General features: G+C 42.1%; 1 protein-coding gene and 1 long non-coding RNA gene across 2 annotated transcripts; one reads left to right on the top strand and one right to left on the bottom strand.

Moving 5' to 3' along the window:
• Positions 1-9,452: 9,452 nt before the first annotated feature.
• wtip (WT1 interacting protein) lies at positions 9,453-89,251 on the top strand. Its single transcript, XM_034185957.1, has 8 exons — positions 9,453-11,463; positions 39,570-39,671; positions 58,578-58,645; positions 61,156-61,218; positions 61,462-61,592; positions 61,915-61,966; positions 71,775-71,843; positions 88,460-89,251. Exons 1-8 carry the CDS (start codon positions 10,020-10,022, stop codon positions 88,610-88,612), a joined length of 2,082 nt encoding a protein of 693 aa, XP_034041848.1. The 5' UTR covers positions 9,453-10,019; the 3' UTR covers positions 88,613-89,251.
• Positions 89,252-93,056: 3,805 nt separating this feature from the next.
• LOC117524197 lies at positions 93,057-96,174 on the bottom strand. The gene is made up of 2 exons (XR_004564735.1): positions 94,775-96,174; positions 93,057-93,618 (listed from the first exon to the last, which is right to left on the bottom strand). It is a non-coding gene; the product is annotated as an uncharacterized LOC117524197 (long non-coding RNA).
• Between the last annotated feature and the right edge of the window lie 34,425 nt (positions 96,175-130,599).

The raw sequence follows: 130,599 nt of genomic DNA, 5'->3' as shown, positions 1-130,599 counted from the left end.
GTAGAAAAAAAGCAGATCACAGACATGACACAAAACTAAAGTCATTTCAAATGGCAACTTTCTGGCTTTAAGAAACACTATAAGAAATCAAGAAAAAAAGATTGTGGCAGTCAGTAATGGTTACTTTTTTTAGACCAAGCAGAGGAAAAAATTATGGAATCACTCAATTCTGAGGAAAAAATTATGGAATCACCCTGTAAATTTTCATCCCCCAAACTAACACCTGCATCATATCAGATCTGCTCGTTAGTCTGCATCTAAAAAGGAGTGATCACACCTTGCACCAAGTGGACTGACATGAATCATGGCTCCAACACGAGAGATGTCAATTGAAACAAAGGAGAGGATTATCAAACTCTTAAAAGAGGGTAAATCATCACGCAATGTTACAAAAGATGTTGGTTGTTCACAGTCAGCTGTGTCTAAACTCTGGACTAAATACAAACAACATGGGAAGGTTGTTAAAGGCAAACATACTGGTAGACCAAAGAAGACATCAAAGCGTCAAGACAGAAAACTTAAAGCAATATGTCTCAAAAATCGAAAAATGCACAACAAAACAAATGAGGAACGAATGGGAGGAAACTGGAGTCAACGTCTGTGACCGAACTGTAAGAAACCGCCTAAAGGAAATGGGATTTACATACAGAAAAGCTAAACAAAAGCCATTATTAACACCTAAACAGAAAGGGAAGAAACTGTTCTTATGGCGGGAGGTTCTGGTCCGGATGGACCGTAGCCTCCTGCCCGAGGGGAGTGGTTTGAATAGACCGTGAGCAGGGTGAGAAGGGTCAGCTGTGATCCGACCTGCTCGGCCCAGAGTCCTGGAGACGTGCAGGTCGTGGAGAGATGGAAGGCTACAGCCGATCACCTTCTCAGCAGAGGCCACAATGCTCTGCAGTCTGTGTCTGTCCCTGGCTGTGGCCCCGGCGTACCACACCGTGATGGAGGAGCAGAGGATGGACTCGATGATGGCCGTGTAGAACTGCACCATCAGCTGGACAGGCAGCTTGGCCTTCTTCAGCTGCCGCAGGAAGTACATCCTCTGCTGGGCCTTCTTGATGAGGGAGCTGATGGTTGACTCCCACTTGAGGTCCTGGGTGATGGTGGTGCCAAGGAAGCGGTGACAGTCCACAGTGGTGATGGGGCTGTTGGTGAGGGCGGGGGGGCTGTGGCTTTCCTGAAGTCCACGATCATCTCCACTGTTTTCTGGCCGTTGAGCTCCAAGTTGTTGCTGCTGCACTAGGTCACCAGCCGGTCCACCTCCCTTCTGTAGGCAGACTCATCCCCATCCGAAATTAGTCCGATGAGGGTGGTGTCGTCCGCAAACTTGATGAGCTTTACAGAGTCGTGGCTGGAGGTGCAGCAGTTAGTGTAGAGGGAGAAGAGCAGAGGGGAAAGGACACAGCCCTGTGGAGATGCTGTGCTGAGAGCCCGAGTGTTCGAGACATTTTTTCCCAGCCTCACACGCTGACTCCGGTCCGTCAGGAAGTCTGTGATCCACCTGCAGGTGGAGTTGGGCACGTGGAGCAGAGAAAGCTTGTCCTGGAGCAAAGCTGGAAGGATGGTGTTGAATGCAGAGCTGAAGTCCACAAACAGGATCCTAGCGTAGGTTCCTGGGGAGTCCAGGTGCTGCAGGATGGAGTGCAGGGCCAGGTTTATGGCGTCATCTACAGACCTGTTGGCTCTGTAGGCAAACTGCAGGGGGTCCAGGAGGGGGTCGGTGATGGACTTCAGGTGGGATAAAACCAGGCGTTCGAAGGTCTTCATGACTACAGACGTGAGAGCCACAGGATGGTAGTCATTAAGTCAAGTGACGCGTGGTTTCTTGGGGACTGGAACTATGATTGAGGAATTGAAACAGACTGGAACATGGCATGACTCCAGGGAGGTGTTGAAGATCCCCGTGAAGACTGGGGCCAGCTTCAGGGTGGCAGGAGAGACACAGTGTGGGCCCGGGGCCTTACGTGGATTCAGCCTTTTGAAATGTCTCCTCACATCCTCCTCTTGGACCGAGAGGGCAACAGGGGGAGTGGGGAGGGCAGCAGTGAGAGGGGGGAGGTCCAGAGTGTTTGAGTATCCAGTTGTGTGGGGGGTGGGGAGGTGTGAGTCCTTGTCTTCAAAGCGTGAATAGAAGACGTCCAGGTCGTTGGCCAGCTTCAGGTCGTCAACAGAATGAGGTGCTTTGGGCTTGTAGTTGGTGATCTCTTTCAACCCCCTCCACACAGAGGCCGAGTCGTTGGCAGAGAACCTTTGCTGCAGACGTGAGCTGTACATGGATTTAGCCTTTGCCACCTCCTTGCTAAATCTGTACTTTGCACCTCTATAGCTGTCTCTGTCTCCTTCTCTGAAAGCCACCTCTTTCTGCTGACGGAGCTGCTGGAGTTTAGGTGTGAACCAGGGCTTGTCATTGTTATATCTCACCCTGGTATGCTGTGGGATGATGCTGTCTTCACAGAAATGAATATATGACGCCAAGTGTCCGTGTAGTCATCTAGACTGTCTGTTGAAGCCTCAAACATATCCCAATCCGTGGTGGCCAAGCACGCGCGTAGCTCCTCTACAGCTTCATTGCTCCACACTTTAGACGTCCTCACAACAGGTTTAGAGAGTTTAAGTCTCTGTCTGTACGTGGGGATCAAGTGGACCATCACGTGATCTGAGAGTCCCAAAGCTGCACGGGCCACCGCGCGGTAGGCGCCGCTCACTGTCGTGTAACAATGATCTAACGTGCTCCCTTCTCTGGTCGGGCATTTAACAAACTGTTTGCATTTTGGTAATTCCTGACTGAGATCCCCTTTGTTAAAATCACAGAGAATTATAACAAGAGAGTCCAGAAAGTTTCTCTCCACGCTCATAATCTGATCCGCGAGCGCGCACTCGGCCTCGTGCACGTCCGCGCTCGGTGGAATATACGAGGTCTGTCAATAAAGTAAGGGTCCTTTTTATTTTTTTCAAAAACTATATGGATTTCATTCATATGTTTTTACGTCAGACATGCTTGAACCCTCGTGCGCATGCGTGAGTTTTTCCACGCCTGTCGGTGACGTCATTCGCCTGTGAGCACTCCTTGTTGGAGGAGTCGTCCAGCCCCTCGTCGGAATTCCTTTGTCTGAGAAGTTGCTGAGAGACTGGCGCGTTGTTTGATCAAAAATTTTTTCTAAACCTGTGAGACACATCGAAGTGGACACGGTTCGAAAAATTAAGCTGGTTTTCAGTGAAAATTTTAACGGCTGATGAGAGATTTTGAGGTGATTCTGTCGCTTTAAGGACTTCCCACGGTGCGAGACGTCGCTCAGCGCTCTCAGCCGCCGTCATCAGCCTGTTCAAGCTGAAAACCTCCACATTTCAGGCTGTATTGATCCAGGACGTCGTGAGAGAACAGAGCAGTTTCAGAAGAAGTCGGTTTCAGCATTTTATCCGGATATTCCACTGTTAAAGATTTTTTTAATGAAAGACGTGCGGACGGATCCGTGCGTCGGGACGCAGCCGACGCGGTGCGGCGGCACAGGAAAAACACCTCCATGTTGATAACCATTTGTAAAATCCAGGCGGCTTTTGATGGCTTTCAGTGGAGTGAGTATATGAGAAATTGTTTAACAGGCAGGACATGTTCCAACTTGTCCTTAAGGCTTTCAACAGAGGTGTTTTTCCTGTGGCAGAGCGTCGCGGCGGCTGCGTCCCGACGCGCGGACCCGTCCGCACGTCTTTCATTAAAAAAAATCTCCTTTAACAGTGGAATATCCGGATAAAATGCTGAAACCGACTTCTTCTGAAACTTCTCTGTTCTCTCACGACGTCCTGGATCAATAGAGCCTGAAATGTGGAGGTTTTCAGCTTGAACAGGCTGACGATGGCGGCTGAGAGCGCTGAGTGACGTCTCGCACCGTGGGAAGTCCTTAAAGTGACAGAATCACCTCAAAATCTCTCATCAGCCGTTAAAATTTTCACTGAAAACCAGCTTAATTTTTCGAACTGTGTCCACTTCGATGTGTCTCACAGGTTTAGAAAAAATTTTGATCAAACAACGCGCCAGTCTCTCAGCAGCTTCTCAGACAAAGGAATTCCAACGAGGGGCTGGACGACTCCTCCCACAAGGAGTGCTCACAGGCGAATGACGTCACCGACAGGCGTGGAAAAACTCACGCATGCGCACGAGGGTTCACGCATGTCTGACGTAAAAACATATGAATGAAATCCATATAGTTTTTGAAAAAAATAAAAAGGACCGTTACTTTATTGACAGCCCTCGTACACAGAGCAAAGTATGAAAGAGTTAAACTCACGTGGAGAGTAGAACAATCTGCAGTTTATGAGGAAATATTCCAGAGAGGGACAGCAGTGTTGGGAGATCACAGTTACATCGGAGCACCAGGCGTTGTTGATATAGAAGCAGAGTCCTCCACCTCTTGTTTTTCCACCAGAGAGTGCTCGGTCTCTGTCTGCGCGGAGGAGTCGGAATCCCTCTAGTTGGAGCGCGCAGTCCGGTGTCTTTGCATTTAACCACGTCTTCGTGAAGCACAGTATGTTATGCGTCGACGCGGGTTGAGGAGCGGACCTGCGTCTGACAGAACCCAGCGGTAAAAATAACCAGAAGGCGGTTCCCAACAGAAACAATTTATTTTTCACCTGTGCTTACAAATGTAAAACATAAAAGCGTCCCTCTGGTGGAGTGATAAGTGGCACGTTCACCAGCGCCCGCAAAGATTAAAGCCCGGCGCTCCTGGACTCACTACCACCGCCAAACACCCCCCAGGTGGACACGACGAACCAATTCTCTGTGGAGCAAAGAGAAGGTGAGGTGAGTCAGCAGATACAACTCTATCTTTCGCATAACACACGCTATCAGCAACACACTCAGGTCAATGTTTCTTTTTAACTTTATGCAAATGAGCAGCCTCTCACAACAAGTGGAGGATCACTTATCCTGCACGCCACCGCAGTGAGAAGCAAGCTGCACAATTCTCTTCACAATCTCAGTTTACTGTGTAACAAAACACCAAGATACTATCAACACTTACTTAATCACTTAATTACCTTTAGCGTGTGCTGACAGCATGTGTCCTCACCCTTCCCTGCTTCACGGGCTCGATATGTCAAACCCACGCGCGGTCCTCAGCGTCTCACAAACGAACATCACAAGGTCGAGTTCCCGGCAGTTCTGCTCAAATCACACATGACTTATATGCAGAACGCCATCCAATTATCTGCTTCAGCTGCAAGTCTTCAAGGCCGCACGTGAGCCCCTGCCACAGGTGTTCCACATGACGCTAATAAGGGTGAGGACTCTTCAGCCAGCACTTTCTCCACAGACAAATCAGCCCTCATGCCACCTGGAGAGCAAAGAAAAGAAAAGAACACCAACACAGCCAGCCACGCCCCCCCAACACACAACACAGTACATAAGATGAGGAGAAATCTCTATTCTTCTTCATCAGCAGTGCCAGCTCATCCATCTTGTTGTGGAGTGAGCGGACGTTGGAGAGAAATATCCCAGGTAGGGGCGTGCGCGTGCCCCTTCGTCTGAGGCGCACGAGAGCTCCAGCTCGTTTTCCTCTCCGCCGTCGTCTCACTTTTTTGGCCAAAAAGTGAACCAGTTCAGCTGCAGGCACTAAAAAAACTGGCGTAATGTCCGTGGGTGTTGATGATTTGATGTTTAGAAGCTCCTCGCGGGTGTAGGTAACTAGTAATCTAACTTAGTTACTTTAAAACTGAGTAATCAGTAAAGTAACTAAGTTAATTTTTCAAGGAGTAATCAGTAATTGTACTTTTTCAAAGTAACTGGCAACACTGGTGCTCACAGACATAAGTAAAGTTATTGATGGACAATTTCAGTTCAGTTATTGGTGTATATTTTGTAGTGCTGAAGTCCGCAGGTTACATTTCAGTGAGATTAGTCTGGCAGTGTCATATTTGTTAAGAAACACACGGTTAATGTTAAAGCACAATTTGTTGTAGTCAAAAAGTGAAGTTACCTGATTTAAGTGAAATGTTTGTAAATAAAAACAAAGCTAATGATATTGGTAGCAGTTACAGTCAAAACGTAAGGAACAACTGATGAATAAAACATTTTCAAAGTCATCATAAAACTGTAATGGTATCATTAAGTATTCGTATCGGTACTCTGTATCGACGAGTACCCAAATGTAAGTACTCGTACTTGTACTCAGTCTGGGAAAAAGTGGTACTGTTGCATCCCTAGAAATAACACTACTTCCTGTTTTGACATTGAAGCAGCCAGACATTCCTCTAATGCTGCGTTTACACATAACGACAACAAGTCATGAATGCCACGAAGTATATATTCTTGGCCGCTGATCACAAATATGATGATTTGAGGCAGAGGTGTCCTCAGGAACTTCTGCAACCTGTTACCACACATTACGACTAATGACGTGTTGCTAGCGAATTATCAGGAACCATTATGCATGGTCAAGAATAATGTTCCGCACTATTGCGCGGAACAGCGCATCATTGTCACGTTGTAAATGAGGTGAATTGTCTCCACACACACACACACACACACACAACCATATTCATCCATCAGCTGCTGAACAGTTCAGATCATTCGAGTTTGCTCCTCAAAATCCACAGCAGAACTTGGTGACTGCATGCTTAGTTAGACTCTGTGCCATGGAGTGTGCCAGATGTGTGGCTCCATGTGGCTCTCATCTCACGCGTTTTCCCAAACATCAGGCACAGCAGCAGCAGGTGGAACACCTGCAGGACCGCGCTGATGAGCATTGGAATGAAACTTTTAGGTGACTTGGCATCACTGTCCTTCTTCAGCATACTACAGCAATGAAACTGAATGTGGTGCAGCAGGGTTTAATTGTGCGCACGTCAGAGAAGAACACTGTCACGCTCTATTAAGGATCACCAGTAGTCAAGATGGATTAACACGCTCAGTTGCGACCTCCATGACAAGAGGCGAAATGAGGGTGGTGCGTGACATTCGTGGAAGATTTTTTTGACAGCTAAAAACATGCTCCACGAAAATCGCGAATATCACCCACTATTAAGAAACCTATTCAGATGCGTTAAGTCACATTAAGAATGCCAGGAATGTGCCAAGAATGACGCAAATATGACATTTGTAACGCATCCTGCCTGTGTGTAAACGCAACATAAGATCATTATTTGAGATCTATTACTTGCATTAATGGGCATGTAAAGATAAATGTGATCACTGTAACAGTGAAAAGTAATTCCATAGGTTGGTAAATATCTGTCCAAGAAGTGCTGTGTAAAGTATGAATAACAAAGGACCGAAAACAAAACTCTGTAGTATCTCATTATTTACTGAAGAGTGGTTGAAAGTAATGTTATTGTACAAGACACATTATGATTGGTTGAATAAATGTCAGGCATGATTGATCCTGGACAGAAATGTCAAAATATTTTTCAAGTCTATTGAACAATTTGCAATGATTAATCATCTCAAAAGCTGCAGTAAGATTCAGTAATGGCAGCACTGCAGTGGTATGTGAATTTTAATTTAACCTTGATTTTAACCAGGTTCGTCCCACTGAGATCAAGATCTCTTTTGCAAGGGAGACTTGGGCAATTACAAAGTTTCCAATTCACCTAACCTGCATGTCTCTAAATGTGGGAGGAAACTGGAGCACACCCACGCAAATACAGGGAGAACATGCAAACTCCACACATAAAGGCCACAGGTGGTTATTGATCCCATGACCTTCTTGCTGTGAGGCAACAGTGCTAACCACTAAGCCATATAGTGAAGCAGATAAGTATGATTTCTGGCCAGAATTGTTCACTTGGTGATGCAAGCATCAAATTTGGCATGAATGTTCTTCATAAATCAGTGTTTGAGAAAAAAGTGCTGGCCACTTGAAAATCCAATATGGCGGCCAGGTAGGGGTCAATGAAGAATTACACAGGGATCAAAATCTAAAAACGCTCCAATCATATTGAAAAGTATAACACATTATTTGTCTGATCATAAATATTCCAAAAAGGTATAGTTTGGACTATCTATGTCTGACTGTTATGGGGTAAAAACAGCAAGAATGGTGACAAAGGTCAGTTTCAGTTTGTATAGGGGTCAAAAGATAAAGTTGCATCAATTTTTGTAAAATGTGATGCAAATTATTGGTTGAGTTAATAGGGTTTTAAAAAGGAATAGTTTGCACCATGTGTCATGCTCAGTTGTCACGTTACAGGGTAACGTCTGTCATATGCCATAGAATCCAGTGGACGTTGACATTGTTTGACATTTACTTTGCATACCAAGCATTCAACACAGTCAAAACTATTCCATTTATTAATCCTATTAGTTCAACCAATAATTTGCACCACGTTTTACCAAAATTGGGGCAACTTTAACTTTTGACTCCTGTACAAAACTGAAATTGACCTTTGTCACCATTCTTGCTGTTTTTATCCCATAACTCCAGAACATTCAGTCATAGATAGTCCAAACTATACCTTTTTTGCAATCTTTGTGACCAGACACATAATGTGGTATAGCTTTCAATATGATTGGAGCATTTTTAGATTTTGACCCCTGTGCAATTCTTCATTGACTCCTACCTGGCCGCCAAATTGGATTTTCAAGTGGCCAGCACTTTTTCCTCAAACACTGATTTATGAAGAACATTCATGTCAAATCTGATGCTTGCATCACCAAGTGAAGGACTGTTTCAGTTATCTGCTGCACTAATAGTGCTGCCATCCTTAGTGAGCAGATCATTCATTAATTATGTGGAATTTAATGGTTTGAAGAGATTATTATCTATAACTAGTCAATGATAATTGACTTTTCCTGATTTATTCTCATCTTGTGTAACTTTCTCCCTTATGTTTAACCTGCTTTGTGTGTAAAAGTGTCACATTTAGATAAACTGTAATCATGTTGATTAGAAGAAAAGCAGGAAGAAATACAGTTATCCAATACTGATTAATAACTTTGAATGAAAAAGATGCTTCTGGCCATACTCCTTCCCTCTGTCCGTGTGTGTGTGTGTGTGGGGGGGTGCTCTGTGTTTCTTATGGAAAATGTGGATCTGCCACTGTGCACTGGCTGAATGGGCCTGTCTGATAGCAATATGAGCATGTGTGACATATGTTACAGAAGTCTAAAATGAGTTGTTTCAGACATCAATTTTGCTTATACTTTAATAGTTTCTACATGCACAGAAGTAGAACCTAGAGACTGAAAATGTTTAACTTGAAACCCCTGGAAAAGACAGATTAAATATAGGGCTTGCATAGTTTGAGCCCTTTAAATGTGAACAAACTTGAGTTTTGCAGCGCTGTGTCCTCCATACCACCTGTTCGCTAAAACGTGTTTCTGCTCCAAAAGGAGTCGGGCCAGGTGAAATGGGACTCTTGATATTTCAGCCTGTCTGGGATGAATGCGCACGTCCTCCTCTCTGTAAACTGCTCTCTTTTCAGAGCCTGCAGCCCCTTGCTGAGTTGGTCGCAATCATTGTTTCTCTGCAGCATTAACCACATTCCACAGAGGCGCAGCGCAACCCGTCTCCCTCCCCGCATTCCTCTTTGCGCAAACGAGTCCCCCGCGCAAAGCACATTTAACTCGATTTTTTTGCACACCTGCTGCCCTCGGATTTATATCACAAGCCATTCTGAGCCGGTATGCGTTTGTCCATCTTAATTTGATCTATCGTCGTGGGTCGGTGAGGGAAATTCAGAAGCAAAAAAAAAAAAAAAAAACAAACAAGGAGAAATTCCTCCGCGCAGCGCGCCATTGACTGTAAAGACCTTTCAACTTAACAAAAACTGAAGTTGACAAACGTATCCCTGTCGGCTGAAACTGTGAGAAAGAGTTTTTCCTCGGAGAAGAGCTTGAAGCAGGAGAAGACGATGCGGCGCACAGTGGAGAGTTCCGTTGGAGGTTTTTATTAAAAAAGAGAGAGAAAAGACGCGAAGGCTGCGAGCGGCGTTTTTTATTTTGATTTCCATGTGAAGCAAAGTCGCCGCTCCGCGCTGCTCGCTAGTTCGGAGCGCTTCTCCCCCCACAACTTGTCCGCGACATGGAGCACTACCAGGAGGATCTGGGACTCCGCGCCACCAAACTGATGGAGGATCTCTCTTTATACGACGCGTATCAAGACGGGATGTTCAGCGCGAGGAGAGACCTGGTGATTAACCCCGATTTGGAGCCCAAAAGTAAGCCGATGAACGGCACCTCCGTGCTCCAGCAGCAGCATCACACCGTGGAGAATTTCACGTCTGGGAATAAAGTGTACACGGCGGCTCCGGTGCGCCCGGTGAGCTGCACCCGGACGGTTCCCGTGGATTTCTGCGCCCCTCAGAGAGACGGCGAGGACGGCGGCTGCTGCACCAAATCCGAAGTGGCCCTGCCGTGCTACACGGGCGCTTCCGATAGGCACAGGAGGTACTCTCTGGAGGTGCAGGGCCACAGGTACAGCACCGGCTCCGCCTTCGACGGCGTGCCTCTCAACAAGCCGGTGCCGGCGCCCGGCAACAGGTGCAACAGCCTGTGCATAACCACGAGCCATGACGGGAGATACACCGCCACCAGCCCGCGGTCCAGCCTGGCGTCTTCACAGGAGCAGAGCAAGCACGCCAGCCCGAGATCGAGCATCAGCAGCCCGCGATCGAGCCTGGTGGTGCCGGGTCAGGACAGGTATACGAGCCCCAGGTCTAGTTTGGTCCACTGTGAGGGCAGCAGCGCGCCCAGTCCCAGATCCAGCTATGCAAGCACGGCGAGTGACACCAGCAAGCACTCCAGTCCGCGGGCCAGTCTCAACAGCTGCGACTGCTGCAGCAAACCCAGCAGCAACCGCACCAGCGGCATCAGCATGGGGTACGACCAGAGGCATGCCAGCCCGAGGTCGAGCACCGCCAGTCAGTACTCCTTCACTACTAGCCCCAGATCCAGCTACTCGGACTCGCGATACGGGCCCGTGGTCAACCACGACCTGGAAGGGGCGATTCTCCACGCGGCGCCGCTGGCCAGCCCACGATCGAGCATTTGCAGCCAGGACGGGAGCGCACGGCCCGGCACGACGGCTAACTGCGTGGCGAGTCCGCGCTCCAGCATCTCCAGCCACAGTTCCAGAAGCTCTCGCAGCTCCAGGGGGTCTATGAGCACCTACCCGGATCTGCAGCTGCCCTCGCCCAGGTCGTCTATGCTGGGGAGCAGCTTGCACGAGGACGCGCTGCTGCAGGAGTTTGGAGACTCCAACGGCGTCCAAAGTCGGATCCAACTCCAAGGGCCGTCGGCGGCGGCGGATCCACAGCAGCAGCAGTCATCCCAGACTGGAGGGTCTGCGGGTTCGCCGTCGTCATTTAATTACGGAGTGACATCCAAAACCGGTCAGAGGTTTAAACTGCCTTATCAGGTGACCCCGAGCCGGGAGAGCGGCCAGAGCCAGGCGGAGAGACGGCTGGAGGCACTGACGCTGGAGCTGGAAAAGGAGTTAGAGATGCACATGAAAAAAGAATACTTTGGTAGGTAATCCTGAAGCATGTTTGGAGTCTGTTTAAAGTTGTCCTAACAGCCTTTACGCGTGCGGTTTATGCCACGTGGGTTTGTGCTGTTGCAGAGTTTAAACAGTCAACATATCACAGACCTCACCTGATTTTTTTTATACTATTTTTTCCTTATGAAATGTTTGGTTAATTGGTGTGAAATAACTGCTTTGGGCCAGCATGCCCGCTCAGGTTCACTCTGAAGTGGCATGTCGATGCTGTTGCTGTGTGGGTGCATGGGTTAGAGCTCAGCCAACACCTGCCCCCTTCTAGAATGCCCCCAAAAAATAGTTGCATTCCAGAAACTAGAAGGGCACCCTGAGACCTCAGCCGATAGTCCAGGTGGTTCTGTGTCCACTTTTTATTGTTTTAAGGAAAACGTACTTGAAATTTTGGCCAGTCAGATGTCTAGTATACAGAAAGTTGAGCCATTTAATACATGGGATGTTATTATTTTTTATTATTTTAATCTTCATTCTGAAGACAATGTTATACAGTGTGTTAAAGAGTTTTATGTCCTCTCTGTACCCTTATTACATTTTCACCCCTCTTCATTTGTTTGTGAACAGCCTGTAACCCGCAATTTTGTCTGAGCACCCAAACACGGGAGAACATGTTAACTCCACACAGAAAAGAGCAGGTGGGAAGCAAACACAGGACTTTCTCACTTTGAGGCAACAGTGGCAACCACTAAGCCATTATACTATCCTGAGTTTCTTTTTGGTTGAGTTGGATCCCAGGGTCAAGAGGTTAGAGAGGTGGGCTTGTGACCAAAGGATGCTTGGGTTGAATCCCCATTAGGTTTCTTAGGCAAGGTTTTTAATCCCTACATTACTCCTGGTAAATGGACTGTGTTTATATAGCACTTTTCCATCTGCATCAGAAGCTCAAAGCACTTTACAATTATCCCTCACATTCACACAGACAGAGAGAATGGGTGAATGTGGAGCATCATAATAATAAATTTATTTATAAAGCACTTTAAATGAAGAAAAATCAACAAAGTGCTGAATGTAACTCCAGAACATTAAACAAAGGTCTCTATACCACCCACTAAAATCAAAGTTAAAACCACAGAACAAAGGTCCAACAAGCAAAAATAATTACGTTAAGGTGAAAACCATAAAACTGATGATGGGCAATAGAAAATAAACAAGTTTTAAGATTTGTCTTAAAATAATCAATGGAAGTTGTCTTTCTAATCCCAACAGGCTGGATATTCTGTTATAAACTGCTTTGAATACATGCATCAGATGGAAAAGCGTTATAAAAATGCAGTCCTTGGTGGAGGTAAAGAAGGCACAATGAATTTGTTTAGCCCCAAAGTCTTTCAACCCCCCCTTCTCCCACAGTAGGTTTGTCTTTTTTGATTGTGTAAAAGATATGTCAACATATAAGAAACACGTATGGATGAAACTTTCTGCAGAGTAGGTTGTAGAGTCAGGGAATAATTGATTCAACTTGGGTAGTGATCTTATCTGCGCTCAATATTTTTTTTACATTCATATTGTGCAAATTGTTTTTTACCTAATTCTTACTGTTAAAGCTACAGTATGTAGGATCTTGGGTGTTAATTAGCTTTACTTGAATGTAGCATTCATTGCCACCTGTTCATTCACCTGTTGCAACTACCTGCAACAACAAATTGTGTTTTATAATTTTTTAAATAAGTTTTTTCATGTATTTTCATATCTAGGGTTGGGTATCGAGAACCGGTTCTTTTCGGGTATTGTTAAGAAATGATTCGATCCACCGACATCAATAGCCTTTTTTCTTAACAACTGCCTTATCTGTCCTTCAGAGCGGGCCGTTGTTTTTGGAGGTGTTTGTCTGGAAAATGATCATGTCTCTACATTGATTACAGAACCCCTGCAGGGTCTGTAATCAACCGTTTCTGCAGCACGGCTCTTCTTTGAAGCTTGAAGCAATGAAGCATTGATCCGACTCGCTGCTTCATTGGTTCTTTGTTTTATTTTGCTTGATCTTAATTGTTCTCTGCTAAAACCCCAAAGAGCATGTGTCTGTGAGTAATATCAGGGGTCGAATTAGTACGTGCATGTGCTAGTTTGTGCACATATTATTCGAGTGGTACACGTAATTTTATACTGCACTAGCACTGGTGCAAGTAACTTTATCCAAGTTTTATCAACTACAACCCCTGGCAAAAATTATGGAATCACCGGCCTCGGAGGATGTTCATTCAGTTGTTTAATTTTGTAGAAAAGAAGCAGATCACAGACATGCCACAAAACTAAAGTCATTTCAAATGGCAACTTTCTGGCTTTAAGAAACACTATAAGAAATTAAGAAAAAAAATTGTGGCAGTCAGTAACGGTTACTTTTTAGACCAAGCAGAGGGAAAAAAATATGGACTCACTCAATTCTGAGGAATAAATTATGGAATCACCCTGTAAATTTTCATCCCCAAAACTAACACCTGCATCAAATCAGATCTGCTCGTTAGTCTGCATCTAAAAAGGAGTGATCACACTTTGGAGAGCTGTTGCACCAAGTGGACTGACATGAATCATGGCTCCAACACGAGAGATGTCAATTGAAACGAAGGAGAGGATTATCAAACTCTCAAAAGAGGGTAAATCATCATGCAATGTTGCAAAAGATGTTGGTTGTTCACAGTCAGCTGTGTCTAAACTCTGGACCAAATACAAACAACATGGGAAGGTTGTTAAAGGCAAACATACTGGTAGACCAAGGAAGACATCAAAGCGTCAAGACAGAAAACTTAAAGCAATATGTCTCAAAAATCGAAAATGCACAACAAAACAAATGAGGAACGAATGGGAGGAAACTGGAGTCAACGTCTGTGACCGAACTGTAAGAAACCGCCTAAAGGAAATGGGATTTACATACAGAAAAGCTAAACGAAAGCCATCATTAACTCCTAAACAGAAAAAAAATAAGGTTACAATGGGCTAAGGAAAAGCAATCGTGGACTGTGGATGACTGTAGAGCAAAAACTGTGAAAACATTCCTTGCAAAAAGACACATAGGGTCAATGTCATGGCCTGCAAATAGTCCGGATCTTAATCCAACTGAAAATCTTTGGTGGAAGTTGAAGAAAATGGTCCATGACAAGGCTCCAACCTGCAAAGCTGATCTGGCAACAGCAATCAGAGAAAGTTGGAGCCAGATTGATGAAGAGTACTGTTTGTCACTCATTAAGTCCATGCCTCAGAGACTGCAAGCTGTTATAAAAGCCAGAGGTGGTGCAACAAAATACTAGTGATGTGTTGGAGCGTTCTTTTGTTTTTCATGATTCCATAATTTTTTCCTCAGAATTGAGTGAGTCCATATTTTTTTTCCCTCTGCTTGGTCTAAAAAAGTAACCGTTACTGACTGCCACAATTTTTTTTCCTGATTTCATATAGAGTTTCTTAAAGCCAGAATGTTGCCATTTGAAATGACTTTAGTTTTGTGTCATGTCTGTGATCTGCTTTTTTTTACAAAATTAAACAACTGAATGAACATCCTCCGAGGACGGTGATTCCATAATTTTTGCCAGGGGTTGTATAAGCACCAGTAGAATGAACCAATAAAGGAATTAATAAAGAAAAAAACTATTTCCAGTGTGTTGTCTTCGTCTTGCCTGCGTTTTATGACTCTCACACACGGAGTGAGTTGCTGTGTTCTATTTGTGGTGGAAAGCTGACAAACATCGCCAGCAGCGCCGTCCCTGGATTCACAACATCCTCATGAGACGTTTCCAATTTGGAGAGGTTCATTATTTGCTGCAGGAGCTGCAGCAAATAACTGGAGCTGCAGGAGCTCCAGTTTGAGGAACTCCTGTCCCGTTCGCGTGCGCACATGTAAACAAAAAAAAGAAAAAAAATGGCTGCCGCTGCGGTTCCTCGCTCTCTCTCCCCTCAAACTCTGTCATCATTGTGTTATAAACCAGTCACCATTTGTTTTATTATACATCTGTGTAGTTAATAAATACAGAGAAAAGGGGAGAGGAAGAGTCTGACACATCAGAGGAGGAGTTTTAAGGTTGATATAAGATTGACTTTTGGTTGTGCAAGTAACTTTTTTTGGTGCAAGTAATTTTTTTGTTACTAGCACGAGTGCAAGTAGGTTAAAAAATGTATTTTGACCTCTCAGTATTTACCTTTTTATGTTAAACCGACCTGGTCTTCTGAAACAGTTGTAGATGTATTTTATAACTTAAAAACGGGACCGATGCTTACGCGTTAGCATGTCTATGGTGTTTTCAATGTTAAAGTTAGCATTAAACTGTTTGCATCTCAGCACGTTTGTGTACATTTGTTTTCTGTATAATAATTAATGGCTCAGTGTTTGTTGTAAGAGTCAAATGTATGACAAATTGTAAAATTTTTAAAATTTATTTTTGTTTATATATTAATAATAATAATAGCAACAACAACAATAATAGTAATAATAATAACTAATAATGCTACAATACAATTTTAGAGAAAGAGACAAAAAGAACCTGATTAAAAACACAACAGAAAATATAAAACCAGCTAACAATGAAACCCACGCAGTCACGGGGAGAACATGTAAACTCCACACAGAAAGTGTGAGAAGCGATCCCACAACTTTTTTGCTGTGAGGTGCTAGTGCTAACCACTAAGCCACTGTGCCACCAAAAACCTTGAAGGTTCCACAATTCTTTTTGTATGTGTAGACTCCCCTCTGCTTTAACCACCATTTTTTTGCTGAAACGTTTTATGTTTTAGACTGCTGTGACGTATGTCACTGAAGTCCATATTTGGACTCTTGCTTGCAGTGTTAGACACGCCCACTGAGCCGGTCTGTGAGAATGTAACACTTTGTTGGTGTTGTTGCATTTTGTAGCCACAAAATATATCTGTTGCTCAGTCACCTTGTGGTTGAAACGGTGAGTTCTTTGAGGAGTTGGTGGCCATAATAATGTTATTACTCCTTTAGCAGATGCATAAATTGTTTGAATGCACTTCGAGTTTTCCTCCTGATTGACATGAGTACATTTGATAACTGCAGTAATTGAAGTTGCATGAAGCACAAAGTGTGGTGGAAGGAAATGCTAAAATTATGTGTGTGTTTGTGTGTAATGACTTCACTTTTGAATCTTTCAGTGACTATTTCCAATTTTCCGGAGGGACGTTGCCAGTTGCGTTGCAGATGTGAGTGATGTTGCTGGTCGGTTTGTGCATGGGCAGAGCAATCATTTGCACAGTGCTCCATCGTGCGGCCTTGAGCCCTGTGTTGAGTCTTTGGGTGCAGCGTGGTTTTTGATTTGTGAAACATGTGCTCTGGGCGACAGTAGACTGTGGTTAGAGTTACAGTGAGGTTGTGTCTCTCATCAGGGCCACCCAGCTGAAAATGTGCACCTTCAGGGCATTTTAAAGGCAATTTGGAATGAAAGCACTTCCTCTTTGTTGCCTGACCTCCTCTTGGGTGGAAAAAAGCTCCACGTGGATCTGTACCTGATGTTTCAGAGTTGAACCCTGCAATATGGTTCTGCAGTTGGACTTTGAGACCAACTGTGTTTGTTTCAGCAAGCGTGGTGGTGACAGGAAGCCCGCTGAGGAAGCGGCTGCCTGTTTTTGAATTAGCAGCTTAACAAATGGCTGCATTTGGATGCCAGTGGTGTGTTTTATAGTTTCTGCACTTGCTCGGATAGACGCAAGGACAGTGGCTGAATTGTTCAGGGGAGGCAGGTGACAGAAGGATGGTCGATGACAAGAAGGAGACGCTGAAGGGAAGAGATATAGATGGAGGCAGGAAAGGGAGGGAGATCTTTCTCTCACCGAGCCCAATAGAGACAGCTCAGTTTCCGTAGTGACGGTGATGAAATTGATCACCGGGTCTTTTTTGGGGCCCCAGTGCTGCCTGCCCTGCCTGGCCCTTGTGTGGCCTCTGTTTGTTGTGGTGGCGATGGAGCTGTGAATTAACAGCTGGCCTGATACAGGCCTGCGATTCAAGCTGCAGAGTGAGGCCCACCCCGCCCACTCCACCCAGCCCCGACTCCCCCAAAAAGCCCTTCATTAACCAGCCAGTGGGGAGTCGGGCAGCACCAGACACTTGGCACACGATCTTGGCTGGCGGGCCAGACATAGTTGGTGGGGGTCAAGTCTGATCACCTGCCCAGAATTATAATGGCGGTAGTCATGCACGTCTGACACGCACAAATGCTGATTTTGTGCGCAGCAGCACACAGGCCTGCCCTGTCCTGCATTACAGCCTTCCCTCAAAGTAGGACGGCTAAGAAAAATTGCAGTTGACGTGTGCTGCAGTTTTTGTGTGGCACTTGTTTTCATTTAACTTAAATAAAATGCAGTCCGTAGAGTGAAGTGGGATTTTTAAGGTCCGTTTCTGTACTACCTCTGGATGTGTGAAATGTAGATGAGTGGTTTTATTCCATCCCAGCCAGCTTGTTCAGACGATAAATCAAAAACAATAAATGCTGCCATCTTATAATTCTCCATATTAAACAGAGTGCATAATGAGAATGGACCGATTAGTTCTTGTTGAACTTTGAGGCACCAGATCAGTTGAAAAAGCAACTTTTGTTTTTCCTATGTAATATCCCTTCGACATGTCTGCCACCTATTGGATAGTTTGTGAATGCTGAATGGATTATGGAAAATTATGAACATTTGCGATTCAACCATAGACTGTGTGTGTGTGTGTGTGTGTGTGTGTGTATACGAGGTCTGTGATGAAAAAAGCGGTCCTTTTTATTTTTTCCAAAAAATAAATGGATTTGATTCATATGTTTTTACGTCAGACATGCTTGAACCCTCATGCACATGCGTGAGTTTTATCACGCGTGTCGGTGACGTCATTCGCCTGTGGGCAGGCCTTGAGTGAGGAGTGCTCCACCCTGCCCGTCAGAATCTCTTTGTCTGAATAACCGCTGCGGACGGCGCGCGTTGCTTTATCAACATTTTTTCTGGACGTGTGAGGGATATCCGAGTGGACACTATTCGAGAAATTAAGCTGGTTTTCGGTGAAAAGTTTAATGGCTGATGAGAGATTATGGGGTGTTTCTGTCGCTGTAAGGACTTCCCACGGAGCGGGACGTCGCGCAGCACTTCCAGGCGCCGTCGTCGGCCTGTTTCGACCTGAAAACATTCTAATTTAAGGCTTAATTCACCCAGGACGTCGTGAGAGAACAGAGAAGATTCAGAAGAGGCCAGCATGAGGACTTTATGCGGACATTCCACTGTTTAAGGACATTTTGTAATGAAAGACGTGCGTGGAAACGACTCGGCGAATCTGTGTGCGCCGCGACAGGAAAAACACCTCCGTGTTGAAAACCATTTGTAAAATTCAGGTGGCTTTTGATGGCTTTCAACAAGTGAGTAACTGAGAAATTGTTTAACAGCTTGGGCATGTTCCAACTTGCCCGTTAAGGTTTTCAACACAGAGGTGTTTTTCCTGTCGCGACCCCCGTGGTCGGGTCCGGCCCGACATGCGACTCTGCCTGCACGTTCTTTCATTACAAAATGTCCATTAACAATGGAATGTCTGAATAAACTCCTCATGCCGACTTCTTCTGAAAGTTCTCTGTTCTCTGACGACTTACTGGGTCAACAGAGCCTGAAATGTGGAAGTTTTCAACTTGAAATGGCGAGACGCTGCCGCCTCGAAGCGCAGATCGCCGTCAGGCACCGTGGGCCGTCCTTAAAGCGACACTGCAGACCAAAATCTCTCATCAGCCGTTAAAATTTTTACCGAAAACCAGCTGAATTTATCGAATGGTGTCCACTCAGTTGTGCCTTACAGTTTTGAAAAAATTTTTATCAAACAAAGCAGCAGTCTCTGAGCCATTCCTAAACAATGAAAAAACGATGAGAGGGTGGGCCACTCCTCACTCAAAGACTGCCCACAGGCGAATGACGTAACCGACAGGCGTGAAAAACTCTCTCTCTCTCTCTCTCTCTCTATATATATATATATATATATATATATATATATATATATAGATATACACACACACACACACAACACCAATTCCAATGAAGTTGGGACGTTGTATAAAGTGTAAATAAAAACATAATACAGTGATTTGCAAATCCTCTTCAACCTATATTCAATTGAATACACCACAAAGACAAGATATTTAATGTTCAGACTGATAAACTTTATTGTTTTGTGCAAATATTTGCTTTGAAATGGATGCCTGCAACATGTTTCAAAACAGCTGGGACAGTGGTATATTTACCACTGTGTTACATCACCTTTCCTTCTAACGACACTCAATAAGCATTTCGGAATTGAGAACACTCATGATTGGGTATAAAAGGAGCATCTCCAAAACTCTCAGCCTTTCACAAGCAAAGATGGGATGAGGATCACCACTTTGTGAACAACTGCATGAAAAATAGTCCAACAGTTTAAGAACAATGTTTCTCAACATTCAGTTGCAAGGAATTTAGGGATTCCATCATCTACAGTCCATAATATAATCAGAAAATTCAGAGAATCTGGAGAACTTTCTACACGTAAGCGACAAGGCCGAACACCAACATTGAATGCCCGTGGCCTTCGATCCCTCAGGTGGCACTGCATTAAAAACCAAGATCATTGTATAAAGGATCTTATCGCGTGGGCTCAGGAACACTTCAGAACACCATTGTCAACACAGTTTGACGCTACATCTACAAGTGCAAGTTAAAACTCTACCATGCAAAGCAAAAGCCATACATCAACAACATCCAGAAATGCCACTGCCTTCTCTGGGCTCGAGCTCATTTGAAATGGACAAACACAAAATGGAAAAGTGTGCTGTGGTCTGATGAGTCCACATTTTAGATTGTTTTTGGAAATCATGGACGTCATGTCCTCCGTAAAAAAGAGGAAAAAGACCATCCAGATTGTTACCAGCGCAAAGTTCAAAAGCCCGCATCTGTGATGGTATGGGGGTGTGTTATAGTGCCCACGATATGGGCAACTTACACATCTGTGATGGCACCATTAATGCTAAAAGGTACATCCAGGTTTTGGAGCAACACATGCTGCCATCCAAGCAACATCTTTTTCAGGGACGTCCCTGCTTCGTAGTAAAAGAGTGCAGGTACTAGACTGGCCTGCCTGCAGTCCAGACCTGTCGCCCATTGAAAATGTGTGGCACATTATGAAAATACGACAACAGAGACCCCGGATTGTTGAACAACTGAAGTCATACATCGAGCAAGAATGGGAAAGAATTCCACCTACAAAGCTTCAGCAGTTAGTGTCCTCAGTTCCCAAACACTTATTGAGTGTTATTAGAAGGAAAAGTTATGTAACACAGTGTTAAACATACCACTGTCCCAGCTTTTTTGAAACATGTTGCAGGCATCCATTTCAAAATGAGCAAATATTTGCACAAAAGCAATAAAGTTTATCAGTTTGAACATTAAATATACGAGTATTGTCTTTGTGGTGTATTCAGTTGAATATAGGTTGAAGAGGATTTGCAAATCATTGTATTCTGTTTTTATTTACATTTTACGCAATGTCCCAACTTCATTGGAATTGGGGTTGTACACACACACACCACACACCTGATAATACACACAGACCTGATCATCCGCTAATCACGTCATCACAGACCTGAATAATGAAATGCTGGGATGATTTAAACTTTTAAAGCGCCAGTCGACCATGATCAGGTGAGATCTGAATGAAGTGCTATGTGATCTGTTGGCGTGGTGATCACCGTCAGGCAGGGCACTTTAAATGTTTGTCATCTGATGATCACACCACAGCGATGGTGCTTAAAAAGTTTAAATCATCACAGCCCTTATGTCCAGCATGTGTGGGACGTGTGAGTCACACGCTGATACTCGTTGAAAATTTTCAGCATGCCCAAAATGTTTTGAGGTGCTCAGCTTATCAGGACGTATTTCAGCGTGTTTCACCGAGCTTCAACGTGCTTGAACCTGCTCTTAACTTATAAAAAACACCCTTAACTTATTGGACTTATGCCAGCGTTTTTAAATACGGTTGGTATACGCTGGCTAAATCGTCAAGGTGTGACAGGGCCTTAAAATAATAAAATAACCTTGGTTTGGGTGTTTTATTAAATTATATTTTTGGGGGAATAGGTGATGAGTAGGATGGGTATGGGTATTAAAAATTACGAAATCGTTGATTAACTGGACCTAACATTATCACAATACCGATATCTGCTAAAGTGTTAACAGCACGAACATACAGATTTAATTAACACAAAAATTTCATTTGATGGAAATATTGGAGCACAGACTTCTTTGATGATCCAGTAGGACAATTAGCTGCACATCAAGCATATATAATTACAGGTATTTGTAAAATAAATACTCAGAAAGGACAGACACGGTCCTCCACAACAACTAGTAACCACAGCTAGCGGCCTATGACTGGAACTCTGCACACACTAGCTGTTACTCAAAGAAGGAACCACACTCCTAGTAATTGTGCATAATTTTATGGCTTAAAATATCTTACACTAATGAGTTATCCAGTGGCTTCACATATCAAAATATAATGAACTCTCCACAGGCACAATTTCATCTGAGATTCACGAGGGACAATTTCTAGTTTGCTGGAAGAATTGTTGTAACAATTGTAGTCATTTGTGTGGGAATCTGTGGTACGATATCTTGTTACCAAGCACCTTATCCTTCCCAGATGAGTTGTTGCAAAATGGAACATCACAAAAACTACCTGTATGTACCACTTATTTCTATTTCAGACCAGTTAATGTGGGTCAAGCGCGAGTGCGCAAAAAAAGGGTACCTTCTGTGCCTGCCATCACTGCCGGTTCCACACTGATTTAAGACCCCCTCCGAGCCCCCCCCCCCCCCCCCACACACACAAAGCCCACAAAATTTTACACAAACCGACATTTTTTAAAATTATTTTATTATTAATATTTTAGAAGTGCCCCTGAAATTGCAATTGAAATTGGCATCAAAAGATGGCAGGCTACAATATTAGTCTAAAACAAAACATCCTTGAATTGCAAATTTGATTAACATACCCTACATGCTAAATGTCTGTCATTAAATGCTTTATTAATCTGTCTTTCAGGGAGGAACAATTAGCTTTTTTATTAAGGTGCATATTTGTCTCAACATTGAGCTAAATATTTAGCTTGGTGTTTGTGCATACGAGGTCTGTTAGAAAAGTATCCAACCTTTTTATTTTTTTCAAAAACCTGATGGATTTGAATCACGTGTGCTTGCATTAGCCAACCTTGAACCTTCGTGCGCATGCGTGAATTTTTTCACGCCTGTCGATTGCATAATTTGCTTGTAAGCAGTCTTTGTGTGAGGATGGGTGTAGTCTCTCATCGGATTTTCTTTGCAAGGAAAATGGCGGAACAACTGGAGCAGTGTGACTGCATCAAATTTTGCCAGGAACTGGGCGACAGCCCGGTGGAAACCATTCGGATTATTCAGACGGCTTTTGGTGACGATCCTCTGGGCATCACACAGATTAAGGAGCAGTACAACCAGTTTAAAGACAGCCGCACAACGGTGGAGAGCGTGCCGCGCTCAGTCGGCCATCAACATGCTGAAATGACCAGATCATTTCCAAAGTGAATGCTGTGGTGATGCGGGACCATCGTGTGACTATCCGAGAAATTGCGGAAGAGGTGGACATCAGCACTTTTTCGGCACTTTCCACTGTGACAGAAGATTTGGCCATGAAAAGAGTTGCAGCGAAATTTATGCCGATGGCTTCGGCACAAAGCTGCTGACGGAGCAAAAGCGCCTCTATGTTGAAGTCTCACAGGACATGCTGTGACATGCCCACCTCTTCCACAATTTCTCGGATAGTCACACAACTGAAAAGCCACCGAAAGCCGTCTGAATTTTCCGAATGGTGGAAGAGGTGGGCATCATTTTTTGGAGTCCAGCATGTCCTGTGAGAATTCAACACTGTGCCGCTTTTGCTCCGTCAGTAGCTTCGTGCCGAAGCCATCGGCATGAATTTTGCTGCAACTCTTTTCATGGCCAAATCTTCTGTCACAGTGGAATGTGCCGAAAAAGTGCTGATGTCCACCTCTTGATCATAGTCACACAATGGTGTGACTATGATCAACTTCATTGTTTTTGTGCAAATATTTGCTCATTTTGAAATGGATGCCTGCAGCACGTTCCAGAAATGCTGGGAAAGTGGTATCTTTACCACTGTGTTACATCACCTTTCCTTCTAACAACACTCAATAAGCATTTGGGAACTGAGGACACTAATTGTGAGTGTCATGATTGGGTATAAAAGGAGCATCCCCAAAAGGCTCAGCCATTCACAAGCAAAGATGGGGTGAGGATCACCACTTTGTGAACAGTGGTATGAAAAAAATCATCCAATAGTTTAAGAACAATGTTTCTCAACATTCATTTGCAAGGAATTTAGGGATTCCATCATCTACAGTCCATAATATAATCAGATGATTCAGAGAATCTGGAGAACTTTCAATACATGTAAGCAGCAAGGCCAAAAACCAACATTGAATGCCCGTGAGCTTCGATCCCTCAGGCACTGCATTAAAAACTGACATCATTGTGTAAAGGATCTTACCATGTGGGCTCAGGAACACGTCAGAAAACCATTGTCAGTTAACACAGTTCATCGCTACATCTACAAGTGCAAGTTAAAACTCTACCATGCAAAGCGAAAGCCATACATCAACAACATCCAGAAACGCCACTGCCTTCTCTGGGCCTGAGCTCATATTGAAATGGACAGATGCAAAGTGAAAAAGTGTGCTGTGGTCTGATGAGTCCACATTTGAAACTATTTTTTTGGAAATCATGGATGTCGTGTCCTCCGGACAAAAGAGGAAAAAGACTATCCAGATTGTTACCAGCGCAAAGTTCAAAAGCCAGCATCTGTGATGGTATGGGGGTGTGTTAGTGCCCATGGCATGGGCAACTTACACATCAGTGATGACACCATCAATGCTGAAAGGTGCATCCAGGTTTTGGAGCAACACATGCTGCCATCCAAGCAACGCTTTTTTCAGGGACGTCCCTGCTTATTTCAGCAAGACAATGCAGACATTCTGCACATGTTACAACAGTGTGACACTCTATGGTAAATCTGTATGGAGTAAACAGTTCTCAAAAACTGAGTCACTGTGCAAGTAGGAGAAGAGTGAGAAAAGCCACTAAGACACCCAGGCAACCAAGAAGAAGCACCTCAGACGACGATGCATTGGTGTTGTGTGGGCCGCTGAAGAGGAGGTACTGCTGGCCCACCACCTCCAGATGGCGCCCTGCTTGAAATGCGGGCTTCAAGCACGAGAGGGCGTCATAGCAACCGGGAGTGACAGCTGTCACTCGTCATCAGCACCAGCTGTCACTCATCCACATCACCACCACCTTAAAGGCTGGACTGCAACTCCACCTCCCCGCCGAGAAATCAGCTACCTTGGAGGTAATTTCTCTGCTACACTTAACTCTGACTTAGAGTCTGAACTTCTTTGCAGCCGTTTTCCTGTGGTGTGCCTTATCTGAGGGATTGGCGTTTGGTGTGATCAGCGATGGCTTCGCTTCACACCCCAACCAGATAAGTGGTTAGACAGGAGCTGCACGAGTGTGTGACTGGAGGTGGAGGTGCTCCCTCCCAAAAGAACACAGACTGTGGGATTACTGAGTGTGCGTACTCACACTCACCTGTGCTGTTTCTGTTCTCTGCCAGCAGTGCCAGGTCTGACAGCTGGAGACGGTGACCACCTGGGGACTCAGGACTTGGCGGCTCCTGTGTTCTTCAGATCCGTTGGCGGTGAGGGCCGTGTGGGATCCGGCTCGGTTCTGGACGGGCATCTCCTATCCTCAAGCCTGCCCACATGTCACCCAACGTGTAATTGACTGTAGTTCCAAACTTGTTGTTGTCTGTATTCCGTTGTGCACAATTTACAACATTAAATTGTTACTGTTTGGCTTATCCATTGCCCATTCTTTTACGCCCCCTGTTGTGGGTCCGTGTTCCTACACTTTCACAACAGGATTTCTCGGCCAGCATCATGGATCCTGAGGGGCGTCAACCATCGCTTGAACAGCCAATGGAAGAGCGAGGTGTACAGGCTCCAGCAGGAGGCGTGTTAGGTGAGCTGCAGCACATCTTAACCGCTTTTACTGCTCGGTTGGACTTGGTTACCGAGCAGAGCATTGTTCTCAATCGAAGGATGGAGGCTCTCACCGCCCAGGTGGAAGCGCATGCTCAGGGCGCTACTGCAGCACCTCCTCCTGCTGACCGAATGCCAGAGACAGACATTCCACTGATCGTTCAACGAACCCCCCCACCTTCCCCTGAAGCATACATAAGCCCTCCGGAGCCGTACGGAGGCTCTGTGGAGACGTGCGCGGACTTCTTGATGCAGTGCTCGCTCGTCTTTTCACAGCGTCCCGTCATGTACGCGTCAGACGCTAGCTGGGTGGCTTACGTTATAAATTTGCTTCGAGGAGAGGCATGCGCCTGGGCTACGGCGCTCTGGGAGCAGAATTCACGGCTCCTAACGACATATACTGGGTTTGTGAGGGAGTTCCGACAGGTGTTCAACCACCCTCATAGAGGCGAGACCGCTTCAAGCGTGCTGCTGTCGATAAGACAGGGGTGTCGGAGCTCAGCGAAGTATGCAGTCGACTTCCGCAGCGCGGGCCGGCTGGAATGCTGTTGTGCTCCGTGCCGCCTTTGTAAACGGACTGTCCCTGGTCCTTAAGGAGCACCTGGTGGCGAAGGACGAGCCGCGGGATTTAGACGGGCTTATCGACCTGGTTATATGGTTAGACAACCGATTAACAGAACACCAACGGGAGCGAGACGAAGGGCGTGGTCAGGCACAAGCCGTCCCTCTTCCTCCCGGGTCCGAAAGGGAGCCGACTTCCCCACGCTCCACAGCCAGGGCACTCCACGTGACGACAGCTCCCCCTGCTGACGTTGCTATGGAAATGAGCAGGGCCAAAAGGCGATCAGATCAGAGACAAAGGAGGCTGATCCGTGGGGAGTGTTTTCTCTGCAGCTCAACCGAGCACACACAGAAAGAATGCCCCAAATGGTCAAAACAGCAGCACTCGTCTTTAGAGACTGGGCTAAGGGTGGGTCACAAGACCCACGCGGGAAGACCCCGAAAATCTGCACGTATCCCAGTCACGATCCTGAGTAGGGATCTAACCCTTCACGCTCCAGCACTGGTGGACACGGGGTCGGAGGGGAATCTGCTGGATAGCAGATGGGCAAAGGAGGTTGGGCTCCCTCTAGTGGCCTTACCGTCACCATTGTTGGTGCGGGCACTAGATGGCACCCTTCTTCCACTAATCACACACCAGACACAGCCAGTGACATTGGTTGCGTCTGGAAATCACAGGGAGGAGATTGTGTTTTATGTAACACCTTCTACCTCCCGAGTGATTTTGGGTTTTCCATGGGTGTTAAAACACAATCCCCAGATTGATTGGCCGTCTGGGGTTGTGGTTCAGTGGAGCGAAACCTGCCACCGGGAGTGTTTAGGATCCTCGGTTCCACCCGGTGTGACAGCTAAGGAGGAGGTTTTAGTTCCCCCCAATCTGGCGGCGGTGCCAGCCGAGTACCATGACCTTGCTGACGTCTTCAGCAAGGATCTGGCACTCACGCTGCCCCCGCACCGTCCGTACGATTGTGCCATTGATTTGATACCGGGCACTGAGTACCCGTCCAGCAGGTTGTACAACCTCTCACGTCCGGAACGCGAATCAATGGAGACCTACATCTGGGACTCGTTAGCTGCCGGGTTGATCCAGAACTCCACCTCCCCGGTGGGTGCTGGTTTCTTTTTTGTGGGCAAGAAGGACGGCGGACTCCGTCCATGCATTGATTACAGAGGGCTGAACGAGATCACGGTTCGTAACCGATACCCGTTACCTCTGTTGGATTCAGTGTTCACGCCCTTGCATGGAGCACAAATTTTCACAAAATTGGATCTTAGGAATGCTTATCACCTGGTTCGGATCCGGGAGGGAGACGAGTGGAAGACGGCATTTAACACCCTGTTAGGTCACTTTGAGTACCTGGTCATGCCGTTCGGCCTCACCAATGCGCCCGCGACGTTCCAAGCGTTGGTTAATGACGTCTTGCGGGACTTCCTGCATCGGTTTGTCTTCGTATATCTAGACGATATACTCATCTTTTCTCCGGATCCTGAAACCCATGTCAAGCATGTACGTCAGGTCCTACAGCGGTTGTTGGAGAACCGGCTGTTTGTGAAGGGCGAGAAGTGCGAGTTCTACCGCACTTCTTTGTCCTTCCTGGGGTTCATAATCTCCTCCAACTCCGTCTTGCGGCGGTGAGAGATTGGCCCCAACCAACAAACCGTAGGAAACTGCAACAGTTCCTCGGTTTTGCAAATTTCTGCCAGAGGTTCATCAAGGGCTACAGTCAGGTAGTTAGCCCCCTGACAGCCCTGACCTCCACAAAAGTCCCCTTCACCTGGTCGGATCGGTGCGAAGCCGCGTTTAGGGAGTTGAAACGCCGGTTCTCGACTGCACCAGTTCTGGTGCAGCCCGATCCCAATCGCCAGTTTATAGTTGAAGTGGACGCCTCTGACTCAGGGATAGGAGCCCTGCTATCCCAGAGCGGGGAGTCCGACAAGGTTCTCCATCCATGTGCCTACTTTTCCCGCAGGTTGACCCCGGCTGAAAGGAACTATGACGTCGGCAATCGGGAACTTCTTGCGGTGAAGGAGGCTCTTGAGGAGTGGAGACACCTGTTGGAGGGAGCATCGGTACCATTTACGGTTTTCATGGACCATCGGAACCTGGAGTACATTCGGACCACCAGGCGTCTGAACCCCCAGGCAAGCCCGCTGGTCACTGTTCTTCGGGCGTTTTGACTTTCGGATCACCTACCGCCCCGGGACGAAGAACCAACGATCTGACGCCCTGTCCCTGGTGCACGAAGAGGAGGTCAAGACCGAGCTGTCAGACCCGACGGAAACCATCATCCCTGAGTCCACTGTCGTGGCCACCCTCACCTGGGACGTGGAGAAGACCGTCCGGGAGGCCCTGACACGGAGCCTGGACCCGTGGACTGGTCCGAAGGACAAATTGTACGTCCCACCAGAGGCCAGGGCTGCTGTCCTAGACTTCTGTCACGGTGGAGGAGTTTCTGCAGGGAACTGGGGGCCACCGTGAGTCTCTCATCCGGGTACCATGCTCAGACGAATGGACAGGCAGAGCGGGCGAACCAGGAATTGGAGCAGGCCCTCCGCTGCGTGACCTCCGCGCACCCGACGGCCTGGAGTAATCATCTGGCCTGGATAGCGTACGCTCATAATAGCCAAGTATCGTCTGCTACCGGCCTCTCCCCGTTTGAGGTTTGTTTGGGGTACCAGCCCCCATTGTTCCCGCTAGTGGAGGGAGAGGTCGGGGTGCCCTCGGTCCAGGCCCATCTGAGAAGGTGCCGTCGGGTGTGGCGTACCGCCCGCTCTGCCCTGCTCAATGCCCGGACGAGGGCCAAGAACCATGCAGACCGCCGGCGTGCCCCGGCCCCTATGTATCAGCCTGGGCAGGAGGTTTGGCTTTCCTCAAAAGACATTCCCCTGCAAGTGGAATCCCAGAAATTAAAGGACAGATACATTGGACCTTTCACCATACTCAAGATCCTCAGTCCAGCCGCAGTGAAGCTGAAGCTGCCAGCTTCGCTGCGCATCCACCCGGTTTTCCATGTGTCACGCATCAAACCTCACCATGTTTTACCCCTCTGTACCCCCTGACCGGCGCCGCCTCCTGCCCGGATCATCGACGGGGAGCTGGCTTGGACCGTGCGCCGGCTCCTGGACGTCTGTCGGAAGGGCTGGGGGTTCCAGTATTTGGTGGACTGGGAGGGGTATGGACCCGAAGAACGCTCCTTTGTGAAGAGGAGCTTCATCCTGGACCCGGCCCTCCTGGCCGACTTCTACCGGCGGCACCCGGACAAGCCTGGTCGGGCGCCAGGAGGCGCCCGTTGAAGGGGGGGTCCTGTTGTGTGGGCCGCTGAAGAGGAGGTACTGCTGGCCCACCACCTCCAGATGGCGCCCTGCTTGAAGTGCGGGCTTCAAGCATGAGAGGGCGTCATAGCAACCGGGAGTGACAGCTGTCACTCGTCATCAGCACCAGCTGTCACTCATCCACATCACCACCACCTTAAAGGCCGGACTGCAACTCCACCTCCCCGCCGAGAAATCAGCTACCTTGGAGGTAATTTCTCTGCTACACTTAACTCTGATTTAGAGTCTGAACTTCTTTGCAGCCATTTTCCTGTGGTGTGCCTTATCTGAGGGATTGGCGTTTGGTGTGATCAGCGACGGCTTCGCTTCACACCCCAACCACATAAGTGGTTAGACAGGAGCTGCACGAGTGTGTGACTGGAGGTGGAGGTGCTCCCTCCCAAAAGAACACAGACTGTGGAATTACTGAGTGTGCGTACTCACACTCACCTGTGCTGTTTCTGTTCTCTGCTAGCAGTGCCAGGTCTGACAGCTGGAGACGGTGACCACCTGGGGACTCAGGACTTGGCGGCTCCTGTGTTCTTCAGATCCGTTGGCGTTGAGGGCTGTGTGGGATCCGGCTCGGTTCTGGACGGGCGTCTCCTATCCTCAAGCCTGCCCACACATCACCCAACGTGTAATTGACTGTAGTTCCAAACTTGTTGTTGTCTGTATTCCGTTGTGCACAATTTACAACATTAAATTGTTACTGTTTGGCTTATCCATTGCCCGTTCTTTTTACGCCCCCTGTTGTGGGTCCGTGTTCCTACACTTTCACAACACATTGGTTCCAGACCGATAAAAATCTGTTTCTTTGACCAAGATTGTGAAGCTTTCTTATGTTGTTGTTTGGTTTGAATGTTGTGCTTTGGGAGCCACAAAAAAACAAAAAGTTTGCATTTGCTTGAACCTCCTCATATTTTAAATATGAATATTTTACAGTGTGCAGATTCTTTTTCAAAACTTGCATAAACGAGTTCTATTTTCTTTTTATGCTGTCTTGGACTTTGCCATGAATATTCCCATCTCATCATTCCATTTATTAGCACTGATACAATTCTTTTAAATTCAATGCTTTAAAGCTTTCCAGCAAGCATAAAAACAAGCCTATTTTAAACTATGCTTAGAAAAAAGATTGCATACAGCCTGTGATTAAAACAACATATTGCATTACCTTTACATCAGGCTTTAAAAAACACAGGAGTGTATATGCATAAAATTATGCGTTTTTATTTCTGTCCCTGCTGGACAGTATCGACACACAGGGCATCCATTTCAAAATGAGCAAATATTTGCACAAAAACAATAAAGTTTATCAGTTTGAACATTAAATATCTTGTCTTCGTGGTGTATTCAATTGAATATAGGTTGAAGAGGATTTGCAAATCATTGTATTCTGTTTTTATTTACATTTTACACAATGTTCCAACTTCATTGGAATTGAGATTGTAATTATCAACATCCATTGTTCGATGTTGTTATACATGTGCACAGAGGCTACTTGGCTATTACAATATAAATGTTTTTTCCATCTACATAATATCTCAAAGATCTGACCTATTCTATCAATGCCTTTATTTCATCTAGTATCCAAATAATGAATATTTATGAGTTCAGTGGTACAAATATTTCATGAGGTCAAAGCTGGAACATGCCATTCGATGAGGTGAAATGTATGGAACAAAATTGTGTGCCAAATGGAACCAAATTGCACGCTAACTGCAACGCAACACAAATGGGAGGAGTAATCCATGTCACGTGACATACAAAGCCCCAATCAAATGAGAAGGATCCACTCAGCCATTTATACAGTATAAAATTGACTATTTTATTATTTTATTTTCTGGCTTGCCATGTAGAAGCATTAGGGGTCCTCCAACGGTTCAGAATTATGCAGCTGGAGTCCTAACTACAACAAGAAAGTTTGATTACTCCGGTTTGGTATCCCTTCACTGGATTCCTGATTACATGAGGTCTGATTTTACAGTATTGCTGTTAAAATCCAAATATTTACATGGTTTAGCGCCCTCATACTTGGCTGATCTACTTGGACCTTATGTACCGCCCTGTTCTCTCTGTTCTCAGTATAGTGGAATGCTGTGTGTTCTGAAAGCAAAGAATAATTCAGCTAGTCACAGAACCTTTTCTTATCATGCACCTTTTTGTGGCACAGTTTACCCATTGAGAAAAGTCTGATTATGTGGGCTTGTTTAATTCCATGTTACAGATTCATGTTTTCATTATCATACAGTTGATGTGGACCTGTCTTAGTATTTTGTTTGTTAGTTCCCTGTTGTTTTGTGTTTGTTGTTCCCCGCCATGAAATAAGGGGGACCATTGGAATGGACTCCGTCCATCTGTGTGTCCGTCTGTCACATTTTGAGGGCTCTGGATTTCCCTCTTACCCTTGCATACATAGTACACTCCCATATTATATTGTACACAGACATAAATGTCACTTCCAGGCATACGTATGATCTTGGCCCAGATTTTCAAAGTCATTGAAGATAATGGTAGACAAAGACACCCACCGCCTGACCCCAGATTGTCATTTTATCTCTCCAAATATCACTTCTACAGCTTATACTTGTATTGAACATATCATTCTATAGAAACTCATGTTTTCAAATGCCCACAATTATCTGTTAACACCTGCATGTACACATCACATGTACATATCAGCATAATAGGCAGGGGACCTCAGCTGAGTATTGGCTTATTTTAACATGTTATGTTTTTTTATTTTAATTTTGTTGTTGCTGGAGTGGTCTGCTTGATGTTCACCTCATTGTGCCTGATCTGCTGATGTGGGCATTTCATGGTGTTGTTTTGCGTGTTTCATGTTGTTGTCGGCATTTCATGTTGTGTTTTGGCGATAATCATAAATTGCATATTTGCAATTGTTTTCGAGTTTGTTTTTTCAAGGCACAGAATGTGAGAGGGATGCAGTGTTCAAATGTTCAAATTCACCAGCCAGCTGTGGCCTTTTTGTTTGTGTTCCTCCACTTATTGACTTAATGTGTGCAGTAATTGTCAGAACATGGTCCACAGCAGATTGTTAGAGACCTTTCAGTGCTTAAATTATGGACAGTGGTGATCTAAGGGTTAGAGATTTTAATTACACATCCATATATAAATTTGACTCATTGCTGAAGGAACAAAAAAGCCAAAACTACAGTTTTGTCAAAATTCTAGTGCGTCAACCATGTGTGCACAGAACTGTATTTTGAGCACATGCCTGCACACCACTTGTATGTTCAGTTGTATAGGCAGGGCTTTTTTGGAGCTCATGATTCAGTTGATTCAGTTGATTGGGCTGCTCTCTCAGACATCCTGAGAATTTGTGGAATCCCCAAGAAGTTACAGGACATCATAGCCAGCACAGAAACACAGAAACTGTGTGCGCTACACCGATCAGCGGCAGAATCTCTGAATTTTCACAGTGAATACTGGCATTCCTCAGGGATGTTTTCTGGCTCTTGCACTTTTCAGTACTTGCATGGAATGGGTGCTTTGTAGGGATGTGGAAAGCACAGGTGCCTTTGTTGGTGAGAAAACGTTCACTGACCTTCACTTCACAGATGATGTCATGTTTGCTGAATCAATGAATACCCTTATTGCAACACTTGAGAAGCTGAGTGAGGAATTTGTGTTTGTCATTGATTAAGACAGATCCATGCTTTCAGTGACTGCCAAAAATTTATCTATGTGGGGAAATTGTTTATAAGTTTCCCAGTTTCACTTATTTTGACAGTGGCCTTCATGTATCTGGGTCCTCAGTCTTTCAGATTAAGAGACTTAGTTCAGTATTTACGGTCATCAGCCCCATGTCCGCCAGGTTGTCCGGGTTGGTGCTGCATACTATTTTGTGCGTTTCCACATCCAGATTTAGGAATGGGTACCAAAATAACCATCCTGTACCATACCACTTTGTTCAGCACCCTTGGGCTGGGTAGGGCTGGGTGATATGACTTAAAATTCATATCACAATATAAATTAAATCCCTTTACCTTAACGGTATATATCACGATATAAATGTAAGTGTAAAAGTTATAATGGAAGTGTTTGTGAATGGGTCATATAGTCCCTTTGCAAAGCTAAATTAATTAAAATAAACAAATAAAAACCAACAACAAAAAACATAAACCGATATAATTTATTTTGAGCACCTGATTCTCTGACTTGTTAGACATGTATTTTTGTGCATTGGAATAATCTCATTTCGCCATTCTCGCTTCTGTCCAGCAGGAGGCAGTGTTAGTTTGTTTGCTTTTGGTGGTGTTTTGTCCAGAAAGACCTCAGAGATGCCACCACGTGGGTTGATGATCGTGATTGGCTTATGTTGTGTGGTTCCACCAATGAAAAAGTGGAAGGCGTTTTTTTTTTTTTTCTCCGTTCCCCTGCCCTGAGACGGAGCTCTCAGCTCAGTTGAATGAGGAAACGTGAGACTACTGCAGCTTTCTGCAAATACGCGCACCAAATATGACCATAAAATTCACAAAAAAAACATTGCAGAAATTATTAATCATAATTCAGGTTATAGTAGGCCTATTAACATAATTTAAAAACTCGTATAAAGCTTGAAGTGTGCACTTTTAAAATGCATTGAAATAGACCGAGTCTGGTGAATTTGATGGGACAATTGCTTAATTCAGTCATGTGACTTTTACTTGACCAAATTCACTCAGGCATCTTCAGAGGGTTAAAATAACTTTTAATTTTACACTCTTACAAGAAGAAGTTTTAGTCTACCGAGGTGGAGATGGAGCCTGTGACTGAAGCACTGACTGCAGCCTTTTTGTTATGTGTCGGACGCGGGCGGAGAACCGACCAGCGTTTGAAGGACCAAGCATGAAATAAGCAGAGCACGGTTCGAAAGGATAACAGAATTTAATAACATAACAGTGAGTGCTAAATAATAACAAATGAGTGCGCGGTCTGGCGAGGTGGAATAACGGTGCGCTCCCAGCAGCACAAACGGTTCGGAGCCAGAACAGTTCGGACCCAAGGACCCCGCCGACACCCCCCAGGTGGCCGCGACCAACCGAGTCTGTGAAAGAAGAAACCATCATGTGAGTCCACCACTCCACACACAGAGAGACCACTTAAAGGTGTACATAAACAGCAAACACTTCCTGGCTTAATCACCAATCAGCTTCCCACCCTGCAGGCATGGAACACCCAGTTCAATTCTCCACTGCAGTGGAAGCTGATTAAACGACTAACATAACAGCTCAATATAATAAGGTGTGAGGGACACCACATCTACTGACTGTACTCATGTTAGTCACAAAACCTAAAGTACCTCAGGAAGTGTGCTGACGAGCGTGAGACCTCACCCCCTCCTCTTTCACAGACCATGGCATCAAACCTGGTACGGTCTCTGCATCCATGATGATGAGATGGCTCTCTAGACGACGATCTCACCCGTCTGGTCACAAGGTCGAGTCTCTGACAAATACACACTGTGTACTCCAGACTTAAATGCAACCATGCCCCAATCCATAAAGATGCACCACAGCTGTGAGTCCTGACGAGCTGCACATGACAAGCTTCAGGTGATCAGGGTGAGGTCCTGATAACTCAGCCACACAGCCACTCAGTCCTGAACGCATGCCACCTGGAAGGAAAAACAAAAGACAGAAAACAGAAGACAAACAAAAGCCAGCCAGGCACGCCAGGCACCCCAGCCACAACACTTTTCCAGTCATTCAGAGTCACTGAGGAAGATACAATGACGTCATCAAGAAGCTTAACCGCGATTGATCGGTGGAGTCTGTTGGCCAAATTTATACTGTGAACCGAATATATCTTTTATACCGCCCACCCCTAGGACTGGGGTCCCAAAATTATTGACCATTTTCAAAAGAGAGGCACTAACCCGCTGCTGTCCATTGATTGGCTCAACAGTTAAAGCGAAAACCACGGCCTTGCAAACAGTTCAGGCTGTTTCAAATATCAAAATCATTCTCACACTGAGTAAATATAAAGTCTTAAACTTACCCGTTACGTTGTTTCTGTCGTATCTCCATAAAATGTCCTTATTTTGGAAAATGACGTCTGAAAATACTTTAGATCCTTTTTGTGGCTGTAGAAACGGAGTGTTTTTAAAGTTGTCAGTCTGTGTTTGTCTGCTCCGAGTATTTCTCAGGCTGAGCCAAAGGATGGTGATGCTTTGTTCCACAAAAAGGAATTTAACTTAAAGTATTTTAAAAGCTGAAAGAGTCTTATAGTGCCTCATTCATCCACACCAGTGTTTATCACAGCCTTGCGTCAACTCTTCAGCATTCTGCACATGATGAAAAAAAAATCCCATGATCCACCAAGACAAAATTGAATTAAATAAAAAAATGAAATTACTCTGTTTAGCCTCCGTGGGACAGGGCGAGTCTGCACGACAGTGTTTGCCATGCATATCGACATCTGCATGTTCCGCCTACCAAACAAAAGGGTCGTGCTGGTAGCGGAATCACAAGCCAAGCCAGACTTAACCGTTGTGACCCCTAAAATACCATGCCTTACCGACCTGGACTGTTTGGTGGAAACAAGGTTTTAGTTCTGATTTGAATGGTAGCTATTGACATAAGGTAACAATGTGATGTTTTTGGTTGTAGGTCCCTTTGAAGGATCTTTGGGTACTGTTGGAATGACTCTGTGCAAAATGCATGGTTAATTAGAGACACCCAAATGAGTTGTATCACTCGCATTGTGAGGGATGTCAGCAACGACATTTTGGCCATGTGGTACATTTCTCTGTGCTATGTTGAGGACTCAAGCGGCTGGAGAAGGCCAAGGAGATGCCCATGTTTCAACTGACCACCACAGATTACTTATGATCCATGAGGGGTATTGAGCAATAATATGTTCAAAGATGATGACAGTAAAAATTATTTACCCACAAAAAATGGCTGCAGCACCCATGACTAGTATTAATAGAGTCTTTTTCAAAACAGTTCATTCTCTGACTAATATGTGGTCACTGCAATTATGTATTTATTTCATCTTTTGCATCTGGCATTCTAACCAACAGGTATTTCTGCTTTTAAATAAATAAAATTACGTGTTTTGAGTTTGGCTAAAATGGTTGACTGGCTTGTTGCACATTGATGTTGGTATATGCTCCACTTTAATGATATAGGACTTGTGTTTCACTTTAGCAGTGCTTACATGAATAATATAATGCATTTGCTATTTTCTTGACAGTAATGTATGTACTTGCCATAACAAATTGAACATTTATTGCAGATTGTATTTTTTTAGGGAAGAAAATGAATGCTATCACAATGGGCTGATTTTATCCCAGGTGTTCATAGGAAGCTGAAATTTTTATATCTTTTGTTGAACTGGGATGATATTGCTGTTGTCAGTAACTGATACGCCTGTTTGAGGGACAACCCATACACAGCTCATTATATTTAATCACCACTGAGTCTGAGTTACTGCCGGCTTTTTGGGTCTTTACGTCTACTTTTCTCTGCTGGGTTGCACGAATGATTATCGCAGTCTTCAGTTAGAAATCACAGTGTAAAGCTGCAGTCATCATTTCTTTGCTTCCACTTCTACGAGATTTCACGTTTTCTATTTGTGGACAATGAACAGGAATACAATTGCAAGTTCAGCTTGTGCACTGAAAATGTCAGTGTTTGACTTTGATCCTGATGAATAATAGACATCAGAAGCACAGCAGAGCTTTGCAGCACTATTTACTTGTCTGTCATCTGTTTCTACTACAATGTCACATCAGTCAATGTGAAGTTGAATTTTTGCCATGTGATACTTAAAATTTACAAAGCAAGAGATTGTATGTCTTGGGAAATAAGCAAGATTATATTTTTACAACTGCCATGTTTACTAATAACAAACCAACTCTTTTATACTACAATTAAAATGTACCCAAAGGGATGACCAAAATAACATTCAAGGTCAGTTTAGGGTGGTTCAGCATACCAGTGACTTTGGATTATCAGTCAGCCACTGTAATGAGGAAAAGTCCAAGACCTTTGCTATTTTCCAAGTAGTGGTCTATGGAATGTATTTTATTCTATATTATAATAGCCAGGTGACCTCTGTGTGCATGTATGGATGCGTGGTTATGACTTTGATCACAGAGAATATTAGCTAACAACACTGAACAATGACCGTTGTGCTGCAGTGCACCATGGGATTTTGGGGTTTTGCCCTTTTAAATGTTGTTGTTGTGGTTCATGTTAGTTTAACAGTGTTGTTAGTATTATTGATTTATTGTGTTTTTGTAGTTCAGTTGGTTTAATCAGTTTAGTTGCATCATGTTGCTGCTACCATGAGTGGGAAGTGTAGTGCGTCTGATGTCTTCCGTCACTGTCTCTGTATGTGGGTGTGTAAAAATAAACACTTGCTTGGGGCAGGATGCAGAAAAGACAAAAAACTCTGGTTTGGTTTTCATTCTTCCACACTGCTTGCCATAATATATTAAAAGTGAAGTGGTATCTGTATGTGTGCATGTGTGCGTGTTGTATAACTTTGATCACTGACAAAGTGGGGAGACCTGACATTTGCCATTTGGTATGTTTATGTATTTTGGCTCAAGGATGAATGCCGCCAAAACAATGTGGATAGAACTAATGTTTTTAGAGAAATTATGGATATTAGTTAACAACACTGAACAGTGGACGTTAATAATTACATTTTGGACTCACATGCCGTTCCAGCAGGGGGCAGTAAATAATTTATATATTAAAAGTAAAGTGGAGTCTGTTACGTGTATGCGTGCTTGTGTGATTTTATTTAGTAAGTTCAATGTAAGTACATAATATAATTTTAAAATTACATGGATGACACAAGATTGTGAAAACACATGTCCATTGTGGTCCATTTAAAAATCAAATTATAAAATAGAAGTTATAATCAAATAAAATAATAATAATAGTGTGTATATGATAACAAGAACCTAAACAATTTATAAATACATTAAGACAGTAAATTAACAGTAAAAAATTATGCAATTAACAGAAAAAAAGGGTTGTGGTCTGACATTCTCAAAACATTCTGTACTCACATGCCATTCCAACTCATTATATAAACTTAATTTATTACCGCCCATGAAAAATGTCAGCTACCTATGTTATAAACACTACCCAATCAAGAGCCCGCGAATCCCCACAGGCAATGTTTTAGTGTATAAATAAGTGTCTAAATATAAATGCAAGTGCAAATGTCATTGCACTTGCATTGGTGAGACTTGGGATTAGATGATCTGTTTCAGTTCTTTCAAGAATTATTATTTGAGTTTCCATGCTTACCATTTCTTTTCTAAGGCAGTGTTGGGCAGTATTGTGCCATGCACTGTCTTGGCCCTTTATACCCATCTCCGCTCTAAGGTGTATGCTTGCCCTTGCCTTTTCATTTTAAGGGGCATTTTCACCCTCTTTATTGCAGCACAGTGGAGTGGTTAATACTCTTGCTTGCCTCCCAGCAATAAGGTCCAGGGTTCAGTTCTGCAGTGCCAATTCTCGTTGTACAATTGGAGTTGCATCAAGAAAGGCATCTAGCATAATCCAAAGTGCATTTGGTGTTTGACAGCTTGGTTTCACATGTGACAGAGTGACAATTAATTTGAACAAGTTTTATCCCCCGATATGAAATACGGAGGATACAGAGATCATGTATTTATATTTGCAAACTGTTTTTCTTTTTTACATTCTGTTTTGATACTCTGTGTGCTTCCTACCCTGTGTGCTGCTATACAACGCTGCTGGAACCTCCATTTCCCTGAGGGAGTTTTCCCAAGGGATCAGTAAAGTTCTGTTTAATCTAATGTAATCAGCATGTCTGTCTGTCCATTCGTCTGTCTTCGCTTGTTAGCGCAATATTTCAAAAACCAGTTAGCCAATTTCATTCATATTTAGCATAAGGGTGTACTTGGGTGATCCACCAACACTATGTCTTAGTGATTTGTGGGGACCGGGGATATGTCATCTCCTGATAATTCTTGTTAGATGTTGTGAAGAAGACAGCATCTTAAATGACTAATAGGAGCCCCTATATGATGTAAAATGCTGTTATTCTACTGATGTATGCATTGTAGTTTACTCATCGTCATAGTGAAGCATCAGCTTCATGAGAGGATGTGACTGTACTAACCTTAACCGTGTGTCTCTAACAGGTATCTGTGTCAAATGTGGGAAGGGTGTGTATGGAGCGAGTCAAGCTTGCCAGGCCATGGGGAACCTGTACCACACAAATTGCTTCACTTGTTGCTCCTGCGGTAAGTAAAATTACTCATTCACCATCTAGTCTGCAGGCCAACTGTGTACCGTAGTCTCGTTTGAGGGTGAGCAGTAAAAGGGGTTAAATGAAAGAGCATAATTCTACTTCCAGGGACAGCCCTCATCTGTCTCCATCAGCAACATGGCACTTTCTTTGAGTTTTTGAGCAAATTACACAGCAAACAAAGTGAAAATGCAAAGAAAAGGTGAAGATGCGGCGGAAAGCGGACGTGTGTTGCAGTTTGTTTATTTCCTGGAGCTCAAACATGTCAAGGCGGTTGTGCAGGCGAGAGACCGCAGCTACTCTGGCTAGGTGTGTAGGCTAAAACTTACCGACATGACCTCTCCCATTTGCCTCATCTTCCCTTCTCCACTGGCAACTGAAAAAACCTGCAATTTTTGCAACTGCTTCAGTGATTGCAGCTGAAAACAAAACACTACACCATTTTTCCGTTAGAAAAAAAACGGTCAAATCTCGTGATATCACGCAGGAGTACAAACAAGACTGCGGTTCCCTATGGCATACTCTCACCCACTTAGAGTCTAGCTGTTACCATAGTGATGGGTGCAGAGGTGAATCTGTGTTTTAATGTGTTTTTAAACAGCAAAGAAGTCATTTGAATGAGTGGCAAAACAACAAGAAGAAGTCTGTTTGCAGCAAGCTTCTGGATATCTCGGAGCCGTAACCACTCCAAACCGTGTGTTATTTAAAATCTAAGGACTCCATCAAGCAATTTGTAAAATGTTCCAGATAAGAATTGATCAAACTTTGGTGCTAGACAAGGCAGTGTGTGGCACTAAAGTTTGATAAATTCTTTTCTGGAGTCTTGGTGTTCTTCCATACATTACCTTTTGTAACTCCTCAGGAATGTTGGCTTACTACTTTTCCTTTTTTAGCAGAAGTCCCACACATGCCCTGAGATCCATTGTTGCTGGTTCTTATTCCCAGATATATAGTGTAAAGTGGAAGAGAGTGTATGACTCCCCCTGGATGGGACGAAAACCCATCACAGGCTGCTTACCCAAACAAGGCTGATCTACTTGCTTTTTTCCAGCATTTCGAATAAATTCCAAAGAATTAATAAAAAGGGATTTCTAGAGGGCAGAGCAGGCCGTTTGACCACCAATATGAAGACCTGTATTCAGTTCCCAGTCATGCTACCTGTCTGTGTCCTTGGACAAGACACTTCACCTGCAGTGTCTCTGTCCACCCAGCAGCTGTTGGGTACCAGTGTAGGCTGGTAAAGTAACGTGCAGTTAACTGGTCTCCTGTTCAGGTGGAATCAGACTGTCACACGATTCAAGGATAAGTACTGATCTGATGGGCCTCAGAGCCTGCATGCTTACTTTTTGCTTCTTCTTCTTCTTCTACTTCTAGATGATCACTGAATAGTACTCTACCTCTCTGTCATTGTTTATTGTCTTCTTCTGGGAGTACATCCCGCTGTATGCTGTATTGTTACTGTTGTTTCTCTTCACCTTTTATGACTTCATCGCACTTTGCTCCTCAGTTAGGTTCTGCTGTTTTTTGGATCCTGAAGAGAAGGATCTTCTTTGGTTCTTTTTGCTTTCATCAAAATGCTTTGTAGGATCCACGTTAAAGTCTGGTGGTTCTTGGTCATAAGATTGGTCCTGTGGTTTGTTTGACTATTTCTCAGCAATACATCTGCAGAATGATGTCTGTGGCATTTTGTGGAGAGGAAGAGTTGATGAGGGGGCCAAGGAAGAGTTGATTAGAGTTTGAGGTACATCCTTTTGTTGATTTTAACCAGACTTGTATGTCAGTGAAGGTTGCCTCCAAAATTACCCTTAAAGAATTCATTTTAAAGGTCACGTTCAAGGAATTTGACCAAATGTGGCACACAGTTAGGTGAGGTTCCAGAATAGCTCTGGCCACGTTGAGTAATTTGTGAAAAGGTCAAGGTCATTGGGGATAAATGTCAGATTACCGTTGCCCTTACTGTCCTCATAGCCATTGATTCTAGTACTTAGCTGCTAAAATTTGAATTAACTGCCAGCTAAATTATCATGCTAGTCTTGCTAAATGTTACATCATAATCGTGTAGCAGTGAATTTCTGTAGAAAGATGTAATGCATGTTTTCCCAACATGGCGACACTGAAGATGCTGGATTGTGTTGTCACAGAGTATGACGTGAAATGTGTTGAAAATTGATTTAATTTAAATGCGACTCACCTTTCAGACTGTAGCAGGCAGCCAGTAAGGATTCAAAAGTGAGATGTGACAGCTTTCTCCTTTCTTTGTGATGCTTAAAATGCATAACATGTGTGTCTCAGTGTGTCTCTGCCTTAAAACCATCTCAGGTTTTACTTTGGTGATGCACATAAAGCTTATGAAGAACTGCAGGGAAGCTAAGGCTGTTGCTTCAGTTTGCATGCCGAATTCTGAATGTATTCGTATTTTTGTGCGTTATTTTAAAACATTCAACATGTTTTTTTAAGCATCAGCCGCGGCAGTCTCTGCAGAATGAGATTTGTATCATTAGCATGCTGTCAGAGGTGATGCTGGATCAAAACATCTGGTGCTGAAGACATTCTTCAGGCTGAAACGTTCAGGAGAATAAATGGGCATTTCAGCAGGAGCAGATGCATAAAGACAAAAAAAAAAAAAGGCTAAAAATATGGTGATTATTTGTTGTTTAAGGCCATAATTAAATCTGTTCTTAAGCTTACTGTGTACATTGTATTGTGTACATCTGTGTGTGCGTGGTGCGTTTTGGACTGCACTGACACCCGATTCTGACTCTCCTCTCCAGTTTCCAGGGGAAACAAGAGGAAGATGTGAGGAAAGAGCTTTTTAGGCAGACTGCTTCCATTCTTACGTGCACTATGCATGGATACTGATCTTCCATCGCTCCCCCTCTGGCTCTGGAAGAGCCGCCTATAATTTACATGTAACCGTATCCGCATACTTTTGGATTTATTGTGCGTGTGAAGAATGAGGGGCCAGACGCTGAGTGTCTAGTTGCTGTAGTTGGTTACTGTGAAAAATAACCTCTGACCTGTTTGAGGTGTAGGTGCTGCTTTAATATTCCTGGTAACATTTTGGGGTTTATTCACGAGCTGTCAGGAAGCTTCACTCAGCACTGAAACAAAGCAAAGCCACTGGTTGGTCAGGTAATCAGATAGCATCACTCTGTGCTTTGATGTCTTTCATACAGAACAATCTATAAGATTGAGAATATTCCTAGGCTTTTGCAAAGCCTAGGCATGTACCTGTTAAATGCTCGGAGTGAATATATAAATTAATGAATAGACAAGTCAATCCTCTGCCAGTTTAACATAACAACTCATAAACAAAAAAAATGTTGCTGTCTTCTACAACCCCTGGCAAAAATTATGGAATCACCGGCCTCAGAGGATGTTCATTCAGTTGCTTAATTTTGTAGAAAAAAAGCAGATCACAGACATGACACAAAACTAAAGTCATTTCAAATGGCAACTTTCTGGCTTTAAGAAACACTGTAAGAAATCAAGAAAAAAAGATTGTGGCAGTCAGTAACGGTTACTTTTTTAGACCAAGCAAAGGAAAAAAATATGGAATCACTCAATTCTGAGGAAAAAATTATGGAATCACCCTGTAAATTTTCATCCCCCAAATTAACACCTGCATCAAATCAGATCTGCTCATTGACATTGACCCTATGCCATGACATTGACCCTATGTGTCTTTTTGCAAGGAATGTTTTTGCAGTTTTTGCTCTATGGCAAGATGCATTATCATCTTGAAAAATGATTTCATCATCCCCAAACATCCTTTCAATTGTCCAAAATATCAACATAAACTTGTGCATTTATTGATGATGTAATGACAGCCATCTCCTCAGTGCCTTTACCTGACATGCAGCCCCATATCATCAATGACTGTGGAAATTTACATGTTCTCTTCAGGCAGTCATCTTTATAAATCTCATTGGAAAGGTACCAAACAAAAGTTCCAGCATCATCACCTTGCCCAATGCAGATTCGAGATTCATCACTGAATATGACTTTCATCCAGTCATCCACAGTCCACAATTGCTTTTCCTTAGCCCATTGTAACATTGTTTTTTTCTGTTTAGGTGTTAATGATGCCTTTCGTTTAGCTTTTCTGTATGTAAATCCCATTTCCTTTAGGCGGTTTCTTACAGTTCGGTCACAGACGTTGACTCCAGTTTCCTCCCATTCGTTCCTTATTTGTTTTGTTGTACATTTTTCGATTTTTGAGACATATTGCTTTAAGCTTTCTGTCTTGACGCTTTGTCTTCCTTGGTCTACCAGTATGTTTGCCTTTAACAACCTTCCCATGTTGTTTGTATTTGGTCCAGAGTTTAGACACAGCTGACTGTGAACAACCAACATCTTTTGCAACATTGCGTGATGATTTACTGTCTTTTAAGAGTTTGATAATCCTCTCCTTTGTTTCAATTGACATCTCTCGTGTTGGAGCCATGATTCATGTCAGTCCACTTGGTGCAACAGCTCTCCAAGATGTGTTCACTCCTTTTTAGATGCAGACTAACGAGCAGATCTGATATGATGCAGGTGTTAGTTTTGGGGATGAAAATTTATAGGGTGATTCCATAATTTTTTCCTCAGAATTGAGTGATTCCATATTTTTTTCCTCTGCTTGGTCTAAAAAAGTAACCGGTACTGACTGCCACAATCTTTTTTTCTTGATTTCTTATAGTGTTTCTTAAAGCCAGAAAGTTGCCATTTGAAATGACTTTAGTTTTGTGTCATTCAAAGATTCAAAGAAATTTTATTGTCATATGCACAGTACAGAAGAACATCCTCCTTGCACAATGAAATGTGGCTACTGCATTTAACCCATCCTATTTGCCAGTAGGAGCAGAAGTCGCCATTAGGCGCCCGGGGACCAGCTCCAGATGTACATCCCTGCCTTGGTCAACAGCAGGGCTGAGCAAACCAACACCGGCCCATAACAAACAACACACACACAACACACAACACATAGGCCGGCCCGGTACATAAAACATATATATGAAAGCAAAACACGAGGGAAAAGGAGAAGAAAAAAAACCCTCATAGCCGCTGCATTACACAGCGGCAATGAGGAAAAAAAATCCCCATCAGCATAGAAAAACAATAATCACAGAGACAAAACAAGGACACAGGACGACAACTGAGATTTGAAAGGACCAGTTTATCAGAACACTCCGGAGGCAGCCTGTTCGGCGCCGTCAACGGCCTTGTCCGACAGTCCTGGAGGGGGGAGGGAACAGCCCTGCGCAGTCTGAGAAGTCCTGGACAGTTCTAACACAGTTCACGTCAGAGCTGGAGAAGCTGAGGGGAGGGGGGAAGACCAGGGAGCGAGGCTTAAGTGTTGATCTTCTGAGGAGGTTTTTATCACAGCGACCTTGAAGTGCAGCTGTATTTGGGGAAGCCAAATGAATAGCCAGATTAACAGACGCCTGAAAGATTCCACAGTTCTGAGAACAGAGTGGCTCTCAATGCATCTGAATGTAGAATGTGGTCTTCACAGACGGTCATAGCGGGTTTCCAGGGCTGCGATCTTGCTCGAGATGTCTTCCAACGCGCGGTTAACCCCCGCCGACTGCGCAGCCACTGCCTTCCCAATCGAATCAATCATATAGGGCAGCCTGGAAGGACCAGTCAAAGCTGCCTCCACTTTCTTGATTTTCCGGTAAACCAGCAGAGTGCCCACACCACACATCAGAAAGCCGGTCACCACCAAGCCGAATATGTACACATCTTCGACGTCCTCCACAGAAAGCATGTAAAGGCACATGACCTGCCATCTCCTCCACGAGTCCATCACGTAACCCATCACATGCGTCCCAGCAGGACAGGTCGGGTCCTCCGCTCCCGAATGTCTTGTAGAAAAAATAGTGTCAGTTGCGTTCAGAGACCACTTTAACAGATCCATTTTTGTCGTTGCCAGAAGAGCAAAGCTGCAGCCTCACAGACAACACGCCACAGAAGCAGGAAAGATCAGGAGGGAGGGAGAGGAGAAAAGTGCGTCCGTCTCGGTCGAGTGCAAGCTGGCAAAAAAAAAAAAAAAATGTCTGTGATCTGCTTTTTTTCTACAAAATTAAACAACTGAATGAACATCCTCCGAGGCCGGTGATTCCATAATTTTTGCCAGGGGTTGTACATCTGCAAATTAAGCACATCTGGTGAATGTTGATGCAAAAGAGCAACTGAAAAAGCAACATTGTGTTGCCATTGTAAATGTACCATAGAGACATTTCTGCCACCTGCTGGATGGGTAGGGGATGCTGGATGGATTAGCTGTGTGTATCAGACAGTTTCTGCTCAAAAATGTACTAAGACAGAGAAGTAAACCATTATTTTGTGATTGTTTCACTGTGAACACAAATCTGCACAACCCCACAGGAAGGATTTTGCTGCTGAATCAAACGTGTTCCTTCTCTCTGTGTCTCTCAATAAGGACTGCCCAGGGAGGGGGGGGATGTGGTCCATGGTTGGTCCCCATTCCCTTTGTTTAGACCTACCACGGCAATTGACAGATTATCTGCAAATGATTAAATTAATATTAAGAGCTATGGAGCTTATAGAGTCATGAAGTCACTGGACAGAGGTGTCTGGCAATGCTGATTTCTTTGTAGGAGAACCAAGGTCCAAATCTTTAGGGTCCTAGTGCTTCCTGTCTTACTGTATGGTTGTGAGTCTTGGACAGTCACCAGGGACCTGTGGTGTCAACAAAATGTCTGTTACTTGGTCTCTTGTGCAGATCCTTGGGTAGCTGGAATGGCTGTGTTCAAAGAACTGGTTTCTTAGGGAGACTCAGATGAGGAGTAACAGTTGCACTGAGGAAGGTTCAGAAATGACATTTTGGATATATGGCACATTTCCCCAGGAATGATGCAGGTCATCAGTGAAAGACGAGGGGACAGCCACATTTCAACTGACTGCAGCAGATAGATGGTTATTTTCAAGAGGTGAAGTTGGACCAGGTGTCTCCATAGGGGCATGCCATCCAGGTCCCAGGGTGGTTCCATGGTGTTGGTGGATGGGGCTACTAGCAACACCAGTGCATGCTCCCAGACTCGAGACTTGAAATGATTAAGATTAAACAATTGTGCGTTTCTTATTTAGAAATTTTATTTCAGCATTAGAATTTTAATTTTCTATAAAACATAAATGGGACTGTATTGTGTGTAATTCACACGACATCAACATTAGGGCTGAAACTAATGTTTATGTTTATTCTGTTGCTTATTTTCTTGATTCATCGATTAGTTCTTTGACCCAGAAAATGGTCAGAAATGTCAATCATTGTTTCTCAAAGCTCAAGATGACATTCAGAAATCCACAAATATCTAGTCTTCTACACAACACAAAGATATTCAGTTTACTGTCAGTAAGTAAGTCAGAAAGTAGTAATGAAACCAGAAGATAAAAACTCAAAACAATTAACTGACTGTGAAAATAGTTGTGGATTAATTTAGTTCTCAATCAGTAAGCTCTTTCAGCTCCTCCATTTTTCTCTAATTTGTCACCACAGCAGATCTGATATGGATCTGAATGTTGATGTGTCACACGTTTTACACCGGATGCCCTCCCTGACGCTTCAGCCACATTACTCCATTAATCAGTTAATCATTGCACTTCTAATCAACATTTGCTATTTCTCCTGTGGCCTTCCAGCTATTACTTAATGACCCTTCAAATGAAAGAATTTGGGTGCATCTACCCTTGATATACAGTATGTGTGGTTTTGAAGTTACTTGTATGTAAGTGAACTTGTTTGTCAGTTTCTTTCATTTGCAAACCCTCGGTCTGTTGGTCACCAGTGCCACTGATGACTGTATTTACTCGGAGGTGTAAAAAATACTGAATCATGATGATGATACTTGTGGATATGGCGGTTGCTGAGAGAGCAGTTGTTGGTTTCATTGGAGGAATCATGTCTACAATAAAGGAACATGTCAATATCTGCTCTCAGCCTCAGCTGACGGCTTCATCTCTCCTCTCGAGGTGGTTTATTGGCAGCGTAAACTCTGTCATGTATCGTTTGACCTCGTGAATGTTTTCTTTCTAGTTTGTTTTGAAGGCCTCTGAGAAGTTTAGTTTGAAAGTGCCTGTGCTTGTCACAACACAGTCCAGTGATTTATCACAAGCTATGTTGTTGTGCCTCTTTTATTCTTTTATCCTTCCCTCCACTTTTTGGCTAAATTCTACCCTTTAGTAGGTGCAACTCTGGACACCACAGCTCCAGATTAAGTTTAGTTTTTCTGAGACATTGCTTGCTGGTAGCCTTTGGCTTTGTTTAACCATGCATAATTGAACCCTCCGCTTGGCTTACTGCCAGGGTTGTGCCCTCCCTTTTTTTTTTTTCCTCATGAAATGGCCAAGAATGCAAACAACCCCCTCTACATCAGTTGGCCTTCTGTGCAGGACCTCAGTGAGGCAGTCAAAAAGTATTCCAGAACCACTTAGTGGAGGAGGCAGATGTGGCATCTGCTCACATTAAACAGTACACAGAATAGTAATATTGGACTGCACCAATAAAGAGCATGCATTTATCCAAAGATTTACATTGATTCTGTTTTGTACAGAATTGCTGTAATATGATGATTTTCTTGAAGAGCTGTGAAATTTCAGCTCCATTTGCCAGAAGGCACATGGGAAACTCTGGCCTTATTTGGTCTGATTTCTTGTATTAAAATCCTTCTCTGCTCCAACATGAAACTGATACAGTGGTGGTTCATGTGTACTCACCACTCTGCTGCTTAGTCTACTGTTTAAGTAGCAGAGCGCCAGGTGACAGCACACTGACAGATGACAATCTGAGTGATTTATTTCATGCTATGCCACCATGTATAAATACAGTCTCTTACTTTATGACCGTAATCTCTTACTTTATGCTCAGATTACATGCCTTGTAAATTACATAGTGGTGGTAGACACACCCCAAACGCACTTACACTATGACCTTTACATCATGCACTGTAGACCATAAAGTCTTTCTTTCAGCTTCTCTGGCTTTTAGTCGGGGTCGTCACACGAGATTAATGTTCCATGCTCTCTGACTAAAAACCAGCAGCCCCTTAAGGTGCCGCTTAACAGTGGTGAACACAGCTAACTGAAAAGATATCTTTGATAACTGGTAATATACCAACAGAAAAGTTAACTGTGATAACGCTAAAACATTAAAACATTTAGCTGAAGCTACCATTCAGCATTATAACATGAATTTAGCCTTTACTTTTATATTTATTTATTTTTTCCCCTTCGACACACTGGCGTCCTGTCCAGGGTTTACCCCGCCTCATGCCCTGTGAGTACTGGGAAAGGTTGTGCAGCATAATTGTAAAGCGCTTTGAGATTCAGATGGAAAAGCGCTATATAAATGCAGTCCATTTAATCACTGCATTATTTATTTATAATGCAAAAACAGCATTAGTGAGCAGAAGCTAACAGGCTTATTAATGTTATTGTACAAGGTGCAACAAACTCAAGAATAATCAGCTTCTTGTCGCCACTGATCAGATGAAAATGCCAAAAAGAAGCTCAACCTGTGCACATTTACCTTACTAAATGTAAATAAGGTTTTATTTGCTTATACATTTTGAAAAGACTATAGCTAACCTTACCTTAGCCTGGCCATCCTCCTCATTGTACCCCGGCTGTCCCAGAAAGTGCAAAAAAGTGAATTATTTAGTAGTATGAAGGTTACTTTCTCCTTTTAAAAACATTTATTTTAGATATTTAAGAAAGAAAGAACAACAAACACTGAACAATATAAAACAACACAAGGCACATGCAATAAAAAGGTTATTTCCTCTTTATTTAGTGTGTGGTCTTTCAGTTTGAGACCATGATTTATTAATTTCAGTCATTGTCTAAATTCCAGCATGTCGTTCTCATTCCGATTTTTTTTTTTTTTTCGGCTTCTTCCTGCTTTACAGTGGTTGGCATCCACCTCATTGGTGCATTACAGCCACTTTTGTCTCTGGATTGTGGATCACAGTGTCTCATTCAGATCTGTATACAGGAGCAGCTTAGATGAACTTGTGCAGTATTTTTTGATACGTTAATCAACTCAAAATATACATTTCAGGGCCAGCCAAACAGCTAAATAAGGTCTGGAAAATACAGTAGCCATTGGCTGATTAGCTGAACTATGCTGACCACTGCTGCTTAATGTGTGAGACACATAAGTTAACTGTAGTGTGTATTTTTGTGTTGTTGAAAGGCACAGTGTTGTGGAAAATATACAACTTCACTGGCTAAAACTATAAATAAATAAGTACTCAGGGTGGATGAGCAGATTCTCAGCCTCAAGGCTGACGACACATTTTGGTGTAATCTGAAAGATGAGAAATGGTATCTGCTCAGTGTTTTATTTTTCTAGACTCACATGTTTACATGCTCACGAGCTGTAGCATTCATTACGTTTGGCAAGGACGTCATGTTTCTGCTGGGTCTGTTGGTTGGTTAGTGTAATTATTCAGAATGAATGAACATGAATGATTTTCACAAAGCTTGAACCTATCCTTGAAAATACAAGCCATAATATTTTGGGCCTGATTCACAAAAAAAGGATGGAGCTATGTTGGTTTAAATATTTTAAAATGGTAAGCCAGAACATGTTACTAAAACGGACCTTCACAAAACCTTTTGCAAATGTAAATCTTTTGCTGAATAATGCCTCGACCACGCTGATTATGAATCCGTATCACTCTGGCTCGTCAACCTGAATGCATAGTCAGAGATGCATGTTAGTTTCCATCTTCACCCATGAGCTACTGCAAGATACACCTCAATATTTCAGGTGTGCTATTACAGGATATACAGAATTGGGCCAAGCTTACTGCTCCATTTTTATGTGGGACAACAAAGCACAGGTTCACCGAGCCAGTTTTCTAAGTGTTTGATTGCGAGGCTGTACTTCAAGCACACTGTGTGTGTGTGTGTGTGTGTGTGTGTGTGTGTGTGTGTGTGTGTGTGTGTGTGTGTGTGTGTGTGTGTGTGTGTGTGTCCTTGGAGAAGACACTTCAGCTGCATTGTCCTAGTCCACTCAGCTGTAAATGGGTACCGGCCTTGGCTGGAGATGTAGCCTGCGATGGATTAGTGTCTCATCCAAGAGTCCTAGATCCTCTGTCACTTAATGCTGCAGTATCTGTGGATAAGCACTGGCCTGATGAGCCTCACAGCCTGTGTCAGACCGACTTCTTAGTCAAACAAATGTTGTTATTATTAGTAGTATTTGTGTTACTAATTAAATTATCTGAACGAGCCACTGTGTTTTAAATGCTCTGGAGCTTCATTTGCCTCAGTTGTCTTTGCTTACATTAAAATATTTGAGCTGTAATTGTATGTGACCTCAACCTTTGGGGAGGTGATGGTCTAGTGGTTAAAGCATTGGGCTTGAGACCAGAGGATCCTTGGTTCAAATCCCAGCAAGTTCCTTAATCCCCTAGTTGCTCCCAGTGTGCAGCGAGTACCTTGTATGACAGCAACCTCACATCAGAGTGAATGTGAGGAATTATTTGTAAAGTGCTTTGAGCGTCTGGTGCAGATGGAAAAGCGTTATATACAACCCCAATTCCAATGGAGGTGGGGCGTTGTGTGAAATGTAAATAAAAACAGAATACAATGATTTGCAAATCCTCTTCAACCTATATTCAATTGAACACACCACAAAGACAAGATATTTAATGTTCAAATTGATAGACTTTTTTGTTTTTGTGCAAATATTTGCTCATTTTGAAATGGATGCCTGCAACATGTTTCAAAAAAGTTGGGACAGTGGCAACAAAAGACTGGGAAAGTTGAGGAATGCTCAAAGAACACCTGTTTGGAACATTCCACAGGTGAACAGGTTAATTGGAAACAGGTTTTGGTCTGTTGTAGTTTGCTGTCTGTATTACAACGTTTGGAAAGAGGTGTCATTTGATTTAAAACGGCAGCGCTGCTTCAAGCAACCTGCAGATCTGCTGCAGAACCAGCGGGTCCACAATCCATGTAGAGAAATGATCATTTTCCCAATACACACACTCAAAAACAATGGCCGCTCCAGCGTACTGTGAACTGTAGAACCGATAAGGGAATTGTTAAGCAAAAAGGCTATGGATGTCGGTGGATCAAATCATTTCTTATTGACTCTTAGGGCCCTTTCACACATAGCACAAATAAGTAGGAATCATGACGAATCACGTCGAAACAGTCTGCACGAAAAAACTGAGCAGATGTTGGGAGGGACACATGGTCGGCCTGGCATGAACGATCCCGCTGGGATCCCACGGGAACACAGTGTGAGCAAATGGATTATGTGGGACACATGTGCAAGACATATGCACCACATGGACTGCCAACACTACAGTAACAAAGACTGGGGGTTGGGGGCATGATCAAGACCTAGAAAATGATACACAACATATGTGATGACAAAGTGATAACAAACCTCTTTTACATGAAGGACCAGCCAAAACGTCATGACATCAAGGCCACCTTCTCAAAAGCAGTCCTCAGTTCTGTTGATTAGGAAGTTGCCCACCTCTGGAATGAACGTCCTGAAGACTTGATCATTGCTCCGTGTGTAAAACTCTTTGCATGATGACAAGATAAAGCATGAGAATGGGAAAATGGTCAGATTTAAATTTGATGCAGATATAAATGAAGTAACCAGTTTTACTATGAACCGCTGGTACTGGATGGCTAAAAGCCTTCTGCCAGAAGAGATTACCTGTAAGCACATCTGATGTTGATGACAGTGAGACCAGCAAGCAAAGAAAGGAAGAAATTGGCAGACATAATTGGTATAATAATTGATAGGTTATTTCATATGTGGGGCTTGACACTATGACAACTGATGTGTCTATTTTTCTGTCTATAGGCTAATTCTGGTTATTCATGCTCCCCCACCCCAAAATGAAAAATGAGCAGTTTGATTGTTTGTAGACCAATAATACTTTAAAATGGACAAACATCACAGTTTTCAGCAAATAGTTTACAGAAGCAAACATTGTAGGTGGGATTTAACCATTTTGTAGGGGACCTAAAACATGTTTTTACATTTACATTTGGGTCACTGGTTCTATTCCAGGAATTTTTAATGTGAAGGACGTCGTAAATGTTTCCACTTTGTTACCAAAACATGTCGGTTAGGGTCAAGTCTGGAAGCATGTGCTAGTGCCATGTGGTGCAGCATCCACCACACCACAGAACTGTTTTGGGTCATGGATGGCAATCACAGCTAGGTGAAATCCCTGGTCTTCTCCAGCCACTGGTGTCATCAACACTGAGGCACCTGCATGCTGGATGATGTATCATGCCCCAAGAAACGCACCACATGTCCAAAATGTCATCGTTGATGCTTCCTCACCATGCAAGTGACACTCCTTATCTGAGTCTCCCAAAGTAACCGTTTGTTTCATACAGAATCATTCCAGCGGTACCCAAGGATCCTCCACAACATGTAGATGAATTGAAAATAAGTGTGTTGGTTCTGAGACTCGGTGGTATGAGTTTTGGGTTTTCTCTGGTGCTGTCTGGTGACAAAACCTCAGAGGAGAAAGGGAGATATGGAGCCCTCCCCCTCTTTTCTGGGTGAGGGACGTAGGCAGAGCAGGGGTGATGGAGAGGTGCAGGAGGTGGGGGGTTGAATGGGACCAGCAAGTGACCTCAGGCCAAAAGAATGTCCCCGTTTGCTTAGTCGGCCCCTTCCCCTAACAGTGCACCACATAGTCATCAGTGCAGAGCCCTTTGTGTTCACCTTCCAGACGCCAAACTCCAGAGCAAAGGCCAAAGACAAGCACACAACACTGTTCACCATCATCTCATGGGTTCCTGCAACTTTACTCTTTTTTAAGTGTCATTTTCTAAACCGCAGTGCACACAACTCTTCTTCAATCTGTTCTCAGTCTTGCTTTTCTTTGCATTACCAAAAATGCTAATTGGTCTTCAGTCTTAAAGTCTTAAAAAGTCTCACCTATTGTGTTGACAGCATTCCTCGGTTGCGCCAGCCTTTTACGCGGGTGTTAATGTATTGCCATGCCTCAGCATTGTGGCACTGTGTGCATGTGAAATACAGCTATTGCATAAATTTTAGTGTGGAAAAAAAAGGGAGGGGCTTGTCTTTCCCATACTGGGTCCCCCGTAAAGTCAGCGGTAGCTCAGGATGACAATTACACTGAAGTAATCCACCAGATTTATGAGATCTTTGTGTTTCGTCTGCCAGGTTTGGGTGAAGTCATCATCCTGCCATGAAGACATGACTGCTGTTACATAGAACATACTCAAGGGACTGCAAAAGCCATCTTACGACACAGTTTAATTTTAAATTGGATGAAGAGTCTCCCTCAGGAATTCAGCTGTCACACTTAAATTCAGACAGTCTACTGCTGTGTGGGTGTGTGTCTAGTTTATTGATAAATGGATGACCACACCAGTTAAATTCTGCTCCATGTTCACTCATGAATCGTTATAGTACAAGCGTTCATGCAAGTCTAAGATGAGGGAACATCATTCCTTCATTCCCATTGTTGACCGGTGGGGAGTTGAGGCGCAGCCATGAGGCCATGTCACACCTTGACGATTTAGCCAGCGTATGTCGACCGTATTTACAAAATGCCCCCCTGTCTTGGGGGGGACCGATCAGATCGCGACAGCCATCTGATTAGTCAGATGGTGGAACTGAGCAGATCACAACAGCCGCTTTGATCGGTACCCCCATCTAATCAGGCAGATGGTGGAACCAATCAGCTCACGACCGGTGCTTTAAAAGTTTAAAGAGTCAAAGTGCTTCATTCATTCACAGCAATGTTTACCACAACCACCAGGTGACTCTTCAGCATTCTGGTTGCGATGAAAATGATCCACCAAAACAACAATAAAATAATGTTAAATTACTCTGTTTTTGACCCGCACCATACTGTGCAGTACCGACTCGAACCACTCAGTGGAAACTGGGCTGTTGGCATACGCTGGCTAATTGTCAAGGTGTGACAGCTGCATTAATTTATTAGACGTACGCCAGCATTATTAATGAGGTCAGTATACGCAGGCTAAATCGCTAAGGTGTGAAAGGGACTTTATGTACTGGTGCTGGATTGGTAGTGAGTTGAATCCTGTTTAATCAGTGGTGGAAGTAAAACCTCCGTCAGTGTTGCAATGTAGACCATGATGGTTGGGGATGCGAGCCAAATTTACAGTACTATCTAGTCACTCTCACACCTAGCCAGGTTTGGTGCTGTTTTATGCTGTAGCTTGCAACTCATCATACCTCAGCTTATTTCCTCAAGCACCTCTCACCAGGAAGACTAAAGTCAGGAAAAGCCTTGGTTTTTTTAGAGCTCTGATCAAACTTCTAACCACCTCGGCCCAACCCACACTAAGCTCGGCATAACTCCATGCAAACGCTGAGGATCAAGCTGTACTCAAAAAAGGTTAACACTTTCCATGCTTGAGTTGCAGGAGTCTACACTAATCCACCCGAGCCATACACGAGTTAAGTTGAGTCAACCAGAAGTCTGACCTGATGAAAATTTTTAACATAAAATGGATGTGTAACCTGATCTATCCTGACAATGCTGCCCAAACATTACAAATAATTACCTTTTAGATCGTTCCAAATGCGTTCTCCACCTCATGAAGCACAGGAAAGAGAGAGAAAAAAGCTCCAGCTGAAACGGTCTTCTTCTGGAAGTGATTACAGGTGTTTTCAACAGACACACTGAGAGAAAATGATTAATCCGCTACAAAGTAATTATTTTATATACGCAGCATCCAGCATATAAAGCACGGCATCCAGCCACGAACACAGTGGATGGGATTGTCACAGTGAAGTGCGTGAGAGTGCAGAGCCAAAATGCGTGCAAGTGTCAAGGCACCTTTACTCTCAGATGTCATGGCATTACACAACTCCTGACCACAATGTGACAATTCTGCCACTTTGACATTGTGACGGGCTTGTTGTTGGTCTTACCTATGCTTGGCTTAGGGCACGTTTTCACCGACATTCATACGAATTATTGCAAACCAGTCACTGCAGAAGCTTGTTTCTTTGTTACAAATGCAGCATACACCTCCCATGAACCACATTAATGAAACAAGCCACATTCACAGACTCATTAAGACCGCTTGTGTTCCCTGTGTTAAGGCCCCCTGACACTTGCACGACTTTGATGCACGCACTTGCATGTACTGTGTCGTGCAGGAGAGTAAACTTGTCATTAACAGGTGTAGACTGAACGTGAGAGGGGCATCGGCACGTGCAGTTGTTCATAGAGAATTTTGAAATGTTCAAAAAATCTTTCACGCATAAATGTCATGCAACAAACATGAAGTGGTAGCGCAGTTTACTCGCCAACACTACATGCAGCTCGTCAAGTTGAGTAAAGAAGTGAACAGTGTGAGTCATTGCATCAGTGCACCGCATCAGAGCGCAGCTCATCTGAACGATTATAATGAGATGTTAAATCTATCAAAAGCATACTTTTACAGCTGCACACAAGAAGGAAAGAACAAGCATACTTTTACACCTGCACACAAGAAGGAAAGAACATACAACTGTTTTACCAAGCCATTACAAAATAAACATGACAAAGAATTACCTTTTTAGATGGCTCCAAATGCTTCTCCACTTCATGCTGCACTCACACGCGAGCAAGAAAAGCAGCAGCTGCAGCACTCCTCTGTGATTCCAAAAGCGATTAGAGGTGTTTTCAGCAGCTAACGCGGACGCAGTGTCCAGCGGACAATGCATGGCAGCCAGTTGAACAATGTGCAGCGTCCAGCTGGGAATAGCATGTGGGATTGTCACAACGATGTGCGTGCAATTGCACGGATTAAAGTCGTGCAGGTGTCAGGGGGCCTTTACTTTTCACTTCTTTTCTTAAGCCTGGGTCCCACCGAATAATGAAGGATGAGTAATGAGCCACGCATTGGTGTGTCAGCGATTATTCGAAGAATGACCCACGTTTTCATCTATCACGTATCCACTATGAAGGTGCCTCTATGTGCCTCTCTGTACCCCACATGTGCCACGTAGCAGCCTCTAGTGAGCCACGACCGACCTGTCATTAGAGCCTCGAATGGCTCGCATCAGCCACACTAAAGATGTCACATTTTTTAAATGCAGTCCAAAAATAGACGCTCCAGTTCAGTCCCGCGGTTGTGCGCCATGCGCCAGGCTGTTGTCCACCTGGAATGCACCAGACCAGCTAGAACCAAACCAAGGGTTCCTGGAGAGCCGCCTCTGTACTCCTCGCTGGCTCCACAGTTCGCTGGCTTTATTTCTTCTGCGGCTTTAAACACACACACCATAATCCCACTATAAACTTTATGTTCTTCCATTTATTTCTGCAAAATTGCTCTTTTGCGCGCACCGCTGTTGTCCATTCCTGGACAGCTGCCTCTGTGCTCCATCTCACTGGCTTCCTTTCCATCCGTGGCTTGCTGGCTTTATTTTTTCCTTGGCTTTAAACACAGCCATTTTACACTGTGATCACTTTTAACTTTGTGTTCTTCCGTTTATTTCTGCAAAATCGTTCTTTTGCGCGTGGTGCTGTTCTGCATACAGAATGAGGTGGTCGCTTTAATTATATACACCTGTGGATCACTTAAATATATATATATATATATATATATATATATATATATATATATATATATATATATATATATCTTTATTTCTTCCACAGCTTACAAGTCACCATAATACAACTTTTAACTTTGTGTTATGTCTTCAAAATTGGTCTTTTGCACGCTTCTCTTTCTGTGTTGCCACACAACTCGGCGCTGCTTTTAGTGGCTTCACTGGAGTTATTTCTTCCGTGGCTTTACACACACACCCACTTCACGCAGTCATCCAAATTTTAATTGTGTGTTCGTCCAATATTGACTGAAAAATCACTCTTTTGTGAGCTGGCGTTCTGCCTAAATGCTCGTTTGGATCAGTGCACACAAACAGCGGCGCTCATGTGATCCATTAACAAGATATTAAATGAACTATAGATATACTTCTACAGCTAGGAACTGTTTATCAAGCTTTAAAAAAACAAAAATAGTTACCTTAAGCTGTTCAAAATACATTCCACATGGAGCAGGAAAGAGAGGAAAAAAAAGCGTCCAGATGAAACAGTCCTCTGTGATTCCAGAAGAGATTAGAGGTGTTTTCAGCATCCAAGGTTTGGCAGAAAATGATTAATCCGCTACAAAATAATGATTTTATATACAGCGTCCAGTGCACAGAGCAGGTGGAATTGTGTGCACAAGAGGGCAGCAGCTCCAAAATAGCCTCTCAGGTCCTGCATAGCTGCCAGACACATGGATAATGGGCTTTTAGCAGACTCGTAAGCACCACGCACATGCCTCTAAGTCGTCGCAAACACAAACTGCGCCACGCTGTTGTTGCTAAATTTTGAACTTCTTGACATTAGCGCCACGCTCAGAGAGGAGCCTCGTTAACTGAAGATAATGCCTCTAAGAGCCACTCAGAGACACGAAACTCCCACAATAATTTAAGAAACCCTCTCATAGCAAAGAAAACATGCTGCGTGGCTCATTATTCATCCTTCATTATTCGGTGGGACCCAGGTTTTAATGATTTTGCAGAACAGTTAGAAGTGCTACATAATAGGCATAAGTCACTGACCGGATAAACTAATGAAAAAGATAATTGTTGTTTTTCTTTGAAAGAACCAAAGAGAAAAGAAAAGAAAACCTGTAATTAAAGTAAAATATCTGTTATGCTTTGCCAAAAACACACACACAAACAAAAATTGTCTCCCCACCTATCAATAACGACTTGGGGATGACTTAACTTGTCACATGTTGATGGAAAGGGGCATTGACCAAGCTTTTAAAATGTGATTAGTTGGGAGTGAGAATGTGTTGTGTCATTTTCTATTTTTCACTTATCTCTGTTGTTGGTTTTATTTTTCTCTTTCAGGGAGGAGGCTGAGGGGCAAAGCCTTTTATAACGTCAATGGCAAAGTCTACTGCGAGGAGGATTTCCTGGTAAGTGTGTGTTCCATCCTTCACCTCGCACTGTGGAGACAGGGAAGTGTGTGATTTGGATCTGAAACTGCATTCTGCAACTCCCCAGAGGAAACACACTTCACAACTGCAGTTAGAGCTTCACGCCACCCTGTCAGGACACACAAATTTCCCCTTGGAGCACGTGGTAACCGTGCACCGCTTCCCAGCAAGAGTGGGAGGTGGAGAACAGCTGTAGATTTTAGGCTCATGGACCATCTGCTACAGGTTAACAGGGCAGAAACTCCACCAGAACTATGCCACTTAAGTTTGACATAACCTGAAAATGTACTCATTGCTCAGATGAAAGCCCGAGGTTCATTGTGTGCCATTGATACTTTACAGCGTTGTTATTAACTGATGCGGTTATTAAAGAACACAGTGTGACAGTACGTTGAGTTTCAAACTGACACTCGTAAACCTCTGCTGCCAGTTTCTGCTCACAGTTTAACCAATTGACATCCCAGTAAACCCTTATATGCATTATTGTTATTATAGTATTTAAGCCTAATTGCAAACTAATGCTGGAGTTTTAAGACAGTCACGCCTCCATCATCCGGCTAAAACAGAACAAATCAGGCCTGTCATTGTGGGGGGTGGCAGATGGTAGATCTGGAGAGGGGAGGGTGTGGTAGACTCAGCCCCTCACCGCCCACCTCCACCTGGCAGCAACGTCTCATCTGTCAGCCCCCCTCAAGTCATCAGGTCATGACCCTGATGCTGTTGTGCGCTGCAGATGGTCATCTTAATTACAGGGCTCTGGCTTGAAAGGAAAGCAGTTATTGACGTGATGTTTGGCGTGTTTTGTTTCCTCTCAGAAGGGACTGTACAGATCTCGCTCCCCTGGGTGTAACTGCATTAACATGCATGAAAGCACACTAAATAAATTGCTTAAAAAAACTGTGGTGCGAAATATTTTAGGTGTCACTGGTTGATGATGCTGTCACCTCATAGACAATAGACCGAAATAAACCGTTTCATGCCAATGTAAGGAGCGCAGCAGCATCCTCTACAGCTCAACTGAAGCACCTACATGTGAACACGGCGATTAATTCCGTAGCTTCAGATAACAGTTTTCTCACAAGCCAGTGTTGGCAGTTCATCAGTTGACCACAGGATTAACAAAAACAGACAGAAAACCTCTCACTCTCACATCTGAAGTCAGGTTACAGTCAGTAGTGGGACAGGAGCTGAATAGTCAAAGAAAACCCAGACAGACATGCAGACTCCACATAGAAAGGCCCCACTTTGGTTTTGAACCCAAAACCTTTTAGGGTGACAGTGCTAACTACTTGAAAAAGAAGAAGAGTCCTACAAAAACCTTGCTTGTTGCCCGTGTTTATCCTTGGATACTGTAGGATGAAGTGGATGAGTATCTATGACTCCCCCTGGACGGCAGTCCATCACAGGTTACTTCCCCAGCCAATGCCAGTACCCATTTATACCTTGCTTGACTGGGGTAATACAGATGAAGTGACACAAACAGGTAGCATAACTGGGAAAAGAACCAGGTCTATATACTGAGCCCCCCCCCCAAAAAAAAAATACAGTGCCCACTTCACTGCAGACCACAAAATAACACTGGTGCACGATGATTTGTGGTAAGGTATATCATTTGTTTTGCAGCTGGAGCTACTTGTGTTGTTGTAGTCTTGCTTCAACCTTTCTCTCTGGACTGTTTCGCAGTGTGTACTTATGACCCCATAATCTCCTATGTACTAGTATTGGTAATCCCAGGCTCTGTAGCCCAGTTTTCATAGGGCGAGTTCACAATGTTGGAAACCATTTTCCCATAGCTGTCTTTTCTCTATTTCCTCAGTTGATTTCCACACACTCACAGAAATATTTAACCCTAACTTTAAGATTTATGTAATTTTATTACATGACAAATTCCCATTCATATACAAGATATACAAGATAAATGGCATAGGTAACATAATTATTATGCAATTCAAACAATATACTTTATGTATTTTAAATAAATACTGTCATTATTATTGATTTAGAGTAATTATATGTTATTATGACTAAATACATAAAGCTGAGGATTCAAATGGAGTAGGATTTATTACAGTAATGAATATGCATCATGTAAGGTTTATTTGGTAGGTTTGTATTAAAATGATCTAAAAAGTAAATGGGAATTTGTTATGTAATAAAATTACATAAATCTTAAAAGTTAGGGTTAAATATTTCTGTGAGTGGATAGAGGCTGCATATTCAAGATGGGACCTAATTATTGACTTGTATAGACTGAGGAACATACTGTATCTGTGTCTTTAAACTTAAATGTATGCCATAATAGCCCCACCATCCCACTGACTTTCTTGGTTATGAACTGTGTGATGGTGAAACTGGAATTCTTTGTCTTTCTTCTGAAGTTACATTGGTGTCACTATTCTTCATGATAATTAATTTGAAAAAACAGATGCAGGTTAAAAAAGGCATAATTAAATGAGGAAAATTAATCCTGTGTCTTGTCACATCTGCAGTACTCTGGCTTTCAGCAGACAGCAGAGAAGTGCTTTGTGTGTGGTCACCTCATCATGGAGATGGTAAGAGTCTGTGCTCTACAACATGAAATGATTATTTGTAATGTGACACTGTCTCCATGGCCGTATTAGGTCTGCGTAGCTTCACCACAATTTCAAATCCTCAGTTTCTCATTCATTGCAATAACCTGCTTTATAACAACATTCTAGGAAGTTTTCTTACAGCACATCACCTCACCACTATCACTGAATTTATTATTTTGAGTAACCACCTTGATGGTGATGATTGTAATAATGTGTGTTTAGATCCTACAGGCACTGGGCAAGTCCTACCATCCCGGCTGTTTCCGCTGTGTGGTTTGTAAAGAGGGTTTAGATGGCGTGCCTTTCACTGTGGACGTTGATAACAATATCTACTGTGTCAAAGACTATCACACGTAAGGACAAACCACCTGTACAGGGAGAAAATGTTAAACACTGTAGTAAACATAGTCTTCTGACCATTCTCCACAAGCCTCATAACTTATTCAGATATTGCATTATATTGCTAGATGATTTCAGATAATATTATTTAATCAGTATTACTCAAATGTATTCTTATACATGCACATGTATTAATGTATAAAAGAGATCTAATTCTCATATTGAAGCCATTGTTGATGGTGTAAACCTTGGAATTACTGAGTCATGGTAAAACTTTCTGCACTGACTTGTCTGAATATTCCATCTGTTAAATTTTTGTTGTTTTCACCATAACAGGGTTTTTGCCCCCAAGTGTGCCTCATGCAACCAGCCCATCCTCCCAGCTCAGGTAAGAATTTTACTTTACACTGTTTTTCAAACTTTTTTCCTCCATGACTTCTTTAGCAGTTCATAAACATGAGTCATGAGTAACATGACTTGCATGAGTCATGAATCCCTTTTCTATCTATCATTGTCATTTATTTATGTATTTTGTCAAATGTTAGTACTATTAAGGAAAATTGTAACAAAAAGAGTGTATTTTAATTCATATTTTTTGAAACCAGCAGAAATCACTTTTGGTTAGAGTGCATAATGCAAAAGTTACAATAAATAAATAAATACAGTATCCGTATTATATTAGCCAGAGAATGAGCTGTATGCATGTATAAATATGTATACATTTCTTATTTTTATTTTATAAGAGGTGGGTATTTATAATTAGCTTTTTAGATGGCTCCAAATGCAGAATTTACAGAGGAGCTTATGGGGGTACACGTGAGATCAAAGCCAGTTCACTATGCATCAAAGCCCACTTATCTTAACACGTTTGGGGCGTGGGTACTTTCAGTGACAACTCGTGTTGTTGCTGCAGCCAGTCAGCAACAACAACATAAAAGAAAAACTTGATAAAATTTAAAAAGTCAAGACAGCTGATTGCACAGAGAGATGTTGGTGTTTGCACAACTTTAAAAAAATGACTTTTCATGAATGTGTTTATGTCACAAATTATGCATATTGTTTTTAAGTTTAGTAAACTCAAAAAGCATGTGCAGCCAATTATTTTTGGTTTTAATTTTCAAAACTTCAAAGACAAAACCAAAACAAACAAACAAAAAGATCACATCCCTCAGCAGCAGGGCAAAACAGTGTCTTAAAACATGTACGTATAGAAAATATACATTAAAATGAGTATTTTTGTCACTATATATTAATTTTTTAATGTACAAATTTCCTTTGCTTAAATTTTACTTTCATCATGTCAAAACTAACTAGTTGTCATCTGAAATTATTATATTTAATAAAATAAGTATATTTTGAGGAAGAAAATAACAATAAACCATTGTAACAGCGATAAAATATGAATAAAACCTAATAAAATACAATATATTTTGATAGAATGATAATAATACAATTTTTCTTATACAGTGCATCCAGAAAGTATGCACAGCTCTGTACTTTTTGCACATTTTGTTATGTTACAACCTTTTTCCAAAATAGAGTAAATCCATTTTTCCCCTCAAAATTCTGCTCACAACATTTTTTTTTTTTTTCAAATTTATTAACACTGAAAACTAAGAAAACACATGTACATAAGTATTCACATCCTTTGCTCAATACTTTTTTGATGCACCTTTGGCAGCAGTTACAGCCTCAAGTCTTCTTGAATATGATGTCACAAGCTTGGCACCTATCTTGGGCAGTTTTGCCCATTCCTCTTCGCAGCACCTCTCAAGCACCATCAGGTTGGATGGGGAGCATCGGTGCACAGCCATTTTCAGGTCTCTCTAGAGATGTTCAATCAGATTCAGGTCTGGGCTCTGGCTGGGCCACTCAAGGACATTCGCGGAGCTGTCCTGAAGCCACTCCTTTGATATCTTGGCTGGGTGCTGAGGGTCATTGTGCTACTGAAAGATGAATTGTCGCCCCAGTCTGAGGTCAAGAGCGCTCTGGAGCAGGTTGTTATCCAGGATGTCTCTACATTGCTGCATTCGTATTTCCCTCCATCCTGACTAGTCTCCCAGTTTCTGCCACAAAGCATGATGCTGCCACCACCATGCTTCACTGTAGGGATGGTGCCTGGTTTCCTCCAAACATGATGCCTGGTATTCACGCCGAAGAGTTCAATCTTTGTCTCATCAGACCACAGAATTTTGTTTCTCATGGTCTGAGAGTTTTTCAGGTGCCTTTTGTCAAACTCCAGGCAGGCTGCCATGTGCCTTTTACTAAGGAGTGGCTTCCGTCTGGCCACTCTACCATACAGGCCTTCTGGAAGGTTCTCCTTTCTCCACCAAGGAATGCGGGAGCTCTGACCGAGTGACTATCAAGTTCTTGGTCACCTCCCTGAGTAAGGTCCTTCTCCCTGGATTGCTCAGTTTAGACGGACAGCCAGCTCTAGGATTAGTTGTGGTGGATCTGAGCGTCTTCCATTTAAGGATGATGGAGGCCACTAGGCTACTTTCAAAGTAGCAGAAATGTGTCTGTACCCTTCTCCAGATTTGTGCTTGGAGACCATCCTGTCTTGGACATCTGCAAACAGTTCTTTTGACTTCATGCTTGATTTGTGATTTGACATGTTCTGTCAACTGTGGGACGTTATACGTAGACAGGTGTGTGTCTTTCCAAATCATGTCTAATCAATTGAATATACCCCAGGTGGATTCCAATTAAGCTGTAGCAACATGTCAAGCATGATCAGTGGAAACAAGATGCACCTGAGCTCAGTTTTGAGCTTCATGGAAAAGGCTGTGAATACTTAAGGCCCGGTCACACAGCACTTAATGAAGGGCAATGAAGCCCTAACGAAACAAGAAATCTGGACTTTCGTTGACTTTCATAGGCATTGTTTAACCTTTGCTCAGCTTTGTTCTTGCAGCGGTCACTTCATCAGGATTTTTAAACTGTCGAAAAATTTGAACGAAGGGCAACGAAAACCTCAATTCGTCCTTTTTTCGTTTTGCTGTCTTTCTTGTTGGTTTCTTATGATTTGCATATTTTTTTAGAACATTAGCCTTTTGTTTGACTTCGTTCAACCAGCTGAATGTTTTCTCACAGTGCACATGTGGTTTTTGAGTGCTTTTGTGGCAGCTCCTCTGTGGTGGTGCTGTCTGTGTGTGGTGTGGGGCTTCTGCCGCTGCGTGTGATGTGGTAAGAGCTGCCAGTCATGCCATGGTGCTGGGCTGGCAGGAAGAATTTGTCGGCCTCTCCGCCAGCACACGGCAGCCCGTGATTGTGGTGTTGGCCAGTGCCGCGCACATGAGGAGAGAGTTGCTGCGCAAAAAGTCTGGCCGTAGCTGCAACACTCTGTCCATGAGCTCCGAAGGGCTTGCTGTCCTCCAGCCACACCAGAGAGAAGAGCTTGCTGTCCCTTTCAGCGTCTGACAGTTCAAAGGTTTTGAGGAAGTGATCCTTGATCACTCTGTATTGCACGACTTTGATCTGCACACTTGCACGCATGTCGTCATGACGATCCCACCCGCTGTGTCCCCAGCTGGACGCTGTGCTTTGTTCCACCTGCAGCCATGCGCTCTGCGCTGGACACTGCATATATAAAATAATTATTTCCTGGCGGATTAATCATTTTCTCTGCAAGTTGTTTGCCGAAAACAGCTCTAATCTTCCTGAATCACAGAGGAGTGCAGGAGCTGGAGAAAGCATTTGGAGCCATCTAAAAAGCTAATTATTTGTCATGTTTACATTGTCATGGCTTGGTAAAACAGTTGCATGTTCTTTCCTTCTTGTGTACAGTTGTAAAAGTATGTTTATGAGAGATTTAACATCTTATTATAAGTAGTCTAGAGAAGCGTGACTTTGAGCCATCAAAGAGAGAGAGACAGCGTCTGTCTCTCTCTCTCCCTCTCTCTCGTACGCCCGCATTTCGGGTGTACAGACAACAATTAGAATTTTGGTATTTGAGAGATTTGAGAAATATTTTACATGTTTGCAGTGTGTAGAATTTTGGTGGCGTATTTGCAGCCCAGTCTCCGTATTTGGCGCGTGTGGTGGTGGGGTGTGCAGCCAGTACATTCTGAGTGCCGGTCCCAAGCCCGGATAAATGAGGAGGGTTGCGTCAGGAAGGGCATCCGGCGTAAAACAAGCCAACCCAACTATGCAGACTCAGAATCGAATTCCCATACCGGATCGGTCGCGGCCCGGGTTAACCACGCCCGCCACCGGTGCTATTGCCCAACAGGGTGCCGGTGGAAATTGGGCTACTGCTGGGCGAAGACGATGAAGAAGAGGAGGAAAACGTTGCCATGAACAGCGGGAGAAGAAGAAAACTAGAAGGGTGGAAATGAGAGTGGGGACTTTGAATGTTGGTAGTATGACTGGTAAAGGGAGAGAGCTGGCTGATATGATGGAGAGGAGAAAGGTAGACATATTGTGTGTGCAAGAGACCAAGTGGAAGGGAAGTAAGAACAGGAGCATCGGCGGTGGGTACAAGTTGTTGTACCATGGTGAGGACAGGAAGAGAAATGGTGTTGGGGTCATTTTAAAGGAAGAGTATGTTAAAAGTGTGTTGGAGGTTAAGCGAGTGTCTGACAGGGTGATGAGTGTGAAGTTGGAAATTGAAGGGGTGATGATGAATATCATCAGTGCATATGCCCCACAGGTAGGTTGTGAGATGAAGGAGAAAGAAGATTTCTGGAGTGTGTTAGATGAGGTGGTGGAGAGTGTGCCCAAGCATGAAAGAGTGGTGATAGGGGCAGACTTCAATGGGCATGTTGGTGAAGGGAACAGAGGTGATGAGGAAGTAATGGGTAGATATGGTATCAAGGATAGGAATGGGGAAGGACAGATGGTAGTTGATTTTGCAAAAAGGATGGAAATGGCTGTGCTGAATATCTACTTTAAGAAAAGGGAGGAGCACAGGGTAACATATAAGAGTGGAGGAAGGTGCACACAGGTGGACTACATTCTTTATAGGAGATGCAAGCTAAAAGAAATCACAGACTGTAAGGTGGTAGCAGGTGAGAGTGTCACTAGACAGCATAGGATGGTTGTTTGTAGGATGACTTTAGAGGTAAAGAAGAAGAAGAGAGTGAGAGCTCAACAAAGGATCAGATGGTGGAAGCTGAAGGAGGAAGACTGTTGTGTGAAATTTAGCGAGCAGGTGAGAGAAGCACTAGTTGGAGGGGAAGCAATTTTGGACAACTGGAAAAGTACTGCAGATGTGGTGAGAGAGACAGCTAGGGCAGTACTGGGTATGACATCTGGACAGTGGAAGGAAGACAAGGAGACTTGGTGGTGGAATGAAGAGGTCCAGGAAAGCATAAGGAGAAAGAGGTTGGCGAAAAAGTTTTGGGATAGTCGCAGAGATGAAGAAAGTAGACAGGAGTACAAGGAGATGCGGCGTAAGGCGAGAAGAGAAGTGGCAAAAGCAAAGGAAAAGGCATATTGCGAGCTGTACAAGAAGTTGAATAGTAAGGAAGGAGAAAAGGACTTGTACCGATTGGCCAGACAAAGGGACAGAGCTGGAAAGGATGTGCAGCAGGTTAGGGTGGTAAAAGATGCACATGGTAATGTGCTGACAAGTGAGGAGTGTGTGCTGAGAAGGTGGAGGGAATATTTTGAAGAGTTGATGAATAAAGAAAATGAGCGAGAGAAAAGGCTGGATTATGTGGTGAGAGTAAATCAGGAAGTACAAGAGATTAGCAAGGACGAAGTGAGGGCTGCTATGAAGAGGATGAAGAGTGGAAAGGCAGTTGGTCCAGATGACATTCCAATGGAGGCATGGAAATGTCTAGGAGAGATGGCAGTAGAGTTTCTAACCAGATTGTTTAATAAAATCTTGGAAAGTGAGAGGATGCCTGAGGAGTGGAGACGAAGTGTGCTGGTTCCTATTTTCAAGAACAAGGGTGATGTGCAGAGCTGCAGTAACTACAGAGGCATTAAGCTGATCAGCCACAGCATGAAGTTATGGGAAAGAGTAGTAGAAGCTAGGCTTAGAAAACAGGTGAAGATCTGTGAGCAGCAATATGGTTTCATGCTGAGAAAGAGCACTACAGATGCAATGTTTGCTCTGAGAATACTGTTGGAAAAGTACAGAGAAGGACAGAAAGAGTTACATTGTGTGTTTGTGGACTTAGAAAAAGCTTATGACAGGGTGCCAAGAGAAGAGTTGTGGCATTGTATGAGGAAGTCTGGAGTGGCAGAGAAGTACGTTAGGGTAGTGCAGGACATGTACAAGAATAGTGTGACAGCGGTGAGATGCGCAGTCGGAATGACAGACTCATTCAAGGTGGAGGTGGGATTACACCAAGGATCAGCTCTGAGTCCTTTCTTGTTTGCAGTGGTGATGGACAGTTGACAGATGAGATCAGACAGGAGTCCCCATGGACTATGATGTTTGCAAATGACATTGTGATCTGTAGTGAGAGTAGAGAGCAAGTTTAGTCTAGTCTGGAGAAGTGGAGATATGCTTTGGAGAGAAGGGGAATGAAAGTCAGTAGAAGCAAGACTGAGTACATGTGTGTGAATGGGAGGGAGCCCAGTGGAATAGTGCAGTTACAAGGAGTAGAAGTGGTGAAAGTAGATGAGTTTAAATATTTGGGGTCAACTGTTCAAAGTAATGGAGAGTGTGGTAGAGAGGTGAAGAAGAGAGTGCAGGCAGGGTGGAGTGGGTGGAGAAAGGTGGCAGGAGTGATTTGTGACCGAAGAATATCAGTAAGAGTGAAGGGGAAAGTTTACAAAACAGTAGTGAGACCAGCTATGTTGTATGGTTTAGAGACAGTGGCACTAAGAAAAAGACAGGAGGCAGAGCTGGAGGTGGCAGAGCTGAAGATGTTGAGATTCTCTTTGGGAGTGACAAGAATGGACAAGATTAGGAATGAACATATCAGAGGGACAGCTCAGGTGGGACGGTTTGGAGACAAAGTCAGAGAGGCGAGATTCAGATGGTTTGGACATGTGCAGAGGAGGGACCCAGGGTATATAGGGAGAAGGATGCTGAGGATGGAGCCACCAGGCAGGAGGAGAAGAGGGAGACCAAAGAGGAGGTTCATGGATGTGCTGAGAGAGGACATGCAGGTGGTTGGTGTGACAGAGGAAGATACAGAGGACAGGGTGAGATGGAAACGATTGATCTGCTGTAGCGACCCCTAACGGGAACAGCCGAAAGACAAAGAAGAGGTGGTGTGTGGGTTTTTTGTTGTTGTTGTTGTTGTTTTTTTGTAAAAATGAGGCGTCTTATGAATGTTGAACAAGCGCTTCAGTTTTTTGTTGTTGTTGTTATTTTTTTAATTGGAGCAAGATGGAGCGCACAGTGTGTCGTCAGAGTCTCAACCAGACAGTGAGGATTCTGGTGATGAAGGACATGATCCCTCTTTTGTTCTGGACAAGGAACCAGAGCAGGTGGTGGATCCACTGACGTGTGCACAGATCTCCCCAGTGGGTCGGATCACGCGCTTCAGTTTGCAGCTGAGCTCCATCCCAGCCGAGTCCTGGAACGCACAGATACAGGCACACACTGCTCCAGCAGTGGCTCCAGGCGCGTTTTGTTTAAAGCGTCGAGATCAATGTTGGCTTCGGTTTTCTTGTAGTTCCTGTTGGGAAAGTGTAGGTACACGGACCCACAACAGGGGGCGCAAATGAACGGACAATGGAGGAAGTCAAATACAACACTTTACTGTTGTGAAAGGGCACAACAAACCCAACAGATTACAATAATAGACAAAACTCGCACTTCTCGCACTTCTGAACACATCCACAACGTCATGGTACTCCACCGGCATTGTCCCCAGATTGGGCGGGACTCTGACCTCCTCCTTAGCCTGGGAACCGGGAGGAACCGAGGAACCTAAACATACCCGATGGCAGGTCTCGCTCCACTGAACCACTACCCCGGACGGCCAGTCGATCCGGGGATTGTGTTTTAACATGCAGGGGAACCCTAAAATCACACGGGAGGTAGTAGGAGTCACAAAAAACTCGATCTCCTCCCGGTGATTTCCTGACACCACCAGAGTTACTGGTGGTGTCTTATGTGTGATTGGTGGGAGTAGGGAGCCATCTAGTGCCCGCACCGTGGAGCATGGGGAGGGCGGAACTCGGTCGGAACCGGAAGGGAGAGGGACGGCGCGTGCCCGGCCACGCCCTTCGTCTCGTTCCCGACGGCGTTCTTCTAACCGATTGTCTAATCGTATAACGAGATCAATAAGCCTGTCTAAATCCCGCGGTTCATCCTTGGCCACCAGGAGCTCCTTCAGGACCAACGACAGTCCGTTTACGAAGGCGGCGCGGAGGGCAGTGTTATTCCAGCCGGACCTCGCAGCCGCGATGCGGAAGTCGACTGCATAAGCAGCTGCGCTCCGGCGCCCCTGTCTCATTGACAGCAGCACGGCTGAAGCGGTCTCTCCTCTATTTGGGTGATCGAACACTGTTCTGAACTCCCTCACAAACCCATTATATGTCAGAAGGAGCCGTGAATTTTGCTCCCAGAGCGCTGTAGCCCAAGCGCGTGCCTTGCCGCGAAGCAGATTAATTACATAAGCTATCTTACTAGCATCAGTCACGTACATGACGGGACGTTGTGCGAAGACGAGCGAACACTGCATAAGAAAGTCCGTGCATGTCTCCACACAACCCCCGTACGGCTCTGGAGGGCTTATGTATGCTTCAGGGGAAGGTGGGAGGGGTCGTTGAACGACCTGTGGAACGTCACTGTTGCGCACAGGATCGACAGGAGGGGGAGCCGCAGCAGCGCCCTGAGGGCGCACCTCCACCTGCGCGGCGAGAGCCTCCACCCTGCGGTTAAGGAGGACGTTCTGCTCGGTCATTAGATCCAACCGAGCCGTAAAAGCGGTGAGGATTCGATGCAACTCACCGACCATTCCTCCTGCAGACGCCTGTGCGCCCTGCTCTTCCATTGGCCATTCAACAGCCGGTTGACGCCCCTCGGGGTCCATGACATTGGCCGAGATATCCTGTTGGGAAAGTGTAGGTATACGGACCCACAACAGGGGGCGCAAATGAACGGACAATGGAGGAAGTCAAATACAACACTTTACTGTTGTGAAAGGGCACAACAAACACAACAGATTACAATAATAGACAAATTGGTCAAATCACAACAGGTGTCGTGTGGGCAGGCTCGAAGATAGGAGACGTCTGTCCAAAGTAGAACCGGAACCACACGATTTCCTCCGCCACCAGACCCCGGGAATACTGGAGCCGCCAAGTCCCGAACTCCCAGGTGGCCACTGCCTCCGCGTGTCGGATCTGGTACTCTTGTTGGAAAAAGAGTCTGTTACACGATACACAAAAAGTCACAAAAGGTTACTGTCGAATAAATCTCACAGCCAGCTGAGAACGTTACCTTCCTGGTAAAGCGATATCTCGGCAAAGAGGTGGAGATGACGTCTTGCTGATATACTGATGCTGATCAGATGAGTGGTGACAGCTGTCATAGGTGATGAGTGTCAGCTGTCACCCCGGCTACTCCTGTTAGGTGGCAGCGCCCTCTGGTGCCTGGAGCCCGCACTCCAGGCAGGGTGCCCTCTGGTGGTGGTGGGCCAGCAGTACCTCCTCTTCAGCGGCCCACACAACAGTTCCTCTTTTGTCTCTTTTGCGCTCTTGATTCACAGGCTGTTCAGTGATAAAGCATGTTCGTCCACCTTTTCTCAATGAATTGTGCTTTTTTTTTTTACTTTTTTCCCTTTGTTCAAGAATCACGTATGCTGTGTGACTGGGCCATTAGGTACATGTGATTTCTTAGTTTTTATTTTTAATAAATTTGCAAAAATCTTGAAGAAAAAAAAATTATATTGTTATTATGGAGTATTGTGTGTAGAATTTTTGAGGAAAAAAAAGAATTTTGTCCATTTTGTTATAAGGCTGTAACATAAAATGTGGAGAAAGAGAAGCGCTGTGAATTCTTCCTGGATGCACTGTAACACATGAATTGAAATGAACAAAATAAAGCAAAATAATATAAAAATCACAATTTTCATTGAATGGGACCTGTCAGTTTCCTATGTGCACTAAATTTGTGTAGATTTAGAGCAGCTCTGGGATATCAGATAACAGTCTGACAGCAGCTTGAGTGTGTTGTGTCAGGACAAATTGCAGCTGCAGAGATCAAACCTGTGACATCCTGATATTATTAGTCTGATTTAATGTCAAGGCTGGCATCGCTGACATTGTGATTGTCCCTGCAGGGCTCTGAGGAGACTATTCGGGTTGTTTCTATGGACAAGGATTACCATGTGGAGTGTTACCACTGTGAGGTGAGATGCTCGTTCTGTCGCACCCAAACAGGATCTGAATCAGAGCGTCTGCTGTGTACAGTATGTGATGTGATGAGACAATTTTAGGGATGTGGATAATTCAGCTTTTCAGACTGCTGTGGAATGAATCAGATGACCAGAGTGTTGTTCCCACATGCATCCAGTCAGACAGATAGACGTGAGTGAGAGCAGCACCAGATGGGAAAAGACTAGACTGTGGGGTTTTTTGTTTGCTGTTTTTTGTTGTTGTTGTTGTTGTTTTTTACCAGAATGTGTGAATCATCTCAGTAGTTATGAACAACACATGTACATGCAGACTGAAAGAAGAAACAGAAAAAAATCCAGACGGCTACCAGCCCAGGGCTTACAGTTTAACACAGTGACTCACTGACAAAGCACATTCCATAGCTGAGCTCTGAAGTCAGCTGGGGACGTGTTGTCTCAACCCGTCTTGTGAAAGCCTGACTAGTCTCTGTCAGCAGTCAAACCCTGAAAGGCTGACTGATGTTCAGCCAACGGAGCTCAATGCATCCACTGACTGAGACTTTGGTGCTTCCCTTTTGTGATGCTGCTCATTTCCGACAAACAAGGAAAAATCAAAGGAAGTAGGTCTGAATCCACCTCCAGTTTAACACTGACATCATTATCAGCATAGCAATTCACGGTGTTGAAAGTAATGATGTCGACTTCTCTAACTCAGTTTTGAATGGCTAGTTGGTAAAATGCACTTTACCTGCACTTTGTGTGTTTCTACACTGTTGTGCACATGGCCGTTCTTTGGACTGCATGCCTTTGCAGTTTGTGTTGCATAATTGATCATACAAATGCACTTGTAATAAATACAATTTTTAATGCTTTTAAGGCAAAAGTATATCTTGTAAGTATATGCAGTAAGATGTAGTACATTGTGTTTTCTTGCATTAATTCTATGTATTTTTAAAGATAATCTCCAGAGATGTTTCAAGGCATGTAAAAATAATCTAAAAATAATATGCCTTACATAGCATTTGGGACAAAAATTGTCAGTGAAACTGCTGAAAAAGGATCTGACAGAAAATGTTTTCCTGCTTACATTTTGAAACATTCAGGAGCAAATGAACCAGGAGTCAAGCCACACCCACAAAACCTATGATTGGAATATTGACTTTATCAAGCAAGTGTAGGCATGTGCAGAGTAGAGTGCCTACATACTAAGAGTCGCAGCAACTAGCCATTTGAAGTCACATTGTTTCCTGGCTCGAGCCATCACTCACTTGATTTACTGTGTTTATGCATGGAAATACATAAACACAGTTATTACAAAGGGGAAGGCAGATGCTTTTAAGTTGGGAAAAAAAACCCATTTACCATTTTCTTTTAATTTATTATTATACATGTGAATAACAATCATGCGTGTATCTATACATCACCTGCTCCTGTAGCTGATCCTTAAAGATTACAGTACAGATGAAAAACAACAGGAATCAAACGTTATTATATACATTACATGTTCCAGAGGTTTGTGACTGTGTTTAATTAACGATCAGTTCAGGTTAAGGAGTGCGCTTAAGGAGCATTTCAGCTCAGAACTCCTCTACTTAACATACAAATGCACAAAAAAACCCCAACAGATAACTCCACGACAGTTATAGCCGTCTGAATCTTCCCAATGGTTTCCACCTGGCTGTCGCCCAGTTTCTGGCAAAATTTGATGCAGTCGCGCTGCTCCAGTCGTTCCTCCATTTCCTTGCAAAGAAAAAACGACGAGAGACTACACTCATCCTCACACAAAGGCTGCTTACCAGCAAATGATGTAATCAACAGCAGTGAAAAAACTCACGCATACGCACAAAGGTTCAAGGTTTGCTCATGCAAGCACACGTCATTCAAATCCATCAGCTTTTTGAAAAAAATTAAAATGTCGGATACTTTTCTAACAGACCTCGTATAATATGCATATGTCACGGACATGAAGGAGTGAAGCTCGTCAGCATCTCACCATGTCATTTAGGTCCTTCAGACTTTATTTTGAGTAAATGCTTCAGGAGAGCATTAGCATGGCAAAAATCTTTCAGCTTCTGGGGGGGGTTAGAGCCCCCCCGCCTTTTTAAGCAGTTTTCTTTCTTTGCCTCTCACATGCTTGGAAAAGCTCCTCACCATCTAACCATGTTCTTTAGGTCCTTCAGACTTTTTTCAGTAAAATGGTTCTTGGGAGCATGAGCATGACTAAATCCTTTCAGCTAAACCCCCTGCCTTTTTAAGCATTTTCTTTATTTTGCCTTTCATCTTCTGGAGGGGCTCTGCCCCCCATACTCCGCACCTATTTAAGCATTTTTCTTTTTTTTTTTGCAATTCAGCTAACCCCACCCCCCGAATTACAGCCCTCTTAACCCCCTGCCACTTTAAGCATTTTTTAAATGTAGATGTGAATTAATATTCAAAGTTTTCAGCTGGTTGAGAGTAGGGCTGTACAATATGGCCAAATTATTGTATCTCAATATTGTTATATAAATTGTCATGTATATGTCTCTTATATACATGCTGTCCATATTCTTGAGCTGCTTAGGTGGGTAGGGAGAGTTCCCATGGGATAAAAAAGCTTTTCAACCTACCATCCCTGGTTCTCAAGACCAGGCACCTAAGTGGCTCTACTCTCTCTTTTTTTTTTAGGTGTATCTTAGTAAACACTAGTAGAGTTCCACCTTAGATTTGAAATGTATAATAGAAGATATACTTTACTGAATTTTCATATCAGTATGCTAAACGATATGACTATGATTTGATACAAAGTGCAACAACAGTGAAAATTAAACATTCTTAAACAAAACAGTAATAATACCACACTTATTTTGCACTCATCATAAGGTTAGGATAATGTGCCCTCCAAAAGTATTGGAACTCTTGGAATTTCACACATTTTAATTTGTTTATGCCATTTTAAATACAAGAAATACAAAAAAATAAAGAACAAAAATTCCTAAAATTATCTTTCTCAAACTCAAACTGAAAGCAAATCTCTAAAACTTGATAAAACCTGTAAATAATAATCAGTTTTATTTTTTTATTTTATTTTTTATTTTATTGTTTTATTAGACAAATCAGGGGATGGAAACATGAACATTTCCAAGTCACTGACTATGTCTTGGACTTTATTTACATCAATTAAGAAGAAATACAAAAATACAAAAAATACAAAAAAAAAAAAAAGAAATACAAAAGTTCCTTTCACCAAAATATCAAATCTAGGCTTTCATCTCAAATCTACTTTCTGTGAAATTGTAGCTGAACTTTCACGTCTTCTTTTTAAGAAAATCCTCAACACCACTTCATCAGGAAGCTGGATTTTATATTTTCAATTAATTTATATCAAGTTGTAGAGATTTGCTTTCAGTTTGAGTAATGGAAGATAATTTTAGAAAAAAAATATATTTGAAATGGAATAAACAAAATAAAATATGTGAAATACCAAGTGTTCCAATACTTTTGAGGGCAATTGAGAAACACTGAGGAGCAGCATCTTACATCTCATATATAGTGCAGCAGATAAGAGAATATTTAGAGTGGAATCCCGCAAATGGTGATACAAACATCACATTCGACACAAATAATCCATAGACATGAACTCTTTAAAAAAAACTGATTGGCCACTTGAATTTTCAATAGGCAGCCAGGTAGGGGTCAATTGAAGAATTACACAGGGGTCAAAATTAAAAGATGCCCCAATCATATAGAAAACTACATCACATTATTTGCCTGATCATAAAGATTCCAAAAAAGGTATAGTTTGGACTTTCTGTGACTGAATGTTATGGAGTTATGGGGTAAAAGTAGCAAGAATGGTGACAGTTTCAGTTTGTACAGGGGTCAAAAGTTAAAGTTGCTTTAATTTAGCTCTGGCTGTATTTGTGCTGAATTTGATGCTTGTATCACCATTTGAAAGATTGTTTCAGTTATCTGCTGCACTAATAAGCCAACAGAGCATGAACCAGCTGCAGTCTGTGATCTTAAACATGTGTATATAAGGCAACCCGAATTAAAGGAGAAATGCTGCTTTTAACAACTTGGACCTCATTTCTGGCATAAAATATGGTAGTTTACTCATCAGTATACGTTTGGTGTCATTAGAAGTCCATAGTTCAAACGATGTGTTCATTTCAAATCTGAAGCAAACATTTTTCTTCTTCTTCTAAGGTAGATTAGAACTTTTTGTGGTACACAGCACAAACTACTGGACAGGAGGAACCTAGCAGTCAATGTGACTCACTGATTTGAAAATGCAGCTCTTTCAACCAGACGTGTGGTGCCGTGACATGTCAATCATCTGTGTCCAATCAGATTTCAGGGGAGTCCAGTGAAACCCTGGCCTCCGCTCTAGCTCCACCCATGCCAGGAAGTGTTCAACATTTCCTGTTTCACTGTGACTGAGAATTCAGCATTTCCTGTTTGAGTGTGAACTTGCCACTGAGTTCCCGCGAGATTGCATGGGATCTCGTCTGTCAATCCAGAAAGTGTTTGACATTTGAACATTTCCTGTTTTACTGTGGATTTGAATTTTGGCACTTCCTGTTAAGTGTGAACTTGCCACTGAGTTCCCGCGAGATTCCATGGGATCTCGTCTGTCAATCCAGAAAGTGTTTGACATTTGAACATTTCCTGTTTTACTGTGGATTTGAATTTTGGCACTTCCTGTTTAAGTGTGAACTTGCCACTGAGTTCCCGCGAGATTCCATGGGATCTCGTCTGTCAATCCAGAAAGTGTTTGACATTTGAACATTTCCTGTTTTACTGTGGATTTGAATTTTGGCACTTCCTGTTTGAGTGTGAACTTGCCACTGAGTTCCCGCGAGATTCCATGGGATCTCGTCTGTCAATCCAGAAAGTGTTTGACATTTGAACATTTCCTGTTTTACTGTGGATTCGAATTTTGGCACTTCCTGTTTGGGGCACCCAGTACCATGAGTGAGCTTCGTGCCCCTGTGTGATGCTTCGCTCATATAATTAACCAACATTTCTCAACACTACACCCAGTGAATCCCAACATCGCACATTCTTGAGAAATGTTGATTTCTCCAAATGCAAAACAATGGAGAACCGCATCCTACTTTTTCTGGGTCGGGCTCAAAACTTCTCAGTCGCTCCTCCTATGTTTACAGCCATAATTATAATATAAAAGCTTGAATGAAGGGTAGATATCGCTAAGATTTTATCAATATCGATACCATTATCGATTCCGCGTATTTATCCGATTCCTTGTCGATTCCCTTATCGATACCTCGTGAATTTTTTGTGTACTAAAAGTAAGCTTTACAGTTTTTCTATCTGTTTTATTCTTTTACTTCTGTTTTTAATTATGTATTTTAATTTTTTTATTTTATTTAATTTTTTATGTTGAACTGTTCTATGTGAGGCGCCTTGAGATGGCTTTTGTTGTGATTTGGCGCTTTATAAGCCGATTAAATTGAAATTGAGCAACATTTTATTGAGTCTTAAAGTAAATAAATATGAAATTGGTCATTGGATCCTTATACTTTGGACATAATAAACTCTACATGGTGGATCCTTGATCTCTGGACATAAATAGAAATAAACAAAATCTGTAGTTTTTGTCAAAAGCATTTCCTTTTAGACATTACTGGCATGAATGTCTTTCCATACATCTGAGCTGAGCTCTTGCAGCTGGCTGCGCTGCACGTCAGGATGTAATTTATAATGAATCCAGGACATCTCATTTGGGGAGGAAAAAAATGTTTTAGTTGATTATAGTTTCTTGTCTGTATTACAACGTTTGTAAGAGGTGTTATTTTATTTAAAGCGGCAATTTGTTTTGAATTCCGAGCCGTCTTTGTCTTGGCAGAGAGCCGCGTAGCATTTGGAGCTGTGCCAACGGAACGGAGGACGATTCTCGTTTCTTGACTGCAACAAGACAAGAGTCCCAGTTAGTGACTTTAATCCACACAAAAATGACTCACAATATTTTAATGACTTTGAGAGGGGTTAAGAAGTGGACTTGCTGTTTCTGAAGAGCAGCGAATCAAAGAAGCAACGAGCTAGTGGATCGAAGCATTGCTTCATTGGTTCACGCTGGTTCACACTTCAAAGTGGTGTCGCGCTGCAGAAACGGTTGATTACAGACCCGCTGCAGGGTCTGTAATCAACGTAGAGGAATGATAATTTTCCCGACAAACACCCTCAAAAACAACAGCTGCTCTGAAGGACCTATAAAGGAATCATTAAGCAAAAAGGCTATTAATATCGGTGGATCGAATCATTTCTTAACGATAGTTGAAAAGAACCAATTCTTGATACCCAACCCTAGTAGAGGTAGAACCTACACACTATGTACAAGTATGAACATGAACTTGCCTGATGGAGACATGAGCTAGATGTTTATTTTTCCATCTTTTACTCCTTTCTGTATCTGCAAGAATTCTACATTTTATATCAGTTTTCAGATCAGTTTTTGCATCCATATATACAAAATCCGATCATTTTGAAACTTTTTGGAGACTAAAACCATGCACACAACAACCCCCTATGTTAAAATGTGTGTGATTTACAATGTGGTCAATGCATGACCACTCTGGATTTGGAAACAATTTGGCAGCTATCAGTCAAAAGGTTGTTCAGGTCCAGGTTGTTGAATGTCACTGCTGTCAGTATGTAGGCACTCTGCCTTTGCTGCTGGATGTCACCAGAATTTTGGAGAATATAATGCTCCAAAAATATCTGGTCCACAAAAGAAACCTTATCGAAGAGGGCAGATGGCACAGAAATTACATTAGAATTTTAGTTAACTTGTCGGGTTTCTATTTCAGTTATAGCGCAGTGTAGTCAGGCAGCAATTGTGAAACAACACATTGCACACTATTTTAAGTATGAAAACACAGTCGGAACATGTCCACAGAAAGCAGCAGGACAGTGATGTTTGTATAATTTCTTAAATTGGACAGAAAAAAGACTGATGTCCTTTAAAAAAAACATGCAGATTTCACTGCTGTTGCTGCTTGGAGCAGCCGTCTTGGTCTATGAACAATGGGTATGTGGTGTTTGAGTAAGATGTCTTGGAATTCCAACTTCAGTGGGCATTCCTGGGGGAATTTCCACCTCTAAGCACAACTGAAGCACACTAACATTACAAGATCTATGGTCATCTTAAGATTGCCAAACCTTAGGGAATTGTACACCATGCAAATTGTAGCTATCGGTAATTGTGTTTAATGTGTTACATACTCAAGGAAAGTTAAAATAACTCAGATTCTTAAAAGGGGATCGAGACAGGGTTGTGGGATTAGTCGCTGCCTGTTCGCCCTTTACATAGAGCCACTGGCCCAAGCCATAGGCCAGAGTGAAGAGTTGAAGGGAATCCAGATCCAAGGAAGAGAACAAAAGATAGGATTATTTGCAGATGACGTTTTGTTATTTTTAGAAGACATTAATTCCTCTTTACCAAAATTAATGAGTATTTTACAAGAATTTAATTCATATTCTGGATATAAACTGAATATACCTAAAACACAGGTACTCCTTTTTAATCATAAACCCACAACAGAAATTGTAAGTAAGTACAATATTAACTGGGATAGTGGAAAAATTAAATATCTTGGAGTATTCCTGTCTAAAGATCTAATTTCTTTATATCAGGACAATTATAATTCAGTTAATCTAAAAATTAGAGCAGATATCCAGAGATGGTCCACCTATCCTTTAGACTTGACAAATAGGATAAATGTGGTGAAAATGAACATCTTGCCTAGACTTTTTTATTTATTTCAGTCACTTCCTATTGATATACCCTCCAAACAATTCACTGAATGGGACCGGATGGTATCTAGATTTATTTGGGATGGGAAGAGACCGAGGGTTAGATTCTCAACATTACAGTTGCCTAAAGATAAAGGGGGCATGGCATTACCTAATCTGAAGTTTTATTTTTATGTGGCTCAGCTGCGGTTTGTATGTTGCTGGTATGATCCTGGGTATTATGCCAAATGGAAAGAGATTGAGACATGTATACATGGGTATCGCATCCAAACACTTTTGGGGGAGGATTCCATACCCAATGATATCAAAAATTGTCTCAACCCAATAACAATATTCACAATAGAAACTTGGTATAAAGTAGCCAAACAATTAAAATTAAATAGGGAAAGAAAAGTACTAAAATGGATATTTTTGGACCATGAATTTAAACCTGCAAAATATGACTCAACATTTAAGAATTGGAGTAATAAAGGTGTTACAGCAATTTGTACAGTTATTAAAAATAAGGAGATTAGGAGCTTTCAAGATCTAAAAGCATCATTTGGACTCTTTCTTTCATTACTTCCAATTACGAGAGTACTACAATAAGGAAGTTAAACTAGAAGATGGGGGTGAAGAAAATGCAGTTTTAAAAACAATAACAGGTGCATATCAACAAAAAACACTCAAGATTATATCAAAACTTTATAATAGCATGATGTCATGCCAGAAGGTCACAACTCTATACGTTAAAGAAAAATGGGAACAAGAAATGATTACCACAATAACAGATCAGGAATGGTACAGGATATGCGAGTTGGCACAGTCTTCCACCACTTCACTAAAATGGAGGGAATTCAACTGGAAGAATGTAATTCGATTTTTTATAACACCTTGTATAAAGAGTAGACAGTTGTCAAGTCAACAAATTTGTTGGAGACAATGTGGAATGATCAATGTTAATCACACTCGTATTTTTTGGGATTGTTCACAGATTGCGGCATACTGGATTTCAATCCATTCAACCCTGACACAAGTACTTCGGTACTCTGTCCCTTTTACACCAGTAACAATATACTTAGGACATGTTTCTGGAGTTGTTACAAATAGAGATGAGTATTTAGTCAAAATTTTTTTAACTTCAGCAAGAAAGGCCATAACAAGAAGATGGCTTAAACCTGAACCACCGAACCTCACTGAATGGATGGACTTTGTACAGGAAATATTCACTATGGAGAAAATGACATTCACTCTGCGACTGGAAGAAGAGAAAATTATGGAAAAATGGGACAAATGGATTACATACCAAAAGACACTTGTTACATAACTAAACATTTAACATGTAATAATACTTTAATGGTTGCGGTTGTTCCCCCCCCTCTTTTTTTTTTTTTTTTTTTCTATTTGTTTGTGTGCATTCATCTTGGTCAATATATTCAATCAGAATTGAAATGAAAAAGGGTTGTAATTTTCTATTGAAAACTCAATAAAACATTTGTGAAAAAAAAAAAGAAAAAATTTTTTGTGTGTACATATATATATATATATATATATATATATATATATATATATATATATATATATATATATACATACATACACACACAGCCATTTAGATTATTAATTTAGTGTTGAAAGTTTCCACAAGTTTCTGTTTTTAGGTTACAAAAAAATATTTGTGACAAAAGCTATTTTATGTATCTATACAAAGGCTATGGGGTATGCTAAAAGCATTCCTAGTAAATCGCTTCTTGTTAGGCAAAAATGTTGTTAAAAAGTGTATGGAGAGTATGATTTCAGGTGTAAAAATGTGTGTTTACCTCACTAAATTCAAAGGAACTTTTTTTAAATGACTGGTTACACCATTGGCCACTTACCTTAGCAGTCTTCCCATTCTAGAACACTGCCTTCCACTAAGTCATTACTAGTTGACTGTTGATCAGGAATAAGACACTTGACAGGTTGCAGTTTGGTCCATAGCTGGATTTAGATCTAGTTCTGACAGATTGTGCAGTATAGGTATAATTATGCTCTGTCATTATATATATATATATATATATATATATATATATATATATATATATATATATATATATATATATATATATATATATATATATATATATATATATATATATATACGAGGGCTGTCAATAAAGTTACGGTCCTTTTTATTTTTTTCAAAAACTATATGGATTTCATTCATATGTTTTTACGTCAGACATGCTTGAACCCTCGTGCGCATGCGTGAGTTTTTCCATGCCTGTCGGTGACGTCATTCGCCTGTGAGCACTCCTTGTGGGAGGAGTCGTCCAGCCCCTCGTCGGAATTCCTTTGTCTGAGAAATTGCTGAGAGACTGGCGCGTTGTTTGATCAAAATTTTTTCTAAACCTGTGAGACACATCGAAGTGGACACGGTTCGAAAAATGAAGCTGGTTTTCAGTGAAAATTTTAACGGCTGATGAGAGATTTTGAGGTGATTCTGTCGCTTTAAGGACTTTTCACGGTGCGAGACGTCGTGCAGCGCTCTCAGCCGCCGTCATCAGCCTGTTCAAGCTGAAAACCTCCACATTTCAGGCTCTATTGATCCAGGACGTCGTGAGAGAACAGAGAAGTTTCAGAAGAAGTCGGTTTCAGCATTTTATCCGGATATTCCACTGTTAAAGGAGATTTTTTTAATGAAAGACGTGCGGACGGGTCCGCGCGTCGGGACGCAGCCGCCGCGACGCTCCGCCACAGGAAAAACACCTCTGTTGAAAGCCTTAAGGACAAGTTGGAACATGTCCTGCCTGTTAAACAATTTCTCATATACTCACTCCACTGAAAGCCATCAAAAGCCGCCTGGATTTTACAAATGGTTATCAACACGGAGGTGTTTTTCCTGTGCCGTCGCACCGCGTCGGCTGCGTCCCGACACGCGGATCCGTCCGCACGTCTTTCATTAAAAAAATCTCCTTTAACAGTGGAATATCCGGATAAAATGCTGAAACCGACTTTTTCTGAAACTTCTCTGTTCTCTCACGACGTCCTGGATCAATAGAGCCTGAAATGTGGAGGTTTTCAGATTGAACAGGCTGATGACGCCGCCTGAGAGCGCTGCGCGACGTCTCGCACCGTGAAAAGTCCTTAAAGCGACAGAATCACCTCAAAATCTCTCATCAGCCGTTAAAATTTTCACTGAAAACCAGCTTAATTTTTCGAACCGTGTCCACTTCGATGTGTCTCACAGGTTTAGAAAAAATTTTGATCAAACAACGCGCCAGTCTCTCAGCAACTTCTCAGACAAAGGAATTCCGACGAGGGGCTGGATGACTCCTCCCACAAGGAGTGCTCACAGGCGAATGACGTCACCGACAGGCGTGGAAAAACTCACGCATGCGCACGAGGGTTCAAGCATGTCTGACGTAAAAACATATGAATGAAATCCATATAGTTTTTGAAAAAAATAAAAAGGGCCGTTACTTTATTGACAGCCCTCGTATATATATATATATATATATATATATATATATATATATATATATATAATTTATTTATTTTTTTTCCCAGCTATTTTTTGGTGCACCCAGCATAACTCATGAGTCAGAGCCATCTGCTTTGGCCATGCTACCAGTGACAATAAATAAATAAATAAATAAATAAATAAGCAAAGCAAAAAATTGTCAAATATGCAAGACACAGATGAAGGAACAAATCATCCAGATACTTATAATGTCCAGTGGTCATTGTGCCCAATAGTCAAAATGAGGGAATTATGTCAAAATGTGCATTATGAGGGAACATCAGCTGTAACAATTTGGCCAGGTACTTATCACTGAGTGCCTCAGTGTTGAGGACCCCAGCAACCGGAAGAGTCCTGTTATGTGTCGACGCGGATTGAGGAGCGAACCTGCGTCAGACAGGACCCAGCGCTAAAAATAACCAGAAAGCGGTTCCAAACAAAAACTATTTATTATACACCTGTGTTAAAAAGTGTAAAAACATAAAAAAACAACGTCCCTCTGGTGGAGTGATCCGCGGCTCGCTCTCCAGCGCCCGCAAGGATTAAAGCCGGCGCTCCTGGACTTCCTACCACCGCCAAACACCCCCCAGGTGGACACGACAAACTGATTCTCTGTGAAGCAAAGAGACGGTGAGGTAAGTCAACAGATACAACTATATCTTCCAATAAACACACGCTGCCAGCAACACACTCAGGTCAGTGTCCTTTTTTTTTACTTTATGCAAATGAGCAGCTTCTCACAACAGGTGGAGGATCACTTATCCTTCACGCCACAGCAGTGAGAAGCAAACTGCGCAATTCTCTTTACAATTCCAGTATACTGTGTAACAAAACACCAAGTTACTATCAACAAGTACCTAAACACTTAATTACCTTTCGTGTGTGCTGACAGCATGTGTCCTCACCCCTCCCTGCTTCACGGGCTCGATGTGTCAAACCCAGGCGCGGTCCTCAGCGTCTCACAAACGAACGTCACAAGGTCGATTTCCCGGCAGTTCTGCTTGAATCACACATGACTTAAATGCAGAACGCCATCCAATTATCTGCTTCAGCTGCAAGTCGTCCAGGTTGCACGTGAGCACCGATCACAGGTGCTTTCCATGATGTTGATGAGGGTGAAGACTCTTCAGCCAGCACCTTCTTCACAGACAAATCAGCCCTCATGCCACCTGGAGAGCAAAGAAAAGAAAAGAACACCAAAACATCCAGCCACACCCCCCAACACACAACAGAGTCCAGGGGGTTGCCCAAGTATCACCTGAGTGTAGTGGATAGATGGCTACTATCAAGAGGTGAGAAAACTGGGGTTGGAAAACGTATACGTGCGACACATGCTCCCAGGACTGATCTGACCTGAACTGGTGTGAATCACAACAGCAGTGGTCTTGAAAGCCCTGTTGTGATGGAGTATACGAGTGTAATCATTGACTACCAATAACCAGCAAAAATCTATTTAAGCATAAAAATTCAAAAAGAAAAAATAATATAGCACCTTCTACTGCACCACAGACTAAAACAGTTAAATGTGGTCTATTAAACATTAGGTCTCTCTCTTCTAAGTCCCTGTTGGTAAATGATATAATAATTGATCAACATATTGATTTATTCTGCCTAACAGAAACCTGGTTACAGCAGGATGAATATGTTAGTTTAAATGAGTCAACACCCCCGAGTCACACTAACTGTCAGAATGCTCGTAGCACGGGCCGGGGCGGTGGATTAGCAGCAATCTTCCATTCCAGCTTATTAATTAATCAAAAACCCAGACAGAGCTTTAATTCATTTGAAAGCTTGTCTCTTAGTCTTGTCCATCCAAATTGGAAGTCCCAAAAACCAGTTTTATTTGTTATTATCTATCGTCCACCTGGTCGTTACTGTGAGTTTCTCTGTGAATTTTCAGACCTTTTGTCTGACTTAGTGCTTAGCTCAGATAAGATAATTATAGTGGGCGATTTTAACATCCACACAGATGCTGAGAATGACAGCCTCAACACTGCATTTAATCTATTATTAGACTCTATTGGCTTTGCTCAAAAAGTAAATGAGTCCACCCACCACTTTAATCATATCTTAGATCTTGTTCTGACTTATGGTATGGAAATAGAAGACTTAACAGTATTCCCTGAAAACTCCCTTCTGTCTGATCATTTTTTAATAACATTTACATTTACTCTGATGGACTACCCAGCAGTAGGGAATAAGTTTCATTACACTAGAAGTCTTTCAGAAAGCGCTGTAACTAGGTTTAAGGATATGATTCCTTCTTTATGTTCTCTAATGCCATATAACAACACAGTGCAGAGTAGCTACCTAAACTCTGTAAGGGAGATAGAGTATCTCGTCAATAGTTTTACATCCTCATTGAAGACAACTTTGGATGCTGTAGCTCCTCTGAAAAAGAGAGCTTTAAATCAGAAGTGTCTGACTCCATGGTATAACTCTCAAACTCGTAGCTTAAAGCAGATAACCCGTAAGTTGGAGAGGAAATGGCGTCTCACTAATTTAGAAGATCTTCACTTAGCCTGGAAAAAGAGTCTGTTGCTCTATAAAAAAGCCCTCCGTAAAGCTAGGACATCTTTCTACTCATCACTAATTGAAGAAAATAAGAACAACCCCAGGTTTCTTTTCAGCACTGTAGCCAGGCTGACAAAGAGTCAGAGCTCTATTGAGCTGAGTATTCCATTATCTTTAACTAGTAATGAGTTCATGACTTTCTTTGCTAACAAAATTTTAACTATTAGAGAAAAAATTACTCATAACCATCCCAAAGACGTATCGTTATCTTTGGCTGCTTTCAGTGATGCCGGTATTTGGTTAGACTCTTTCTCTCCGATTGTTCTGTCTGAGTTATTTTCATTAGTTACTTCATCCAAACCATCAACATGTTTATTAGACCCCATTCCTACCAGGCTGCTCAAGGAAGCCCTACCATTATTTAATGCTTCGATCTTAAATATGATCAATCTATCTTTGTTAGTTGGCTATGTACCACAGGCTTTTAAGGTGGCAGTAATTAAACCATTACTTAAAAAGCCATCACTTGACCCAGCTATCTTAGCTAATTATAGGCCAATCTCCAACCTTCCTTTTCTCTCAAAAATTCTTGAAAGGGTAGTTGTAAAACAGCTAACTGATCATCTGCAGAGGAATGGTCTATTTGAAGAGTTTCAGTCAGGTTTTAGAATTCATCATAGTACAGAAACAGCATTAGTGAAGGTTACAAATGATCTTCTTATGGCCTCGGACAGTGGACTCATCTCTGTGCTTGTTCTGTTAGACCTCAGTGCTGCTTTTGATACTGTTGACCATAAAATTTTATTACAGAGATTAGAGCATGCCATAGGTATTAAAGGCACTGCGCTGCGGTGGTTTGAATCATATTTGTCTAATAGATTACAATTTGTTCATGTAAATGGGGAATCTTCTTCACAGACTAAAGTTAATTATGGAGTTCCACAAGGTTCTGTGCTAGGACCAATTTTATTCACTTTATATATGCTTCCCTTAGGCAGTATTATTAGACGGTATTGCTTAAATTTTCATTGTTACGCAGATGATACCCAGCTTTATCTATCCATGAAGCCAGAGGACACACACCAATTAGCTAAACTGCAGGATTGTCTTACAGACATAAAGACATGGATGACCTCTAATTTCCTGCTTTTAAACTCAGATAAAACTGAAGTTATTGTTCTTGGCCCCACAAATCTTAGAAACATGGTGTCTAACCAGATCCTTACTCTGGATGGCATTACCCTGACCTCTAGTAATACTGTGAGAAATCTTGGAGTCATTTTTGATCAGGATATGTCATTCAAAGCGCATATTAAACAAATATGTAGGACTGCTTTTTTGCATTTACGCAATATCTCTAAAATCAGAAAGGTCTTGTCTCAGAGTGATGCTGAAAAACTAATTCATGCATTTATTTCCTCTAGGCTGGACTATTGTAATTCATTATTATCAGGTTGTCCTAAAAGTTCCCTAAAAAGCCTTCAGTTAATTCAAAATGCTGCAGCTAGAGTGCTGACGGGGACTAGAAGGAGAGAGCATATCTCACCCATATTGGCCTCTCTTCATTGGCTTCCTGTTAATTCTAGAATAGAATTTAAAATTCTTCTTCTTACTTATAAGGTTTTGAATAATCAGGTCCCATCTTATCTTAGGGACCTCGTAGTACCATATCACCCCAATAGAGCGCTTCGCTCTCAGACTGCAGGCTTACTTGTAGTTCCTAGGGTTTGTAAGAGTAGAATGGGAGGCAGAGCCTTCAGCTTTCAGGCTCCTCTCCTGTGGAACCAGCTCCCAATTCAGATCAGGGAGACAGACACCCTCTCTACTTTTAAGATTAGGCTTAAAACTTTCCTTTTTGCTAAAGCTTATAGTTAGGGCTGGATCAGGTGACCCTGAACCATCCCTTAGTTATGCTGCTATAGACGTAGACTGCTGGGGGGTTCCCATGATGCACTGTTTCTTTCTCTTTTTGCTCTGTATGCACCACTCTGCATTTAATCATTAGTGATCGATCTCTGCTCCCCTCCACAGCATGTCTTTTTCCTGGTTCTCTCCCTCAGCCCCAACCAGTCCCAGCAGAAGACTGCCCCTCCCTGAGCCTGGTTCTGCTGGAGGTTTCTTCCTGTTAAAAGGGAGTTTTTCCTTCCCACTGTAGCCAAGTGCTTGCTCACAGGGGGTCGTTTTGACCGTTGGGGTTTTACATCATTATTGTATGGCCTTGCCTTACAATATAAAGCGCCTTGGGGCAACTGTTTGTTGTGATTTGGCGCTATATAAAAAAAAAATTGATTGATTGATTGAGTGTAACTTCAATGAAGTCATCCCTAAGTTTATGAGAATCACAGCTGTCTCATCGAAGTCGACCAACACTGCTTGACAGACGTGAATCACCTCACCTGGCCTCTTTCATTATGAAGGAGCAGGATTTGTGTTCATTTTACAGAGTTACTTAAAAACGGATCTGCACATTCTCAGAATGGAGATCCGTTCACAAATGTGAATATATGGATACGAGGACCAGATCAAACCTTATAGAGAACTTTGCCTTTAGACACTTTTCTAGCCACAAAAATCCAGTCAAACGTTTGCCTAAATACATTGATCCGTTTGTACACAGTAAAATCACCAGTGTTAAATTAACACTGACAGTGAACATATGGTCCCACTCTGGCCATACTAGGACCATATATACACTGGCAGTGTTAATTTTACACTCGTGATTTTACTGTACCTTCAAATATTTGAACCACTTTGACTGACGCCACAAAAAAATTTGATACTTCAGGAAGTGCTGCTTAAAATATATTTTTATGTTCACAGAACACACACGGGAGTGCTTTTAATGGTCTTCTTCATGTTTGTTCTTTTGTTGCCTTGTTAGGACTGTGGTCTCCAGCTAAATGACGAGGAGGGTCACCGCTGTTATCCACTGGAAGGTCACCTGCTTTGCCACAGCTGCCACATACACCGACTCCAGTCCCAGGTCCCTGCCCGCCCGCCGCCGAGCTACCCTCTTCATGTTACTGAACTGTAAGAACGAGAGGCTGGGCATCAACCAGGCTACGCATCAAGCTCTGCCTCCCGGGGGACCTGTCAGAGCCAGATGGACCCAAATCCTGCGGGCTTGCCCTTCCAGTAGTTCTAGGGAAGCCTCTGCTGCCTTTGTCCTCAGCCGGGCGGCCAGGTCGTGGACTTACACACAAAGTGCAGCTCCCACGACTAGCCCTACCATCACATGATGGGCCTGGGGAAAAGAAAGGGAGAAAAAAACGGATTCCCTCCCTCTCAGTCTGTAGTTTATTCTTACCCCTTCCCTTTGGGCGCCTACACCCCAGCTCGCCCAGAAACCCCCTTGTGACGACACACCTCTTGACCCCTGCACATTCATCAAAACAAGGGTTTTGGCTCAGAAGAGAAAATGCAAACTGCTCTCTCTCCTTATGCCCATGCCTTTCTTCAAATTACTTGTTATTCATTCCTGGACTTATAGTGAAGTGGTTTACCACAAAGAATTCACCAGTGCTGTCACAACTGAGAACGTTGCTGTTTCTGATGTCACGTAGGCCAGAGAACAAGCCGACGCAGTTGGTGCAGGGCGCGCGGTGCCTTCAGGATCGGCTCTGTCGGCAGCTTCAGACACTTAAAACAGAGCCCTGCTAAAGGCTATGCAAAAGAGCATCATGACACACGGCTGTGAGAAACATAAAGTATTCACTCTTCACCCTGCATCACCTCAGTATAACAGATGCACCGACACCAACTGACAGACATTCCAGTTAGAAGTCCCAGACCTTGAGAGAATCACAGGCAGTGTCTTAATGATTATAACAGAAAAAATGTTTTAGATGCACATAGATTGTGTTTTATATATGAATATATATTTTGCAGATGTTTTCTGTGTAAGATCCTAGATGTAGATTTCTGTGCTCATTATAGAATCAGAGGTAAAACACACTGTCTGTCACTCAGTTTGATGCCTTTGGGTCTGTTGTTTCAGTTTTATCCTCCAGTACACAGCGTCTCTTCATGTCTGTCAGGGCTGCAGAGATCCACTGTATTTTTTTTTAAATAAGCCAATCTAGATCAAACAGTATTTGCCTGCATTTTCCCCTTACTTGAAGCACCAGATGGAGGCCAAGTCTGCTGATTTTTAAAAGACATTTTAACTCAGAATATTTGGCAATAAATTTATACAGTGGACTACATTTATATAGCGCTTTTCTATCTGCATCAGACGGTCAGACCGCTTTTCAAATAATGCCTCACATTCACCCTGATGTCAGGGTGCTGCCATATAAGGTGCTCACTACACACCGGGAGCAACTACAGGATTAAGGACCTTGCCCAAGGGCCCTTAGTGATTTTCCGGTCAGGTTGGGAAAAGTTGTATCATCTTCCCCTAACGGCTGTATCAAACACTGACCTTCAATTGTTTGCATACATATGCAAATTTCAGAATTGCTCTCATTTAAAAATATGTCATAGTTTAAAATATATACATTGAAAGTTATTTAAATTGAAAAACATTTGTGACAGTTTATATCCTAAATCGCTATTTTTCTGTTCATTATTATTATTATTGTTATTATTATTATTATTATTATTACTATTATTATTATTATTTATTGGCCCTGCCATAGATTAGCAGCCTGTCTCGGGTGCTCAGTCTCTCACCCAGTGCCTGTTGGGATGGGCTCCAGCTCCCCCATGACCCTTAACTGGAATAAGCTGTTATAGAAAATGACAGAATGAATGAATTATTATTGCTTCTTTTTGAAAGTCCAAGTTATATTTAATTTAGGCATACCATTGGCTCTATATTTATGTACCTAACAAAGCATAAATAATCATTGCTGCTGATTTATTAAAGCAAACAGTCAGACAGTCAAACAAGAAGAAGCTGAAAGCAATTCAAGTTGTAAATTACTTTAAATTCACAGAAAATGCAGTGTTGAGTTTTATTGCAGACTGTCAAGTGATGCCAGACACTGTTATTTGAAATATTGATCAGAGCATATTTGATGCATGCAGCAGCTGCTAGCAACCTCCTCACAGCACGATCGTGACGAGGCCTCCCAAATCTGTTTTCCGATTATTTAACATTTTTCCATTTGGGAATCAACTTGTAGTTTCTGTAAATAGTAGGAAACCTATCATACACAGCTTGACATCTTTGCAGATAAATTATGCCAATTCTAGGGTGTCGATAATGTTCCAAATTATGACATATTGCTTTAATATGTGGATCATGATATCTGTTAAAGGAATCGTATGCAAAATTATTTTATAGCTACTGATTGCAGTTAAATATGATTTGGGTTTCTTGTTTAATACTTTCAAAGTACCACAATTATGTGCCCATGCATGTGCAAATTACCCTTATATAAGCAAAATGTAGGCATTAAATGGCTCGTGTTGGACTTCCACGGCATATGTTACAGGAATCCAAATTTGAACTACTGTTTCAGAAATGGTCACAGAGCCTGGTCATGTCCTGTGTGAAGCAGTGTTCATGTTATTGGAACAAAACATGTTTTGCATAAATCTCCTCCATTATTAGGCATTGTGTTGCAACACTTTTGTGTGGAGGAACGACTTGATGCACAGAGGTGAAGCGCATCAAAAGTTCAAAATTATTGAACCTTGACCCTGCAGAGGTTTTGACTTTGTACACGCAGCCAATGAATGTAGAGTTGGACCGTGTCTGCGTTTGTCATGGAGGCTAATGCTAATAGCATAGAATAGCATGAAGAAATGTGTGCCAGCAGAGAAGTTTCCTGTTGGCACCAAAGTAAAAAAATAAATAAAAAATAAAAATTGTATGGGGAAATGTCAGCTTCCAATATGAAAAAAAAATGACATGGCTAATGCTATCAATTGGTGCAAACCAGACTTAAAGTATAGCGCCACATGTCTGGATGGTAAAGATCTTTGTCCACGAATGCCACAGTAACGTGAACACACCTTGACGCATCCACCCCAATTGTAGAAGAGACAGAAGCTCCACCTCCAGAAGCTTGCCACACCCCTTTCAGTGGAGGTGGGGATGTTGGTGGAGTGAGGCATCATCTCAGTTTTCAATATTTGTTTCTAAGGCAGGTGTTGATCAATATTAGCTTCATGAAAAGCTTTAATAATAGATGAAAAATAAAACATGTTGAATTGTGCTGGAAGGCAAACATCAGTTTGTGACTCAGAATACCGACTGTTGATGCTTCTATTATAAACATTTGAATAAAGCATCTGCGAGCTTTCTTGTCGAAATATGAAAAAAAGTCCATTTGGAGGCAGTTTTCTGTCCATCACATCTCCTGTGCACAAAGCAACTTCTCCTGTCTGGTGCTCCAAGAGGAATTAAAGTCGGTGTTCACATTGCTTACAAATACTTTTTGTTCCAGGTTGGACTGAGATGCTGTGTTCTGGTTCGTCTCCAAACACTGGTTTTGTCATATGAGCACTGAAAACGCCAGACACTACTACTACTACTACTACTACTATAACAAAAAAAAAACTCCACATGCCTTAACACTCAACAGGCATGTGCGTGTGTTTTTCCTGCCACGTAGTTTCCTGTTGTGTTTTGGGAAGGCCCTGAAACCCCAGAGTTGCTGGTCCCACCTGGGGTTTTTGGGGAGACCGTGCTGGCTGTGTGTATGTGCGTGCAGGTGTTTGCATGTACGTATGTGTTTCACTGAGTGAGTAGAATGTGTGCTGTGTGCATTATATGTGCAGATATGCAAACAAAAACAACGTGAGACAAAAACCAGCTTGTGACTGGGCCGCAGCGGTCCGTCCACCAGTTTGCAAGGTTTCTGTCACCAGCATATTTTACTGACATTCCCTTTAAGAGTTATTTTCAAAAGGAGAGATATGAGGAAAACTTAACTCGTGTCAGGATGCTTATGTCAGATGTGTGTGTGTGTGTGTGTGTGTGTGTGTGTGTGTGTGTGTGTGTGTGTGTGTGTGTGTGTGTGTGTGTGTGTGTGTGTGTGTGTGTGTGTGTGTGTGTGTGTGTGTGTGTGTGTGTGGCAGGGCCACTGAAGGGCAGCAGAGCATCCAACATAGTCACTCCCCACATGCTCTCTCACCATCCAGGTGCTGATGTTAGTGTCTGTTCATCATCATGTTCCACCTCTTTGTGTCTCGTGCTCGCTCTCCAGCATCATCCCGGTGGGTCTGGAACTGTCCCTTATAACATTTTAAGTGCTTTTCAGCACTTATAAGTACAGTTTTATTTCTCCAAGACCAAAATCTCCAGAAGGTCTCCTTGTACTTCATGTTTTTCACATCGCTCTGGTCTTGGACTGTTGGACTGCAGCAGTTGTGTTGCAGGTGCAAAGAAACATAATAGTAGGAATAAAACATAAATAAAAAAACTTAGTTGGCAGCCTCAAACTATTTCAGAAAGTCTGCAGCCACTCCTGCATCGTTAGAATGGTTAAAATTGGGCTCACTATATTATTTAAATTTTACATTTATTTTTTTAATCGATACATGACAACACATGATTCATATTTCAGGTTAAACATTCTCCAATTATGACCATTTTCAGCAGTTGTTGTAGAAACTCAGTTCATGTCTGAAGTGACTCTGCTGTGACATGTGTGACAGAAGTCCATGCTGCAGGTCTGTGCTCTGTGACACCCCCCCAGAAACATGACCTCTCTTCAAGAAAGAGGCGTGGCCAACTGCAGCTCTTTTACATTTAACACAACAGTCACATAAACAGGTTGTTTATTAAAGACCTGAAAAGTTTCATTATTCATCACCTCAGTGTCTGTGGGGTATTTGTGGGGACCTGTAATATCCACTTATACACCACCATGCAAGTGATATTAGCTTGCCCATAAGGAACATAATATAGGCTTTTTTTAAATTTAGTTTCTAAATTTTACATTAAACATTTGATTATTTTATTTATTTTAGCCATTCTGCAAAATCAGAGGATGCTGAACAAGCTGCTAATTGTGGCAACTGTTTGTAAAGGAAAGCAGTGTTAATTTTGACAGCATATTTTGGTTTAGTTTCAGTCATAGTCAACTAAAATGCCTTTTAGTTTTACTCATACACTCAACAAAAATATAAACGCAACACTTTTGGTTTTGCTCCCATTTTGTATGAGATGAACTCAAAGATCTAAAACTTTTTCCACATACACAATATCACCATTTCTCTCAAATATTGTTCACAAACCAGTCTAAATCTGTGATAGTGAGCACTTCTCCTTTGCTGAGATAATCCATCCCATCTCACAGGTGTGCCATACCAAGATGCTGATTAGACACCATGATTAGTGCACAGGTGTGCCTTAGACTGCCCACAATAAAAGGCCACTCTGAAAGGTGCAGTTTTGTCACACAGCACAATGCCACAGATGTCGCAAGATTTGAGGGAGCGTGCAATTGGCATGCTGACAGCAGGAATGTCAACCAGAGCTGTTGCTCTTGTATTGAATGTTCATGTCTCTACCATAAGCCGTCTCCAAAGTCGTTTCAGAGAATTTGGCAGTACATCCAACCAGCCTCACAACCGCAGACCACGTGTAACCACACCAGCCCAGGACCTCCAGATCCAGCATGTTCACCTCCAAGATCGTCTGAGACCAGCCACTCGGACAGCTGCTGAAACAATCGGTTTGCATAACCAAAGAATTTCTGCACAAACTGTCAGAAACCGTCTCAGGGAAGCTCATCTGCATGCTCGTCGTCCTCATCGAGGTCTCGACCTGACTCCAGTTTGTCATCGTAACCGACTTGAGTGGGCAAATGCTCACATTCGCTGGCGTTTGGCACGTTGGAGAGGTGTTCTCTTCACGGATGATGTGAAGGAGATGTGTTGCACTGCATGAGGCAAATGGTGGTCACACCAGATACTGACTGGTATCCCCCCCCAATAAAACAAAACTGCACCTTTCAGAGTGGCCTTTTATTGTGGGCAGTCTAAGGCACACCTGTGCACTAATCATGGTGTCTAATCAGCATCTTGATATGGCACACCTGTGAGGTGGGATGGATTATCTCAGCAAAGGAGAAGTGCTCACTATCACAGATTTAGACTGGTTTGTGAACAATATTTGAGGGAAATGGTGATATTGTGTATGTGGAAAAAGTTTTAGATCTTTGAGTTCATCTCATACAAAATGGGAGCAAAACCAAAAGTGTTGCGTTTATATTTTTGTTGAGTATAATTTAGTCACCTGAATTGTTCCCATTGTAGTTTAGCTTTAGTCGACTAAATATAATATTTAAGTCAAATAAATCTCAGTTCGCTAAAAAAATTTGTGATTTCTTAATCAACTAATACTATTCAGATGATGAAATTATGACTAAAACTAAATCCAAGTTTAGTCATATGTGACTGAAACTAAACCAAAATATGCTGTCAAAATTATTATTGAAGGAAAGTTAATCAGTTGCACCAACAGCAGAACAAATTTTTGTCCTCTAACATAAAAGCTGCATGTCTCATCTACAAGGAATTCACTTTAGTCAAGTGTTGTGTAATTTCAAAAACAGCTTGTTTTTTTTGTTTTGTTTTGTTTTTTTTTTCTGCTGAATGTGCAAGTTAAACGCTACGGCCCGAGGGCTGATCCAGAGATCAGCCTCAGAGATTACGTAACCGTGTTGAGGTGCAGCTACTCAGTCTGATCAGAATGACTGCATCAGATTGGTGTCTATTAAGGGACTAATTTAGCCGTTCTAACGAGATAGGACAGGCCTCACAGGATACTGTTGTTAGAATTTTGCTCTAGAAAAGTCACGCTTGAGCAGAAAGGTGAGGACCCTCGAGCCTTCGTGTGACCTTCATATCAGGGAGGGGACAAGAATTGGCAATGATCTATACCAATGAAGTAAAATTATTCAGGACTTGACCGCTGCAGGCTGGTGGACCATAAATCATAAAATTGTAGATAGAGACTCGATCCCTGGTCTAGTATCTACCTACAATTGTCCAGGGGTGTAGTGTATACCTGCACTTTGATAAAGTATGTCCAGTTTGTGCTAATGAGTTTAGTCAGGTGTGTGCAGAGTTGATGACACCTGAACTACTGTTTTTGATGGCTCACAGTGGAGGCTAGGACAAAATATTTACTCATGGAAGTGGCCATATATAACAATAGGACATAGACGGACAAGTTCAGAAATTTTGTTTGTCAGTTTTCACTGTTAGAAATAATGTGAATAAAGTTGAGCACAAGCTTGGAAGAAATACAATACACCTACAGATGCCGATGCACGAGACAGTCACATCTGTTAGTGTCAGATTTACGAAGAAAACAAGGGTATTGGGCCTTTTTCTGTGTTGAAGGACGTGGCTGCCTTCAGGCTGACGAGGCATCGCATTCAACAGCCTGACCACACTGTTCCCTCGGGTTGAGTTTGAGACCCTCTGTCTGCAGGATGCAGTACCACGCGTCGTGTTCTCTGTCCACCAGGATTGCAAAGGCTCATAGTCTTACTGCAGTATAGCTCCTAATAACGACTACTGAATCTGCTCAGGCTGAGTAAAGCAGAGATTGGTGATGGGGCTCAATGCAGGCAGAAAGTTCTCTCTGATGTAACCTGATATAATGAAATTCATCTGAATGTAATAACTGTTTGTGTAAATTTGGCAAACTTATGTTCCCCTAGTTATACATGTGTAAAAGGAAAAAAAAGGAAGCGACTTCCTATGTGTGACATTCCTTTTTTTGTCTGTTGTCTTGGTTCACTTCAAGCTTTGTGTGCTACACTTGAAGACTGATGCTACATTTTTTTCCCCCAATATCTTTTCCATCACACCAGACTGGATGTCGTAAATCCACTTGGTGTGTGTGTGTTTTTTTAAGTACTTCATGTTCTATTGCACAACACACTGATAGTCCCCCTGTACATATATAAAGGATAGTTTTGTAATTTGCTGTCAAAAATCACTTGGAAAGAGAAGGTTTCTTCTCCTACTGGTAGTTCCAATAAGCACATCTTGACACTTGTCACGCCTTTGTATCGCTGCGTTTTGATTACCTAGATGGTTCGTTAAAAAAGGAATCTAGATCTATTTATCTAAACATGAAAAAGTCTAAAGTTATTTAATGTATTAAAAATTGGTTACGTATCTTTTACCTGTAGATGATATAATCTGCTTTTCAATAAAGTGGTTTTGTAGCTAACTGTAAAAAGCCTTGTGTTTTGAATTATAATTAATTTAAATTTTGGATTACCTCAGTAGCAACCCATGTGTTTCACTGTTTGTTTTTGTTTTTTGGAAAATACATACATATTTGGGCTGTTTTACGGGCAGGGTACATAAGTGGATTTTAAAGATAAAGTTTGGTTTAATGACAAGATGGAAATGACCAACAAAGTTTAGTTTGCTATACATGGACAACTGCTACTGGTCTATCAGCAGCAATGGTCATTTGGTTTGATATCCCCTTTTGTTTACCAACAGAACTCTAATTATGTCAGATTTTACCAAAATATCTGTATCATTTCCATGTCTAATTTTGATGGGCTGCCAGAACTATTATTTATTTAGTAGGTAACCACTAAATGGACTAATTTCCCTATCAAAACCTACTGTCCAACAATCTAACTCCTAGGATCATTAACCAGTGGAGAAACAGGCATTCAAAAATAAAATGTCTGTCAAAAATGTCCTCTCTGGAAATAAAGTGCATTTTAAACTCAAGCATCAGTGTTATGTGAATAAGTTTTTGTTTGAAAGAGGTAATCACTATCTGTGATGCCACAAAAGGATGCATACCTAATTTGCTCAAATGTCTTTAATATTGGAGTGTAACTCTCCATCTGTTAAAAACTGTCCGCTCTGGAAATGCTTATAGTCCATAACTATTTGAGAATACCGAAACTCAATGGCAGTTGTATACCCTGAGTACATACTTACCATCAACGTTTTAGTAAATAGTATACATGGGTAGATTGCACTAATCTTAGTCTGTATAATTTCCACAAAAATTAGTATAAAAAAAGACCTCGCCGGAAAGAATAGATTATATCTGTGAGCTCATATATGCAAATATCTGACAGGTCTGAAACTTTGGGCATTTAAGTACCTCAGTCAGCAGTTAGATATGGATGAATAACTTGACTAAAATAGCCACTTTTTTTTTGGTGCCAGTAACACATACTTGTGTACCTTAACTGTGAAACAGCCCACTTAACGCTATATATAGCTGTGTAGAAATTGGAGTGTTTGCATTATAGTGGGATGATCATGTTGGCTGAAATTTAACCTTGATTGTTGCACATATGATGGAATTGTATGTTCATAAGACTCTGTCTCTACAGTTGTGAACATACACCTTTGCTAAAATCTTGGCTAAAAACAATTTGGGGTAAATTGGAGAATCTTTGGCTGTATGTAAGGGCCTACCTCTACAACCAGTGCCTTGAAGAAGAAAAGAATTATGATATCGACCCTGAGGTCCTTGGTGCCGATCCTTGTCTGGATTCTGTAATCTGAAGCAGATGATGTCCCATGATTCCCCTTGGATTGGGACACCCATCTGACGTATGTTACTTCCCCAGCTAAAGTTAGCACTTGTCCAACAACATAGGTAGTGTGACCAGGAGTAAAACCCAGGCTTACATATTAGTAGCCCAACTCTGTGTTTAAGACCACAAAGGAAAAAAAATGAAGATGAGGCTTCCAGAGCATCATTTTGGATCCCCACAAGTCAGGTTTCTCTTTGGGAACCATTTTGATGAGATTTATGGAAGCATGGACCATAAATCTATCTAATCATCTATTATACAAAAATAAAAAGTGTTGGGCGATACAGACTTTATGTCATGGAGGAAGAAATCCCAAATTAACACATATTAATTATCAAATTCCTTCCCTAAAGGTCTACCAGAACCTCAAAATCACACCTAAGGAATTGATGAGAGAGTTGATGAAATACAAATACGATGTCCAGCATTAAGAGAGCAACTTCATCACCATGACCCAATAAGCTATTGACCAAGGAGGAAATCCACAACTGCTATCACAAAAAGGCTTGACCTTTGTCCTGGCAAACATTACATTTTTTTAAAAAGTAAATATATTTATACAGTGCCAAATCATATAAGTCATCTCAAGCTGACATACAAGAGCAAGGTCAAGACTCTACACCTTAAACCCAACCAATGAGCAAGTATATTTGCAACAGCATATCAGGCTGGATGGTCAGGAATTGTTCGACACAAATGCAAGGCTCAAACAAAAAGCTCTGGTTGTAAAAAGGCTTTACTCGGGTGGATAGCAGAGATCGGTACACAAGTAGGCAGTTCAGAAAAACCAGCAGTACAAAAATCATCAGGCTTAAGGCGTAGTTACAACAGGCTGAAGCTCAGGAACACGCAAGGAGGCAACGGGCTGGATCTGACAGTTTTGACATGGCTGACATGGAAAGTTGGATGGATGCACATGAACCTTGGGAGACAGACGAACAGACACTGGGTTAACAATCTTGGAAACTGGGAATGGACCAACAAACCTGGGAGCAAGTTTCTTGAGCAGTCCTTCTGACCAACTTGAGTCAAACCTTCTGACCAGCTGCGTACAGCGGTGCAGGAGAACATTTATGATCAGCAGCATATTTGTGGGTCAGTGAAGATCGCAGCTGAGTTCTTCTTGCCCGGTCCCAGGTTCGTCGGGAGTGGAGAATAAGACTGAGTGCTGATGGAACAGGAGAGGTGGACACTGTGGGAGGAAACAGAGAGGGTCGATGACCAAAAACAACATAAAAGGGAGAGTAACCAGTGGAAGCAGACGGTAAGTGGTTGTGTGCAAGTTCAATCCATGGGAGTTGTGATGACCATGTGGCTGGGTGTTGTGAGGTGAGAATGGGGAGTCCTTTTTCCAGTTCCTAGTTGAGTCTTTCAGATTGTCCACTGGCCTATGGATGGTAGCCCGAAGTAAGACTGGCAGTGACCCTGAGAAGATGACAGAACTCCCTCCAGAAATTCGACACAAACTGGGGACCCCGGTCAGACACGATATCCTGGGGAAAACCATGAAGTTTGAATACGTGAGAGAGGGTAGCCTCTGCGGTTTCTTTTGCCGAGAGCAGTTTAGGCAGAGGAATAAAATGAGCCATTTTCGACTACCTATATACAACAGTTAATACAACAGTATTGCCCTTTGAGGGCGGAAGTCCAGTTACAAAATCTACAGTTATGTAAGACCAGGAATGAGTGGGTACAGGCAGTGGCTGTAAATGTCCTGCAGAAAACAATTAGAGGATTTGTAAATTACACATATTTGACAAGCATTGATATATTAAGTAACATCTTTCATTAATCCAGGCCATCAGAATCTCTGCTGATTACAAACATGGTTCTTTTAATACCTGGGTGGCAGGAGAAGCAACTGTTGTGAGCCCACCTGATCACCCGCCCCCCAAGAGCAACAGGAACAAAAGATTTATCATAAGGACACCCTGGGGGAACAGGAGCATCTCCTATAAGAGACTGGACTTGGACTCAATCTCCCAGGTTAAAGCCGAGACGAAACAAGATGCTGGCAAAATAGTTCCCAGATTGGACGGAGTGTCAACCGGATCGCTCTGACGAGATAAAACATCTGGTTTCCCGTTTTTAGAGCTCAGCCGAGACGAGAGAACAAAATTGGAGTGACTGAAAAAGATTGCTCACCTAGCCCTGAAGACAGTTAGGTCGCTTGGCGGTATGTAGGTATTCCAAATTTTTATGGTCAGTTGTTGTTGTTGTCCTTTCGGCTACTCCCGGCTGTTCGAGATTGCCACAGCGGATACAGCCAGATCCGCATTGGTATTCGCCACAAGTTTCACATCAGATGCCCTTCCTGACGCAACTCTAGTTTTACCTGGAGAAACATACACAGCCCTTGGTGTGCCAAAGAGGTCTCCCATCCAAGTACTAACCAGGCCCCACAGTATTTAGCTTCTGAGATCTGATGGGATCAGGCTGACACAGAGCCCAGATTTTTATGGTAAGTGAAAACTAAAAACGGCATTTGTGCCCACTCCAACTAGCGGCACCACTCCTCCAAGGCCACTTTGCGCTCAGCTGGGGTCAACTATTTGGAGAAATAGGCACATGGATGCAAGCTATTGTCAGAGGGATTTCACTGCGAGAGGACCACGCCCACACCTACATCAGAAACATCAACCTCACCCACAAACTGTCGAGCAGGGTCAGGGAGGAGCAACACGGGGGCTGCAGTGAAGCATTTTTTAGGACCCTAAAAGCCTCATAGCACTCCGGTGTCCAGATAAACGGCCGGAGGGATGACGTGGCCTCATGCGGTGGAGCTGAGACGATACTGAAGTTATGAATGAATTTACGATAGAAGTTGGCGAAGCCCAGGAATCTTTGTTCCTCCTTCCGCAAGGTCGGCACCGCCCAGTCATGCACAGCTGCCACCTTATAAAGGTCCATCTTAATATATCCTTCTGCTTTGACGAATCTCAGAAATGAAACAGTTGATAAATGGACTGCATTTTATATAACGCTTTTCCATCTGTATCAGATGCTCAAAGCGCTTTTCAAATAAGTGCCTCACATTCACCCCGATGTGAGGGTGCTGCCAGACAAGGCACTCACTACACACCGGGAGCAATAGGGGATTAAAGACCTTGCCCAAGGGTCCTTAGTGATTTTCTAGTCAGGTTGGGATTTGAACTGAGGATCTTCTGGTCTCCAGCCCAAAGCCTTAACTACTAGACTATCACCTCCCCTGGTGAGAGAGGACAACATCAACTTAGCATTAGAACTGGAATCAACAAAAGCTGACATGGAAGCTGATGAATTATCAGAGAATAATTTAGCTGGAATTATGTTTTGTGCTGAAGATGGAAAAATAGAGTTTTGACTCACCCGTAAGACTTTGACTGCATGGTGGCACCCCTGGAACGGACAGTTGGTTATGAAGTGTCCAGAATGTCCACAGTAAAAACAGAGTTTGTTGTCACAACGGTGTCATCTCTTGGCTGAAGACAGACTGGTGTGACCCAGTTGCATGGGCTCCTACATGCTGTGATGCGGTGAATCTGCTCCCACGTGGCTGGAAGAGGACGAATGGACGGGACGCGTGGCGGAGCGTTGGTTGGGTAATCGAGCTGCTAGGCGGGGACGATCCTGAAGACGCTTGGTCAGTCCAGATGGCGAGCGTTATGAGCTTATCAACATCCTTGGGAAGGTCTCGGCTATGAGCTGGTTATGGATACTTTCGGCCAGCCCATGGAAGAAGACATCATGGAGCACCATGGGATTCCATTCGCTTTTGGCCGCCAGAATGTGGAAGTTGATGGCGTAGTCTGTGACTCAGCGGCCACCCTGCTTCAGTCTCATCAGGGTATGTGCAGCTTCATGCCCCGGAGATGTGTGTTGAAACACATGTTCTAGAGCAGTGGTGAATGCCGACAGATGCTGGCGGATTGACGACCCTATTCTGCTGTTGCCCATGCCGCACCACAACCAGTCAGGTGAGTTATCATAAGCTATCTTCTTCCTATCAGACAGGAACACTGATGACATGAGCTCAAAATCCAACTCACACTGAGATATAAATGGTCTGACGTCACTGGACTCGCGTTCAGGCCGAGACAACTGATTGCAGTAGATAGTATCAGGTACGGAAGCCGGTGAGGCTGCTGACGGCCCCGGTGGTGGTGCACTGGTGCTGTCAGTGGCCGTAACAGAAGAAGACTGAGTCTTGACAGTAATTGTCCCATCTGGGCGCTCACCGATGCCATAAACAAGTCCTGGCATTTAGCGAGCTTGCTAATCCCAGAAGAGAGAGCAGTGATCTAGTCTTCCTGCTGCGCGACTTGCCTACTGTGGTGGCGTACCACCAGCTGGAACAGGTCAGAGCCAGCTGTGGCCACTTTGACCAGAGCCAGCTGTCTGGCTACTTTGGCCAGATTGTTCTATCAGGCTGGATGGTCAGGAAATGTTGGACACAAATGCACGGCTCAAACAAACAACTGTGGTTGTAAAAAGGCTTTACTCGGGTGGATAGCAGCGGTCGGTATATAAGTAGGTAATCCAGAAAAAGCAGCAGTACAAAAATAATCAGGCCTAAGGCGTGGCCGTTGCAACAGCCTGGAGGTCAGGAACACACAAGGAGGCAGGCAGGACTATGGAACGCAGGTACAGAGCTGGAAAGTGGCACAAGGCACAACAATCTGGCAAAGGACTAACACACCCAGTGAGCTTATATAACCCCAAGTGGTGAGCAGCAAATCAAGAACATGTGTGCATGGAAAGCACCAGAACAAAGGTGTGGCCAGAGAGAGAGAGACACCACCAAGAACCAAGAGACAGACAGGAGAGATAGAGAAAGACAGACCCAAGCAGAAAAACCCAGCAAGAAAATAAACTTACAAAAATCAATGAATAAGAAAAATAACAAACAGACCAAAGAAAAATAAAAACAGATAACCAAACAAACTCAAACTCTGACACTGCGGTAAAGAAAAAGTCCCTCAGTTTTTTTTTGTCTTTTTTTTCTATTGGAAGAAACCTCGAGCAGACCAGGCTCAGTGGGGTGACCATATTCATTTCCTACACCTGATTATTTCAGTTAAAGGTCATGGGGGTGGAGCTGGCTGAACTGGCTCCAGTGGCACATACAGCAGTTATCTGGGATATATATATATATATATATATATATATATATATATATATATATATATATATATATATATATATATATATATAGTCTCTCCACACACTCTGCTGTTCGAAGTGCCAGTTGGGAGCTTGTCTGCAATCGAGAAATGAATCCGGATCACCGGCGTCACAGTCCAGTGTGACATGAAGGAAAACATGAGCACCAAACAAAAAAATGGAGCTGGGCATGGGTGGGCTTGAAACCACAACCTCATGTCTGTGAAGCAAGAATGCTGACCATTGTAAGTGTCTGTGCAAATGCATGTCCCTTTTATTATTATTGAAGAAAATTTTATGTTTATAATTGGTTTGATTTGTTTGACAGCACCATTTTGCATTAAAAATAATTTGTTGTCATGACAAATATTTTTTCTGAGTACTGTGCATGTACAGTGCTGTGTAATAGTTTTAGCCTAAAATGTTATCATTTAAAACCAAGAGTCACTGGGAAAATTAGGAACAAATCCATAAACCTTGGGAATGGTTTCACAGTGTTCCTCCCTCCTGGAGTTTCTCTGAATAAGGGCACGAGGGACCTTAAATGTTTAAACTGTAAAATATGTTCTGATACTTGCCATAGTTGGTAAAATGCTGTTGGGTAATTACTTCCATGCACACAGATTTCTTGCATGTCATGTGAAGTTTTCTCCCTGTGGGACTCAGCTCTGCACTCTTTGCTGAAAAACGGTCTGAGGCATGTTATCCACAAAGATCACAAGTGAGACAGCCAAGGACAAGAAACACATTTTGCATTCACTGACCCCTTTAATGACCTGCTGCAGCTGATAAACATGACTGGGTGCCACCCACACATGATAAACATACTGTGGAGATATTATGGAAGGAAACTGTCAAAAACATCAGAATCCAAGTCAACAATGAATTTAAAGACATTCATTCAGGTCTAAAAGTTATACTTTAACATGATATTCAACAATTTATTCATTTATCTTTACTTGAAACAATTTTGTCAGCCTTTTAAAAGGGTCATATACATGCTTTCAACTAGTTAATTTAGGTTACCAAGTATCACAAAATAGATTTTACTTTATAGGTTTAAAAAATGACCCACATACTGTCAGGGAGGGACTGAAACAAATCTGTGTTCAGGGGCCTCATGTACAAAGACTTGTGGATTTTCCGACTGAAACAAGCCGTACGCTAAAACTCAGAAACTGCCGTAAGCACCAAAAAATTCAGCTGTATCAAAGTGTGTGTGTATGCATGGATCCAAGCACGTTCTGTTTGTACATCCTACTAAATGTGGAATTGAGTGAACATGTAGACGTACCAAGCTCCTCCCTTTCCATGCATCCATTTAAATATGCAAATCCATGTAAATAGGCCCTTGGAGCTGGGAATCCCCTCCGTCAGATCAGTCAGCATGAACACAGAAAAGAAATTATACCAATTGTGAGCCACAGATGACTGGAAATGATGTGGAGACATACAGGGATTGTTTATTTGGGTCCCTGTCAAACAGAATAAACATTACAACAGGAAAAATGTTAGTGGGAGCGTGTGGGTGTGAGGCCGTGAGCGCTGTGAGCTCAGAACAGCACACACACATTGAAGTGTAAAAAGTTAGATGCGCTGCGGCTGACAGTGTGACATTCACAACTTTACACACGTGTTTATTGACAAACACTGAGTACAGGGAGACAGTCGGAGGCCTGTTAAGAATCTGCAGCTGTAGTTTCACCATCAAGAAAAAGAAAACACATTAATAATAGCAACAAAAAACATATTTGAATGTGCACATGCCCAAATGTCTCCGTGGTGGTTTTCGTTCAGAACAGTTGCACAAATAAACTGTTTACACAGCAAGAAGCCACCCATCTTGCACCATGCCAGCCCCTAGCCTGATGCACATTTGCGCATCACATATGATTTAAACATTGATGGAATGAAAATGTTCCCTATTAACAAAAACAAATGTGTCATATGATGGCATTTATAGCAATATGTGTGCAGTCAATAGCTCCAATTACATTTTCCGACGTATGTGATGTACCTGGATGTCATTCGGATGATTGTGTCCCAAACAGCTGGTGGCTCGGCTCAAGGTTGACTGGCACACTCCTGACCGATCGGCCAGCTCCTGCTGGAATGCCCCTGTTGCCTGGAAGCCCAGTATGGTCAGCACCTGTGTGGACTCAGACAACCCCCGGCTCCTCGCCATATTGCACTCTAGGCCAGCCACAGTTTAGCGTGCAACTCCAGTAACACTGGCCTTGGTAATCGGAATCAGCTTATGAGCCAATTATCTTCATTTGCAAGTAAATCCTTGCGTTCCCTGAATACACGCTCACCTCATATTGCAGCAATTGCAAGGTCCTCTAACAAGACTAATGCAGTCATTGTTAGTGCCATTTTCCTCTTCACTTTGTGTGTGCTTTTATATCCATCCATATAATTACAAACATGTGGGTGTGTTAATTGTTCATCACTGTGTCTCTATTAACAATGTCCCATTATCACCTCTACATGTCAGCAGTGGAACCATAGCTGAAGAAACACCAGCCAGGATGTTTTCCGTGGTACACCGCACATTTCCATAGTCATTTTACTTTTGATACATCTGAATGTTAGTTTTGAGACGGACATATGCCATATTTTTGTGTGTACACAGCCTTTGTACATGAGGCCCCAGGTCTCCACGAAATGACTGTGGGACTGTTACTTTAATTGGGAAGGAGCTGCTGCTGCTTGCCACTCGCCTTCTCGGAAGGTAGGCAGAGAATCTCTCACAGACTGCGGCTGTGTCCCAGTTCAGCAGCTGAAGTCTTCAAGGCCGCAATCATTGGCAACTAGGCAGTTCCATTTCAAAAGCTGTTTGTCATGCGACCTACATGTGCAGCTTCCTTTATCCTGAAAATCATGGATGGAAACAACAGAAGTATACCTGTTATATCCAAAGAAGGCTGCACATTTATCCCTTGTGAACCAAGCAATGCCAACTGTAAATAAGTTATGCGTAAAGAAAGGTTGGGTAGGATTACTTTGAAATGTAATCCAAAAGTAATCAGATTACAAGTAATCTAAATGTATGTACATACATACATGTAATCCACATGCATTCTTTCAAAGTAATCCTACCCAACCTTGAGCATAAATAACTACTGAAAAATGATTGCTAACCTATGGGTTACGCCACTGCGCTGGTGACAGGAGGTAGGGACAAAGAAACTTAATGACTCTTCTTCCTGCAGCTGCTACTGTTAGGGGTCACCAAGGCAGAGGCACAGTATCTCCTGCTGACATTTAAAAAGAAGAAGAAAAAAAAAAACAGATGGAGAAGGAAATGTGTTCGGAATATTTTTAGAATAATCTATATTCGTTTTTTTTTAAAGCACATCTCATGACTTTAAAATCCTCTCAGTTATTGAAAATGTTTCCCCTGGTCTTTTTCACTAGCTTTAAACTGTACTGTAAGAGAGAGAATTTGAATAAAAACGTACACTGCAGAGATAAATGAGCAGCCAGAGCCCCTGTGGTGTCGTATTGTACACAATTAGGGATAATTTGGGCATGAAATACGGTTGGTCGATTACATGATTGGTCCTTTTAATGTCAAGTAAGTATGTGCTAATCCCATTCCAATCCTTAAACTGAATGCATGCTAATGACAATCACATGATATGGAGGTGTTTGGGTTGCTCACCCTAGCTAGTAGTTATGATAAGAAATGCTTGTATGTCTGTCTATTTGTTCCACTACTCCCAGGTGTGGCAGATTCTCACCATACATGATATATGGATGAAGAGCAACCCCTGAATTGCCATTAAAGGGTTTGGTTAGGCAAAGTTCAAGGTCACTGGAGTCAAATACCAAAATTTTTATTTGTATGTCTTTTTGTTCCCCAGGTCCCCGTGGGACCATAGTCTAATTTACACCAAACTTGATATGTGGATGAAAGTCACCTCCAAAATTCAGTGGAGTCTTCCATGCCCTAATATCTATCTGTGGTGTACATTTGGTGAGAATCTGTGAAGTAGTTTTGAAGTAATCCTTCATTGCGTACATAAAGGCATATTTTGATCCCGAATCTGGATCCAGATCACCTCCAAAATCTAATGGAGTCTTCCATGCCTGAATATCTAGCTGTGGTGCAAATTTGGTGAGAAGCTGTGAAGTAGCTTTGAAGTAATCATTCAAAACCTATATAAAGTGAAACTTGATCCAGAGTTCGGCTCACCTCCAAAATTTAATGGGTTCTTCCATGACCTAATATCAGTCTGTGGTCAAACTTTTGTCAAAAGCCATGCAGTAGTTGTGACATTATCCTGCTAACAGACAGACAGACAAACAAAAAGATAAATAAACTACACTAACTGCTGCACCTCCAGCCACGACTCTGTAAAGCTCATCAAGTTTGCGGACGACACCACCCTCATCGGACTCATTTCGGATGGGGATGAGTCTGCCTACAGGAGGGAGGTGGACCGGCTGGTGACCTTGTGCAGCAGCAACAACTTGGAGCTCAACGCCCAGAAAACAGTGGAGATGATCGTGGACTTCAGGAAAGCCACAGCCCCCCCGCCCTCCCTCGACCTCACCAACAGCCCATCATCAATGTGGTCTGTCACCGCTTCCTCGGCACCACCATCACCCAGGACCTCAAGTGGGAGTCAACCATCAGCTCCCTCATCAAGAAGGCCCAGCAGAGGATGTACTTCCTGCGGCAGCTGAAGAAGGCCAAGCTGCCTGTCCAGCTGATGGTGCAGTTCTACACGGCCATCATCGAGTCCATCCTCTGCTCCTCCATCACGGTGTGGTACGCCGGGGCCACAGCCAGGGACAGACACAGACTGCAGCGCATTGTGGCCTCTGCTGAGAAGGTGATCGGCTGTAGCCTTCCATCTCTCCACGACCTGCACGTCTCCAGGACTCTGGGCCGAGCAGGTCGGATCACAGCTGACCCTTCTCACCCTGCACACGGTCTGTTCAAACCACTCTATGGTCCATCCGGACCAGAACCTCCCGCCATAAGAACAGTTTCTTCCCCTCTGCCATTAGACTCATGAACACCTCATAACTCAGTCACCTTAAGCTTAACTCTGTCACTTTATCATTTTATCATGGGTCACTTTAGACAATGTACTTTGGTTTTTAATTGCACTCCTCCCACTGCACTGTTTTTTCTGTTTCTCTGTTTTTCTGTTGCACACAGCCTTTCATATTTCATATTTCTTTTTTTATCTTATATTTTACCTTATTTTGACACATATGTTATATTTTATCTTAGCATTTTATCTCTTCTTAATGTTGCACCATTGTACCGAAGGAAATTCCTAGTCTGTGAATCCTGTTCACTGGCAATGGCAATAAACTTCTTCTGATTCTGATTCTGAAATAAACGGCGATGGTTTTATTACATCCTTGACATTTGAAAAATTCAGTCCCAATTCAACCAAGCTTGGCACACATACATAGGTGGGTTTTGGAACTGTGTGGGTGAGATCAAATTTTTTCCAGAGTTCAATTACAGGGGTAAAGGTCATTGATGTCAAGAGTCAAAAGGATCAGGGATCAAAAAATTTGTTTGTTGGCCTACTCCTCCCAGGTCCCTTTTCTCATTAAAGATGGAACCTGAAATTTCCCTTAAATAATTAATTTTGGTGAATGTTACCTATAAGAAATTAGGTTTGAATCCAATTTGAAATAAATATGGCACAAACAAAGGTGGATTCCAGAATAGTTCTAGGAAAGTCAACCAGAGGTCAATCATTTGGGTGAAGGTCAAGATCATTGGGGTCAAATTGCCATAGCCCTTAATGCCTTCGTGCCCATAGATACACTCAACAAAAATATAAACGCAACACTTTTGGTTTTGCTCCCATTTTGTATGAGATGAACTCAAAGATCTAAAACTTTTTCCACATACACAATATCACCATTTCCCTCAAATATTGTTCACAAACCAGTCTAAATCTGTGATAGTGAGCACTTCTCCTTTGCTGAGATAATCCATCCCACCTCACAGGTGTGCCATATCAAGATGCTGATTAGACACCATGATTAGTGCACAGGTGTGCCTTAGACTGCCCACAATAAAAGGCCACTCTGAAAGGTGCACTTTTATCACACAGCACAATGCCACAGATGTCGCAAGATTTGAGGGAGCGCGCAATTGGCATGCTGACAGCAGGAATGTCAACCAGAGCTGTTGCTCGTGTATTGAATGTTCATTTCTCTACCATAAGCCGTCTCCAAAGACGTTTCAGAGAATTTGGCAGTACATCCAACCAGCCTCACAACCGCAGACCACGTGTAACCACACCAGCCCAGGACCTCCACATCCAGCATGTTCACCTCCAAGATCGTCTGAGACCAGCCACTCGGACAGCTGCTGAAACAATCGGTTTGCATAACCAAAGAATTTCTGCACAAACTGTCAGAAACCGTCTCAGGGAAGCTCATCTGCATGCTCGTCGTCCTCATCGGGGTCTCAACCTGACTCCAGTTTGTCATTGTAACCAACTTGAGTGGGCAAATGCTCACATTGGGCCTCGTATCAACGTTGCGTATGGCGATATTTGAGCGTATATGGGGTGTACGCCAAAACGGCTAAGCTACTTGCCATTTATCAATGTGGTCGTTGGCGTACCCTGCGCTGAAAATATACACCAGGTCGAGAGGTGGCGTTAATTATACACCAATGAACCAGCGCTGGAATCCACATAAAAATGAAGATGATCAACATGATAAACAGTGCCATTACACAAATCAATGCATATGTTACATAAATAACACTTTCCTGATTATACTACATAATAATCAATACAAATCCCGCCTTTGCAGGATTGTTGGTCTGGAGCACGATCCGTGGCTACAGCGCTGACTGCAAAGAAAGCGCTGCTCGCCTTTTTCTACAGACGTCGAGCCTGGAGCCAGAGCAGCGCTGAGCTTAACTTCATGTGGTGTGATCGTTTTAGACTATGAAATTGATAATAACTGTAGTTTCGTCATTCCCTTGGATGGATGAAGTTCAAATGGAGGGATATGAGCTGTATTTTGTAAACAGAAGATATAAAAAAGGCGGTGGTATTGCTCTGTATACAAAAACAGATCTGATATGTACAATTGTTGAAGAAATGACAATTATGAATGATGTCATAGAAATTGTAACAGTGGAACTTGTACATGAAACATCTAAGAATATTTTAGTTAGTTGTGTATACAGAGCACCAGATTCCTGTGTTGTGAAATTTACAGATAAAATAATTGAATTATTCCATCAAATTAAAAACAAAACGCTTTTTATGTGTGGGGACTTTAATATTAACATAGAAAGCTCCAGCTGCCAAAGATCAAGTGATTTTGTGAATACAATGTATAGTTTGGGGTTATTCCCCAAACTAACAAAACCAACCAGAATTACATCGCAAAGTGCAACGGTAATTGATAATATATTTACAAACAGAACAGATGAAATTATCAAGAATGGGATCTTCATGACAGATATTAGCGACCATTTACCAATTTTTTCAATATTTAAATATAAAAATAGGTACAACAAAAAAACTGATATAAACTTTAAAAGAGATAAGTCAGTAAAAGCCTTAGAGGCATTAAAATATGACCTTAAAAATCAAAACTGGGAAGAAGTTTATGTCAGTGATGTTAATGTAGCATATAACTCATTTATGAAAATATTGATGAAATCATACAATAAAAATTGTAAATTAATTGAAATTAGTAAGAAAAGAGTAAATAAACCATGGCTGACAAAGGGAATAAAAAATGCTTGTGCAAAGAAAAACTATTTATACAGGTGCTTTTTAAAATTGCAAACAAAGGAATCAGAACATAAATACAAAAAATATAAAAATAAACTATTAACAATAATTAGGAAACAAAAAAAAAAGATTATTACAGTGAAAAACTAAATAAGAGTAAAGATAATATGAGGGTAACATGGGGAATTATAAAAAGTGTGATTGATAGTGATGGAACGAAAGAAACTATTCCAAATTACTTTGTTAAGGAAAATAAAGAGATATATGATATAAAAGAAGTTGCAAATGGGTTTAATGATTATTTTTCAAATGTAGGGTCAAGTCTGGTGGGAAATAAACCAATAATAGAAGATAAATTATGTACATTGGTAAATACGGTCAATAGTATTTTCCTGGACAATGTGGAAAAAGATGAAATCAGAAATATTGTAAAAAAAAACTGTGTAAGCAAAAGATCAACTGACCATGAAGATTTAGACATGATGACTGTAAAAAGTATAATAGAAATTGTTATTGAACCATTTACTTATATTTGTAATCTGTCTCTGTCAACTGGGGTTTTTCCAGATGAAATGAAAATTGCTAAGGTAGTCCCATTATATAAAAATGGAGACAAACATAATTTTTCTAATTACAGGCCAGTATCATTGCTTCCACAGTTTTCTAAAATTATGGAAAAAGTTTTTGTAACAAGATTGGATAAATTTATTGAGAAACATCATATTTTAAATAATGCTCAGTATGGATTCAGAACAAAACATTCGACAGCTATGGCAATTATGGAACTAATAGAGAAAATATCAACAACAATAGATAATAAGGATTATTTTGTAAGTATTTTTATTGACCTGAAAAAGGCTTTTGATGTTATAGACCACTCAAGATTGCTCCACAAGTTACAACAATATGGAATAAGAGGTGTTGCACATCAGTGGGTAAAAAGCTACTTAGAAAATAGAAAACAGTTTGTTCAGATAAATAATACCAAATCAGAATTGTGTAACATTATTTATGGAGTACCACAAGGATCGGTACTTGGACCCAAACTGTTTATTTTGTATATCAATGATTTTGTGAATGTATCCAATGTGCTTGGCAGCATTTTATTTGCTGATGATACAACGCTGTTTTACTCTGGATCAGATATACAGGAAGTAGCACAAGTGATAAATACAGAGTTGGAAAAAGTTAAACATTGGTTTGATATAAACAGATTGTCACTAAATATTAATAAGACAAATTTCATATTGTTTAATGATAGAGCGAAAGAAAATAATGTGTCATTACAAATAGATGGAATGGATATACAAAGGGTAAAAGAAATGAAATTTTTAGGAGTCATGATTGATGAAGATCTTACATGGAAGTCACACATAAATTACATAAAAGGAAAAATAGCGAAAGCCATTGCTGTTTTGCATAAAGTAAAATATTCATTAAATAGTTAGGGTTTATTAACATTGTACAATTCATTGATTGTCCCATATTTAACTTACTGTGTAGAAATCTGGGGATCAACATATACAACCTATATACAACCTTTATTTATTTTGCAGAAAAGAGCTTTAAAAGTGATTAGTAACAGTGGTTTTAGAGATTCATCTAATCCATTGTTTATTAAGTATAGGGTACTTAAATTTCATGATTTAGTTGATTTGAAAATATTACAAACGATGTACCAAGTTAATAAAAATACTTTACCAACAAACATTCAAAATATGTTTGAAAAAAGAGTAAGTAGTTATAAATTGAAAGGAATAGAAGTCTTTAAAAAACCAAGATTTAGAACCAAAGTAAAGGAAAGGAGTATTGCAGTAAATGGTGTCAAATTATGGAACAATCTTAATAAAGAAATTAAAGAATTAAGGTCGCTTAAATTATTTAAAAAACATATTAAATTAGATGTATTAAGTAAGTATGAAACTATGAAGTAAGTCAGTGGGCTGCAAGAAAGTAAAAAAAAAAAAAAAGTAAACTGTTAATAATGTTTGGAGTGTCTTAAGTTTAAATGTAACCTGTCAGTGATGTAATCTATTAATTAATGGTCATAATTATGAAATGGGTCAGTGGTATGTGACAAGTTAAAGAAATGCAATCTGTTAAATAATGTTGACTATGATGCTGTATATTGAAAGATTGTATTGTTAAAAGGGGCAGAAATCATAAGACTTGTTCTTCTTTCTGCTCCTTTTCATTCTGGTATTGTGGTGCTTTTGTTTTTTGCTTTTCTGTTTTTCTTTTAAATGAATGAAATAAATATAAAAAAATAAAATAAAATAAAATAAAAAATTCGCCTGTGCTGCAATCAGGTTTTGTCGTCTCCATTCGGTTGTCACAATAAAATAAATACAGAAATACATTTAAAAAATAAAGAAATCTGACAGATTAGGCGTGTCTTATTAATTGAGCGAGCAAATATCCACATGTCAAGAATTATTGACGTGAAAAGAGAATACAGTGGTCCCTCGCTATAACGCCGTTCACCTGTCGTGGCCTCGGAGTCTCGCGGAGTATTTAGTCCAATTTTGCATGCCTTTTTATTTTTTACAGTGTTCTGTGTTCTGCGTATCTGTTTATAAGAATCTTGTTGCCCAGAAGAGAAAAGAGCGCCAACAACTTCTCATAACTGTGTTTGTCACACGGAAACAAACACCTGCTGCAGCGAGGTGTGAGTGGAAAAAGGCGCAGCGCCAGTGAAATACTGGTCAGTCACTATTAATAATTTCTTATGTGTCCGACCTCGTTCGTTGATCGTTAAAATTAATTCATTAGTTCTAAATGCCATCATAATTATTTATAGGAAAACGTTCTATTTTTATTTCTCAAACAAATGTTTGGGCCTGAAAACAGTTTGGTATTATTTTCCTACTAAGGTTTGAACTTTGAGAGTGTTTACACACGAGAGAAAAGTGAGAAAATGTTCATGCCTGATTGAGAAAGTGTATAAACTGTGTAGTGAGGGGTTTTATAGCTTTGAAACGTCTATAATAATTGTAAAAAATAACGCTGACTACGTTGCGGTTTCGCGTATTACTGGCTATTTTTTAGAACGTAACTCCAGCAATTAATGAGGGACCACTGTAACACTTTATTGATTATATACTACAAAACAATTGATACGACGGACGCTTTTGATGCTCTATTGGCACACCTCGTGATTGGTGGAGTTCTTTTTCATTGCCGTCTTCCCGGCTTCCATGTCGTAAAATGAGGGTGTGTCTGAAGCAGAGTCTGAATATTTATGGGCGTGTTTATTATAATTATGATGGTTTCCACCCGCCGCATTTATCAAGATAATGTCAGGCATACGCCAGAAATGGGCAGGTGCGCACTGCTTGATACATGTCACGGCAACTTTGGTGTATTTCAAGTTTACGCCGTAAATTTACGCCACAAGTGCGCAACATTGATACATGAGGCCCATTCGCTGGCGTTTGGCATGTTGGAGAGGTGTTCTCTTCACGGATGAATCCCGGTTCACACTGTTCAGGGCAGATGGCAGACAGCGTGTGTGGCGTCGTGTGAGTGAGCGGGTTTCTGATGTCAATGTTGTGGATCGAGTGGCCCACGGTGGTGGTGGGGTTATGGTATGGGCAGGCATCTGTTATGGACGAAGAACACAGGTGCATTTTATTGATGGCATTTTGAATGCACAGAGATACCGTGACGAGATCCTGAGGCCCATTGTTGTGCCATACATCCAAGAACATCACCTCATGTTGCAGCAGGATAATGCACGGCCCCATGTTGCAAGGATCTGTACACAATTCTTGGAAGCTGAAAATGTCCCAGTTCTTGCATGGCATACTCACCGGACATATCACCCATTGAGCATGTTTGGGATGCTCTGAACCGGCGTATACGACAGCGTGTACCAGTTCCTGCCAATATCCAGCAACTTCGCACAGCCATCGAAGAGGATGGACCAATATTCCACAGGCCACAATTGACAACCTGATCAACTCTATGCGAAGGAGATGTGTTGCACTGCATGAGGCAAATGGTGGTCACACCAGATACTGACTGGTATCCCCCCCAATAAAACAAAACTGCACCTTTCAGAGTGGCCTTTTATTGTGGGCAGTCTAAGGCACACCTGTGCACTAATCATGGTGTCTAATCAGCATCTTGATGTGGCACACCTGTGAGGTGGGATGGATTATCTCAGCAAAGGAGAAGTGCTCACTATCACAGATTTAGACTGGTTTGTGAACAATATTTGAGGGAAATGGTGATATTGTGTATGTGGAAAAAGTTTTAGATCTTTGAGTTCATCTCATACAAAATGGGAGCAAAACCAAAAGTGTTGCGTTTATATTTTTGTTGAGTGTATATAATAATAATAATAATAATAATAATAATAATAATAATAATAATAATAATAATAATAATAATAATTGGTAGGCATAGGGGAACAATCAGACAACAATGCTGAAATTATTGTTTGATATTGCTTGGTGAAAAACTTTAAAAGTATTTTGTTTTTTGCATACTGTACCCTATTTGATCAAGCAATGTCTCTGTCATTTGTGACATTTCATTTATCTGTAAATGAAGTCATTTTAAAATAACCATAACAAGATCAATTTATTTTAGCTTTTCTTCAGTATGTCAGATTGTTAGTGGGTTTGATACACCAAGATGAATTATTGTTCAGACAATATGGAAGCATCCAAAACATTTAAATTGCAAATTTACTTGAAAGGTTATTGAATTATTGTTTAAAAATGGCTCTTGAACAAGAAAAACCCATATATAAGTCACACCAGAGTATAATTTGAACCCTTTTTCCGTATTATCATCTCTAATTTGAGACTTTTGTGCAGTTGTATAGTGTACCTTTTATTATTGGCATTTATTCATTTATTTTTAGAATTCATTTTGTTTAGTGCTTTGACTCCTGGGAAAGTCCCATATAAATAGCGATTATAATTATTATTATTATTATTAAGAAGGAATGTGAGATTTTTCATGACAGTCCATCCAGAAAGTATTCACATTGCTTCACTTTTTCCACATTTATGTTACGCCCTCATTCCAAAATGGATTAATGTTTTCCCAAAATTCTACACACAATACCCCATAATGACAATGTGATTTTTTTTTTAATATTTTTGCAAATTTATTGAAAATAAAAATATAAAGCAATGCTAAAATCCCCTCGGCTGTATGAGCATTGTCTTCTTTATAATTTGCAGTTGTTTAATTAATTATTAAGATCTATTGTCTTACATATAATTTGTTCATGTTCAAGAAAGCCCCTCTATCAATCAATCAATCAAAAAATATTTACGTTTTAAGAGCGGATGTTGTGCAAATCAAGGAACATTTGTCGATCACCCTCTGTACATTTGCAGGTATTAATGAGACAAATGTAATGCCATAGAAAGTTAGCTTGGAGGTAGCGGAAGTTAACATGCATGCTAACGTCTGCAAAATGTCTTATAAATGACTCCTGAGGTGTGATTAGGTTCCAAAAACAGCATTTTAAGTATTAGAAGTGTTTATTTGTCGCTAGCTTTTGCATATTATATAACACAGAGGTTATGTTTACACACAAACAAAATGAAGATTGGTAGCTAGCTACCAGCCTGTGATGTCACCATGCTAACGTCCACGAAATGCCTTGTAAATACGTTCAGAGGTGTTATTAGGTTTCAAAAACAGCATTTTCAGTTTTAAAAGTGCTTATTTCTTGCTAGCTTTTACATAATATATGAGAAACATGTATATAAACACACAAAACGAAGCAATTTTGGAGAGACCAGCCACTGACGTCACAGTGCAGCTCTACTCTGATTGGCTGTCACGCAAAAACAAAACTGAACAGATTGAAACAGAAGTGACTATTTAACCTCTTAAAGTACTTCTTAAAATATGTCAAGGTTAGCCATCTTTGAACTTGTCCAAGGTCTGTGTCCTAAGAATGTTCTCTGTAAATTTGAAGACTCTGGCAGTAATAGGACTAGACTTATGATGAGCACAGACAGACGGACAGACGGACAGATGGACGGATGGATGCAAAGCCTTCACAATATCCGATGGCCATATTTGATGGCCTTGGGTAAAAACTAAGAAACCACACCTACATAACTATTCACAGTCTTTGCCATGAAGCTCATAATTGAGCTCAGGTGCATCCTGTTTACACTGATCATCCTTGAGATGTTTCTACAGCTTAATTGGAGTCCACCTGGGGTAAATTCAGTTGATTGGACATGATTTGGAAAGGCACACACCTGTCTACATATAAGGTCCCACAGTTGACAGTACATGTCAGAACACAAACCAAGCATGAAGTCACAGGAATTGTCTGTAGACCTCGGAGACAGGATTGTCTCGAAGCACAAATCTGGGGAAGGTTACAGAAGCATTTCTGCTGCGGTCCCAATGAGCACAGTGGCCTCCATCATTGGAAATGGAAGAAGTTCAGATCCACCAGGACTCTTCCTAGAGCTGGCTGCCCATCTAAACTGAGCCATCAAGGGAGAAGGACCTTAGTCAGGGAGGTGACCAAGAACCTCATGGTCCCTATGTCAGAGCTCCAGCATTTCTCTGTGGAGAGAGGAGAACTTTCTAGAAGGACAACCATCACTGCAGCAATCCACCAATCAGGCCTGCATGGTAGAGTGGCCAGATGGAAGCCACTCCTTAGTAAAAGGCACATGACAGCCCACCTGGAGGACTCTCAGATCATGAGAAACAAAATTCTCTGGTCTGATGAGACAAAGATTGAATTCTTTGGTGTGAATGCCAGGCGTCATGTTTGGAGGACGTCCAGACGTGAATCCGATTGGACAACTCTGGAGAGATCTGACAGTGGAGCTTGAGAGGTGCTGCAAAGAGCAATGGGCAAAACTGCCCCCCCCCCCCAAAAAAAATGTGCCACCAAGCTTGTGGCATAATATTCAAGAAGACTTCAGGCTGTAATTGCTGCCAAAGGTGCATCAACAAAGTATTGAGCAAAAGGTATAAATACTTATGGGGTGTTGTGAGTAGAAAATTTGAGGGGAAAAAAAATGAATTTACTCCATTTTGGAATAAGGCTGTAACATAACATGTGGAAAATGTGAAGTGCTGTGAATACTTTCCAGATTCACTGAATATAAGTTTCACTGAAGTATAAATCACAGGACCTCAAAAATTAGTTAAAAAAAAAACAAACAAACACCAAAAGTGATGTATACTGCAGGAAATGTGGTACTTACTGGTATAACAATAAGCATAATAAACAAGCGTAGCAGACTCTGGTGAACATAACTGTTAAAATATAACAGTGCAAAAATACCCTCAGCTGTATGAACATGCAATCAATGAAAGAGTGTGTAGAAAGAATGTGACTTTTTGACCCCTTAAAATAGAATATTAAGCATGCTCCGTGTGAGATTGAAGACCCTGGCAGTAATAGGACTGGACTTGTGCTGAACGGACAAACAGACAGACACAAATTCTTCGCAATACCCGATGGCCATTTTTTGGCCTTGGTTAAAAATGGTTTAAAATTTCCTGTGTGCATCCTGCTTAAAGCTTTAACGGTTTCCAAAACCAACAATGAAACGGTAAAAGCTTCAGCTGCTTTGCGGAGACTATTACAGGAAGTACAGCAGCATTTTTGTGTGTGTGTGTGTGTGTGTGTGTGTGTGTGTGTGTGTGTGTGTGTGTGTGTGTGTGTGTGTGTGTGTGTGTGTGTGTGTGTGTGTGTGTGTGTGTGTGTGTGTTTTTTTGCGTAGGCACACATAAAAGTACAGCCTGTCTACTGACTCAGCTCTCCGGTGAGCGGTGGTGTTCGACGTGGACAGAACTCCACTGTTGGTCGACAGCTCCACGGGTTGGGGCACAAAGCGCACTTTATGTGTGTGAGAGGGTTCCACCCTGTGAGTCAGGGAGCTGTGAGTGTTCGCTTGCAGAGGTAGCAGAAGCCTCGGGGGATCCGCTGTGAGGTGAGTTCTGTTACATTGCACAAAAGAACACCTCCTCTTTGGATCACACAGGTCCCTGCGCCGCCAGGAAATGAGTGAAAATATGTAAGATTACCTCATACACTCTCAGTCTTTGCTTACTGACAATTTGGCTCCTTACTTTGGTTCTTTTTTGCAGTCAAACATCTGCCTTTTCCGTCTTATCTCTTTCTACTGGAGCCAAAAGGTGCTCAAAGTCAAGTCTAGGAGCATTCTCGAGTGCACCACATCCACCACACCATGGGTGCTGGATGACAACCACCCAGGCATACACCCAGCTCATCCCCACCTAAGACACCCAGTTGTTGCCTTAGGTCACTGGTTATTAACCTAAAGCGTTAACATCCAAGTGACACAATCAAACAGTAAGGCAGGAACACTTGGACCTTCATTTTACTGAACATAATGACATTGCCAAACACATCTGTCCACCAAGCTCCTGTCCGCGTAACCTCTTCCTTGGGATCTCTCAAACTAAAGGCCAAGGCCCAGATAAATGAATGACTGTACAAATTCAACACTTTTGCTGCATACAGATACACTTCTGATGGCCAGGTCCAGAAAATCATTGAAAGCCTGGTTGTTAGTCTTGATCCAGGGCAAACCCAGACACTCAGATTCCTCCCTCAGGTTTGCAAGTGCGGCAATCAGGGTATCACTGATTTAAAGGTCTTTCTTGAACACAATAATTCTGTATTCTGTATAAGGTTCTGCTACTAACCTATAAAATTATTCATGGACTGGCACCTCCCTACCTAGCTGACCTAATTAAACCTTACGTACCGGCCCGGGCTTTAGTTCGCAGGGTGCAGGACTACTTTGTGTCCCTAAGGTGAATAAGAAGTCTGCGGGTCACAGAGCTTTCTCTTATCGTGCCCCTGTTCTGTGGAATGATCTCCCTGCGTCAATAAAACAGTCAGATTCTGTGGAGACTTTGAAGTCCAGACTTAAGACGCACTTATTTTCCCTTTCATATGGCTAGCATACTGGTACAGTTTTGTTTTACGCTTTTTACTCTTTTAATTCATTTATTAGTAATTGGACAGCGCCGTGGCCTCAACTTTACCTAAATTCTGGGTCTTTTAGTGAAGTTTAGGGCTAGTGGCCGGCGATCACCTTAGTATTTCTTCTGTATTTCTTGTTGTTTAATGCTGGCAAATTATACAGTATTTTTTTATTTATTTATTTATTTTTTTGTCTTTCTGATGCCTGATTCAGTTTTTTTTTTTCTCTGTTTAAGGTGCAGCTCCATCCAGAGATGGGAGTTGTATTCGTGTTGGCGATCCTCCTGTCCTGTGCGCCAATAGCATTTCTTGTATATTCGTCCGTGAATTGTTCTGTGAATTGTTCTGTAATTTATGTTTGTAGCATGGCCCAAGCAGAGGGTCACCCCTTTGAGTCTGGTCTGCTTGAGCTTTCTTCCTCAGAGGGAGTTTTTCCTTACCACTGTTGCTCTGGGGGTTGGTAAGGTTAGACCTTACCCGTGTGAAGCGCCTTGAGGCAACTCTGTTGTGATTTGGTGCTATATAAATGAAAATAAATTGAAACTGAAAATTGTATCATCTGAGATATAGTAAGTTCCTTTGGAATCTCCCTTCTTTTTTATTTTTCCTTGGGGTCACCACAGTTGATTTGGCATGTTTTACACCAGATGCCCTTCCTGACGCAACTTTATGTTGGAGAATAGGCAAGGGTGGGTCGAATGGGGAATCTTCTGCACTGTAAACACGTGCACTCACTCAACTGATTGGCCACCACTGGAAAGCATGCATCATTTATACAGGAAATAAATAGTAGCGGTCCTAGTGCAGGACCTTGTGGAACCCCACACGTAACTATCAAGGTTTTGGAGTAATAGCTTTAGTATTCTACATGAATGAATTCATTGTAAACTCGGAGTGTGCAATCCCTTTCATGTAATTTATTCAATGACAGCAAATGTTTAGATTAACAAATGTAGCTATATTCTTTTTCATTAAATGTGACTAGTCCTTTTGACAGCACAGCACGTAAAGATGTTAAAAGGAAAAACTACAGCATCAAGCTCGATATCTGTTAATATGAATATGTGGAGAAAAATTCCTGAAAATGACTTCATTATTTATTGGAAGACGGGATATAAAAATAATCCCAGGTCATCAGAATTGTGGCTCAGTTGTTGTTTTTGTTGTTGTCCATGCGGCTGCTCCCGTTTGTTCGAGGTCGCCACAGCGGATACAGCCAGATCTGCATTGCCCTTCCTAACGCAACTCCAGTTTTACCTGGAGAAACACACAGCCACTGGTGTTCCGAAGAGGTCTCCCATCCAAGTACTAACCAGATCCTGCTCTGCTTTGCTTCTGAGAGCTCAGAATTGTGGCTCAGTATTACCAATAATCAGATGACTGACCTACAGAAGTCCCTGAAGGATAAACAACCCCAGCTGCTTGTAAAACTGAAAGAAAATTGTCAGTGTTCTTTGCTGTGAGGAATATCTCATAGAATTATTGTCTAAACATATTCAAGTGTAAATTTTGCACCAAAGTACTAAAAACAAACAAGTGCGTCTGAATATGTTAAATGTTGCTGTTCTAAAAGGGAACATTAATTGGTTCCACATAGTAATGGTTAAATACATCATGATATTCTTGCATTTTTAAGGCTCGGGAGTGACGACATGATTTAAATTGCTGTTTCTTGTGCTTTGACTTCCGAGAACATATTTCAGGGCTGATCCATCTAATGGGGCTGTGAAAAAACTGGACAGGGAGAGGTCAAAGTGCCCCACAGCCCCATGTGGGAACGCTTCTACTGGCTTCCTACGCTACAGTGTGATGAGCTCTGCCCACGTACTTAAGTTAATCTTTATATAACTCCACCAGTCATGGGAAAAATGAAACTAGGACTGACTAAATGGCTATTTTTGCAGCCTGTAGGGTTGTGCTGTCAATGGTAACCTCAGAATTCAGACTGGGAACATAAAATGGCTTGAGTTGTCTGTGCGTGGGTGGGGGTCATGCGTTTGACCTGAAAGCATTGCAGATTTAATGTGTGGCCCAAAGAAATATTATTATTAAATATTATATATAGAAGAAGAAAGTGGAATTTTAACAGATTAAATGCATCCTGATTAAGTTTTAATGCACGTGTGATAGCTGCAGGCTTCTTTTGCTGAGACTGAAGGGCTCAACATGTTTACGTGCAACAATACTGTCTCTTACAGGCGATATGTTAGCCACCTTTTCTGCAAACTAAAGCAGGTGTTTGCAAAAAAAAAAAAAAAAAAAAAAAAGTACAGTTGTATGCAAAATTGTCTGGTAGAACCTGGGCTGAACCTTGCACTGAAGTCTATAGATTTTTTTTATTGTGCCAAGTTTTAGTCCATATGGTAGGCTTTAAAAATCCACCTGCTGACCGTCTGTCAGCCTTGAGCAATTTGCATAAATCCAAGATGGCCACCACAAGAATCACTTTTTCTACAATAACTTAAGAAATATTAGTTTTAGTGCCTATAAATGTATTAAAGTTGAATATAAATGTGTATATTGTGGACATTTTGGTACCACAATCATGTCTCTATCTTTATTTCACGTTTTGCGTCAACAACACAGAAAAAATTGGAAATGCTCTGGTGAAACCTTACCCTAGCATTAAAATTTTTAAGATGGTCAGCAGGTGGATTTTTTTTAACCCTACCATATGGGCTAAAACTTGGCACAATAAAAAAAACTTTAGACTTCGGTGCAAGGTTCATCCAAAATGCCTCAAAGTTCTGCTGGACTAAAAGTTTGGGCACCCCTGATAATTTTCGCGATTTTCCTTTATAAATCATTGCTTGTCAGGATCAGAAATTTCAGTTAAATATATCATATAGCAGACGAACACACTGATATTTGAGAAGTGAAATGAAGTTTCTAGTATTTACAGAAAGTGTGCAATAATTATTTAAACAAAATTAGGCAGGTGCATACATTTGGGCAGCTTTGTCTTTTTTAATGATTTGAATACATTTAGCACTAATTATTGGACCACAAAATTGGTTTGGTAAGCTCATTGATCCTTGACCTCCTTACACAGGTGAATCCAATCATGAGAAAGAGCATTTAAGGTGGCCATTTACAAATGTTTCGCCTCTTTGCATCTCTTCTAATGAGTGGCAAAATGGGAGCCTCTAAACAACTCTCAAATGACCTGAAAACAAAGATTGTTCAACATCATTGTTTAGGGAAAGGATACAAAAAGCTATCTCAGAGATTTCAGCTGTCAGTTTCCACTGTGAGGAACATAGTGAGGAAATGGAAGACCACAGGCACAGTGCTAGTTAAGGCCCGAAGTGGCAGGTGAAGAAAAATCTCAGATAAGCTGAAGCGAAGGATGGTGACAACAGTCATAGTCAACTCACAGACCTGCTCCAAAGTCCTACAACATGATCTTGCTGCAGATAGTGTCTCTGTGCATTGTTCAGCTATACACCACACTTTGCACAAGGAAATGCTGGATGAGAGAGTGATGCAGAGGAAGCCTTTCCTGTGTACACGCCACAAACAGAGTCACTTGAGTTATGCTAAAGCACATTGGACAAGTCAGCTTCATTTTGGAATAAGGTGCTGTGGACTGAAGAAACTAAAACTGAGTTATTTGGACATAGCAAAGGGTGGTATGCATGGCTGAAAAAGAACACAGCATTCCAAGAAAAACACCTGCTACCTACAGTAAAATTTAGAGATGGTTCCATCATGCTGTGGGTCTGTGTGGCCAGTGCAAGTACTGGGAATCTTGTTAAAGTTGAGTTGAGTTGATATCAGCAGATTCTTGAGAACAGTGTTCATGAATGAGTGACAAATTTGAAGTTGCACTGGGGCTGGATCTTTCAACAAGACAACAACTCCAAACACTGCTCAAAATCTACTAAGGCATTCATGCAGAGGAACAAGTACAACGTTCTGGAATAGCCATCTCAGTCCCCAGAACTGCAAACCGAAAAGTCTGTTAAGTTGTGATTCAGGTCGATAATTGTGTGATATAACTGACTGGCAGTAGATGGCAGTGTTCTATGCATTTTGACCCTGGTTATATTACACGGTTGTCGACCTGAATCACAACATAACAGACTTTTCGGTTTTGGAAGTGCCTTTTTTTTTTTCTTTTTCTTTTTTTTTAACAAGTGAAAAAAATGACATATTTTACAAAAGCACATTAATTATGGTTAGGGTTAGTTAGTTTATAGGGTTAGGATTAGGGGAAGAGGTAGAAATAGTAAAAAATTAAAACTGCATCACAGAAATGTGATTCGTGTGCAGTATACAAATAATGAATGTTTATGAGTTCAATGGTATGAATATTTCATGAGGTGAAAGCTGGAACTTTCACTGCATTAAATATTCAGGGCATTGAAAGAATGTCAAAACATTCATTATTTGTTTTATATAAGGGATAAAACAGATCCTTGTCATTTGATAGTTTATTAATTTATAAACAACAGAAAAGGGACTTACATTTTGGTGTTCCACTGTGACGTGTAGTCCAGTGATGCTGTGCACTGACTTCGGACTTCCATAAAAAAAGACTGTGTATTTCCTCAGTCCAACCAAAAATCAAATCAGCGTTTCATGTGAACAGTCGTCATGCATCCAGACGGCTTACAGCGGAGTGGATTTTGTGTGTGTGTATATTATAAGCAGCATCAGTTAGCTCAATCAAATCATCGTGTCATTGTCCCCCGCGCGCGCTCGCGCGCACACACACACGCAATGGTTCGGGCATCTGGTAAGGATGCCCCCTGGGTGCCTCCCTCGGGAGGTGTTCCAGGCATGTCCATCTGGGAGGAGACTCCGGGGAAGACCCAGGACTAGGTGGACAGATTATATCTCCAAGCAATGGGAAAACCTCAAGATCCCCCAGTCAGAGGTGGTTAATATGCCACAAGCTTGGGAAAGTTTGGGGTCCCCTGCTGCTGGAGATGTTGCCCCCGTGACCCAATCCCGAAAAAAACAGTTGAAGATGTATGTGTGTATGTATGCAGATTGGCATCAAATTAACTGAGCAGCCAAATCCACATTCAAGCAGAAATGATTTATTTCAAGATGCACTAACAAAATTTAAAAGAACAAACAATAAAACATGATCTATAAAATTTATGATAAAGATGCATACTAACTCTTATCTGCACAAATTATGTGACTATTTGCATTTTGTGGAACACAATCTCTCCTAACATCAAATGTTTTAAAGTAAACATGTTTAAGACTGTTACGTTTACTCACAATGTTCCATAACATTAATTTTACCACAGATTACACACATTTTCAAGCCCTGTTTGGGTATCAGATAAAATGTATAAAATCAAGGGTCAAATATTGGCAATGGGAGGCCATTTGAAGACATATTCAGTGATAATCTTCATGTATTCATCATCGCTAAAGAAAACTGGCTGTAAATGTGATGATTTACTGCATATTAAATTTTGCAGAGTACACCGGGCTCTGCTGGAGTACGGTATGTTTGGTAACACTACAGACAGTGTAAATTCAATGGCGTTATCGCATATACCCTTACCAAAAAGTAGTACATGCAAGTATGTTTCAAGTATACTTCCAGTTTACTTTTATATACTTATCAGTACTATTTTTTGGTAAGGGTAATTCATCTCTATTGGAGTTGATTACTTGATTTAACACTATGGCAGTTTATTTAACACTATTTGGAGTAGTAATTATACATTCATCAGGCATATATTTTTACATTTTATGTCTGTATTTATTATTATTATTATTGTAGTATTTGAAAGTACTTTGTTTTATTTTTGTAACTTAGGACATTTTAGGAAATATTCTGACCCTACAAATGCAGTACATTTTCATTTAGTTCTCAACATATTTTCAATTCTGTGCTTAAAATATTAGAGGTACCAGAAATGCTGACAAAGACTACCTTGAGAATTCCAGTTAAAAATCTTCAACTCACTGTTTAATCCATGACTCAGATGGCATTTCCCCAAAGATGACTTTTATTCAGTCTTCAGGAATCATTTGAAAGCTAAAAATACTGTTCCTTTGACAACGACACATTGTAGTATTTGCAACACATCCTGTTTCAAACCATCATAAAATATAACAAAGCAGACTTTTTGTCCTCAACTGAATTCAGTTGCTTGTGGATCTTATGAGCTGGAGATGAAAAAAAGAAAGAAAAAGAAAAAGGCAAGTTAGTGTTGAAGTAAAGTATTGTTGCCTGGCAACTGCATTGAAAATCCAGTAGTGTCTGGGGGTCTTGGTTATTTTTTAAAAAACTGGTTGTGCTCACATACACTTTGTGCTGATCGATAGGTCTGAAGGCAAAGAAGCATAAAAATATATGTCTGCCTCATTTAGCACGAGGATCAGATAAAGCACACGAGGTCCTGCTGTTTCATGTTTGTTCTTTTATTCACTTACAACTTTAGGCTCAATACAAAAAAAAAAACAAGCAAAAAAAAAAAAATAAGAAAACATACAGAACACACATTTTGACAAAGCTTAACAAAGATTGGCAGCTTAGGCTGATTGGTCAAACAAACATGTCCAGATGCTTATTAAGATGACAGTCTACATGCATGTTGTGGAGAAAGATGCATTGACCTTTAACCCTTTGTTCCACTGAATTGCTGACAGATTGCTGTTACTGGTTTTCACCCAATCAGTCAATGTGGCACTATGGTGCCATCTAGTGGTATGTTGCTTGTACAAACTAACAAGTGATTTTTTTTTTTTTTTTTTTTGTCAGCCACAGCCATTTTTTTCCCAAACATTATTTACATTTCTTATTTTTACAAAAACTCTCGATGGCAGATATCAAATTGTTAACTATATATATATATATATATATATATATATATATATATATATATATATATATATACAGTAGTGTTCAGAATAATAGTAGTGCTATGTGACTAAAAAGATTAATCCAGGTTTTGAGTATATTTCTCATTGTTACATGGGAAACAAGGTACCAGTAGATTCAGTAGATTCTTATAAATTCAACAAGACCAAGCATTCATGATATGCACACTCTTAAGGCTATGAAATTGGGCTATTAGTAAAAAAAAAGTAGAAAAGGGGGTGTTCACAATAATAGTAGCATCTGCTGTTGACGCTACAAACTATTATGTTCAAACTGCTTTTTTAGCAATCCTGTGAATCACTAAACTAGTATTTAGTTGTATAACCACAGTTTTTCATGATTTCTTCACATCTGCGAGGCATTAATTTTGTTGGTTTGGAACCAAGATTTTGCTCCTTTACTAGTGTGCTTGGGGTCATTGTCTTGTTGAAAGACCCATTTCAAGGGCATGTCCTCTTCAGCATAAGGCAACATGACCTCTTCAAGTATTTTGACATATCTAAACTGATCCATGATACCTGGTGTGCCATATATAGGCCCAACACCATAGTAGGAGAAACATGCCCATATCATGATGCTTGCACCACCATGCTTCACTGTGAACTGTGGCTTGAATTCAGAGTTTGGGGGTCATCTCACAAACTGTCTGCGGCCCTTAGACCCAAAAAGAACAATTTTACTCACATCAGTCCACAAAATATTCCTCCATTTCTCTTTAGGCCAGTTGATGTGTTCTTTGGCAAATTGTAACCTCTTCTGCACATGTCTTATTTAACAGATGGACTTTGCAGGGGATTCTTGCAGATAAATTAGCTTCGCACAGGCGTCTTCTGTCACAGCACTTACAGGTAACTCTAGACTGTCTTTGATCATCCTGGAGCTGATCAATGGGTGAGCCTTTGCCATTCTGGTTATTCTATCCATTTTGATGGTTGTTTTCCATTTTCTTCCACGCGTCTCTGGTTTTTTGTCCATTTTAAAGCATTGGAGATCATTGTAGATGAACAGCCTATAATTTTTTGCACCTGCTTATAAGTTTTCTCCTCTCCAATCAACTTCTTAATCAAACTATGCTGTTCTTCTGAACAATGTCTTGAACGTCCCATTTTCCTCAGGCTTTCAAAGAGAAAAGCATGTTCAACAGGTGCTGGCTTCATCCTTACACAGGGGACACCTGATTCACACCTGTTTGTTCCACAAAATTGACAAGCTCACTGACTGAATGCCACACTACTATTATTGTGAACACCCCCTTTTCTACTTTTTTTATTTTAACTAATAGCCCAATTTCATAGCCTTAAGAGTGTGCATATCATGAATGCTTGGTCTTGTTGGATTTGTGAGAATCTACTGGTACCTTGTTTCCCATGTAACAATAAGAAATATACTCAAAACCTGGATTAATCTTTTTAGTCACATAGCACTACTATTATTCTGAACACTACTGTATATATATAAAATTTTACATGAGTTGTTGAATGCTTGGTCTCCAAAGTAAAGGTCAAAAAATTTTGATGTCCATTGGATTCTATGACATGTGACACGTGTTACCCCATAACATGATAACAAAGGATGGTATAAGGTGCAAACTATTTCTTTTTGAAACCCTATTAACGCAACCAATAATTTGCATCACTTTTTTTTTTTTTTTACCAAAATTGAAGTAACTTTAACTTTTGACCCCTGTACAAACTTAAATTGACCTTTGTCACCATTCTTGCTGTTTTCACCCCATAACTCCAGAACATTCCGCTGTCAATAGTCCAAACTATACCTTTTTGGAATCTTTATGATCAGTCAAATAATGTGGTGTAGTTTTCAATATTATTGGAGAATTTTTAATTTTTGACCCCTGTGTAATTCCTCAATTGACCCCTAGCTGGCTGCCTATTGAACATTGAAGTGGCCAGTCATTTTCTTTCAAAAGAATAATGTCTAAGGAGTATTTCTGCTGAATTTGGTGCTTACATCACCATTTGAACGATTCCACTGTCAATATCCTGTTATCTGCTGCACTACTGACTCCTGTCTATGATTTTACATCCCCTGAAAAATGGACATACAATATATCCAACATTGCGAAACCAAAGAGGTGGGTCAGCACATCTAATCCAAGGAGGAGTTCTATTCAAGTGTTGCACAGCACACAGGTACATTCAATTGGTGATTTATAATATGATAAATTTCTTAAAGACCGCACAGCACTTTTTTCACGGTGAACTGTCATGGTGAATTTAAACAGTTCCCACTTCTAAACAAATGATCATGCAAAAGAATTCCAGCTTCAGGTCTCAGTATTTTTGTTGTTTCATATGAATTAAGGTTGCTATGACAATGAATGTTTCAGAGTGGTACATTCCAACCTAGGACATTTTCTAACCTTAACCCTAATGCTAACTTCACTTTAACCTAGCCCCAACCATAACCCTAAGTTTTATTCTAACTCAGGGGTGGGCAACTTATTCCAGAAAGGGCCAAGAGGGTGCAGGTTTTCTTTGCAGCCACTGACTCCACCAGGTGATTTCACTGATTAATATCACTTTGAGCAGATGGAATCAGTTAATCAGTGAAATCACCTGGTGGAGTCAGTGGCTGCAAAGAAAACCTGCACCCTCTTGGCCCTTTCTGGAACATGTCCACCCCTGCTCTAACTCCTACCCTTGTTGTGAAAGTGTAGTGACACGGACCCACAACAGGGGGCGCAAATGAACGGTCAATAGATGAGCCAAAAAGTAACAATTTAATGTTGTGAAATGTGCACAACGAATATACAGACAATCTCAGAATATGATTACAGTCAAATTACAAAGGTGACGTGTGGGCAGGCTCGAGGATAGAAGACGTCTGTCCTGAGAAGGGCCGGAACCACACGATTTCTGCCACCACCGAACCTGGTGAATACTGGAGCCGCCAAGTCCCGAATTCCCAGGTGATCACCGTCTCCGACTGTCGGATCTGGTACTGCTGGCGAGAACAAAGACAGTCAAGTGTGGGTGTGTGTACACCCAGTAACAACAATGGTGGGAATGCCACCTCCACCTCTCACTCAATATGTGATGAGCACCGCAGTGATTCCTCAGGGGAAAAGAGTGCCGTCCTGCACTCACTCAGCTTCCACAGATAGAGGAACCGGTACTCCTGCAAACACTCACAATATACAGATATATTGTAACACAAAACGGCTGAGGATATTACCTTCAATGAAGTACGATATCTCGGCGATGAGGTGGAGATGACGTCTGGGTTTTATGGAGTGAGGTGATGAAGAATGAGTGACAGCTGTCACTCCCGGCTGTGTCCGTGGCGGCAGCGCCCTCTCGTGCCTGAAGCCCGCACTTCAGGCAGGGCGCCCTCTGGTGGTGGGCCAGCAGTACCTCCTCTTCTGGCGGCCGACACAACAACCCTAACCGTAATCCAACCCTTACCTTCATCCTAACGCCTCCCTTAATGCTCACCAACCTTTTCACTCACTCTTTAATGGTGTTCCAATTTAGGCGTTACATCCATCGAAGGTTGCAGTCATTGACCACCATGAGTCATAGCGACTCGACTAGGCTGTTCCATTTTGAAGGCTCCTTGGACTGTGCCTGATGAATGTATACAACAGGTGTATCCTTCACAGTCCAAACAATCCAGAGACACACTATTTTTATTTTTCAAGACAAAATGGTTGGTAAATTAAAAAATCAAAATAAGGACAATTTTGGCCTCTATCTGTCAAATTATGAATCAGTTTATAAGTAAAGTATAAGTAAGTATTTAAAAATGATTACTGAACTACAGGTTATGCCCATGATGCTAGGTGGTCATGTACAGCTG

Source organism: Thalassophryne amazonica, chromosome 2 (assembly GCF_902500255.1).
Source record: "Thalassophryne amazonica chromosome 2, fThaAma1.1, whole genome shotgun sequence".
Taxonomy (NCBI): domain Eukaryota; kingdom Metazoa; phylum Chordata; class Actinopteri; order Batrachoidiformes; family Batrachoididae; genus Thalassophryne; species Thalassophryne amazonica.
Note: the sequence above shows the minus strand (reverse complement) of the source record. Positions and strands in the feature narration are given on the sequence as shown.

Coding starts and splice junctions, on each gene's coding strand:
- wtip (XM_034185957.1), top strand. CDS start 10,020: ATGGAGCACTACCAGGAGGATCTGGGACTCCGCGCCACCAAACTGATG. Junction 61,593..61,914: donor TGTGTCAAAGACTATCACAC/GTAAGGACAAAC, acceptor TCACCATAACAG/GGTTTTTGCCCCCAAGTGTG. Junction 71,844..88,459: donor TGGAGTGTTACCACTGTGAG/GTGAGATGCTCG, acceptor TTGCCTTGTTAG/GACTGTGGTCTCCAGCTAAA.